This window comes from Leguminivora glycinivorella, chromosome 8 (genome assembly GCF_023078275.1).
Source record: "Leguminivora glycinivorella isolate SPB_JAAS2020 chromosome 8, LegGlyc_1.1, whole genome shotgun sequence".
In the NCBI taxonomy this organism is placed as follows: Eukaryota; Metazoa; Arthropoda; class Insecta; order Lepidoptera; family Tortricidae; genus Leguminivora; species Leguminivora glycinivorella.
Window position 1 is genome coordinate 21,003,522 of NC_062978.1, and position 144,179 is coordinate 21,147,700.

The 144,179-nt window shown below is 36.2% G+C and overlaps 2 protein-coding genes across 2 annotated transcripts; one reads left to right on the top strand and one right to left on the bottom strand.

Annotated features, from left to right (window-relative positions):
* Window positions 1-14,931: 14,931 nt before the first annotated feature.
* LOC125228539 (elongation of very long chain fatty acids protein 4-like) lies at window positions 14,932-66,475 on the top strand. The gene is made up of 7 exons (XM_048133141.1): window positions 14,932-15,054; window positions 32,188-32,282; window positions 52,987-53,255; window positions 58,727-58,898; window positions 59,971-60,098; window positions 62,766-62,915; window positions 66,262-66,475. Exons 2-7 carry the CDS (start codon window positions 32,201-32,203, stop codon window positions 66,343-66,345), a joined length of 885 nt encoding a protein of 294 aa, XP_047989098.1. The 5' UTR covers window positions 14,932-15,054; window positions 32,188-32,200; the 3' UTR covers window positions 66,346-66,475.
* Window positions 66,476-68,304: 1,829 nt separating this feature from the next.
* On the bottom strand, window positions 68,305-80,759 carry LOC125228540 (MORN repeat-containing protein 4 homolog). Its single transcript, XM_048133142.1, has 4 exons — window positions 80,701-80,759; window positions 74,903-75,098; window positions 73,942-74,051; window positions 68,305-68,987 (listed from the first exon to the last, which is right to left on the bottom strand). The coding sequence occupies exons 1-4, from the start codon at window positions 80,708-80,710 to the stop codon at window positions 68,833-68,835; spliced, it is 471 nt and encodes a 156-aa protein (XP_047989099.1). The 5' UTR covers window positions 80,711-80,759; the 3' UTR covers window positions 68,305-68,832.
* Window positions 80,760-144,179: the final 63,420 nt, after the last annotated feature.

Sequence of the window (144,179 nt, forward strand, 5' to 3'; positions counted from 1 at the left end):
TCGAAATATCGGGAGCTCGACAAAAATCAAAAAGGTAATCACGGTCTATATCCCGGTCAATATAAGTCTAATGAAAATAACCGTGAATCATTCAAAACTCTTATTTCAAGACTTGGCGCACATACTAGTTAAAGTCAAAATACTATTTTAAATAGTTTGTACTATTATATGGAATAGTCCGATTTTCTGACAATATTTTCATTCAACGTAAAGCAATGAGGAGGCACACTGAAAGGTTATGACAGATGGCGCCACCTTATTAGTCCATTGCACAGATAAAGAATTTCATACGTGAGAGCGAGAAGAAGATATTTTTTTCTTTCTCTCACATATGAATGACAGTGACATGCCTAGACACTTGCACAGGTGTCGCCTGGGGAGATAAAATGTCAGTGTGCCTCCTCATTGGTTAAATCAAATAGCTTTTGCGTAAAATCAGAAAACCTAATTGGTGCTGGCTGGTTTGAAAGCGAGAAGTCCGCTTTGACTACATTTCACGATGTGCTTCAATTCTTCAAAGCAGCATTCAACAGTGAAATCTAAAAATTAAATTGGCGCTCTTCACAGTATTTTGCGCATGTATATTTGCGATAGTTTTTTCCGTTAGGCTATTATACAATTAATTGATCATTGAAAATATTGTTACCTACAATTTTAAATTGTACGCTTAAACTAATCAATATGTTATACATAATATTAAGGCTCTGTGTTATAAAATTCTTTATTTCAAAAGAAGCATCTTTTAGGTTAAGAAAATGAACAAGATTCCATAAATAATTTTTCACCACACCAACTGATTTTAAAGGCTTTCTTTGCTATTTGAAAACAGATAGCAAAATTGCATTTTATCCACAAGAGTGCAAAGTAATTTCATACAAATTTTAACTTGATGTCTAGCTGGGTGTTGGAATTCACGTATAAATTTTTTTCACGTATGTATTTATTTTGATGTTTTACAGTTCATATATTCATAGTGTTGGTGTGGTGAAAAAATTTGTGTTTCACTCGGTGACAAAGTTTGTTTAACCTTCGTGCCTTGATACCCTCGCAACGCTCAAGATTCCACTTTTTGAACCACTCGCTACGCTCGCGGTTCAATATTGGAATCTTTCGTTTGCTCGAGTATCAATATTGGCACGTGCGGTTAAACAACAACTTTGCCCCCTTGTAAAACAAATAACTATAAGTTTACCAAACAATATCTTAACTAGTTATGTAGTTGCATCGAGGCAGATCTGATGCCGACAAAATTAAATCTACAATGCGTCATCTTAACAGTAATTTTGTTGAATTGGAGACACTTGACCGGACATTTGCTAACTTTTTTATACATTAGTGGCCCAAAAAAAATAGTTATTTCTTTAAAAAGGGGTCTAAGTTGCTGGTTATACAGCTCGTCCCAATCCATAATATACATACATACTTCGCTCGCGTTAGAAAGAGACAAAAAGTAGCCTATGTCAGTCTCCATCACTTCAACTATCTCCACTTAAAAAATCACGTCAATTCGTCGCTCCGTTTTGCCATGAAAAACGGACAAACAAACAGACACGCACACTTTCCCATTTATAATATTAGTATGAATGATGTGCTCATGACACAAATAAATGCCCTTACCGGGATTCGAACCCAGAACCATCTGCTTAGCAAACGGGGCCACTATCCACTAGGCCAGACTGGTCCTCAAACTCTAACGCCGTGGCTTGCGTGGGCGACGGTCATGCGATGGCGATGCGACGCATACGAAATCAAACCTTATCGATATGGAAGTATAAGACGCGACGGCGACGGTCGCGCGATCGTCGCCCACGCAAGACACAGCGTAATACATATTTTTTTCTACTCCCGTGTTGTTATTCGTCATTTACAGTGTCGTGCATAGATCGCTAAAACCCTAGCCCTACATTAAAAGATGCCCGCCCCCGCCCAGCGCCCCGCGCACCCACGCATACGATATAGCTATTAAAGCATTGTTCTGAAGCCTTTAATGAATATAGCGTGGGTGCGCGGGGCGCCGAAGCTGGCGGCCGTGCGGGGGAGTGCGGGCGGCAGGGTGAGCGCAGGAACAGAGGGGAGGCCGACAAGTAAAAATACAGGAAATAGTGCGAATTTCACGAAAGTTATTCTAGAAAACTATTAAAAAGTAAGTGCATGGTCGTAGAAAAAAGTATTGTATGCAACGGTGTTTAACTGAGTCAAAAAATACTCGTGGCGTCTTTATTAACAATTTTCGGCTTCGCCTCAAATTCGTCTTTTTTAACCTCACTTAAACGCCAGTTGCATAAAATACTATAAAACAATCGGAAAGCACATAAAGTGGCACGTTGTTAAATGTATGTGCGTCGGAGTCTCACAGACAATAATCACAGAGTGAAAGTATATAAATTAAAAACGACGGCGTTTTTTAAATTTGCATAACAATAAGACTGCATTTTTTAAAAAGAAACTGTCAATTTTGTTTGTTTTAAGGGTGAGTCACACTAGAACGGGGCGGGGTGGGGCGAGACGATATGTCAATTACTATTACCTAAAGTCGGCTCCAAAATTAGGCGAACTAAATTGACAGGTCATTAATGCACATGTAAGTATGTTACCATGCTTAGGCAACTGCTAGTATCAACACTATCGATCGACAGTTTTAAAAAGGTTGAACAAAGAAATATCGATAAATTAGCCGCGACTCGCAAGTGGCAGTATTGTGGCGCGGTTAGTTCAAATCACTATCACTATCACTACATCACTATCACTATCACTACATAGTATAAAACAAAGTCGCTTTCTCTGTCCCTATGTCCCTATGTCCCTATGTATGCTTAAATCTTTAAAACTACGCAACGGATTTTGATGCGGTTTTTTTTAATAGATAGAGTGATTCTAGAGGAAGGTTTACATGTAGGTATAGTACCCGTGCGGAGCCGGGGCGGGTCGCTAATAATAAATATATTAAGCCCCTTATTCATAAACGTACTCTAAAGTTATCAAACCGATAAAAGTCGTTTGTCCCTTTCTGACGTATTAGTGTGATAGAAAAGGACAAACGAACTTTATCGGCTTGATAACTTTAAAGTACGTTTATGAATAAGGGGGTGTTAGCGATCTAACCTTTTTTATAACCTTTAAATACAATAAGTCAGTCAAGAAGAATATAATTTTTGTTTGTCAGTGTCAAATGTTCTAACATTCTAAATATATGTCTTAATTCTGCAAGAGGCTAATTTTATTACAACAATAGAAATAATTAATGCAAGTTCACGCACCTTAAGTCAATTACTGGCGTGAACATATGGTGACCCTACGTTTCATGAACAAGTACCTTTAAATACGGAGCATCGGATCAAGGAATCGAGCGGAATCCCGGAGTCCGGCTAAAACAATAAAAGGACAACAGAGCTACAAAGGACGGAAAGGAAACCCTGGCGTGGAGTCTTTCAATAACTAACTTAATCACTTACACGTTTTTTCAAGGTTGCCTCGATCCTGCTCAAGGTTGTACCCTTACAATTTATTTAAAACATTACAAATACTACGATACCTTACTAACTATAACAACTAGAAATCCATTTTATTTATATTTACAACAATTTTTATTCAAATTTGAAAATAGACCAATGAGTTAAAATTTAGTCCAATGAATTAAAAATAGTCCAGTGAGTATAAGAATAGTCCAGGAAAATTAGTTCAATAAATTACATATTTTTCGGAATTAATTTTAAACGAAATAAAGCAAAATATAGCATATTATCGTACTCTGTTTTAGCTTCATTATAATTTTCAGGGAATAATAGCTATATGATGCCTTCAAGATTTTTCCGGAGATACGGGTGTAAGCTGGGTATCTGCGTAGTTCATCCGCTTGATCGCGAGGATATCAGCATCACTGCATGCAGACAGCTCTCCCATTTGCCACTTGTTTAATACGGTGGCTTACACGGTTTGAATTTCAATTTATTCTTAGTACTTTCTGTTCAATTTATTTGTGACAGTTTCTCAGTATAATTACGAATGCAAATATAGTTAATTTTACAAAATGTCTGACAAACTAAAGCCGTTAGTTCGCAAGCGCGGCACTATAAAGGCAAAAGTTACTTTATTTGAAAAATATATTGACACTATAAAGGCGATTTCGACGGAGAATTTTACTAAGGCTTTATTCGGTGAACTCCAACTTAAACTAGGTCGATTTCAAGAATTACTATCTCAATTTGATGAAGTGCAGTCAGAAATTGAAACTTTGGATAACATCAACTTAGTCGATCAGCTATTAGAGCGGGAACAAGTTGAAGATTCCATCATAAGGTTGATTTCATTGTCACAATTGATACTTGAGTCTAACCAACCAGTGACTACTAAATATGCTACAGCTATTTCTCGGGCCGAAGGTTCTATTCATACAAACGACAGTTCTCATGTACCTGTCCATTGTCCAATTCGGCTTCCGACTATAAAATTACCTTCATTTGATGGTAGCTATGCAAAGTGGATGGAGTTTCGTGATACTTTCAATTCATTAATAAACAATAACGAGTCCATCCCAGCAATCAATAAATTTCATTATTTGCGTTCATCTTTGGAGGGTGGAGCAGCTATAGTTATAAAGTCTATTGAGTTCACAAGTGACAACTACAAAACCGCATGGGATTTGCTATGCGAGCGGTACAATAATGAAAGAATTTTGATCAACAATCACATTAAGGCATTGTTCAATTTTGAACCCATTACTAGAGAATCCCACAAGGCTATCAGGTTCATGATTGACTTCTATTCCAAAAACTTACGTGCCTTACACACTCTCAAAGAGCCCACTGACAGTTGGGATACATTAGTTATATACATGATGGTGTCCAAACTAGATGCCGCCACTAGTAGAAAGTGGGAAGAACACAGAAATACACTTAAAGTATCTCCCAAGCTCGATGACTTGTTAGTGTTTCTTCGTAATCGAGCAGATGTCTTAGAGACGATACAGTGCGGTACTTCTACGCAAAAACAGGACAAAACTAATCATTCTATAAAGGAACACAAACATATTACAACATTACTAACAAGTGACAATGAATACGAGTACAGAGCTAGTGATAATGACATAGGTACAAAAACAAAAATAATATGTGCATTTTGCAAACAAAATCATTTCAATTACGAATGTGACAAGTTCAAGGCAATGTCAGTAGAGGGTAGGAATAATGAAGTTTCGAAACACAATTTATGCAAGAATTGCCTGCGCCCTGGACATAATCATGATCGTTGCCGCTTAGGTCCATGTAGGAACTGTTATGAAAAACACAACACATTATTACACGTTGAAGTTAATGACAACAATGAGACAAATTTATCTAAAAATACAAAAATTACTACCGCAATGTCTTCATTCACTCAGGCTAAGAAAGGTTACGTGCTTTTGTGCACTGCTGAAGTGAATTTAGTCAATCCTGTAACAAAGGAAACTCACAATGCTAGAGCACTATTAGACATAGCGAGTCAATCTTCATATATATCTGCAACAATGCAAAGAAAGTTGAACTTTACCTACACTGATAATGACGAAAATGTTATAACTGGGTTAAATGATTGCATAATTGGCAGTGCTTCAAAACTGTGTAATGTAGTAGTGCAATCCAAAGACGGTAAATTTAAAATTGATGTTCCATGTCTAATAATGCCAAAGATAGCACAAACTGCTCCAAGTTTTGAAATTGATACATCCAAATTTGACATTCCTAAGTCTCTTGAGTTAGCGGATCCTAATTTTCATCATCCGTCTCCAATCGACATAATGCTGGGCGGTGATGTATTTTGGGATATTGTAGAATGCAAGAAAATCGAATTAGGCAAAAACAAACCAACCCTAAAAGAGTCTAATCTAGGTTGGCTTGTTTCTGGTCCGGCAGGCCAAGGTTCAGCATGTTCTACTCGATGCAACTTCTCTCAAAATGAGCTTTCACTCCGTGAGGCCCCGGAGGACGCCTTAGGCGACTCCAAAAACTGTATAATCAACCACGAAGTCCATGAGCATAAACTAAGTGAACGAGAGCCTTTTAAGTCAGTTAGGCGAAACTTCAACTCTCGAGTATTCTATAACACAACATTACGTAAATCGCGAATTGTAAACTGATTACCTCTCGTAATTCCTTATAGATCTCTCAAACTCAATAAATCTGGCTTCAAGGGGGGTCAAACCTCAACAATAATTATCTTGAACTTCGTGTGCTGCGAAGGACCCTGCATCCTTGAGAAACCAGTGTTTGAGTAGCCTAATCTAATTCTTTATAGCAAGTGTCTTTATAATCAAGTGTGTACAATACTTACGATAATGGTTTAAGTCTATTTATTCTTCTAAGGCAACAAAGGATCTTAATCGCAAATTAAAGCTACTGAAATTAACTATATTCCTCAATGAAAATGATATTTGATTTATGTTGGTGGTCGCTTCGTTAATGTTTTACACTGACTATATGAACAGTGACATCTAACCATCGTATATACAAAGCTTTATTATTTTTACGAATGACACTAGATGTGTGATTTATCCTAAACCTAACTAACTAGCTAACTACAAACATTAATGAAAACTTACCTTCTCTCCCTATGTACCTTCTTCTCCACCCTTCATGTGCCATGTCTGTGGGGTCTTATTTATAATCTTATTCTAACATCAAGATCAAATGAGAAGGTCTGTGGGGCCAATTTAGAAATGTCAGTTTCGTACATATTCGTTTTCTCTTAGACAAATACTATCTAGCGTAAGTGTTATTTAAGTGGCCAGCGCGAGCGCCTTCTTTATATGTTTATAATATATATTTTTATAGTTCAATATATTTTTACAATTGTACGCATATTTTAGATACTTAGCTAAAGTTAAATTGAACAGAATGCTACAAACGTTATACGTATGGCAAATCGGAGAGTTCGCTTGTAGTGAGAAACTGTTATGTTATGTCATTCTTGTCCAGTGTAGGCTTCGGACTGCGGTAGAGTCTAGAAGGCAGCAGTGAAACCTATTTAACTATTATTTTATTATTCATTATGTATTAGTGCTAATTAATGAGGATGTTGAGAAATTATTATAATAATGTTTGCATTGATTGAGGCAATCGTGATTTCCATCCTTTGACTCTTTGTCTCTGGAGTCTTCAATTAACTTCACTCACGCCTGGGCACTTCCTTGTCGAACGACCAAGAAACCATGGATGTCGCTATCGTCATGTAAAGTGAAGACACTGATGATTTATATATCAGCTCGTTTAACAGCAAGTTATCCTATCAAGTGGAAACCAATCATCAACAACATACTTCTGGTCATGGACGATCGTTTGCCACCATTGAAATGGCCATTGGATTATAACGAATAACTATATGTTGGCAGTAATGAAGTCTGGCCAGTCATCAACATGAAAACAAAGAACAGCTTCATCGAACAAGCCGTCTCTAGGCTACTTATTAGCCTAAAGAATTACGCTCATTTGAGCCTCTTGAAAGCTAGGCTTTCAAGGAGGGGCAGTATGTTAGCGATCTAACCTTTTTTATAACCTTTAAATACAATAAGTCAGTCAAGAAGAATATAATTTTTGTTTGTCAGTGTCAAATGTTCTATCATTCTAAATATATGTCTTAATTCTACAAGAGGCTAATTTTATTACAACAATACAAATAATTAATGCAAGTTCACGCACCTTAAGTCAATTACTGGCGTGAACAGGGGGTAAGTGCTTTAATGCAGTTTTAGGTATTCATTGGTTGTTCGAAAAGTATGTATATTTATATTTATCACTAAAGACTCAGACATTGGACAATTTTAATGTAGAAAACACTCTTCTTGTTATTATTATATAGAGCAGACTCCAAGGGGATGTTCGTTTGCAAAAATAGCGCACCTCATTCTGACTTCAGATATTTATATTTTATAGATCCCGGACACCATATAAACACATGTTGCCAACCAGTTTTGTGGTCCCCTTTCCCGCACCCTGGCAATCAAAAATCGTATACAAATATGAAAAAATATAATTGGTATTGGCATGTAGTTTACGGTTATCCAGTCATGTCATCACAAAATGTAAAAAAAGGGAATATGCATGATGTTTTATATATTTTTTTAAAACGATTCTACTACTTATATTGCATTAAGTACTAAAAATAAACGTAAAAAATCTAAAATATAAACTACGAAGCTAAAAAAAAATTGAAACCACTATCATTTACGGGCAATTGAAAACGCCTGGCCGGACACATGAGTGGCAGCGAGAAAATAACAACTATTTCTCGCTCCCACTTACAGATGGCAAGTGTAAAAAAAAGCCTCTTTTTGAAAATTAAACTTCACTATTAAATTACTATAAATTTCAAAAGTATTTTGTAAACGTATGTTTTTTAGCAATAAAAATTATAAATAATATAATTTTTGCTATCTTGGTGTTACGTGCATAATTATTTTCTATTATTATTTCCTTTACGTTTGTAGACAATTAACAAGACAACATTGTTGCAAACTTGCTAACCTATAAAAACTCTCTTGCACTGTTCAGTTGCGAGTAACGCAATAAAATGAAGGTTTAAGCTAAAAACTTTTCCTATAACAAAACCAAAACACCCACTCGTAACGTTACCTTTCTTAACTTTTCGTATTAGATGTGTTTCCAACCATTTCGACAAATATTTACTTTGGGAGAGGAAAGTCCAAATAAACGGAACATGCTTACACACTCTTACCGCAACTCGGTGTATTATGGGCACATTATGCCCTACAAGATAAACAAAAGTATCAGGGTATGATGTCAATAAGAAACTTATTAAATGTATAAAGTTATATTTTAATGACGACTCCCAAAATAACCATGACCCAGACGGGAAAATCAAATTGGCAATTTGATCGGCTAATAATATACCAACTTTTTCAATGATTTCGACAGATTAAAAGATCTGTAGACCCCTAATTGGATATATTCTTTTATTTCAAACCAGCAATAATATTATATGAAAATTAATATATATATATATTTATGACATACTTGCCATAGCGTGACGGATACTTTATCCACATAGATATGTGATAAAATTGAAAGCATAATACACTGGCTGGGAATTAATAATATTTTATAATAAAGACTTGTAAAGTTATCGTCGGATAGATATATACTTTAAAACTAGTGGGTAAAAACGCATGTTATCCATCCACTACCTCGCAAATCGAACAAACCAAAACTTGTACCTCTTATTTGAAACTAATATAGGTACTTATTCTTGATTTAAACTTGTCTGTTGTCTGTTATATGTACTTTACAGCCTGTCGATATATTATTATCGACATATACCCTTCTACCTCCATTTTTATTTTGCTGTTTCTGGTAACACTTTACCTGTCAGCCATTTATCAATTTAGTCCGTAGGATTGTGGATTTTACTTTACTATCAGTTTCTTTGAATTGGCTTTCAGTTTGAATTGGCCTGACATCCATCGTTGGCGGCGTCCTACGCAACCTTCTGACAAGCAATTCTGATATTTCTGAAAGATACAACTTATTTGGTACAATTTATTTGTTTGTTATTTTATTTCGTATTCAGGCTTCAATTTTATTTGGTATTCAGGCTTTTAGTGGAGTAACTCAAGAGCTCTTATACTTTGAAGACCTAGGGTAAACTGGCCTCAATCGGTGACAGTTGACACGCCCAATTCGGTGAAACAACCAAAAATTGTCTTTCGGAATAGTGCTTCAAAGCTTGTATCACCGAATTCGGCGTGTCACGGAATGAGTCGAGTTTACCCTAGTCTGGGAAGTTAATTTTATTTTCACAGAATATGTATTTGTGACACAGCATAAGGCACAGTATAATAAAGAGTACTATCGTACTACAGTATGACTACTCCCGTTCCCCGCTGAAAGTGACTCGGTTACTTCACAGTTACCATCTGTTAAAACCGCGACCAGTCGACCTGTCTTAAGAGGATACGGTAGCGAAAATGTTAAAATGGAAAGGAGCCCCCCTTTCAACTTGGGAATTTTAGTTAAATATACAAGTGTTATTAACTAGATTCATCGAAAAAAAATTGTCCATTAAGAACAACTCAGTCAAAAGATATTTCAAAAAAATCTTTAAAATCCAGGTTCGTAGGAACGCGCCACTTTAGTATGGCCATTTATATTTGTTCGCCATTGTCCGAGGTGTGGCTTAGGGGTCGATGTCGATACATAAAGGTTGGATATGTTATGTTATGTTTTTGTGCCTCATAATGGACATGTGTTAGTATTTTTTTATCAAAATGTGCACTGCAAGTACCCAAATATTTTTCGTATTTGTAAGTAGCCTTTAGCATGTGCTGTTTCCTCGTCTTCCGCGAAATTGCGCAGATTTTTAAGACGACACAGGAGGGGTCAATAAAATTCTCCATACAAACGCTCTCGACTATTTTCTCCCTGGTTTTTGAAGATAGAGCAATGACTTTTTAACACTATTTTTTAACATTATTGTTATTTTAATCTGTGTCGGACCGTCTCGATTGTTTAGATATTCTTATTTTTAAAGACGCAAAAAAGGAGTGGTATTCACAATTGGTAACAATTAGCCAATAAACTGAACGGTTCAACACAGATTATTAAATTGTTATTCAAATTCTCAAATTTCTTTACGATTGATTAAGTTTTGAAGGAGAAAACAGTCGAGAGCGGAGCCTCGATTTCAAAGATTTTTTCGCAATATCTTTTAACTGACTTGTTCTGAATGGACATTTTTTTCGCTCCCGTAGCGTCTTAACGCTTATGCAACGTGAAGGGTACTTATGCCAACCAATTTCCTCCGAGGCCCGAGGTATTGAGAGCGCTTCAAATATTTTTGTAGCTGTGGAAGAATGTTAGTTCAGACGGTGCCTGTTCGTAGGAAGTTTAACAACCAAGAGGATGTTTTGATAAGTAAACACAATTTGTGTTACGTCGTGAAAATGTACTTATGAAAGTTTTTCCTGTTAAATAAAGTATGGTTTCACATATATCAGAGAAACTATATGCAAATTACTTATATAAACAAGGACTTTTTTGGAAAGTGGTAAATAATTTTGAAATTTATTATAGACCCAAATACTGCACATTTCCTGTTATGTAATGTAATGTGTATAAATTATACTTTTTTATTAACATATAAACAACTTTTTTACTTGCTTATGTAAGCCAATAATAATGTTACTTCTCTGTTTGACAGTATCAGAAATGTTAGCTTACATTGACAGGTTATTCAATATAATTTTAATATTCCTCAATAGTGTTGTAATCTTTAACTACTCGAGCTCGGCTTCATAATTATCCCTCTTTTTATTAAGTTTAAAGAAGCTATAAGATGCTACAGGTGCGAAAATGCTAAAATGGAAAGGAGCCCCCCTTTCAATTTGGGAATTTTAGTTCAATATACTAGTGTTATTAACTAGATATATCGAAAAAAAAATGTCCATTAAGAACAACTCAGTTAAAAGATATTGCGAAAAAATCTTTAAAATTGAGGTTCCGCTCTCTACTGTTTCCTCCTTCAAAACTTAATCAATCGTAACGAAAGGGCCTGGCCGGACTGCCATGGTAAAATCGCCCCTGGCTAAATATGAAATATTGATATGCAGGATTATTCGTATTGTTAGTACATGTACTACTACTGAATATTATGCCTCAAACTATTTCCGTTTATGAAAAAAATTAAAAAAAAGAAATTTTGTTTTTTATTTTTTTCTTTAAAACCGCGTATCCGATTAACTTGTTCTTTGGATATTTTATAGACATATTAGGGATACATCAATTAAAAAAAAATGAACTTCCTGACTTTTTGTTAAGTACATTTTTTTTTAAATTTATGTTTTAAAATTTTTTTTTTTACCACATACGAGTTAGCGACACCTACTATATTTTCATATAATAATCGCGATTTCATACTCTATTACATATATTTTTATCAAAAATATTAGTTTGGATCAACAATGTCAAAATAAGTTATTTATATATTATTACCCTTTAGTACTTAGTACGTTGCTCCTGGAAAGAGATGTATGAAAATTTTGGCATAATTAATGGAAGATTTTTTTTAAATTGGGATATGTACATTATAGGCCGAAGTTATTTTTCATCAACCCTCCCCACCCCTCCCCCCTCTGTGTCACCCATCTACCCCCCCTTAAAGAGCCGAAAATGCGATTTTTCTCGATTTCTGACAAAACCGATTAAGATACAGAAAAAGCGTGTAGGAACGAAGTAATCCTTAATAAATTTACTACAAATCTCTCATAGACACTTTAGTGCTAGCACTTATAGTTTTCGCGCAATCCGTCATGAAAGTTGCTCCTTTCTTCAATTTTCTTTAATGAATGAAAAGTTTTCTCCTTAAATGCTTGCGAAATCATCGGTTTGATAGTACTAAAACATTATAAACTCAAGAATTAATTTCAGGGGAAAAAATCACTACCATGGGCGGGACTTGAACTCACGGCCTCTAGATTGATAGATATGATAGATAAATAACGCTAGGGGTACCATTGATTCATATAGTAGAAAGCTGAAAGATTCGCTAACTAGAGATGAGCTTTTGGTGGCTCAGTTGGTAGAGCCCTCGAGTTTCTATCCAGAAGCCGTGAGTTCAAGTCCCATCCATGGTAGTGATTTATCCCCTTAATTTAATTATAGTCATGAGTTTACAATATTTTAGTCGTATAAACAAATTTCGACGATTTCGTAAGCATTTTGGGAGAACACTTTAATATTCTTTAAAGAAAATTGCAGCAAGGACCAACTTTCGTGACGGATCACGCGAAAACTATAAGAGCTAGCACTAAAGTGTTAATGAGAGATTTGTAGTAAATTTATTAAGGATTATTTTGTTGCTACACGTTTTTTCTGTATCTTCAACGGTTTTGTCAATAATTTAGAAAAACCGCATTTTGGGCTCTTTAAGGGAGGGTAAAGGGGTGACGCAGAGGGGGAGGGGTAGGGAGGGTTGATGAAAAATAACTTCGGCCTATAATGTACATATTCCAATTAAAAAAAAATCTTCCATTAATTATGCCAAAATTTTCATACATCACTTTCCAGGAGCAACGTACTAAGTACTAAAGGGTATTACCCTTTAGTACTTAGTACGTTGCTCCTGTATTATTAATACATAAATAACTTATTTTGACATTGTTGATCCAAACTAATATTTTTGATAAAAATATATGTAATAGAGTATAAAATCGCGATTATTATATGAAAATATAGTAGGTGTCGCTAACTCGTATGTGGTAAAAAAAAAATATTTAAAACATAAATTTAAAAAAAATGTGCTTAACAAAAAGTCAGGAAGTTCATTTTTTTTTGATGTATCCCTAATATATCTATAAAAAATCCAAAGAACAAGTTAATCGGATACGCGGTTTTAAAGAAAAAAATAAAAAACAAAATTTCTTTTTTTTAATTTTTTTCATAAACGGAAATAGTTTGAGGCATAATATTCAGTAGTAGTACATGTAGTAATAATACGAATAATCCTGCATATCAATATTTCATATTTAGCCAGGGGCGATTTTACCATGGCAGTCCGGCCAGGCCCTTTAAGAATCTAAACACGAATAAAATAAACTGTGTCGGATCGTTTAGTTTTTTGGCTAATTGTTAGTTACCAATCTTGAGTATTACACCTTTTTTGCGCCATAATGAAGAAGGCCGTTTTTGGAAATTTTTGATTGGATCTAGCGTCTTTAAAAATAAAAAAATCAAAACGGTCCGACACAGATAAAAATAATAGTAATCTGTATTGAAAAATCATTGCTCTATCTTCAAAAACCAGCAAGGAAATAGTCTAGAGCGTTTGTATGGAGAATTGACCCCTCCTGTATCGTCTTAAATTAAAAAAAAAATGAAACCTACTGACACAAATCGGAATCAGAGATATGAGGAACTTCGTAATGCATAGTGATTTTATAACGGTCTCCTACGATTTAAGATTCGAGTTACAAAAAGTTTAAGTACCTAATAGTGCCGCTGCGCTTGAGATGCCATATTTTTTTTGTCCAAATAAACTTACATAGAGACGATATCAAGATATCAATAGAATATACAGTACATTTGAGGATTTTTCCTGCACTAGTGCGTCTTTGCGTAGTACTTTACTCGTCTAAACTTCAAAGGGCTATAATGAACTGTAAAATATTGTATTATACAGGGCGCCCGGTAATTAATGGACAACCTTTTAACCACCAAGAGGGCACCTTATAGTGGTCCAGAAAACCGACATTAAGGTTTAGTAAAAGTCGCCTGGTTTTCGAGATTTTCACACTTTTTAAAAATTTTGGTAGTATTAAAATTTTAAAAGTGTGAAAATCTCGAAAACCTGGCGACAGGTTTTAACCACCAAGAGGGCACCTTATACTGGTCAAAAAAAGGTTAAGTAAAAGTCGCCTGGTTTTCGAGATTTTCACAATTTTTAAAATTTTAATACTATCTAAAATTTTAAAAAGTGTGACAATCTCGAAAACCAGGCGACTTTTACTAAACCTAAAAGTCGATTTTCTGGACCAGTATAAGGTGCCCTCTTGGTGGTTAAAAGGTTGTCCATTAATTACCGGGCACCCGGTATATGTATGTGCGAATATTTAATTAGTACCATATTCGACAGCATATAGTGCTAAAATATGAACCTTTCATTGAATATTTATAGTATTTCTTTTTTTTCACTGGATTTTCATTTGTAGTATTTAAAAAAAATGTATACGGCAACAGGAAGGCTTACGATGCATAAATTAACTTTAGTTTTCATAATATAATTTAGTTCACAAATAAATTAGTTGAGGTAGTTTATGTAGGTAATTTTAAATAAGCTAAAAAATGATGTATGATTTGTTTTAACATTTCTATTGACGGCGATTAATTGATGCCAAAAAATTTAGGAAAGTAAAAGATGCCCGGCAAGTTTTGATTTTTCGTGGTATCGCGCGAGCATGCGCAGTCTGCGATAGGATCTCGCCGCGACGCGGACGCTGCGCCAATCGTGTTCCAAACCTGAATTTTTGAATTTCGAACAGTGAAGTGAGTGTGTCCGTTATTGATTTTAAAGGTGAGTGCGATCTTTGATCGGGTTATAGTTATTTGTTCGTGTAATATTTATAAATTAGATAATAATTAATAATGGTGGACTTAATGCCTTCGGGTATTTTTACCAGGGCTAAAGAAAATAGTTGTGATTTAAATAAAAATATTTATCGATATGATGAAACAATCAAATATAAAATTTATTTAAGTGTCTAAGGGCCACTTGTATCAACGAAAATGCAGGGTTAACCCACCATTTTATATGGAATTTGACAGATGACAGCCCACTAACCCCGAGTTAAGTGGTTTCAGGTGCAAGAGGGCCTAATTCAAATAAAATTAGATAGGTACTCATCTACTTTCACTGTTAAACGTAAGCATGTCGTGTTTGCCTGTAATTGGGTGAATACCAAAGCAAGTTATTTTATTTTCCATTTAAATATGTGAGATTATGTATAACAACTGTTGGCGAACCTTAAATAAAATAATAAAAATAATAATAATACTGCATTGAATTAGCAATTAATTTTCTAAGGAATCATAATATATTGACCTATTTTAGGTATACTTACCAAGTTTGTTAATATAATTTTGCTTACAAAAAAAATACGATCTAGTTTAGTTTTGGACAAGTGTTATAATAACAAATGAGGCGTAAGCTCTCCCTAAGAGGTCCCTATACTTGTTACCCAAGCAACCCAACCATAGCTATTTGTTTGTTTAGGGTTACCTTCGTTAACCTTTTAAAAATGTTCATGTACAAGTAAATCTATGTACTATCAAACTGGAAGAGAATCTGTATCACTTTTAGGACTAATTTATTATCAAAAAAAGTTTAATATAGCACTTTAAAATGATGGAACTAATGAAAAGAATGCGATTCAGCGAGGAAATGCTGCCAGCATCTTGGGCACTATGACTTTAGACTTAGATTTTTAGGTTTTTTTGTGTTATTGATAAAGGTTTCCTACTTACGAAGGCAAAAGAAAATGAAAAAAACCGGTCAAGTGCGAGTTGGACTCGCCCACCGAGGTTCCGTACAAACTTTCAAACTCCCCAGTTAAAACAATCTCATGTTTTCACATAACTCTAACGACTTGACTAGAAGACAAAAGTATAGGTACTAATGAGCATTATTGTGTATAGCGCCATTTCTCGGTGAATTCGCTAACTAATTTGCGCGACCATAGTATGTTGGTTTTTCAGGGATTATTCTTTATAATGTTAACCGATTTAAACAATTTTTACTTTATTGGAAAGAAGATGATTTACGTAACATCTCGTATTAATTTGAAGTACTATATATTACATCCGCAAAGGTGGGTAAATTAAAAGTAAAAATGTGAAAAGTTTTATGTGAATTAAAAAAAAAGTTTTCAAGATACAAACACGATTATATTTTTCCTGTAATATTTAGCATAAAACCAATGTTTCCTAAAATTTTCATAATTTTTCGTTGGTAAACTTCGGAGATAAGGGGGGGGGCAACGGTATTTTTTTTTACATTTTCCATCAAAATTCTTTTTTTTCCACAACAAAAAAATTATAAAAAATAGTTTATTTACGTTAAATTTAAGCTCTTTCTAACGATACCCCACTTGATCTAGTAACTTGAAATTTACAGTTTGCCCCCCTTTCATTTTGGCCATTTTCTACAATTAAAATTAATAAATTTAAAAAAATTATACCTTCCTTTTGTAGAGGTTTACAATGTTCACAACTATTCCAAATTTCAAGTTGATAGCATTAGTAGTTCTCGAGATATTTAGGAATGTGACAGACGGACAGACAGACGGACAGAGTCGCACCATAAGAGTTCCTGTTGTACCTTTTTGGTACGGAACCCTAAAAAGGTAATTAAAGCGAAACGTAGCACAATAATTTCATGGCTTATTTTGAACTTTAATGTAACTCATTTTCCATCTTATATTTTGTTTGACCTACTAAGGTTAGGTAAAGGAAATTCTCCGCCACGGCTGCCAGTCTAAATAACATAATATAATAAACTCAAAAACTTCTGAAATTATCAAAAGAGTGATTAATGATTGAAGTACTTAAAAGATTTTGTGTCACCCGTGCAAAGTTGGGCTGGTCGGTAGTCTTATAATATGTATAACTAGCTATTTCCCGCGGCTTCGCCCGCGTACTAAAAGTAATCTGATTTAAACATTGAACTTTGGATCCCTATTTCACCCCCTTAGGATGTAAATTTTAAAAAGTCCTTTCTTATTGCTCCTCTACACCTTATAGGGAACCTACGTGCCAAATTTGGAATCTCTACGCTAGATTTATTTGACGTTCATAAGCGCATTGTAATATGCCTACTTGGAAAATAAATATTTCATTTCATTTCATTTCATTTCATTTCATTTCATTTCATTTCATTTCATTTCATTTCATTTCATTTCATTTCATTTCATTTCATTTCATTTCATTTCATTTCATTTCATTTCATTTCATTTCATTTCATTTCATTTCATTTCATTTCATTTCATTTCATTTCATTTCATTTCATTTCATTTCATTTCATTTCATTTCATTTCATTTCATTTCATTTCATTTCATTTCATTTCATTTCATTTCATTTCATTTCATTTCATTTCATTTCATTTCATTTCATTTCATTTCATTTCATTTCATTTCATTTCATTTCATTTCATTTCATTTCATTTCATTTCATTTCATTTCATTTCATTTCATTTCATTTCATTTCATTTCATTTCATTTCATTTCATTTCATTTCATTTCATTTCATTTCATTTCATTTCATTTCATTTCATTTCATTTCATTTCATTTCATTTCATTTCATTTCATTTCATTTCATTTCATTTCATTTCATTTCATTTCATTTCATTTCATTTCATTTCATTTCATTTCATTTCATTTCATTTCATTTCATTTCATTTCATTTCATTTCATTTCATTTCATTTCATTTCATTTCATTTCATTTCATTTCATTTCATTTCATTTCATTTCATTTCATTTCATTTCATCTCATTTCATTTCTAGGACCAGCGGTTTCGGCTGTGCGTTGATATCTCAGGCAGTCAGTTTCTTCATCAATATATTTAGATTATCAATAATATAACATCATAGAAAATTATTCCGGGCAGGTACGAAATGAAATTGAAAGTATGGCTTGACTCAATTTCCCCAAGGCTCTTGAGGTAATCTTCTTATAGATTTAATTTCAGTCGCTTTCTGAAACCAAACAACACAAAAGACACAATAATATTATTAATTTGCCAAATTAAAAAAAAAATATTTTCAGCAGCAGGAACAGCTTGTAAAAAGTTTGATATTAGTAGTATATCTTTTTATACCACGTCGGTGGCAAACAGGTCTACGGTCCGCCTGATGAAAAGCGGTCACCGTAACCTATGGACGCCTGCAACTCAAGGGGTGTCACATGCGCGTTGCCGACCCATTAGAAACTTGTACACTCCTTTTTATGACTGAAGTACTCTTTTTGTTACATAGTTATTCAATCACACAATGTACAAATTAAATCTTAGTAAAAAAACTTGTAGCAAAAACCAGCGTACTTATATTGTTTCATAATCAGTAGGATGCATAGTTTTCAAATCAAAAGAGACAGCCTGAAAAAAAGGACCTTCAAGCGCCTCTCCCTGTCGCCGCAAGAGGCAGGGCCCGGAACTTTTGATCTAAGGGCATTTTCAGAATTTGGGTCCCCCCACTTAGCGTAACAAAAATTAACTCGCTGTCAGTTTTGTGTCGAAAATTAAAAAAACCTCCGACCTCGACTTAGTGGACCGATTTTCATGAAATACGATATGACTAAGGACACTCCCGACTAATTCAGCTTTCAAACAACAAAACTAAAAATAAATCGGTTTATTTGTTGGGGAGCTACGATGCCACAGACAGAGACACACACACACACACACGGACGACCTCGTCGTTTTTTGCGTCGGAGGTTAAAAAGTTCTGTTTACTCAAAAATATGTTCTATAGGCATCTTAGTCCGGTATAATAAGAGCGTAGTAGTACCTATTTATGAAACGATTTTTTCGATACATATTTTTGCACTTGACGACATACCTACTTGACTTGCTTTGCAGCTTAGCGCCCCACACGGTTATACTAGAACCAAAACTTACAATTTTCCGTGACGTGACGTTTGATAGAGAGATAAGACTAACGAATTCTAAAACTTTAAGAACATAAAGTTCAGAACTAATCCGAAGCAACTGAGTAACATAATAACATATTATCTTACGAACGTCATGTGTGTGTTTAAAGTTATAACTACCATGCATTTTCGGAGTTTGCAGCAGGAATTCCAGTACCTAAAACAAAGTGGGTGGGCATATATGTAGGTAAATATGGGAGTAGTATTTGGGGTAGGGGGTGGGTGAGTTTAGGAAGGGGTGGAGGGTTCATCCTAGATAAACAGAGTTTGGTTCTAGCTCTATAGCGGTTTTTGGAGTTGTCAGCTTTCGGAAATGAAGATTGATAAAATGGTCTCATCCGGGTTAGGTTCGAATCCTAGTTTCCTGGTAAAGGCATTTATTTGAGTTATGACCACCTTATTGAGTTCTCGAGTCAAACAAACATATCAAACAATTTCCCTTGTCGGGATTCGAATACATGACCATCCACTTCATAGGAACAGCTGTTATCTACTGGGCTACGGCCTCAGACCGGACCTTCCTCCTTAAAAAATTGGTACGTTGCGTAAAAAATACAGGTTGATTCTAAAAAAAGTCCCAAAAATGGACGGGTCAATCTTTCTAAAGTCTGTCCTACATATTAGACAAGTTCTCTTGAGATCACAAAAAACGTAACGGTGTATTCAATTTAGGCACGCAATTCTGTGTTGCTCTTTGCTTTCTCTATCTGTCAAACGTAAGAGTCACGGTACAGTGTGCATAAAAAATATATTTAAATAGCTACTTAAGCTTTACGCTTTATTGTTTTTAAGGTTTTTTACTTAGTTATAATATTTTGGAATTAAATAAGCTTGTGCTAATTGGGAAATAAAGGACAAAAAATAACGTCTAATTAGATTATCTAAATATTATTTAGACAGAACAAATTTTGATACGCGTAGCACAAGTACCTACTCCTGTTGCAGAATATCAAAGTGTCATGATTTTATATAGGTACCTTAACTACTGTATTGTAAAATAGTTATGATGTGTAAAAGTCCAATAATTATTTTATTCTGTTATCTAAAATATACTAAGCTATATCTTTATAAACATTAAAGTTCAGATAAAAACGTACTTTATACAACTTCTTTGGTTAACAATAATTATTCCACTCACCTGATAATAATATAATATAATTATACTTATACAATACATATTTGCAACTATGTATAAGGTTTGTCAAAGCATAGGTAGTGTATTTCCAATTGTTTGTAGTACCTATAACATACGTGTTCTTTTTTTGACGAATAAAATATAGGGATCCTAAGAAAACCTTCACGGCAAATAGTATTTTATGCAACTGGTGGTTAAAAGAGGTCAAAAAAGGTCAGTGGCGTGGGTAACAATTTGAGGCGAAGCCGAAAATTGTTAATAAAGACGCCACGAGCATTTTTTGACTCAGTTAAACACCGTTGCATACAATACTTTTTCTACGACCAAGCACTTATTTTGAAAGCAAATTATAAATTCAACAAATACCTACTTTCAGTCATCTTAGTTATCTAGTGGACCGTCTACCATTTTGAATATGCAGTTTGAGTGCAAACATGAAAATAAAACTGTCTACGGTATGGTTCTTTGAAGCCTGGCCACTAAGACGAATCGAGCCGAGTTGAACCGATTTCTCATACATTTGAATGCGATTCGACGCGTCGCCAATGAACGCAGCAGAAAACGAAGGAGTCTCGACTCTGCGAATTGGTTTGTTAAGTTGGTAGCAATATATTTACTGAACTGTAACAGCTATATCGTGCTACTGCTACTAAATGTTTTCAGGGTATAGACTAGATAGACTTGTCCTGACATCTTTTATGTTTAAAGTTCTATGCACGATCTTGTAACTCACGAATAACAGTACGGGAGTAGAAAAACATTAAAAATAAACAGAGCTTACGACATGTTAAAACTTAAAAGCGCACAGTATACGCAAAATTTTGTTTCATGTGTAATAAAATACGGAGTGCTTTTTTTATATCCATACATATTTTCAGCGTGGATATATATTATTGGTGGTGGTCGTGGTGGTTTTATATATTATTGGTTAATATGACCACGACCAAAAAAATACTTCTCTCCAGAAACGATCAACTATTCCCAAAATTTTAACAGCTATTTTTGGCAATCGAAAATGGCCAGTATGTCTTCCCTTCACTTCGCAAAATATTGCTAACGTTAAAAATATGTTTATTTTTTATGACAAAATATTATAAAAATTAAACTGATGTAGTCAATAATTTAGCAAGTTTTTTGCATTTAAGTTAGTTTGTTATACTCAGTCATTAAATAAATCGTTAGGTATGTAGGTAGTTATTTATTTTTGAGAATCATTTCGGTTGATCTAAAATAAAAACATTTTTAATATAAGTTTAAATTATTAATTTTAATTACATTGATTTATTATTTAACCAATGTATGTTATCAGATTACTGATAAAACGTGTAACATTAAATTCTATGTCAATATTAAAATGCTGACGGTACGAAAGGCCTACGCTCAATACGGAAACTCTTCTCAAAGAAACGGTACGTGTTATAGGCCAGAAGCTTTCTCTTTCACACTCAAGCATCTATGTATTTTTCGTCTCGTTGTCACTTTCACTTCTGTGAATGACCATCGAGAGGAAGTGCCGCTACAAAAGATGACCGTTTTATATTGAAGATAGTGTTGCTGGTATTTAGAAATGTCGGACGCGAATAATATTATTTTCCCCTCACTAGCTCGGAAACACGTGTTTTGTCCTTCAATACCAGCGGGTAAAAACGAATTTTATCCACTAGTGGGTAAAGTAATTTGACCTTGAAAAAAGTCAAATTAACTGCTTTAAAGTTGATAAAAGTAGGTGAATCTAGTAATAAAGATGATTTACCACCTGTGGAACTACTGGTGCAGTGACAAACGCATTTTTTGCGTTGTAGTTTCCTCGCTATAGTGAGGGGAAAAGTTTTGTGTTACACTCGGGTGCAAATGTATTTTACTTCTCGTGTGTTAAAAAACTCGCAAGTTCAGGATTCTATTCTCGAACCACTCGCTTCGCTCGTGGTTCAACTATAGAATCCTTTCACTTGCTCGTTTTTCAATTCCACACTCGGCGTTAAAATACAACTTTGCCCCCTTGTATAACAAATAACTATTGTATTGTAGGTTTTTTTTCATGCTACGTCGGTGGAAAACAAACATACGGTCTTCCTGAAGGACACCGTAACCTATGGACGCCTGCAAGTCAGGGAATGTGACATGAGCTTTGCCAACCCATTAGAAACTTGTACTCGTACACTCCTTTTTGCTGTGTTAAGTCCACACACAACATCTTCCTTGCGTTATCCCGACATTTGCCTCGGCTCATGGGAGCCTGGGGTCCGCTTTGACAACTATTCCCAAGATTTGGCGTAGGCACTAGTTTTACGAAAGCGACTGCCATCTGGCCTTCCAACCCGGAGGGTAACTGGGCCTTGTTGGAATTAGTCCTGTTTCCTCACGATATTTTCCTTCACCGAAAAGCGACTGGCAAATATCAAATGACATTTCGCACATAAGTTCCGAAAAACTCATTGGTACGAGCTGGGGTTCGAACTCGCGACCTCCGTATCGAAACGAAAGTCGCACGCTCTTACCGCTAGGCCACCAGCGCTTTTCTTTTGAGTCCACACACAACAAACAAATGCAACAACAAGTACAAGTTCTAAGGAGGGTTCGGTTTGCTGACGGCTAGAAGTAGAATGGTTACCCATATTTTATTAATAAAGTAGGTAGGTACTTTGTTTAGTCACCTGAAATAATGTATGAAAAATACAATACAGTAAAGATGAGCACCTATTTAACATCCAGTCCGGGCGTACAGTCAACCAATTGGAACCCTAGGCCACTCTACAACCATGTCAAAATGACAAGCAGTAAGAGATTTCCTACAATTTAATTTATAACGTCACTGTGACATAGTTCTATAGTGGCCTAGGGTTCCAATTGGTTAACTACTTGTACATGTATAAATTATTTATATTAGTTTTGAACTGCTATACGAGTAGAAGTAAATGAAAGTTCGAAATTAATAATCTACTAACCACAAAATTAAAATTTTTAAAAAACCCCCGACATATAGAGAACCGGTTTTCATGAGACGAGTCTAAGAACACTCCCGACTAACTCAGCTTTCAAACAAAAAAAAACTAAATCGGTTCATCCGTTCGGGAGCTACAATGCCACAGACAGACATACACACACAGACAGACAGACAGACAAACAGAGAGACAGACAGACAGATTGACCTAGGTCTTACGAGGACAAGGGTCTTATTCTGCAACTTTTACTCGGTCGGTAACGCACCTCCACTCCAACCCTTCTGGTGTCCATGGGCGGCAGTGATCATTAAATTTATCGTCTGGCAACTTGTCTGCTCCTATGCCTCCTATTGCATAAAAAGTAGAACCAACCCCGAGATCGCGAAATAGTTGAATATTGTACCTACTTTTTTCTGACCTTGATAATGTAATTACATAATACCTTCTTTATAATTAGGTACTATACGGTTTGGTCGTCACTCTTGTCACTTAGGGTCACTTGCACCAAGCTCTTAACTCAAGGCTAGTGGGCTTTCAACTGTCAAAGTCCATATAAAATGATGGCTTAACCTCGGATTAACCCTCCATTGGCCTGTGTGGTGACGGGTTAAGAATTTCACCACCCCCTTTCTTCCCGTGGGTGTCGTAGAAGGCGACTATGGGGTATGGGTTAAATTGTGGCGTAGGCGAGAGGCTGGCAACCTGTCACTGCAATGTCACAGTTTCGTTTTCTTTCAACCCCTTATTTGCCAAGAGTGGCACTGAAGCTTTAATAGTTTCATGTGTTCTGCTTACCCCTTTATGGGATACAGGCGTGATTGTGTGTATGTATGAATGTAACCCTCCATTTTCGGTGGTGCAAATGACCCTTAATAAATATAAATATAAATAAAATAATAGTTATTTGTTATACAAGGGGGCAAAGTTGTATTTTAACGCCGAGTGTGGAATTGAAAAACGAGCAAGTGAAAGGATTCTATAGTTGAACCACGAGCGAAGCGAGTGGTTCGAGAATAGAATCCTTAACTTGCGAGTTTTTTAACACACGAGAAGTAAAATACATTTGCACCCGAGTGTAACACAAAACTTTTCTCCTCACTTTAGCGAGGAAACTACAACGCAAAAAATGCGTTTATCACTGCTTCCAGTAGTTCCACAAGTGGTAAATCATCTTTATTACTAGATTCACCTACTTTTATCAATTTTAAAGCAGTTACTTTGACTTTGTTCAAGGTCGAATTACTTTACCCACTAGTGGATAAAATGCGTTTTTACCCGCTGGTATTAAAGGACAAAACACGTGTTTCCGACCTAGTGAGGGGAAAACATTTTTACATCAGGTAGGTACGAGTAGCTATTCAATTCGAGATTTATTTTTACATCAACAAAGAATCAACACGAAACGTCAGTTTTAGTTAATTATTCAATTAACTAGTAGCATTTGAACAGACATTAAAGGTTACGAGTTCCCCTTGACATGCAATATTGTTTCTGACATTCATGAAAAATTAAAACATGTTTTTGGTATTTAACATATTTTAATACAAAGTAAAAAACCCACTTGTATAAACATACATCAAATATTTTCAGCACGTTATTAAGTAAATATCTCTATTAGTAAAATATTACCTCTGAATAAACATCAGACTGAAAAAACTGCACGGCAATGACAAAATGTGGATTATGTATCATAACTTATAATTTTATTTGAAATTGTTTCTATTGCACAAATAAACCCATTAAAAATTGTGTAAACAATGTCATCATCCTCCTTGCGTTATTCCGGAATTTGCCACGGCTCATGGGAGCCTGGGGTCCGCTTTGACAACTAATCACAAGGTTTGGCGTAGGCACTAGTTTTTAAGAAAGCGACTGCCATCTGACATTCCAACCGAAAGGCAACTAGACCTTATTAGAATTAGTCCGGTTTCCTCACGATGTTTTCCTTCACCGAAAAGCGACTGGCAAATATCAAATGACATTTCGCACATAAGTTCCGAAAAACTCATTGATGCGAGCCGGGGTTCGAACCCGCGACCTCCGGAACGAAAGTCGCACGCACTTCCCGCTAGGCTACCAGCGCTTACTTGCTTACAATGTATATAATTATTTATACTTGCAGAGGCATTACAAAGTAACAAAGTAAATAAATCATTCTTCTAAAATTGGTCCCTATACATATTTTTTTTGAAACTTTTCAAAGTCACCTTAGAACCAAAAATACTGCCCTGTGACAAAGTGACATGAATCGCCACATTTGTACCAAAGTATATTTATCAGTCTTTCAACGTTTCACGAAATCAAAAACTTCACTAACAATAAGCCAAAGTCACGAGCGAGCGATATAAACCTTTCTTATGTGTAAAGTTTGGTTTAACACCATAACACTTCATACAGATATAGTGCGAAAAGGGTTTCCTCCGTATTTTTCCGGAAACGTTCGTACCTATTTGTCATGCTAGTTCAGTCAATGTCAGGTACATCTTGTACTGAGACTGACTGAAGTATCATGACACGTTTGGGTGCGTATCGATCGATATAACTTTTTTTTGGTATATTTTTAGTCGTTATAACCATCATTTGATATAATTATTGAATCATATAACAACAAACAATATACTAACAAATTGTATAATTCTTATTTAGTATAATGATCATTTTTTCGAATAACATTTATTATAACATACTTTGAGTATAATGCCTATTTCCGATAGTAAATAAATTGTATAAAACAAATTCTTTCTAAAGCACAGTTAGAATGAAAAAAAAAATGTACAATAAATTAGATCCATCATATATCAGAAAAGCACAACGCGCTGCTACCAGAAAAATAGGTTAGGTTAGGTTAGAACGTGACCCTTAAACATATGTACTGCTATCAGAAAAGTAGGTTAGGTTCGGTTAGAACTGTGATCCCTTCAAAAAAGAATAAAATTAATTCATGAAATGTTTTATACTGTTTGCTAGTTATATTATACTAGTCGTATATCAATAGATAGTTATACCATATAATGGTTATTATAAATAAGCGTTATGCGAAATAATGATTATACAAAATAAAAGTAGATATTTTGTGGTTATACCAAATGTTAATTATGTCAAATGAGTGATTATATCCGTTAAATATATACCAAATGTTGTTATATCAAATGTCACTATACCAAAAAAAGTTATACTAATCATTACACACCCGACACGTTCGTACGTTTCCGTAACAGTACGAAGGCAAACCTTTTCGCACTACATCTGTACGTCCTCTGAACCATCTTTTAATAATTTTCATGAATATTTGCCAATTTAGCATACGTTACTTGATAGCGTAAGTTTGTGTTCACATCCATTCGCATCTTATTTGTATGAGAAATCGCTCGTCGAAAAACTGAACGCATAAATACATACACATGTTCATACTCGAGCAATGTTCATACTAGCGTTCATATTAGGTTTGGGGAGACCCTAAAGGTCCAAATGAAACTACATATCAACGACAAAGCGTTTGCTAAATTTTATTAGAAGTTACATAGATTTCTTGTACGTGAAGTTGATCTCTCTGTTAAATAAGCTAGTTGATAGTCCTACAACAAAGAGAATCGAGTATTATAGAAAGTTACTGTCAAAGTAAAATGTGTAATCACAGTGCATAGACTGCCAACTCGCGACACAAGCTTAACACTTTTGAACCTCAGTTTTGACAATTAGGCCTATATTCTTAGCTTGATATTTGTTAAAATGTCAAATATTAATGTTAGCGCCATCTAGTCGAGCGTTCCCCAAAGGTGTAACGCCATCTTGGCCACCGTACCTTTTTCTCTATGGCTTTGAGGTACGTTTTTTTTTAGACCTTGGCGGTCTATATTACGAAGTTATATAGGTCTTTGTCCTACAATATTTAAATTAAGATATTTAGGTAACTTTAAAAGCCTTACGGTAAAACTTTACGGTAAAACCTTGGTATAGCCTCGATAAAGCCTGAAATGTAAAACAATTACTGTTCACTCCCGAAGAGTAATTATTAAATTATTATTACCAATAAATCCTAGGTTTTACTGTGCTTCGGGCTTTTACAGTTACGGCGCGATTACTCTCCGCTGCTATATAATTTTATTTGCCGCCTTTTTTACTTACGGAAATAAATACCAAATTATTTATCTCTGAGTTTAGCAGACGCGATCTTTTTTCCATCCGTAATAGTCTAGTTTCCTACTAGTCAAATCAGGTTCTTTTTAAGAACTGTCAAAATTTGCTAATATGAAATTACTATGATATACTGAGGAGTGACGTCACGGTCAATTCGTTTACTTTATATCTTTCTCTTTGACTTATTAAATAGAAATTATGTTTAAACATAACTACTTGTCCATATATTTCTTCTAATTATGTGGTGCTTTATTTCGTGCACTGCATACAATATTTTTTTTAAGCATAGGAGCCTAGGCTTATGCTGCTCTTTGGTCACCAGACCTCAAAGTTGTACCTAATGAAAATTGACCTTTATATGTGGAAGGTCAGATGACAGTCGCTTTCGTAAAAACTAGTGCCTACGCCAAATCTCGGGATTAGTTGTCAAAGCGGACCCCAGGCTCCTATGAGCCGTGGCAAATGCCGGGATAACGCGAGGAGGATGATGATGATTTAGTATGCTTTCTTTTATTTCCTTTGTTTTGATTTTACTGTTGAAATTGTAGCACCGCTCACAGTCTCTCTGCTTAGCCTCGAGGTTGACTGGTAGAGAATGCCTTAAAGCATTAAGTCCGCCTTTTTGTATTGCAAGATTTTTCTTTTGTGCAATAAAGATTAAATAAATAAATCTATCATAGGTCCTTGAGGCATCGTACCAAGGATACTGGCGACATTTCCTCGCTGTATCGCAACGCTGATACGTTGTGAGAGGAAGTCGCCAGCTCTTCGGTCACCAGACCTCAAAGTTGTACCTAATGAAAATTGACTTTATATGTGTGTATTAACATACATAAACTTCAATTTTGTTCCTGCGCTTTATTTGACTTCGTAACAGAGAGTTAATAATAATAATAAGCTGCACTGTAATAGTCTTTGCACCTGGCGGGGACCATCCATATTCATATTCATATTTATTGATATTGCACATATACATTACACGTCAGAAACATAAACATTCATTATAACTAAGTAATTCTTATTACTCTAAGAATTAAATTATAAAATTTATAAATGTGTTCTATATAATTTGAATACATTATCGCGCTAAATATTACATTTCAAGGAATTCATTGATGTTAATAGAAGGCATTATCAATAAGCCATTTTTTAATTTATTGTAAAATAACATTATCATTGGACATAGCGGTTATTTGTTCGGGGATACAATTATAAATTTTAGGGCCAATAGGTCGTTTTGGTAGATTTGGTCAGTCTGAAGTTAGATGTTTCGAGTACACCCCTACTCCTGTTCCTTAAGCATCTCAAGTTACCAGCTCTGTATGGGAATGTGTCAATGTGGGTTCTTACGAACTTTACAATGTTAAAAATATATTGCGATGGTATTTAATCACCCAGAATCCGGATGTATCACATTGTGCACTCGGGGATGGTATCCGCCTCGTGTATTCCTTGCTTTTAGATTAAATTGTTCGAAAGGGTCTCTGCGCTGTTGGCTTCGGCCTCACGTACGCCTCTCAAAGGTCCGGGACCCCACGGTCCCGAGATATAGAAAGAACGCATAAATAATAATAATAGTTATTTGTTATACAAGGGGGCAAAGTTGTATTTTAACGTCGAGTGTGGAATTGAAAAACGAGCAAGTGAAAGGATTCTATAGTTGAACCACGAGCGAAGCGAGGAAATTACAACGCAAAAAATGCGTTTATCACTGCATTCAGTAGTTCCACAGGTGGTAAATCATCTTTATTACTAGATTCACTACTTTTATCAATTTTAAAGCAGTTAATTTGACTTTATTCAAGGTCAAATTACTTTACCCACTAGTGGATAAAATGCGCTAGTATTAAAGGACAAAACACGTGTTTCCGAGCTAGTGAGGAGAAAAATACTTTATTGCACACTACGGAAGAAAAACATACATAATTCAGAACAGGGTGGCTAGCCGAATGGCACAATCGCTCACGAAACGCTCACGAAACGAAGCGCTAGTAGATATCTATCTCTATCGCGCTTGCGTATTGGCGCGACAGAGCCAGCGGCGTATCGCTTTCGTTTGGCGTCGGAGAAATGCCATTCGGCTACGGGGCCAGATGCAACGTGGTAGGTAGCAACAGGCGGTCTTGCTAAAACAGCGTTAATCAAAGATTACACCAAAACCAGTTTGGAGAAATTTAAAGGTTCGGCAACTTGTTTCACACAAGCAACTACTAACTCATATATGTATACTGATAGGAAAAAATGTAGGCTGAGTATGGTATGCTACTTTCGGAACACATTAAGTTTAGGTAATTAATAACGTAGTAAGTAAGAAATCATAGATATACTTACTCGTAATGTATTCTAAAAATTTGACCAAGGATTTGGTATGTTTGCACGTTTTTAAGAGCTCTAAAATGTCCGTGAAATACGGACAAACAGACGTAAACGACGAAGTTATAAAGGTTCAGTTTTCTTTCAAAAAAGTTATCTACATTCTGGTTCGAATCCCGGTAAGGGCATTATTTCTGTGATGAGATGATTGATGATGTTATTTGTTCCTGGGCCATCGATGTTCTCTAAATATGTTACTCTATATTAAATTTAGTATCTGTATAATTATAAACATCCTTGTCTGAGTACCCACAAAACAAGTCTTCTTGAGCATTCCGTGGGATTCAGTCAATCTGTATAAGAAAATCCTACAAAATTAACAACACAAAACAAAAATATACTTACCTATGTAGTTTTAGTAAGTACCCTTTTGGGTGTTCATATATAAATCACAATAAAACTCTTACCTACAATAAAGCATTTTTTTTTCTTTGCGAAAAATGTTATTCAATAATAGTATTTTATACAATCGTGATATAATACAAAGCTTTTCAGTCGAGTACCATGTTTGGGCCACGAAGCTTGCTGAGTGGCCTAATAGTACGGTACGAGAGTGAAAAGCTTAATTATATCACTATTGTATACAATAATTTTTCTACGAGTCATCATCTTCATCATCAATGGACGGAAATATCATCATTCATGCAAGTTAAAATTAATTCTAATAGAGTCGTTCACCGTTGTATCAACATCGAATTACCTAGCAACCAATTGTTTGTAATAACCGTCTCTGATTGGCCGATAACGCGACAGATAAAAAAAAATGTGTTTCAGATGCAGCCGGCGTATCATGCTGCCAATTTTATCACTTATCCACGTGGATAAGACATCTGTCACTCTCACACTGACATACTTGCTAAAGCGTGACGGATGCTTTATCCACGTGGATAAGTGATAAAATTGGAAGCATGATACGCCGGCAGGAAAATTTGCTAGGTATCACAAGTTAGTATAAAAATTGTATGAAGTTCTATTTTTGAAATTATTACAGTTAACTAAAGTCAACTATAATGAGCTCATTATAATTGAGTCGGAACTGCCATAGAGTATCCAACACTGAAAAGTTAGCACTTATAGTTTAGTCTGTGGTGTCCTAATCGACAGATTGCAGTCGACAAGTAGAAAAAATGTATTGCATGCTAGTTTTACTTTTGTAAACATGCTACACCAATCTGGTAAAATTGTATTAAAACTTATTAAAAATGTACCATCTTATGTAAACATACAATTTATGGCAAATAAATGAAAAAAAAAAAAATGCTTGCCTAGATTATAGGTACTTGGACGTCTACTTGTACGTGGTGGAATGCTTATAGTGACCCTGCGACACTCCACCCAAGGCGGAGACGGAATTCGTTTGTGGTTTTAGACGGTAGTCCTCCTGGTTAGTCCGTCATCTCCCCTGGTCCCCCGAAACGGATGGCATGCGTAAATGCTTTTCCCCAACGTAAAATAGTTATTTGTTATACAAGGGGGCAAAGTTGTATTTTAACGCCGAGTGTGGAATTGAAAAACGAGCAAGTGAAAGGATTCTATAGTTGAACCACGAGCGAAGCGAGAAGTAAAATACATTTGCACCCGAGTGTAACACAAAACTTTTCCCCTCACTATAGCGAGGAAACTACAATGCAAAAAATGCGTTTATCACTGCTTCCAGTAGTTCCACAGGTGGTAAATCATCTTTATTACTAGATTCACCTACTTTTATCAATTTTAAAGCAGTTAATTTGACTTTATTCAAGGTCAAATTACTTTACCCACTAGTGGATAAAATGCGTTTTTACCCGCTGGTATCAAAGGACAAAACACGTGTTTCCGAGCTAGTGAGGGGAAAAAAAGGTTATAGATACTTAAACCGTGCTCTCGTAGACTACCTACATCGTTGTAACCACAAACAACATATCTCCATAATCTCTGTTGTAACTGAACTATCGTTTCCTAGAAAATTCTTTGATTATTAACAAATTTCCAATAATCACTTTGTAAGTAGTATTATTTACTTGCTTTGTACATTGTACAAAGCGTGTGTTCTACGAAATTATTGCAGATCTTTGTTATAAAGTACATATTTCATAATTTCAAAGAATTTAAAACATACTACTTTCCCATAAAAATATTTGTACTTACTTATATCAAAATAAAGATTGTACTTATTCCTCAAATGTGACACGTGGGTTCAGTAACTTTTAAAAATTGTAAAATCTAGTCTAGGGAGAAAAAACATGAAAATTTTGGAAAAATAATGTGTAAGTCTAAGATTTTTGACAACCAAATTGAATGGCAAGGAGAATAACGTACATTGAAGATTAATAATTGTATGTGTGTTGTAATTTAATTGTGTTACTTATATATTTTTAATGTTTTCGAGAATAAACTGATATATTTTTCTAATATATGTTACTTTTGTTTGTTACAGATCCAATTACAAAATGACTACGCAAATATTAAATTCGACGCAAAGTGTTTTAAAAGACACCTACGATTATTACCTATGGACGTTATCATTGTCAGGTAAGTTTTAAGTTTCATCAATAGCAGAGAAAATATTACTTTACGATACAAGTGCAGAAAAGAGAAAAATCGAAACTAGTGACTATAAATTAAAACACGAGCGAATTGAGTGTTTTAAATCGATGCTAGTAACTACTGGCCCCGTAGCCGAATGGCATTTCTCCGACGCCAAACGAAAGCGATACGCCGCTGGCTCTGTCGCGCCAATACGCAAGCGCGATAGAGATAGATATCTACTAGCGCTTCGTTTCGTGAGCGTTTCGTGAGCGATTGTGCCATTCGGCTAGCCACCCTGTACTTTGCACTTGTTTCGTACAGCATTTTACAGGACATATCGTCACTACTTTGAAAAAATCTCGTATCTCACGCTGCACCTCAAAGTTAAAACGCAGTAAGTCTATATGCATTCCATACATACTTACTACAATTTTCTTTTCACTGACAGACGAAGATACAGGTTTTTTTAAAAGTAGTGACGATATGGCCCTTTGAAGTTTCGACGTGACAATAGGCTACTAAAAATAAAATAAATAAATAAATGATTGTCTTCTGTAGTATTTTTTGCGAAATATTATAAGCATTAGTTTTAATAAAGAAACTGCCATCTGACCTTCCAACCCGAAGGGTAACTAGGCCTTATTGGAATTAGTACGGTTTCCTCACGATGTTTTCCTTCACCGAAAAGCGACTGGCAAATATCAAATGACATTTCGCACATAAGTTCCGAATAATTCATTGGTATGAGCCGGGGTTCTAACCTGCGACCTCCGGATCGAAAGTCGCACGCTCTTACCACTAGGCTACCAGCGCTTTGATCAAAGATGTATGATAATATAATATCATATATTATGGGGCCTTTCATAAAAATTGTATAATACATTGTACAGCAAGAGGAGGAAGTTAAATACTTTTCTCAAACATGGTATGAAATATTGATGTTATGTGCCTTACAATTGGCAGCGAAGTATGACGTTGCAGGTGCGGCTAGGACGATTGATAGATAATGGAATTTCATACAAACCTTGCAGGCCAAGGCCGGCAAAGTCCTCTTTTTTAATTTCCAAACACAGATAATTGTGACATAACATCCAGGTATTTAGCCAATTAAAAAAAAACTATAAGGAGCTTTATAGACGTGCCGACTGCAACTGGTACGGGCCCTAGACAATATTTGATTTTAGGTGCGTTTTCATACAAAAAAAATTTTTTTCGTTTTTTTTTTTAATTTTTTTTTAACTTTTTGTTTTTTTATAAGCGTATACGGGGTATCAAAGGGGAACGAAAATTCGATTATTTTTGGGCTACGACGCACCGTTTAGGAGATACAGCCATCCAAAGTTACTATTTTCAGTAGACTTATTTCATACCATGTTTGAGAAAAGCACTATACATACCTCGGCGGGAAATGGGGTTGCCCGCCTCAGACCTATCCGGCCTCGCTTTTTCTATAACTCCCGCTCCGCTTGCGAGCAAAATCACGTTTAGTGTGCGAGTGTGATCAAAAATACTTAACATACAAAACAACCATGACTCAGGAAGACGCGTGTTTACACTTTGATTAAAGTAAAATGGCGGAAGATACGGCACGTCAATACTAGTTGTCAGCTAATAAATGGCACTACACACTACTACATACAAGAAGACCCACACAGCTATGTAAATTTATGCTATTGAACGACAGAGGCACACCGATTTATTACGACGGTAGTGCGAACGAGACAAACGCGCGCATCGAGATGAGCCTCTTTCCAAGTGTCATGTCAAAACTCTTTAATAAAGATTAAAAAAAAATGTAATTGCAAAGAATCAAGAAGTGTCAGCAGACAAATTGGAGTATAAGAATTATGAAACATATTTTTTATGAAAACAAAATAAATTACTTATTATTTATTACTTTACTATTTTGCACTGTGAAGCGATGTTTGGTTTGGTGTAAGTAGGGTTAGCAAAAAAAACCGGCCAAGAGCGTGTCGGGCCACGCTCAGTGTAGGGTTCCGTAGTTTTCCGTATTTTTCTCAGAAACTACTGAACCTATCAAGTTCAAAACAATTTTCCTAGAAAGTCTTTATAAAGTTCTACTTTTGTGATTTTTTTCATATTTTTTAAACATATGGTTCAAAAGTTAGAGGGGGGGGACGCACTTTTTTTTCCTTTAAGAGCGATTATTTCCGAAAATATTCATATTATCAAAAATCGATCTTAGTAAACCCTTATTCATTTTTAAATACCTATCCAACAATATATCACACGTTGGGGTTGGAATGAAAAAAAAAATCAGCCCCCACTTTACATGTAGGGGGAGTACCCTAATAAAACATTTTTTTCCATTTTTTATTTTTGCACTTTGTTGGCGTGATTAATATACATATTGGTACCAAATTTCAGCTTTCTAGTGCTAACGGTTACTGAGATTATCCGCGGACGGACGGACGGACAGACAGACATGGCGAAACTATAAGGGTTCCTAGTTGACTACGGAACCCTAAAAACATAATTATTAGTATATTTTTTTATATTTATTATTTGTGTCTTTCCCATCACGGAACAATGGTATTCCGGACCTTTGGGAGGCGTGCGCGGGGCCGAAGCCAACACGTAGAGGCCCTTTCGACACTTTAATGAAATGTAAGGGGTACACCGAGCGGATGTTGCCCTTGCCCGTATCATGGGACACACGCAGAGGCAACACCCGCCAGGGTGTAAGGACTATTTGAGAGTTAATGGAATCTAAAATGAACTGGTCTATTTTGATGAAAGTGATGGACTAAATGAAATGAAATGAAATGAAATGAAATATTTATTTATAACAATGGTTACAAGTCGGCTTAATACGTACAGGAGTTTAGTTGAACTAAACTTTTACAGTTTACATAATATACACATATCTAAATAATTAGTTTATATGTAATTGCACATCCATCAAGTACTACCCACTACATGTAAAATAATGGGCGATATTACATCACTTAGCATTATAAGGTAAGTGGCATATCAAAGAACTCTTTATATTCGTAAAACATGTTATTAAGGAGCCACTTGTTTAATTTCGTTTTAAAACTGGCGGCAGAAGTTGCATTTCTGATACATTCCGGTAGGCGGTTGAATACTGATGGCCCGAGACAATAGACCGATTTTGCCGACTTCGCCAACCTGTGGTGCTCCGCTACTAGTCTATCCGCGTGTTTATTACTGCGTAATGGGTAATTAGTATTAATACCTCTGCATTTGAATTGTAGGCGGTTGACGTATGTGAATACAGATACCTGTTGTATAAATATACACGGTAGGGGCATGATTTTGTATTCCACAAAGAGATCGCGAGCGGGGGCGTCATTAGGTTTACCGGCCATACTACGAAGAGCTAGCTTCTGTAAGGAAAAAACACGGTACCAGTCGGCAGCCCGAGCCCACAGCTCCGTACCGTAGGTTAGCAGTGAGTGGACCGTCGCGAAGTAGCACTCCCGCACCGCGGCCCGGCCAGCTGTTCGCGCCAGGCGGCGCAGAGCGAAGCACGCCTTACCTAACCGGCTGCATAGCTAAATACCAGTATTTAGTCCATCACTTTCATCAAAATAGACCAGTCTATGCCCAGGCTATGGATAAAAAACCGGACGCCTGCCTAATAAAACGGTATCCAATTTTATTTCCGGCAGACGGTGACTCGTCCCCACAAGATGGGCCCCCACAAAAAGCGACATCCAAGATGGCTCAAGGGCAACACCGGTGTGAGAACTCAAGGGTGTCGAGAGGTGTACACCGCTTTCTGCCCAGTGGCTGTTAAGCCACTGCACCAACTCGCGTCTTATGCAAATTTTCACTTCCACCCCTGGGGCATATAGCCCTAACGACTCCACTCTGGACGGCCAGCCAAGGCAAGCCAGAGGTAGAGAGTACTGTCCCACCCACCCGCCTTACGGGTAACAGAACTCCCCAGGAGCACTCGGGTACGTGGGGTCGCTGTTCCCCAACAGCTCGCCACAAGCTGCCCTGCGTTGACTGATTGCACTGGTAAAACCAATGGGCGATGGGGTCGTCACATCCCTACGCCTAAATATATTTATTATTATTATTATTATTATTTTTTTTTTATTCTTTATTTGAACTTGATCTTGTAATTTTTTGTAAAAGATTGTTACTTAACTCCACGCTGCGCTCAAAAACACGCATTACAGATGTTGGAGTTAAGACCGCCAAGCTGAAATGGGACTGGGCAGGCCATGTCTGCCGTATGTATGCACAGAGGTCGGCTTTTTAGCCACGGTATGAGTGCCGCAAGACGGGCGGAGATCTGGCAGGCCCAGGCGGAGATGGCGGGATGACCTGGACGTGTATCTCAGCGCCTGGCTGGAGATCGCTCATAACCGGGACAAGTGGAGATCGAAAGGGGAGCCCTTGCCCAGCAGTGAGACACAGTATAGGCTTTAAATAATAATAATTTTTAACTAAAACTAGAGAACAACTTTAAACAACCACTAACAGTAAGCACATACCATAACAAACAAATGTATCACTAGAAAAGGCGCGAAATTCAAATTATTTATGCTAATATAGACGTTCACGCGTACATTTTTATATTTGCCCATTTTTTTCTAGTAACAGAAACAGCTTGATAGACTTTGCATATAAAAAAAACATATTGTTTCATAGACACTTTGCAATAAAAAAAAACTGTATTTTTCCTGCTTTACAAGACAGTTTGCTTCAACTTATGTTCGAAGACGCCAGATTTATAGCATAATCAATATAATCACTCGAGCAATTACGCAATTACAAAATTAAACTGAAAACGGAACATATTACTTAAGGGAATACCTATAAAATTAAGGAAATATCAACACGAACTGTTTTTCGCGAATAATTTCACCAAATTGACGATGTTCCGTTGACAGGGGTAATTGAAGAGTTCAGCCCGAAAGGACAGCATCCATTGATGTTTTAACTTAACACTTTCGAAACCGGGCTCTACGCGGCGCTACGACATTTTCGCTACATACGGGGAAACCCATGTAATCGGCTACGCTTCTACGAGCGGTGTACCCGACAGTCGGGTTCTTGGTAGCGAAAGTGTTAAGCATCAATGTATGCCGTGTATTTTCAATTTGCCTTCTGCCTGGGAGGTCCGATGTTGTAATTTGGTAATAACCGTGTTTAAAACGCAATGTACTTGTTTAAATAGACAACATAATTCGAGAGGCTTGTTTGTTGTACAAATTAAGCCACTTGTTTGTCTTGAAAATTGATTTCACTGTAAACTTGTCGGGAAGAACAGGCACTGGGTTATTAATTTGTCTCGTCGTCCAAGTAGGCAGTATAAACAAACAAAATAAACAAAATTGTTTATTTGGCAATATAAATTTAGTCAGTGGTACATTACGTCTTATTTTTAAACTAAATTATGAACTTATTAACCAAAATTTAGACGAGGCACTTTTTCTTTTTGCCACAACTGTCAACAAAACCTTATTTGATTTTGATACAGACATTAGAAAAAAGCGCTCAAAAAGTTCCTCCGCGCGAAAGAAGTGAAACTTCGTAAAATTGAAATGAAAATATAAGAGCTTGATGACGTGTATCTCTCTTAGGGTTGCAAATAATACGGTTTTTTTCTGGCTTAAAAAATACATGAAAAAAAAAAACGTGAAAAGAAACCAGTTTTTTTTCTGGAGTATGTTTTTTTCTAAAGTACGAAATCTCAAAATTTGCAAAGCAGTTTTAGACTTAATGTTAACTATTAAACGAATAACTTAAAGTTCTGCTCTTATAAAAGTAACATTTTACGAAATGTGTAGTTGGTAGTTATCACTATTTACTGTTGGCAACACGGCCGCCTCTCCACGCTGCACGTAGCATCGGGGATTCCCCAATAAACGTTTGTATACTGAATGTTAATCGTATTAAAATGTACGTTATTGTTATTGAAACACGTTACAATACAAGTCACGAAAAACCGTTATTGTCGAATTATTTGTTCATGTGAAAAAAAAACATATTTAGAAAAAAAAACCATGGTTCTCGGTTTTTTTTTCATAATTCTGAAAAAAAAACATTTGTTTTTTTTTTCTATTTGCAACCCTAATCTCACTCACAACACACTATTACTTTTTGAAAATATGAAGTGGCTGAAATTGATGGAACTAAAATAGTGACCTCATATTTTTTCTTTAAGAAAAACCTTATTAAAATTGCTTACGATAGGGTACTTTCCTATACTTAGAATAATAGTTATTTACAAAACTTTTCCCCTCACTATAGCGAGAAAAGTCGAGGCGTCCAGTCTGCCTCTTGTCGTTGTTTACGCACTACAATAAGCCTTTTGTGTCTGACAAGTTCATCTCCAGGAAAACTAGAAAACAAATAAACATATTTGGTGCGAGTGAATTAAAAAAAATCTTGTTGATAAGGCAAGCATTTTTGCAACAAACTTTAGTTGATCATTATTTTATTATTTGTAAATAAAAATAACAAAATAATGTACTACTAAAGTTTGTTGCAAAAATGAGGTCAAATATCATTATATAATACATCAAAAAATTATATAATCAATCAACAATCAATACCAGGTAAAAGTTTTATTATATAAATTATTTATTATGATCAACATTTTATGCTGACGCTACCGCGAATGCAAATCTCAATCTTTGAGCGTCATTAATGTATCATGCGTATTTGGTCGCACGTCAACGAAACTTATATTTCTATCCCGCTCTGCAAAATGGCCGTCAAAACAAAGACTGAATTTATAAATTATATTAGAAAATAAAATTTTTCATGTACTTACGAGTGAATAGTGATTCCATGCGATTTGTTTTTCCTTTTATAATGGTTTATGCAACGCATAAAAGCACACGAAAGCATTTTGGTTACGTTTTACCCATAAGAAATAATTTATAATTTCCTCACGTCACACGTCTCACGACATCCGATGCGCACGCAGTGCCCATTGCAACTGAAGGCAATCAGGCGACGGTCGCTTGATTTTTGAGGCCCACATTTGATTTGAGTGGCGCGTCACCTATCTTCCGCTATTTTACTTTAATCAAAGTGTTTACATAAACAAACTGCCATGCCGTGATTGGAACTTTCAGTCCCAGGATCATGGGTTTAGCAGGCAAGGTCACGACCAACTGCGCCGAAGCGTTCGTCAACGAACTATAGATATATAGGTAGTAGGTTTGTTATTGTACTATCTTGTTTTATTTTTCTTAGATTAGAATTTTATAACCTGAAAAGTAATGCTAACTTAATTCCTTTAATTTTAAATCGGAGTAAGTGAAGCTAACTTAATTCCTCTAATTTTAAATCGGAGTAAGTATGACCGGAATTATTGTGACAGCTTTTTATTGACAGTTGATTGGTTTTAAAAGAAACTATTGTTTTAAGTGCCAGTTTTATGACGTTTCCCTTTTGTGTAGTGAAAATAACACAGATATACCATAGATCAAGCAAACGTATCTAGTATCTACTTAGCGTGTCAAATGAACTCAGCAGTAAAATCCACTGAGCCATCCGTCTTTAATCGCAACATGCAGCTATCGGGCGTCAATTTTTGTAAGTTGACGTCAACAAAAACGTTCAAATGCCTCGTTACGTGATATTGGGTTGGTAAGAAAGTAATGAGCGAATCATAACCAATATTGTAATTTTTATTTAATTTATTATTTTAATCATTTATCAAAAATATAACGGCCTTCGTTATCTACTACTTGTCTCCATCGTTCTGGTAAAGAATGAATAGCATCGGCGAAGAAGTTCTTAGGTTTAGATTCAAAAAACTCAGCTATGTACTGTCGTAGATGGGCTTGATCATCGAACTTTTTTTCATTCAAGGCATTGCTTAGCGATCTGAACAATGCGTAATCCGTAGGTGCCAAGTCTGGAGAGTACGGTGGATGAGGTATCACTTTCCAACCTAGCTCCAATAGCTTTAGCCGAGTCACTTTTGCAATGTGTGGGCGAGCATTGTCGTGTAAGAAAAAAACTTTAGCATGCTGTGGACGATTCTGACAGATTTTTTGGTTTAAATTTTCAAGCTGATTGCAGTATACTGATGCGGTAACAGTCATTCCACTTGGTAGGAGTTCCCAGTGAATAATACCATGAATATCCCACCAAACGGACAGCATAACTTTTTTCGGGTGAGGCTCTGTTTTTGGTGCCTCTATTCCTTTTTCGTTTGGAGCTAGCCACTGACGTTTGCGTGTGTGATTTATATATATACCCATTTTTCATCTCCAGTGATAAGATGGTCCAACCAGTTGAATGTGCGGCGAAAAGACAGAAGTTGTATGCAGATATCGGCACGGCGGTTTAGTTGATCTCTATCAAGTTCGTGCGGTATCCAAACACTGTATTTGTAGTTTTTTCCCAACTCGTGTAAATGTGTTTCTATGGTGACATGAGAGCAGCCTAACTCGGTAGCAAGAGTACGACTCGTTAGCCTCGGATCTCCTTCAATTAAGGTTTTTAATTTGGCTACATCAATCTTCACCGGTCGACCAGACTTAGGTTGATCTGATAATGACTTTTCAGCCACTACGCCACTACGAAACCGCTGGAACCATCGTTTCGCCGTGGCCTCAGACACAGGAGCAACACGCTGACATATATTACGCACTGCTTCGGCGGCTGAATGGCCAGACTAAAATTCATATAGTAAGCAATGCCTTACATGCACTTTTAATTCGTCCATTTTCTTCCTTATATTAGCTCGGCGACAGCTAGTGAATGACTGACGAGAAACTGTGCGACTCGCCCTTTATATACTTTCGACCATAGAAGATTCTAGAACTCTCTCAAAAATTTTATGTGGAATTCAATCGATCGCTCATTACTTTCTTACCAACCCAATATTTAATTCTGTGGGCCTATAGTGAAAAGGGGTATAACTCAAATTGACTCGGTAAAAAGGTCACAAGTCCCAGGTGGGACTTTTCACTAGGCCCACAGAATTGCAATAACACAAAACTTATTAACACTCAAGGGCCTGAGACATATTTAAAATCACAGGCAAGTAACAACTTCAGTACAAAATCTGACACGCTCGGCCCCTATACAAATAAATGAACTTGTTTCTTCTATCTTAATCTTAGTTCTGTGGAAAATACATAAAAAAATACAAAAAAATAATAATTGGACTGAACCTAAACTAGCAATGCACGGTCGAGAAGTTTCCAAAGTTGCAGAACATTCCTCATGAGAATTTTCGGTAACTTCTGAGAATGTTCTCGAGAACGAGAATTTATCAGAATACTTAGTAACTTCGTAGTTTATACCATAATTTCGTCGAACTCAGCAAGTCAAGACGTAGTCCCGTGGTAGTGCGCTGGCTTCGTATGCCGATGTTCTCAAGTTCGATCCTGACAGCGATCTTTTTTTTTGTATATACATATATTGGCATGCCAAAAACAGGCATCAAGAAATAATAGTTCGCTACCTATTTTAAAAAAGTCAGGACTAAAACTGTGAAGTCTGAAAGTCGGAATGTTCCCTGAAGTATAGTGAGAATTTAAGCAACTTATAGTGAGAATTTAGGTAACTTATCAACAAAATAGCTAACTGTAATAGACAATATTATACCTATAATAACATATAGTTTTATATTATGCCCATTTAAACATTATTTCAAGTATATTCTCTTGTTTAAATAATAAATTGCATGTTGCGGGAATGTTCTGCGAACATTCTCAAGAATGTTTCCACTTTTAGGGAATGTTCTGCAATTTCTACATTACTAACCTAAACTCGTGCAATTTTTTTACCTACTTTTGACCCCAGAAATGCGCGGTTACGATCTTCCGGGTTCCTCGATCATATACAATATTTTAAGGTACTCGCTTGTAAACTTTGATAACAAAGTAAGCGAGTTTCAATCTCAGCATGGCAGGTTCATCAAGTGTTTACTAACAACTTAGCTGCCTTGTAAACAAACACTATCAACGACATCTTCAAGGCTCTTTCGCTAACGCCGTGGTTTGCGTGGACGACGGACGCGCGACCGTCGCCGTCGCGTCGCATCGCATCGCCTATCATCGATAGTTCATCGAGGTCGCCTACCCAAGACACTAGAGATCGAAGGTTTGATTTCGTCGCGCCACGTAGCGTCGCATCGCCGTCGCGCGATCGTCGCGCGACCGTCGTCCACCCAAACCACGGCGTTATACCTCGGCGGCTAGCCCAAGTGACAATCGTTGTCGCTACGTGGCGATCGAATCAGTCTGGCTCTGTCGCGCTACTACAGAAAGGCGGAGAGCTGGCAATAGGGTCACCCAAATTTTGGCACTAAAAATGGCGAATGATTCAACTCCTTACTCGACGCTAGCCTCAAACTAAAGCTATCAGACCGACACCGCTTGAGCATGTCTCCCTCTGTTCGTGCAAATTCTTGGAAATAGAAAAACCGAAATAATTTCGTACCTGCGAATTGTTCTTTAAACTGCGAACGGTTCCCACTAATAAACGTTTGTTCACTGAACGAAAAAAAATACCGGTTAGTGGAACCAAAAACGCTAAAATAAAGTTCTTGGGTCAACGTACGGAACTGTTCAGAAAAAATACCGGTATCCGATCCCTAATTCAAAGTTTCTATGGGAATCCTTCGTCCCTATACTTTCAATCAAAGTGTTATGGCTCGTCGATGATTCTTTCAACGTCAGAGTCTAGGGAAGGCACGCGTTTTATGAAGACAATTGGCTGGTGAGCCCTTCATTAAATAAATAAATATTGTTGGACACCGTACACAGGTCAACTTGGGCTAGGTTGTACTATGGGTTCTAGGCGACGATATACTTACTTAAAATATAAAAAAATACATACTTATATGTATACATAGAAAACATCCATGACTCAGGAACAAATATCTGAAATCATTTACACAAATAAATGCCCTTACCGGGATTCGAACCCGGGACCGCGGCTTAGCAGGCAGGGTCACTACGCGCCAGACCGGTCGTCAAAGATCAAAGACACGTCGGACATTTTTTTCAAAGTGCCAAGATTTTGTTGACCGTCTATGCGAATCGTAATTTGTGATGTTGGCTAGTTAACCCGAGACTATAATTATTTTGATACTCCTATAAAGAATGTTGTGGGGATGGTTACGTAAACGGAAGCTGAGTCTAATGATCACTTTCACTGCGCCGCAAAACCGAAACGACGTATTATTATGAAATACGAGCGCTCTTATCACTCTTAAAACTAGTATTCTATGATTTATATAACGCGATAGTCTGCGGTCTTTTACATTTGCGTTTTTATGTAAACGGTCTACTGACCGGATAAAAAATGGCGTCGTAACAGAATGGCGTGGTTGAGATAATGATAATTTCATTATTGCTGCATTTACACGCTTGCTAACTTTGAATATCTGGTAATCTGATAATGTTGTTCTATGGCTGTTTGTTTATGTTTCCAACCGGTACCTACATAGTTAAGGAACCACCACTATGATACTGAACCCTAACAATCTGCAACATTGATTGAGTAGTGAGTGGTATATTATTTGCACACAATTACTTAATTTATATTTACTACATTTTATTTTATTCCAATTCCAATAAGGTCTAGTTTACCCTTCGGGTTGGAAAGTCAGATGTAAAAACTAGTGCCCACGCCAAATCTTGGGATGAATTGTCAAAGCGGACCCTAGGCTCCCATGAGCCGTGGCAATTGCCGGGATAACGCAAGGAGGAGAATGACTAACATAATATATTTTATAAGTAATTTATATTTTACTAGCTTTTGCCCGCGGCTTCGCTCGCGTTAGAAGGAGACAAAAAGTAGCCTATGTCACTGTCCATCCCTTCAACTATATTCACATAAAAATCACGACAATTCGTCGCTCCGTTTTGCCGTGAAAGACGGACAAACAAACAATCACACACACACTTTCCCATTAATATTAGTTGATATTAGCATGGAACTTACGGATTTTAAAAATTGGAAATTAATATTGAATTGAATAAACTGAAATGTAACTACTTCAAAAATAAAAAATAAAAATATATTAACAATTTAAATCTTTGTTATTAAAAGCCTTATATGAAAAGATGAATACTTACACTAATTTATAAATAAACACTAATGGCCCAGAAATTTAGAATCGGAATATATATCCATACTAATATTATAAATGGGAAAATGTGTGTGTCTGTTTGTTTGTCCGTCTTTCACGGCAAAACGGAGCGACGAATTGACGTGATTTTTTAAGTGGAGATAGTTGAAGGGAAAGTCACATAGGCTACTTTTTGTCTCTTTCTAACGCGAGCAAAGCCGCGGGAAAAAGCTAGTTAAAAATAAATAAGGGCCGTACTAAAGTGTCAAAATAAAGTTCTGCTCGGAAGTTATACTTCTTAAACACGAAGCGGTAATAAATTAATTCACCTAACTAAGCTAGAGTCTGGCTAGCCAAATATTGTTGACAGATATTTCCTTGTGGTATCACCAATTGTCTATGGTTTAAAAAAAAGGCTAAAAGTCTGCTGTCAATTTATGTCACTTATTCAAATTGTTCGCGGGTTATTAATGGTAAATCTTAAATATTATAACAATGACGATATCAAGCGAGGTCCGCAATTTGCTGTTTAAGCTAATAAATAATTACAACCAAGAGCGAAGTCGACGTGAAGCGGCATATAATGAATAAGCTGCAATGTTTACAAATCGTAAACAATATAGTAGGTTGGTGCTCTATTAATATTTTGATACTTTAATTACTAGTTCTAACATTTGCCTATAACTTTGATTAAGTATGTGAATATAATAAAACTTAAATCTCATAAACAGGAAAAGAGTGTAAAGACAAGGAGAAACTCGAAACTCTGGAAAGCATTAATAAAATAAAAATATTGGAACGTAACGATTTACGAAAAACCAAAATTTAGAAGAAATCAGTGAAGTTACTGGTCAGTAGTAATTTGATATAAAAATATAAAAAATAAAATAAATAATATAATTTAGCCTATATACGTTCCACTGCTGGGCACAGGCCTCCTCTCATGTCTGAGAGGGCTCGGGCTATATAGTCTCCACGCTAGCCCAATGCAGACTTCACATAAATCTTTGAATTTTTTCGCTGATGTATGCAGGTTTCCTCACGATGTTTTCCTTCACCGTAAAGCTAGTGGTATATATTAAATGATATTTCATACGTAAGTTCCGAAAAACTCATTGGTACGAGCCAGGATTTGAACCCGCGACCTCCGGATTGAAAGTCGGGCGTCATATCCACTAATATCATATCATTAATACGTCAAATGCTAACAGATTTTGTCAAATTTCTGTACATATATTATCAATTTCTATTGATTTTCAATATAAGTGTGCACAGAAATCAAAAATATTTTCTAGTATCAAAACTATATCTCCTACTATACCAAGTGTGACCAGCCCTAGATTTTTTGAATTTCCCGCCAAAAGTTGGGGCAATATTTCATTAGCCACACTCTAACTCTTAAAGCTTGGCAAGTTGGCAACATTTTCAGTTAAGGTGACGCCGAAAGTAATTTAATGCAACTGCGCCTGTTTATTTATGTAAACATTTTGGATACGCACGTATTACAAAGGATAATAATTTATATTGTATTTATTCATTTATTTATCTTTTCTCTTAGGCTAGGTTTTTTTATAATATGAGTATAAAATTAAAATAAAAAAGGCACAACAATATAAAACATATAAACACATTAGAATAAACCTAACCTAGGGTGCCGCCAGCAGCGGGGCAGGGCCCAACCTGCCGGTGGTTAGGGCTGCAGAGAGAGGAACCGTATTTTATTGTATTTTTTATTATGTAAATAAGTAAATATCGAAATCAAAAGTACCTAAATAAAAGTTAAAATGTTTTGAACCATTGTTTAGACAAATACATATATAACACCGTATAGATAGATAAAGTCTATGAAAAAAACGTACCTCACTACCATACAGAAAAAGGTACGGTGGCCTAGATGGCATTACACCTTTGGGGTACGCTCAGCTAGATGGCGCTAATATTAATATTTGACATTTTAAAACATATCAAGCTAACAATATGGGCTAAAATGTCAAAACTGAGGTTCAAAAGTTTTAAGCCCGTGTCAAGAGATGGCAGTCTATGCACTGTGATTACACATTTTACTTCGACAGTAACTCACTATAATACTCGATCCTCTTTGGTTTAGATTAATCTACATGTTAATATAAGAGACTTGATTCGGTCATGCCTAAGTTCGTATGACTATTGAAGTACTTTGTTTGTTTCAAAAAAGGCATTATTAAGAAATTTTTCCTTGCTATAATAGTTACCAAACGATTATCTGCAACTACCTACTAAAAGAAATAGAAATAGAAATCATTTATTCGTGACAAGTGACAACAAAAATTATTTACACATAACACAAAAAGATAGGTACATACATAATATTTGCCACGAAATGGACCCGACTTAGCATGGTGTTAGCCTGGGAAAAGAAAAATCACACGAATAACCAATTCAATAGACAATGTTTTGATGAATTTTGTAATCGCTGTGATATATTCAGCACGGGAAGCATGGTCGCGCGATAGACGATAAAATATCAGGCCGTCCCTATCGCACTTACAAATAGTGCGATAGGGACGGCCTGCTATTATATCGTCTATCGCGCGACCATGCTTCCCGTGCAGATCCCTGCCGCCAAGTGAATGCTTCGCCTTAATTTTGAAGGTGACTACGAATTCACAATTCTCAAGTGGCACGAAATTTCACATAAATTGACTTCTTGATTAATAAGATTCTCAGTTCAGCTTTAACATAACGGATTCTCTAATTTCTTGCTGATTCATGTTATTTAAAGATTGTTAGCTTATTGTAGCACTGAAACTTAGTAGTTCATGTGCTCTGCCTACCCCTTTATAGGATACAGGTGGCGTAGCCGAATAGCATTTCTGCGACGCGAAACGAAAACGAAACGCCGCGATAGTTAGTCTGGCTCTGTTGCGTCAATACGCAAAAGCGATAGAGATAGATATCTACGAGCGTTTCGTTTCGTGAGCGTTTGTGCCATTCGGCTAAGTAAGTACCCAGGCGTGATTATACTGATTACATGTATGTATGTATGTATGTTAGCTTATTAAACTGTATCTGTAATAATTGTGCAGAAGGATATTTTTCATTGAAATGCAAATATCCCCTAATAACTGATGTGCAATTTGCGAAAACTTAAAACAACATAGTTTTTAGAAATTTCATGGATGTTTCACTTCAAATGTACGTGATTATAATATACAATAAAAATTTTAAACGTTTCAGAATAAGGCAAGTAAATAAAATAAGGCAACCTCAACAAAAATGTTAAGGTTATTTTTTTAAAAACCCTTGCGAATATTATGAGAAAGGAAAACTCTAGTGGGGAAAACTAACAAAATCGAATCAAAATATTAAATCTACGCGGAATTAACAAATTTCAGAGGAAATGATTTATTTAATCAAAAAGTAACACAGCATTACAGTTTACACAAAGGCACTGTGAAACTACAAAATAAGACAAACGATAAATAATACAAATAAAACATTAGATTTGGGCGACGACGTAACAGCGTAGCTCCGTTGCATCGTCTGACTCGGTGTAAAGTCGCCGTCAATAGACTTTGTGAACAATGTAAACAAACCTTGTAGTCAAAATGTCTTTAATTTCCATTCTAACTAGTCAGATACTGGCTAAATCCATGTGTTAAATCAATTCATTTCACAATGATCCTCAATCTTTGATATACCTAATAAAATTGTGCTAAAATATTGATATTTTATATATAATAGTTTGTTTACATTTTCGACAATTTCTATTGACGGCGATTTTAGGATTCGGCATTATGTAAGAGCTATCACGATTCATTCGTTAAAAAATTATGAATTACAAGATATTAATTTATCTTAGTGATTATAATAGAAGACTATAATAGGTACAATACGGCGTTGACTGAACAAGTTATTTCCATTGCAGAAGTTTTTTTGTATTGCTCAGATGAATTTAAGAAGTGGGTGGGGGGAGGGGGATTTCAGCGTCGGCGACGATTATGATTGATACTTAACCGTTTAAAGTTCCAGAACTGAACTTCAAGAAACAGTTCAACTGTAGTAGAATTTTAGATATTAAAAAAAATAGTATTTTATACAGTCGTGATATAATACAAAGCTTTTCAGTCGAGTACCATGTTTAGGCCACAAAGTGCTGAGTGGCCTAATAGTATACGGTACGAGAGTGAAAAGCTTAATTATATCACTATTGTATACAATACTTTTTCTGTGAGTCATCATCAATCGACGAAAAATATCATCATTCAAGTTAAAATTAATGTTAATGGCGTCGTTCACCGTTGTATCAACATCTAATTACTTGGTCACCAATTGTTTGTAATAACCGTCTGTGATTGGTCGATAATGCGATGGATAAAAAAAAATGTGTTTCAGGTGCTGGAAAATTTACTTAACTTGGCCTCAAATTGTAGGTATACCTATAACATGATAAAGTTTGACGTCCCGTCCCTCTTCAAAAATTACATTACAAATATAGATGGCTCTTTTTCTAAAATCTATTTTAGAATCCTAAAGACCAATCCTACCAAAAAAAAACTATTGACCGTGCAGTGCCGTATTTTTAGACATACACAGAACACTATAAAGGATTAGTCTTATGACCTTACCCAAATAAATCTCGAGGTAATAACTCTTATATCATAATAAGAATGATCATTCACCGCGTTGGGTATGAATAGAGGCTGATATTCCTTGGTTGGGGTCTCATCATCCTCATCATACTCCTAGCGTTATCCCGGCATTTGCCTCGGCTCATGGGAGTCCGAGGGTCCGCTTTGACAACTAATCCCAAGATTTGGCGTAGGCACTAGTTTTACGAACCATCTGACCTTCCAACCCGAAGGATAACTAGGCCTTATTGAAATTAGTCCGGTTTCTCTAGTAAGGTTTTCCTTCACCGAAAAGCAATTGGCAAATATCAAATGACATCTCGCACATAAGTTCCGAAAAACTCATGGGTACGAGCCGGGGTTCGAACCCGCGAGTTCCGGATCGAAAATCGCACGCTGTTACCGCTAGGCCACCAGCGCTTTGGCTTTGGTTGGGGTCTAATAATCATAAATTTCTTTGCAAGTAGCAAGTTGCAATAATATGTCATAAGTTTTGTTCTTGATATCATCATTGTATAAAAAATACTGATTACACAAAATTCTAAAATATTGTGTGCACAGATATTTTTAACACGTTCACTGCGTTACGGGGGTTTTTGAACCCCGTACGCTGTCATCACTCAGTGCGGGTGAGAAAAATCGTGTTCACTCCGCTGGTGCGGAAGCTGTATTTTGGTCATTTTTACAACTACGAAAATGACAAATATACATTTGGATTTCTGTTCAAAAGTATTATTTGTTCATATATTAATTATATACGGGGTCTCAGGAACCCCGTACCGACCAGGGGACAAAAATTATCTTCTAGTGCGATACGGGTCTCCGTGAGCCCCGTAAAAGAATTTGCTGGCCCGTACGGAGTTGTGGGCACAGTATCGCTAGTGCAGTGCTTACTGAAATACTTGTTATCGGCAAATTAAAAATGAAGCGCTTGAACCACACGTTAGAACTACTATATTCCAAAAACAAAGGTTATCCCACACAATAAACGTCAAAATCACCACAAATTGACATCTAATTGCAGGCAGGTAATTAAATATATGTTTTTAATATGTAAAAACGGTGGTGGTTTATCTTATTTTATTTACCTTTGTTACTTAATTATATTAACTACTTTCACAAAAATACAAGAGTGCGAAGTATCATATTTTTGATGTGTAATTTTTTTATTAAAACAGCATATACATCGATTTTTTTATTTCCCATCACTACTAATTTATCGACCTTAATACATTACATGCGTTACGGGGTGTACTAAACCCCGTATTTTTTCAATTTTAGTGCGATACGGGGATAAAATAACCCCGTATTTTCTTTTCTATATAATTTTCTGAGTTTTTATCGTATACACGTGCGGGGATAATGAGACGTAGGAAATTTCATACTCTTACAGTAAGTCGAAAAAAATATTGGAAAATCCAATATTTCAGGAACTTACAGCACTTTTAACAGACTTAGGCGTACGGGGCACTTTTATACTCGTAACGCACTACGATGTAAACTATTACGGGGCGGATTGGGCCTCGTAACGCACTAGATTTTGGGTTAAGGTTTTGGCTTGCCGCAGCGAACGTGTTAAAGGGTATGACGAAAAGTCAAAGTCATCTTAGTAAGTTAGGTAATTTTAAGATTTCGTTTGTTCGTTTTTAGAATAAGTTTTATTATTAAGTAATTTTTTCTGTTTTATTTTACGTTTAAATTGTAAGTCTTGATTGTAATTATTTTATCTTTATATGAATAAACATTTTAAATTATTAAATAAAATAATACTTACGCAAAAGTCAAACATTTGAGTTCAATGTCATTTGAACAATACCTACTCAAAAGATAGCATAATATCAAAAATAATAATTTTGGTTAATAAAATTGACACTTCAGACAATGAATACAATGATACATCAGTAGGAGGAGTCCGGGGAACTTGATCAAGTTATTCAGCTATTGTTTGTAGCCAAAGTGTCAATCTCTGACGCTAGAGTGGCAATTGAATTGCAGTTTACTAGGTCAGCAATTCCCGTCAACTTTGTACAATGCCACGTCAGCAAATTTTAATTGATCCTATTTTGTTACCAACATTTAGTAATATAATTCGACTTTCGTAAGATATATACAGGGTAATTGTTATAATTAAGAAAATATAGATACTAGAGAACCTTAATGACGAAATAAAACTTAATAAAATCTCAATTCATCAACAAAATCTTGGTAACAAAATAGGAATTAATAAAAACAAAAACTTTTCCCTTAATTTTTGTACAAAGTTGACGGGAATTGCTGAGGTATCGCATACTATAATTTTTTAACTCCCGGCGCAAAAACGACGGGGTGTTGTAAGTTTGACTGTGTATGTGTTTGTCTGTCTGTCTGTCTGTTTGTCTGTTTGTCTGTCTGTCAGTCTGTCTGTCTGTGTGTGTGTCTGTCTGTGGCATCGTAGCTCCCGAACGGATGAACCGATTTCGATTTAGTTTTTTTGTTTGAAAGCTGAGTTAGTCGGGAGTGTTCTTAGCCATGTTTTATGAAAATCGGTCCACTATGTCGCGGTTGGGGTTTTTTTTTTCAAAATTTTAATTTTGTGGTTATTTTTCACAATTATTTATTTCACCATCCAAGAAAGTTGATCTTCTCACCTATATGCAATTAACGCCTAATCAAAAACACATGATGACAATCATAATAGTTTCACCAGACCAACCGGTAAAGGCTTGCATTGCTGATCGAAAACAGATAGCAAAATTGCATTTTATCCACAAGAGCGCAACGTAATTTCATACAAATTTTAACTTGATGTCTTAAGCTGGCTTGTAGGATTTACCTATACTTAAATGATGATTTTGAATCATAAATATTGAATAAATTGATGGTTTTGATTTATTTGGATGACTATGAATAGTCAGTACTTACATATTTTGTTCGTGTTGGTGTGGTGAAATATTTTGTGTTTCACTCGGTGGCAAAGTTTGTTTAATCTTCGTGCCTTGAAACCCTCGCAACGCTCAAGATTCCACTTATTGAACCGCGTTCGAACTGATGTCAAATCTTTCGCCTGCTCGGGTATCAATATGGTAACGCAACGGAGCCACGCTGTTACGTCGTCGCCTAAATAGAATATTGTTCTTTTTTCGTCTGTTTTTTACTATTTATGTGCTATACGTATTGTTTTTATATTTTAGTTTCACAGTGCCTTGGTTTTACTGTTATGCTGTGTAACTTATTTGAATAGTAAATAAATAAATAAGTAAATTGTCATGTGCAGTTAAACAACAACTTTTCCCCATATAAAACAAATACCTATTATTTTAACACTTTTCTTAACTTCATTTTCCAAGTCTCCCACTAGTATTCTCCTGGGATCCCCTTGTCGTCCCACAGTCACATAATTTCAAACATTGCCTGAACTAGACGGTAGCTATTTATGTATCAGTCACGTGATATTTTGTACTATTTTGTTATTCCGATTTTTTTTTGTGCGCCGTTTCGTTTTGACTTTAAGGGCCACTTGCACAAACGAAAATGGAGGGTTAACACCATTTTATATGGAATTTGACAGATGATAGCCCACTTACCCTGAGTTAGTGATGTGCAAGTTGCGGAAACTTTCCAAAAAAAATTTAAATTTCTTGAAAAATTCACGAAACTTTCACGGAAAATAAAGGGAATTTAAATTTATGAAATGGAAAGTTTCCTTCCATACAATTAAAAAAGAAAGTCTCCGAAGTTTTCCTACGTGAAAATTTCAGAATTTTGGAAACTTTCCGTCGGCACATCAGTACCCTGAGTTGAGTGGTTGATGCTAGTGGGTGCCTTAGTGTGGCTAACCATTAGTATGGTATGGGGTATGGACCATATCATTATTACTATACTCGATAACGTATTCCTCACGGAAAATATGTCTAATTTTCCATGAAGATCACGTTATAAAAATACATTTATTTCAGATAAATCTAGTAACGATATCCACACCCTAGGATAATTTGTCACCAAACTATGGGACAATACTAACAAAAGCTTTTTATCTTTATGAATAATCATCTCTCATTTGTTACAGACAACAGAACAAAAGGATGGCCGCTAGTCGACTCGCCAGCCCCAACAGTATTCTACACAATGTTGTATCTGTTCATTGTATGGTCAGGACCCAAACTCATGAAGAATCGACAGCCTTTCCAACTGACCTGGTTGTTAGTACCTTACAATCTCGCTATGGCTGGTCTGAATGCTTACATAGCGCTGAGGTTGCTCACGGCATCTTTCAGATTGAGATATAGTTATATATGCGAGCCTTGCCGGCAGAAATACGACCCTGATGAAATGCAAGTAAGTATCCTGATATTATTAACTATAGTCACTTCAAGTCAGTCAAGGAGGTGAACTGTGTACAGTCACGGGTCTTTTTTAATAGCCTATAGCGTGTCCCACTGCTGGGCCTGCCTCCCCTGTTTTCCGCCACTCGTGACGGCTTCAGACAGAGGTATTATTAAGCAAATTTTAACAATATGACCAACAACAAAACTGCTATAAAATACAGATTAAATAGGTCAGGTAAAAGTACCAGCATTTGAACCGCTCATACCCAATAGACAATAGCCTTCTGTCACATTTACTGACATGGACTTAAGATTAAAAGTGGCTTCTACCGGTATGAAAATGAAAATGAAATGAAATATTTATTTTTCAAGTAGGCATATTACAATGCGCATATGAACGTCAAATAAAGCTACGCCGGCTCTAACCCTACGCCTCAGCCTCGAGAAGATTTCAGTCCCCCCTCCAGACCGGCAAGAAACTCGGCGGGCAACTTCTTTTCAAAACATTACATCTTATAATTAACATGCATTAAATAACAACATACAATTTAACATGCAAAAGTATTCATCAAAGAATATGAACAGACTAGGTACCTACTCTATGGAAATCAATTTCAATAAATTATATTATTGCTTAATAATACGTCGTTCTTCTTCAGAGAAAACATATCAAATTGTCATAGAAGAAAAAGATAATATGAATCTCAATATCATTAAATATGTAATTTACCTACACAACATAAAATATAAAATATTTGATGTGCTTTCTTATCTGAACTGTGTCCTCTATACATAATACAATTATTTTAATTGCTATTCGTTTTTTGTAGTTTCTGGTTCGGGCCATGCATGTTTGTCTGTCAAATAGTCCTCGACTCTGTAATAAGCCTTTAACATCAATGATTTTTTTAAGTAGTTCTTAAGAGCTGGGAGGGGTAATCTCAAAGCAGTGTCAGGTAACTTATTATAAAAATGAATGCATTGCCCAACAAATGACTTCTGTACTTTACGGACACGAAACTTCTTTATGGCAAGCTTATTTTTGTTTCTAGTGTTATAATTATGGATATCAGAATTCTTAGTGAAACAGTCTAAATTCTTAACAACATAAATTATACTATCATAAATGTATTGGGAAGCTACAGTTAAGATATTAATTTCTTTGAAGAGTTCTCTTACTGATTCACGTGTTCCTAAGTTGTAAATAGAACGAATGGCTCTCTTTTGTAATACAAAGATAGTCTGTATGTCAGCTGCTTTGCCCCAAACCAGAATACCGTATGACATTACACTGTGAAAATAACTATGATACACTAGGCGAGCTGTCTCAACATTAGTCAGTTGCCTGATTCTCCTAACGGCGTATGCGGCTGAACTTAATTTGCTTGCTAGTTTCTTTATATGAGGACTCCATTGTAGATTTTTGTCCAATGTTAAACCAAGAAACAGTGTTGTATCTACCATCTCTAAGCATTCATCATTCAAAAGTATTTTTGTATCGATTGGTTTAACATTCGGTATGCTATCAGACTTTTGTAGCTTTGCCTTACAGTGTAGTACTAACAGCAACACTTAGCTAACCATCGCTAGACGTTATGCCCCTGTAATAGGGATTACACATGTACAGCTAACAGTGTTGCCAATGGTACTATTGTATATATATTTAAGGTGCTAGTCAATCAGTGCTAAGCCCTACTTTCGTATTTTTACTTGCAATTTTTAATTTTACCTCCCACTATAATAAGTATCGATTACCCATAGAAATTAAGCACTGATTAACTTCCTAACGCCTTGATTCCATCGTTTATTTGTAGGAGAGAAACTTTGAACTAATAACGTTTGCTCAAAATATTAGTATAATGTAAAACAGATTATTCTCGCACCCAAAACTTCGGGGTTTATCATCAATATTTTGGGTGCTTGAGTTATATAGGAAGCGACTTTGTAAACAGGTATGGATAGACCCTTTTCCGGGAATAATTACATATTAACTAGATTCCCGGTTTTCCACGGTGGTTTTCAACACTTTAGCTTAGTTCACACATATTAATCAAATACAAATTATTTGACCCTTGTGTCGTTTACGAACTATGAACTGTTAGGAATAAAATCCCATCAATGACCGAAATTTACTGAATCTTTCCGTGCTCTGTGAATCGGTCTTTGCTCATTTAGTTCAGTATAGGATCGGCGAGCGCGAGCGGTTTGGATCGAGAATGAGTGTGTGACTGCGCCGACCGAGAGCGAGAGCTACTTAGCAGAGCAACAAAAGAACGTCAAGTTTTCATATTAAACTTCGGTTACTTACAACCTTTCGGTCACCAACCTTACAATCTGTGGACTATTCGTATAACTTTGACACTATTCGGTCCCATTCGTTCTGATCTTTCCGACCGCAGTGGTCGCTGGTCTGGCTGAACTAAATGAGCAAAATACCTAAAAGAGCGAACTAGTTCGTGGTAGCGATTGAACGAGATCGGAGCGCTCCCATCAACGAACGAAACGGCACAAGCCTATTTTACTGAACGTCACCACTGTCACTACACACCGGTCGGTCGGACTAGTGGTAATGGCGTTAGATGCGTAAGCTAAAGACCCGGTTCGGATTCCCGACTCGTCCATCAGTGGATTTTGTCTCCTTTTCTTCGGTGTATGATAGGTATCTATTTGGGATTGTAAATTATATACCTATTAAACCTCCTTAAATAACCCCTTTATTGATGGGTAAATAATTAAATATTGCCTGAAAATCCATTCAGTAAGAAATTAAAAGTGTCTTCCCGTTTTCTCACACGTATTGATTTGAAAGGAATTATAAAGGAATGATAATAAAATGTTGCCACTTTTGAATTTCTACTATTTTAGTCAGATTGTACAGACAGACGTAGCAGAGGATTTTGCTTTAAATGTATACTTATTTGTACATTTGCACTCCAAAACTCAGAAAAGTACACTTTACCTGGCGTAGAAATTCCAAAACAAAATTTGCGTTGACTCGCAGGAATTAATATTTTACACTTAGAAAGTTCTATAGATTTAAATAATTAGAATGCTTTCAGTAGCTAAATCCTGCGAAATATAATCAGAGCCACAGACAAATAAATTGACTTGAGGTCTTAGAGAATTAGAGATATTATCTACAAACTATGATCAGAGGGGTGAATCCACGTAAAGTAACGTGAGTCACGGGTGTTTATTTGAACTGCAGCTGCAAATTAAAGGATCTATGCATGTACCGGGAAAGTAACACTTATTTAGAGATAGATTATCACTTGAACTTGCGTCGTGAATAAATGGAACATGCCATAAAATCGTGACTCATGTTACTCTTGCCTTGCATTCGGTGGTGAGACGACCTTCGCGCTGCGCAATAAAATTCAATGTCGGCTGCTCGCATGCGGTCCATTTATTAAATGTAGGTAAGAATTTAGAATGGCGGCATTTTGTGAACATCAAAGGAGTGAGCCTTCTGTACTTGTACTATTATATATTCTGTGATTGAGCCAGAGGTTTATATTTCCTCAACTACACCTAGTTCCGAAAAACTCATTCGTAAATTCCGGTGTACGAACCCGCGACCTCCAGGTTCAAAGCCGGACGCTCTTACCGCTAGGTCACCGTAGATTCCATAAATTGAATCCATACTTATTACTTATACTTATATACTTATACTTAGGTATACTTATACTTATACTTATTACTTATAATATTATAAATGGGAAAGTGTGTGTGTCTGTTTGTTTGTCCGTCTTTCACGGCAAAACGGAGCGACGAATTGAATTGATTTTTTAAGGGAAGACAGTTAAAGGGACGGAGAGTGACATAAGCTACTTCTTGTCTCTTTCTAACGCGAGTGAAGCTGCGGGCAAAAGCTAGTACTTCATTACTTTAAAAGTTTTTCAACAAATGTATCATCATTTTAATAACTACCTGACATTTTATCCCGCTAGGCGGCGCCTGTGCAAGTGTCTAGGCATGTCACTGTCATTCATATGTGAGAGAGAGAAAACAAATATCATTTTGATCTTACGTATGAATTATTATACAATGGACTAATAGGGTGGTGCCATCTGTCATAACCTTTGAGTGTGCCTCTTCATATTACTGTCACATTAATTATCTACCCGATCTTTCAGTAGGTCCTATTTATGACTTAAAGAGGTAATAACTCCCTCGCAGGTGCGGTGACGTCTTAAACTGTCGTAAGCAGTACGTATCATAAATATCATAATATATAACATTATTTATACCTACCTCGGGCGTCAACAATTGAATATACTCGAGATTTAATAATAGAACCCTACGCTTTGATAAAGACTCAACGAACAGTTGAACACCCTCGTCAAAAATGTATCATATTGCTTCTTTGTGATATAATAAGCGCTACTATGGATGGCGATGTACATAGTATAATACTGAGTGTAACAAAAATAGTAAAAACACTTTTAATTTCATTGTTTATTCTGTATTGTGATCAGTTTAACAAAAAGTGTAAGAAATAACATATTTGTGTAAAGTATTTTTAGTCTACGCTTGGAGGGTCGACTTAATTAAGCGACATTTTTTATTGAAATAAAGTTTCCAAGCTTTAGTGCGACTGGGCGGGACGCGTTTGTCGTATGCCGAGTGACTTTTGGGCTAAACAGACAGCCAACTGGGTCCCACAAAATAGAACCTGACTTCGCGAAAAACCTAGATGGCGTTGGCGAGATCACCTTGACGCCTTGATAAGGACTGGTGCGAAACGGATCAAGTGCAAGACCGAGGTCCGAGATACTTGTAAAGGGAAAAGGGAGACCTTTGCCCAAAAGTAGACACTCTAGGTCAGACTCATATAAATAGATAAAAAGTTTCCTTAATCAGAGCCCTCTTATTTTTGTTATCCATTATAATTATCAAGGACAAAAAAGCGTACCCCCGAAATGTTTCGCAGCCTGGAAGTGGCCAAAATCATATTTTCTCCAAATATGTTTGCGTGTTTTTATTTTTTAACCCCCGACGCAAAAACGAAGGGGTGTTATAAGTTTGACGTGTCTGTCTGTGTGTATGTCTGTCTGTCTGTTTGTCTGTCTGTCTGTGTGTGTGTCGGTCTGTGGCATCGTAGCTCTCGAACGGATGAACCGATTTTGATTTAGTTTTTTTTTTGTCTAAAAAATGAGTTAGTTGGGAGTGTTCTTAGCCATGTTTCATGAAAATCGGTCCACTAGGTCGCGGTCGGGGGTTTTTTCAAAATATTAATTTTGTGGTTAGGTTAGTTATAAGAACAAATGAAAAAAAACATTGTAGGCATCATCAGTGTAGTTATGATAGTATTTAATAGGTGGCGCTGAAAAACTGAGGTACGATTCTTAGTACGAAGGTTGTAAATCCTATATACTCGTAAATCATCCTTGTAATTATCTTGTATTTAAGCGGCCTGTTGTTTAATCGGTTGCAGAAATTGACATTTTTTAATACTCATAAAATATTTATCTCTTTCAGATAGCCGACGCAGTGTGGTGGTACTACTTCTCGAAGCTTCTAGAGTTCTGTGACACATTCTTCTTTATTCTGCGGAAGAAAGACGAGCAGCTCACCTTCTTGCATGTCTACCATCACTCCACCATGTTTAGCTTCTGGTGGATTGGCATCAAGTGGGTGCCAAGTGGATCAAGTAAGTTTAAAAAAAATGATTTGACAGCTATTATACACCGTGTTTTCTTTTTTTTTTCACTTACATAATTTCCTATTTATTATTTATGGCATTAGGCTCGCTGATTTAAAGAAGCTACCTGCGGGCGTAGCACACTAGTTTGATAAACTTTATCGCATCGGTGCGTCCCTATCGCATTTACCAATAGTGCGAAAAGGACGGCCTGACGTTATATCATGTATTACGCGACCATGCTTGCCTGCTTGATGTACCTAATCTCTTTTCGTTAACTTAGATTTTTTTTTCTTGAAATTTTAAATTACAAAAATTACGAGTACTAAAGTAATATAATTAAACGGTTTGATTAAGTAAGTATGACCTTTCCTCCGCCGTTTCGAACACAACATTGTTCCCTCCATCTCAGCTTCACTTTCCAGCAGTAGAAAGAAAATTATATCAAAAACAAATCAAAATTTGAAACATGCCTAAGCCATTTAAAGCTTTACCAATATACATAACTTTAGATTTTGTTTTTTCGTCGATCGCCATTATTGGACCCAAGAAGTTTAAGCAATTGAGACCCGAAACTTGGTTTTTACGACTTTTTTTCTCAAAATTAGTATGCAGACGGTGTTTCAGTTGTTAAAAGTAATATAGGTGGGATTTTAAAAGGAACCTACAAACTTTTAATTAGAAAAATGCGATAAATTAGCAGCTTTTATACCATATAGGTACTGCGAATGAATATCTCACGCATGAAAGAAGGCAGTCCTGTTCCCAGTGATGCATTTACAAGGTGAAATAAAAAGGACCGTTTAAACTTTACATAGTGACTTTTGAGATCATAATGAACAACTTTTATTACGGGACCGATGCTGAAATTGCGAAAAAAAATTGGCTGTTCAATAGAAATAGCGGCATCATGACAGTCGAAATGTTATGTATGAAACAGCCATTTTTTTTTGCTCTTTCAGCATTGCTACTTTAATAAATCTTGATCATTATGACCTTAAAAGTCACTACGCAAAGTTTGAACGGTCCTTTTTATATGGTTAGTTTATTTATTAATTATACATATTTATCTCATTTTCAGCGTTCCTGCCTGCAATGGTGAACAGCGCCATCCACGTTCTCATGTACACATACTACGGTCTCTCCGTGTTCGGCCCATCTGTCAGCAAATTCCTCTGGTGGAAGAAATACCTCACAATCCTGCAACTGGTAAGCACTTTCGTAACCAAGAACCCGCCTGCTGGGCTCTCGTGAACTTTGCTCAGACCCGCTGGGCGGGTTTTCGCCATACAAGCGGGCGGTTATAAATTAGGTACGATCTGTTTCTGACGTGATGATGATGATGATGATGCTGTCATGGCCGATTTCGGCCACAGCGACTGCGTGTTCTGGAACAGACAATTTCAAGAAAAAGAGTGTAGCTGGAACACTCTCTGGTGTGCCTTTACGTGGCTCGCCTACCCTATCTTATGGCTAAATTTTCGAGTACATTTTGGGCACGTCAGAACACCACCCATATAATTGTAGGACATTGAGGATGGCGGTCGGGGCTCATCTCGTTTCCTGTCGAGTTCAATGAGGCTTTCAGTTTCAAAGTCCATTTATCCATTCACAGATGTTGTTTGTCTATTTATCTAACAGATATACTATGGAGTGCGAGGATCGGCACTGAATTTAGTCAAATCTTACTTACACGATAGAATACAAAGGGTCGACGTGAATGGACAGCGCTCACCGGGGTCACTAGTCTCTATGGGTGTACCGCAGGGATCAATATTGGGGCCTTTCCTGTTCCTTATCTACATTAATGACCTGCCATATCTTGTAAAGACCCACCATGATATAGTATTGTTTGCAGATGATACTTCCCTTATTTTCAAAGTCAAACGTCAGCAACAAACTTGTGAAAATGTAAACAATGCTATTTCCGAAGTAGTTAATTGGTTTAGTGTTAATAACTTATTGTTAAATGAGAAAAAGACTAAATGTATTAAGTTTGTAACGAGTAATGCTAAAAATGAACAAGCAAGTGTCGTTGTGAAGGATGAGGAATTGGAACTGGTAGATAGTACAGTTTTTCTTGGCATAACTTTAGATTCTAAACTTCAGTGGGGTCCCCATATTGCTACCCTCTCGAATAGACTGAGCTCTGCAGCATTTGCAGTGAGCAAGATCCGTCAGTTAACAGACGTGGAAACAGCTCGATTAGTTTATTTTAGTTACTTTCACAGCATTATGTCATATGGTATTTTACTATGGGGCAGTGCTTCAGAGATAAATACCATATTTGTTCTGCAGAAGAGGGCTATTCGAGCAATATACAAAATGAACCATAGACACTCACTTAGAGATAAGTTTAAGGACATTAATATAATGACAGTGCATTGTCGATATATTTATGAGAATATTATGTATGTACATAAAAACATTTGTAAATTTAAGAAAAACTGTGATGTACATAATATAAACACTAGAAATAAGCATAAGCTTGCAGTGCCCTTCACTCGGCTCCATAAAATTAAAAAATCATTCATGGGTAATTGTGTAAGATTTTATAACAAACTTCCTAATGCCATCACTGAACTATCTTTTAATCGATTTAAACATTATGTAAAGCGTATACTGATCTCTAAAGCCTACTACAGCACACAAGACTACATGAATGATGAAACACCGTGGGATACAAGTATTGTTGAAAACCATTAATTATATAGCTTATTAATGATGATAATTATTGATAATTCAATGTATTTTTATACAATTTTTTTGACATTTAGAATTTATTCTAGAAGTTTTTATACTAGTATTTTTTTATACAATTTAGATTGATATCATTTTATTAAATCAATGTAGTTTTAAAACAATATTGTTTATTGCACCAATAAATTGCTCTGATATTTAGAATAAGATGAATATTGTACACTGTTGACAATTTAAAAGTGCTTATTGTAAGCCTATTTGAATAAAGAATATTTTGATTGATTGATTGATTGAAGATATAATAGATATCACATCAATCACTATGGTTGAAAAAATCTTCGAAATAATATTACGTTTCTCACGAAAGTTTCGCTATGATTTCCTTCGGCTTCCCAATTTTATGCTCTTATTACACTTATACATATAATCTTATTTTTAATAAAAAAGCCTTCTTCTGTTAGCTTTTAAGAATAAAAAAATAGAATTACTGTTTCGCTTTCGATAACTTTTTTCAGAAACCAGGCGGATATAAAAATCCATCAAATATTAATAAGTTCTCCATTAAATTTAGCTCAGGCAATACACGTGGCTGTTCGATATAGCCGATATAGGTATTAACGACGGCTTAGGAGTTTAATGGACGAATTTACAAAAATGGAAACATATGAATTTTTAACAAGCGGAAACGGAGTTTGCGATAAATATAATAAATATAAATATTATAGGATATTCTTACACAGATTGACCGAGTCCCACGGTAGGCCCAAGAAGGCTTGAGTTGTGGGTACTCAGACAACGATATATATAATATAATATACAAATACTTATATACATAGAAAACATCCATGACTTAGGCACAAATATCTGTGCTCATCACACAAATACGAGTAAATGCCCTTACCGGGATTCGAACCCGGGACCGCGGCGTAGCAGGCAGGGTCACTACGCGCTAGGCCAGACCTAGGGAAACGCCTTCTTCCATAACTCTTGGTACAGTCACCGGCATAAATATGTGATGATTTCTATACCTTGTCACATTAACGTCTAGTTTGAAATGTCATACAAAATTGTCAAACAATTTAAAGCGACAGGGTACAAAAATCATCACTTATTTATGTGACTGTAGTAATTTCACTTTACTGAGCAAGTGTGATAATATACATATTTTGTTTCCAGATCCAGTTCACAGCAGCACTAGTCTTAGGCATTAACGGCATCCGGATGGGATGCGAGTTCCCCCTCTGGATGCACTACGTCCTCATCTTCTATATGATCTCCTTCATCGTTCTCTTTGGAAACTTCTACATGAAAGCCTATTTTGCAAAGGTTAGTATCATTTAGCTTATTATTTATAGTCTATCTACTTAAACGCACCTATTAAATTCATATAATATTTTCGGTGCTGATTGTATTTTCTCCCTTTATCAAAAAACATAAGTCAATGGCCTCAATGGGACAGATAAAGACAGACGATTATCAGCTATAGGCTTAGCGCCCTACTTATCTCTAAAGCACGCCACAGACAGTCTTAAAAATTCATAATCTTAGAAAAGATTTGTATGCAAACTGACAGTTCAAACTGACACTGACAGATCTGTCAGTGTCAGTTTGCATACAAATCTTTTTTTAGATTATGAATTTTTCAGACTGTCTGTTGCGGGCCTAACTCAAGACTATATGTATAAAAATGGTTTAAAGTTTAAGTAAATCATTAAGGGCCAGTTGTATCAACCACATTTTGACAGACACATCATCGTCACGCAGCAGACGTCTATGGAACTTCCCGTACAATAAAATTTAACGAACGCTTTAACGGTGACAGATGGTTTGATGCAACCGGCCCTATGTCGTCAGTCAAATTATCGCCAATGGCTCGATGATGATGTCGCTCCAGTGATACCTACCTATGAGTTTTGTGTGATTTAACACGTTATTAGCGTACGTCACGGACAATAAAATTGATTGTATGGGGAAAGTGAACAGCACCCCAAAAATTATAAACTACGCATTTCTAAGGGCAAAATAAAAATAAAAATGTTATATGCCAAGCATGTTATGCGTCAAGCCATTTTCTCAAAAATATTTTTTTTAGTTTTATTGGATGTATTTTTTGCATAAAAGGTAAATGTTATTCCTAAAATTGGCACTTAAAATAAAAATAGACAATTTTTTCCAAAAAAAGTACTCTTTGTAATGAGTCACTGGTTATTTTATATCTATCAACGAGGTAGTTAGATTATGTCAGGTAACGGCAACCTATCAAAACAGCGTTTTGTTCTGAGAAATAATGAGTAGGTAATTGTTATTTTTTTAAATGCTTATAACTCTGAAAGTAGGCGAAATACAGAAAAGTTTATATGACATTTTACTTTAGTAATATGATGAGGAATACGCTGGTCAAATTATTCGGCACATAGTCACGTATTAAACATTCATGACAGCCGTAACGGAGCGTTCCACAGGACAGGACAACCTTCAACTAGGCGTTACAGTTTTTTATATCTAGGTACTTAGATGTTTTTTGTAATATTTTTATGCCCACATATCTGTATCGTACTCAATAAATTGACATGACATCAGTTTCAGTCAATTTGTTATTGCTATTTTCTCAAAAATTGGCTTTTAGTTAGTAATAATTTATTAGGAATTATGATAGATAGATAGAGAGTCAATTAGCACACTGTGCTTGCAATACTTCAGTAAACTTTAAACCATATAGAGAATATACTTATTACTTACGTCCTCTCCTCCAAGATTAGTTTCTGATCGTTATATTTCGTCAACATCAGAATGATTTTTGGCATTTCTGTCTCTTCGTATAGAAACTCGCAATATATGCCATGAATATTTCCAAAAAACCTACTATATTATACCGGTTGTCTAATCAAAAGATCAATCTAAATGCAGCACAATCCTCTGTTCTTGATAACCGTTGCTAGTGCCGGCATCAGAAAAGTATAGCATCACCCCATCTCATCCCGCGTATAAGGGGACTAAGGGAACACTCATGGCGGCAGAAAAGCATAAGATCAACGTGCGCAGCCGAATGGCACAATCGCTCATGAAACGAAACGCTCGTAGATATCTATGTCTATCGCTCTTGCGTATTGGCGTGACCGACTGACTACCTTTCGCGGCGTTTCGTTTTCGTTTCGCGTCGTAGAAATGCCATTCGGCTACGGGGCCTGTACAGTGTGCTCGATGCCACCACAATAAAAACAAAATCTAAACGCATCACCAAATCATCTGTTCTGTGATGATTGTCGTGCAGTGCCGACATAATAAAAGAATCAGAAAAGAATAGCACCACCCCATTTCATCCCGCGTATAAGAGGACTGAGGGAACACTGATTTAAACTTTCACGATTATTACACATAATTATTTTTAAAATCGGGACTTAATCGTTAATCAAAACCAAGAGCGGGTAGTTCGAAAAACTCGCGCGGCTGTCAGAAGGTGTTAATGTCATTTCAAGCCAGTCTTCTCCGAGACCACGGGGACAACGCCGTCCCTGAAACCTTGGAGGTCAGTTTAATATGTAGTCATACGCGATTAAGTCCCGATTTTAAAAATAATTATGAGGGAACACTGATACAACATATTATGCACATGAGCAATGCTCACCCGTATCCTTCGTGGGGTCGTTCCTCATGAGACCTGTGCTGCCCTCCTAAGCCGAAAATCACTATTTCAAACGAAAATCCATAGCTAACTTATACTTAAGTATCTATAACTGACAGTTCCATTTTCAAAATCATTTGGTTTTGAGATAGTGCCACTCGGCTTAGCAGGGCACGTGGGCCCTGATTTTTTTTCTGAATCCACTAGACTTACCTATTTTGTCTGTTGTTTCTGTCTGTTTAGTTGTTGTCTAATCAAAAGCTCAATCTGAACGTAGCACCAAATGATTTGTTCTTGGTGACCGAATTTCCATAACGACGCGACGCTTTCGCTTTCTCTCAGCACTCGCATCGAGTTGGCCAATTTAGAAGAAATTATAGTTGCATAACTGACGCAAGAACAAGTTGTTTGCGCAACTGACTTTTCAATTTTATGTAATGTTTTGGGGCAAGAATTAAATATTTTTTGTTCTGTGTTAGTAAGATGCATTGAAGAAGTGGCGCTGAATACGACAAAATGCATGTAATGTTTGTTATAGTCATGTCGTACGCTTAGTCATAGTGCAGTCACTGTTGAAACTAATTTGACTCCAGAATATTTAAAATAGGTACCTAGAAAAACCCTCTAAATAAGGATAACATCATTCGTACATCTACATAATACGTTTTGTCCATTCTAATTATTTTTTATGTCAATTGATAATTAAATAATTATAAGCTGAGGTATGAATTTATTGAAGGACTAACTAAGCAAAACATTTTAAATAAATAAATATTATAGGACATTCTTACACAGATTGACTGAGGCCCACGGTAAGCTCAAGAAGGCTTGTGTTGTGGGTACTCAGACAACGATATATATAATATATAAATACTTATATACATAGAAAACATCCATGACTCAGGAACAAATATCTGTGCTCATCACACAAATAAATGCCCTTACCGGGATTCGAACCCGGGACCGAGGCGCAGCAGACAGGGTCACTACCGACTGCGCCAGACCGGTCGTCTTTAATTTGTTTAATTTGTTATTTTAATTTGTTTACAGGGAAGCAAATGCATGGAGGTGCGGTATGGCGAGTGTCTGGACGACGAAGAAACAATCGCAAAGAGGAAACTTAAACAAAATTAATAAATATATATTGCGATATGTATATTTAACATAGGTTCAAATTGTAGCTCTCTGGCGGTCGCAAATTGTTTTATATTATTGTTATATTAAGGGTAATTTATTCCATATTAATAAATGTTTTTATACTTTTTTTCGTTTGTTTTTTTATTCTCTTGGGGTGGGTGTGACTATATTTATGACATTTTGATATGGACGTAGTGATAGCTTTTAAAATAATTATTTCGTGCCATTACTGTTATTGAAAATATCGATCGTTGGTAGTCAAAGTAGGTATGTATGTATGCAAGTTATTTATTCAATTAAGTTTATATTTAAATAAGCGAGGTATAATTATTGTCAACTTATTATATGTATGGAAAATTACAATTTAAGACACACTCACTTTCGGTCGTCGCGCCAACAAAGTAAATGAAATGAAATGAAATATCATCATCCCACTTGCGTTATCCCGGCATTTTCCACGGCTCATGGGAGCTTGGGGTCCGCTTTGACAACTAATCCCAAAATTTGGCGTAGGCACTAGTTTCTACGAAAGCGACTGCCAACTGACCTTCCAACCCGAAGAGTAAACTAGACTTGATTGGAAAGTCCGGTTTCCTCACGAAATGAAATGAAATATATTTATTTGTCAAGTAAGTAAAGTAAGGTTTGTCAATTTAACATTTTACATATATTACTAGTCGGTTAAAAGAAGTGGCGTAGTGTCCAATTTCCTTATACAAATTATATTTTTAGGGTTCCGTAGTCAACTAGGAACCCTTATAGTTTCGCCATGTCTGTCTGTCCGTCCGTCCGTCCGTCCGTCCGTCCGTCCGTCCGTCCGTCCGTCCGTCCGTCCGTCCGTCCGCGGATAATCTCAGTAACCGTTAGCACTAGAAAGCTGAAATTTGGTACCAATATGTATATCAATCACGCCGACAAAGTGCAAAAATAAAAAATGGAAAAAAATGTTTTATTAGGGTACCCCCCCTACATGTAAAGTGGGGGCTGATATTTTTTTTCATTCCAACCCCAACGTGTGATATGTTGTTGGATAGGTATTTAAAAATGAATAAGGGTTTCCTAAAATCGTTTTTTGATAATATTAATATTTTCGGAAATAATCGCTCCTAAAGGAAAAAAAAGTGCGTCCCCCCCCCTCTAACTTTTGAACCATATGTTTAAAAAATATGAAAAAAATCACAAAAGTAGAACTTTATAAATACTTTCTAGTAAAATTGTTTTGAACTTGATAGGTTCAGTAGTTTTTGAGAAAAATACTGAAAACTACGGAACCCTACACTGAGCGTGGCCCGACACGCTCTTGGCCGGTTTTTTTTTTCAAATAAATAACACACAAGAAGACACTACGATGTTGGTAGGTACCCTTGGTTACTACTTTTTAAAATCTACGAATTTTTGGCAGGTTGTAATGCTAGAATAAGGATATTTCATTGAATAACTAGTTTACGGCTTAGCCACGACATTGGTCTAAGCGCGACAGCGGTGAGCGGCGGCCATACATTGGAGCGAGACACAGCGATGGGACTTTTCATTCGCACGTATAGCTGCCGCTCACCGCTGTCGCGCTTAGACCAATGTCGTGGCTGGGCCGTTACATTGTTCACAATTTCTATTGACGGCGTTTTAAGTTTATTTCAATAGGAGGCTAAGCAAAAGTACAGAAGCAGTATTCTCCAAATGGAGCGGACAAACCTTTCGTCTATAAAAGCTTTTCAATAAGCATCCCTAAGAACAACCCATTGAAGGAATTTCCCTTTCGAACTGCAAGCCCATTCATTTCACTAGCTGTACCAAAAACTTTGCAATAAAATAAAGCCATCCATTCGCATTAGCTTTCCGCTACCCGACGTGCCTTGCAATCCCTAAATAAGGGTTTTATTTAGCGCTTTTTATAACAAAAACAATACCAAGGCCTCCAGAGCTAAATTCGGAAATTGGAGAAAAAACTTCGAGACCTATTAGAAAATAATTTTATTTATTATAATCAATATTATAAAGATATAAAGGCTGTGGCATTGAGCTCCGGCCATATAAGCGACTTTCTGTGCACGTTGCAAGACTTCGGGACAGCGCTTGCGACGAAGCAGTTGCAATCTTGGAAGAAACTCGGGGACACAAGTTACAAAGGTTTGCCAACATTAGTAACCTCAGCCCTGCAATCAACCTGAGCTCTGGTTATGTACGCGACCAATATAATCTCTTGGATGACACCCGCGGACAGTCGGACACATATTTCAAAGTTACAAAGGTTGGCACTCAGCTCTGGCCATGTAAGCGACCTTCTGTGCACGTTGCAAGACCTCGGGGCAGCGCTTGCGACGAACCAGTTGCAATCTTGGAAGAAACTCGGGGACACAAGTTACAAAGGATTGCCAACCTTAGTAACCTCAGCCCTGCAATCAACCTGAGCTCTAGTTATGTACGTGACCAATATACCTAATATCTTGGATGACACCCGCGGACAGTAGGACACATATTTCAAAGTTACAAAGGTTGGCACTGTGCTCTGGCCATGTAAGCGACCTTCTGTGCACGTTGCACGACCTCTGGACATCGCTTGCGACGCACCAGTCTGCAGTCCTGGAAGAACCCCTCGTTACGGGGGAACCCATTGCTACCATCGCTGAAGGTCACCAATCCTGCAAACAAAAGTAGTTCCTAAACCATACGGCGTATTTTTTTAAATTTTCATTCCACTTTATGAAATCATGGTAGTAAAAAAATTAAATATCAAAAAGCAAATATTTACTGCGTCACGTTGGCGGCAGAGGATTAAACCAAGTACGCAAGTAGAAACCGGGTCACATACATTGTATCGACACAGTATTTCTTTAACTGTTAATTGCCTAGATGCTTTGTCAGAAGTATATTATGAAAGCTATTGTTATAGCTTAATCCAAATATATCTTTTTTTTTCGAAATTGACATCAAAAATCAACAGTATGAGCACAGTATAATAAAGAGTACTATCGTACAGTATGGCCACTCCCGCTTCCCGCTAAAAGTGCCGCCCACCCCCTCTCGGTCACTTTACAGTTACCGCCTGTCAAAAACGCGAACAGTCGACCTGTCATATCTCACTCATACAAGCATGGTACGCGTTCACCTACACGAGCTTAGACTGTGTGCTAGGAACGCGCCTCTTTCATATATTTGATCGCCAGTGTCCGAGATGTGGTATGGTGTGATGTGGTACGAGTAAGGCCGTTTTCACATTATCCGATCCGATATCGGATGTAGGAAGGATGTAAAACGTAAGATTTATGCGCTTCCAGGTCTTTATTTATGTATTTGATAGATTATTACTAAAAAAACCGGCCAAGTGCGAGTCGGACTCGCCCACCGAGGGTTCCGTACCTACAAAACTTTTACGTTACTAACATAATTCTAAAGACTGGGCTAGGCTAGAAGTATAGGTTCTCTAATGAGCATAATTGTGTTTAGCGCCACCTCTCGACGAATTCGCGAACTAATTAGGACAGCTTGCGTGAGGTCTTTTATAATAAATATAAATAAATAAATAAATATTATAGGACATCCTTACACAGATTGACTGAGGCCCACAGTAAGCTCAAGAAGGCTTGTGTTGTGGGTACTCAGACAACGATATATATAATATATAAATACTTATATACATAGAAAACATCCATGACTCAGGAACAAATATCAATATAATAATTATAATGTTAACCAAATTCAACATTTTTTATTTTATTTTAAAGTAGGTGTTTTATGTAAAATTTCGTAGCTATAAATTTCAACACCCTTATTCATAAACGTACACTAAAGTATCCAGCCGATAAAGTTCGTTTGTCCCTTTCTATCACACTAATACGTCGGAAAGGGACAAACGAAATTTATCGGCTTGATAACTTTAGTGTACGTTTATGAATAACGGGGTAAGTAAGTATGGTAAACATCAGAAAGGGTGAGTAAAACAATCTGAAAGGTTCTAAGTTTTACTTAAAGGTTTTTTTAATCTAATCCAAATTTGGTTATGGTAGCTGAAAAAGTATACAGAATAGTATAACGCAAGTTTCTAACGGGAAATTACTAAATAAATATTATTTAGTAAATACATTATCTATTGTTGTATTTAGGATTTACCGAACCAACGTCGGTGTAAGTCCAAAGAGAACAATATTTATTAACATTTCGCTATTACCAATTGGCAGCTGGGATTTTTCAAGAGATTTTGGCGAACTTCGGTCTTTTACAGTAACATAATAAACTTACCCAAAAAATTAATAGTTGATAACTGATGCAACTAGCTACAGTAAAATTATTTTTTATCATGATTAACGGATTATCGATTAACTTTAACTTCCGTTAAATTTGTTGAAATGTATCGCTTTAACGATTAACGAAGTTAACTTTTATAGTAACGGATTAGCGATTATCGAAGTTAACTATTTGATTAACGGTGCCCAGCTATGAGTATAATTAATACACTTAATTGTAAAAATGTAATGTATACGGATTAATGAATTTAATATAGATAAGTAATTATTGATATATGGCAAAACGAAGGAAATTGTTTACACCTCCGCAAATAAGTATCTAATGTACTTATTTTAAAAACCCTAAAAATGTCTATTGAGTTTCTGCCACAGACCACCATGTGGTTTCTGCATATATTGCAGAGACATTGCAGAGAGCGCACGCGGACACCGGCGCGGCGCCAGTGGACGCGTCTGTGTGCGTGAGCTAGGTATGCATACAACTACAACTGCTGTAGGCACCGCCCCCCTCAGTAGATCGATGCGATAACATCGATTTAAACTTCCCTAGCCTCGTGGCGCCCACCATACAAAATTTTTGCTAGGGAATTTTGATTCTTATTGTACTTGAGATTGAATTCAATTTCAGTTATTCGAAAAATTTTAGAAACAAAAGAAATTATATTTTATTTGTTTACATGAGAGTTAAAATTCCATTGAAACCATTATGTACTTTAGAAAGTACATTCGGCGCCACGAGGCTAGATACACTGTCACCTACAGTCCGATCGCTTAGTTGCAAATGTGTGCGTCTAGTTGACAAACGAAAACTTCGCACTGTAGTAAAAACTACTTTCATTTTTTTACAAAAACAACGTTATTTCTTAGTAATCAAAGTTCAATTTCAAATGCAAGCAATTGGCGTGCACACTTACGCCGTGTCTTGCGTGGGCGACGGTCGCGCGACCGTCGCCGTCACGTCTCATCGCATCGTCTACTTCCATATCGATAAGGTTTGATTTCGTATGCGTCGCATCGCCGTCGCGCGACCGTCGCCCACGCAAGCCATCGGCTTATCAGTCGCGGTCGTCAGACGCGTCCCATAATTTGTTTCAAGCTTTATACACAAGTTTTCCTTTCAATAGCAATAGCTAACGTAACGCTTGGCTTGAGTAATAAAAACTGTATAGTTAAATTAATAAAATATGTATAAGTAGGATATTGAAATCTTCTTTCTTCGTTGAGCCATCACAGCTAACTTTAACTTACAAACGGTCTTAAGCACCTGCACTTCTGAAGGCGCTTAAGTCATTTTTGCTAATAAAAAAAAAACCACAACGTTCTATGAACATTGGTCAAGTGCGAGTCGGTTTTCGACTTTTCCATACAAAGAACCCATGAGCGCCTGAACGACTATAATGGCAAAGTTAACGTTTCGCACTTTCAAGACTTTACGTATATATCTCGGAAACGATAAGAGATAGAGCAAAATGGACTTCAGATTTGGGCTTTCGGTGGCACAAATTCTATGTTTTCGTCAACAGACACCTTTTTTTGGACCGATTTGAATAAAATTTTGCTCAGTCAATTTATAAACGGTCTTAAGCGCCTCCTTTTTAGTAGGAACTTAAGTCATTTTGTACAAATGAAAAAAAAAATGAACAAGTTCTAAAAAGAAAAAGACAGAAATGAATTTCTTTATACCTGTCCAACTCGCTTACACAATTTTAAGACGTTTAGTAACTACTTGCAGCGGCAGTGAGTGAAATTCGTAATCTGAGTTTTTTTCTCTTAAGTCCGACTTACGCTTGACTGTAGATTTCTAATAGGTTTTCCTGTAATCTACGTGAAGAGGGCTATCTCGTGTATTTTTTTGAAAATTTTACGCTAAGTAGTTTCGGAGATAAGGGGGGGGAATGGTAATTTTTTGCTTATTTTCTTAAATTACTTCTAAATTACCAAAACCAAAAATATAAAAAAAATATATTTCAGATGCTGATAAAATGCTCTTTCATTTGATATGTAACACAATATAGTTTTAATAACTTTGATTTTTAATTTTCAATTTTACCCCCCAAAAGTGACCCCTGTGATTAAATTTCATTTAATTAAATTACATGTCCGTCTTTGGGCCACAGGTTTACATACGTGTGCCAAATTTCAAGTAAATCGGTGCAGTAGTTTCGGAGAAATCGGCTGTGACAGAGGGACAGACAGACACGCGAGTGATCCTATAAGGGTTCCGTTTTTCCTCTTTGAGGTACGGAACCCTAAAAACGATATAAAACGCAAAAATTGCGGATTTAATGCAGATGGCACTTTCCTACAACAGTTTTTGTCCGAGGCACCATCGAATTGCCGATATCGGCAGGACGCTTCCGACATTTTTGGCATGTCGGACCGCCAGCTGTCGGCCGATAATATTTGTATGTGTGCGTATATAATGTAGGTAACATACGTTTGTAGTAGTGTGCGTGACAAAAATGGCGTCTATTAAACAGCTGTTAATGATGAATTTCTGTTGAAAAAAAAAAGATTGTAATTCATCGGTCCGAATTGCGGTTACTAATTTTTTCATGTTTTAGTAGATATAGTTAAATGTAAAATTATTTATTTTACCTGCACACACTTGAGTATTTTTATGCTCGTTATTTTAATTTTACAATAAAATATTTGAAATATAGTGCTTATCTTATACTTTTAAACGAGCAATTCTTGTATATTTATTTATTTATTTATATATATATTTATTTACACTGACGATCTCGGAAACCGCTCTAACGATTTCGCAGAAATTTGTTATGTGGGGGTTTTTGGGGGTGAAAAATCGATCTAACTTATCCTTAGGTCCCGGAAAACGCGAATTTTCGAGTTTTCATGCGTTTTTCTTCGCGCGCCATCTCGTGTGCAGTAGTTGTACTGTTAAGACAGAATTCTTTCGGTCGATGTAAGTACTATTTATTGCAAACACTAGATGGCGACACAGGTCAAGGCTAAAACAAATAGAAAATACACTATTTGAGTTTTTGTGGGGAAATGCGCGCCATCTCGTGTGGAGTAGTTGTGTTGTTAAGGCTGAGAATTATTTCGCTCGATGTAGGTACTATTCATTTTTGAACTAGATGGCGAGACATGTCAAGGATACAAAACAGAACCGAACGAAGCTCGGTTGCCCAGATATTAATTTATTAAATATAAAACTTTTTAAAAATATTTTTTGATACAAAATCATACTTCATTGATTTGGAACAATGCGTTTTATCGGACCGACATCCGACATTATCGGAAGCGTTTATCGGGTGTAGGATGTCGGTCCGACACCCGATATCGGATCGGATAATGTGAAAACGGCCTAAGAGCTTATTTCACTAACCCAGCCCCCAAACGCGTCCGCCTCTGAACTCCCCCTCAAACTTCATGCCGTCTGCGCGCCAGAACACCCCATGTCCGTGGAACCAGCCTTGCATAAATTCACCTTCGTATCTGAAAACGTTATTATATCATTCATCAACAGCAACTTGTTAGGTAACTGTCAATCTTGTATATACATATCGTCTCACATTTAAATAAATGCCCGTTAATAAACACATCATTTTTTAATAACCAGAATCTTTCGGTGGTGTTTCACGTATTGGATGAACGTGGCATATAGCAGGGCGGCGTGGAGTCAGACAATTTAGAAGTGAATAGTGAGGACGACGGCCGATATACGATGTTACAATTTTCTCTATATATTCGTCCAAAGCTGCGATGCGTGATGTATAGCATCTAAGTAAGAAAATCCGAACGGTACCATAAACATGTACGGAAGTAGTTCCGTACATCAATCAATACGTAGGTATTGCATACCCTGCACTGCAGCGAATACAGTTTCATACACCCCCTGACCCACCAATAGCCCTACTAAAGAAAAACAACATAGGAAAACAGAGAAAGACACACACGATCTAGGAGAAAACCTCAGTTAAGCATTTCTTAGTTTTTTTGCCATTTTTTTATTTTGATATTTTTAGGGAATTCTAGGTCAATTGTACTCATAATCACGAGTACTTTCGATCTCACTGGGAGACAAAAAGTGTCCCAGAATTCCCATACATTTTTGTTACTTTCCTCTTTTGTTACTCCACGCAACATGTACAGAAAATGGTAGCAAAATAAGAAAAAAACGTATGGGACAATTTTTTAACTACTAGGATTGATTCTGAGTAGAAATACCATTTTTTTTTTCAAAAATATCACATTTCATAAAAGTGGCGGAAAAAAAAGAAATGCTCAGTTGAGATACCAGGAGTCCATCCCAGTCGTCTATTTGACACCAACTAGCCGTAACTTACTTGGCACCATCAGGAAACGCCATAACCCCGAGCCCGGAGCAGAGTCCACCGTTCAGTGCGCCATCGTACCGCGTGCCATCTGGCAGCACCAAGTGCCCCATACCATGTTTCTGGCCCTTTGAGTTCCACTCTCCTACGTAACGGGTCCCATCTTCATACTTGTATGCGCCGGTCTTCACCACACCGGGGTCTACTACTGAAATAGATATAACTGGTAGTGAGTCACTAAAAATGTGAAGGGTCTCACAGATTATCCATTTGCCGGATTATATCAGCCTGTAAGATACTGAATATTGTAAAGAAAGAATTGGGGGGGATATCCCACAGGTCTAACACTATATAATAGAGATCTATAGTACAAGGAAACCAAGAAAGTGTACACCAGGAATTTATTCAATGTTTACATGAGAACTGTTATTGACCGACTGACTTACAAAACGTAAACATATCAAAGAATCGGTTGCTATACCAAATACAAAATATGACAGTAGGTATTCCTTCTACAGCCAGTACTGTGGCCTCTTAGGCACAACTCGATTCCATCGAATATCTCATTATCATTATGTTCAATAAGACAAGAGATTGAAAACAGTTTGAGGTGAAATAACATACTGGAAGTTTATTTTATCCTCCAATACTCCTCCAGTACTCTGATCCAACTCAATCAATATACCGAGCAAAATGATAGTGATCAGAAGTTGGCTGCCAACCAAAGAGATCCCCGGGGCCAGCAATTTTTAACTAGTTTGGCATTAATAGTTATTTGTTATACAAGGGTGCAAAGTTGTATTTTAACGCCGAGTGTGGAATTGAAAAACGAGCAAGTGAAAGGATTCTATAGTTGAACCACGAGCGAAGCGAGTGGTTCGAGAATAGAATCCTGAACTTGCGAGTTTAAAACACACGAGAAGTAAAATACATTTGCACCCGAGTGTAACACAAAACTTTTCCCCTCACTATAGCGAGGAAACTGCAACGCAAAAAATGCGTTTATCACTGCTTCCAGTAGTTCCACAGGTGGTAAATCTTCATTACTAGATTCACCTACTTTTATCAATTTTAAAGCAGTTAATATGACTTTATTCAAAGTCAAATTACTTTACCCACTAGTGGATAAAATGCGTTTTTACCCGCTGGTATTGAAGGACAAAACACGTGTTCCAAAGCTAGTGAGGGGAAAACCCTATTAACAAAAATTTGGGTGTTCTGCCTTTTCTCCCAACTTACTTACTTAATCCGAATTTCATTTGCCAACCAGTTTATTGCAGATGATTTATTTGGCAACCCATTTATAGCTAATTTTTATGTAGCAACGTTTTATTTGGCCGAATTATATTAAGGCCGATTATGATTATGACATTAAAACTATGGCATAACTATTATGTACTTATAAAAAACATCACTAGGGCAATAAATTATTACACGAATAACATTTTGTCAAAACAACAGTTACCTTTCCATACACAAGGCAACATTTGGCATCCCACTCTTATCGGTTACCATAAAGACGAAATTTGCTTGTATCTCTATACAAACTGACAAAGTGTCTTTTTAGTAATCGATAAAGTGGGACGTCGCACTATACATGCTCACATTTTATCACCCATAAAATATATTTTGCCTTTTAATGCGTTTTCACACTATCCGATTCGATATCGGGTATAGGATGTATGTCAAAGGCAAATGTCAAAGATGGCGCCTTTAGTATATGGGATATCGGTCCTACATCTAAGAATAATTTTGATAAGAATTATTTCACAGAGTCCAGTTAGGTGCGACGACGAGCGAAGCGAGGAGGAGCGTGTTAGGTAGACAGTGACAAACAACCAGAACTGACTGGTTTTTCTATCTTGCTTCGTTCGCGATACAGTCCCATTTAATAAATAAAATTACTTGATAGCAATTATTTCACAGAGTCCAGTTAGGTGCGACGACGAGCGAAGCGAGGAGGAGCGTGTTAGGTAGACAGTGACAAACAAACGGAACCGATTTTTTTGTTAACAAAAATCTATACATATATGCAATGAAAACATACCTGTACAAGATTTGCCCCAAGTGAAAGTTGCATCCTTGTAATATTATTCCATCAAAATTCGATCGAATACTTTGTATGGCAGCATTCTCAAAGTCTAACACACATACTTTTGGCATCAGATTAATACCATGTTCATTTCCATATTCGATTAATAATCAAACATTAAATCGTAAGAACGTTTGTCTTTGTTAGTGAATAAACAAAAACATTAACGGGAACGTCTTCTTATTCTCAATAAAAATATTTCCATGGATGGAAAATAATGCAATTTATTTAGTCCCGTTGTAATACATATTAGTAATTATCCTCTTTTTTTCGATAGTTTTACGTTTCACAAGTTAAAGTGATACCATACCCAAAAAATGTAATTACAACCATATCCAAATTAACAATAAATGTATGTTATACTTAATAAATCGGTAACAACATGATACCATACCCAAAAAACACGTTTGGTAAACACTAATTAACAATATGTATGTTATACTTAATAAACCACTAACAACTTGAAAATGTGCATTATAAAAAGTGCCTTTAAAAAAAAAGCAAAAGGTGCAGTTGCCAACTGTTTAGTTGGGAAATGAAACGATTTCTTAAGGTTTGATTGGAACGTGAATATTCGGCGAAATGACTTTGTGCGAAAAATTGGTTGCGATGTGATTCGGAAATAAAATTTTCGGAGATGATTTAGAGAACCAAAATTTGTCATGTAACGTTTGGTATGACATATTTATTATTTATTTAAATCCACTGACCTATTTTCAATATCAGCATACATAATTATTTTGTTAAATACCTACATTAAAAGTTCTTGTAACAACTATGCCGCCGTAATTTTAAAAAATTACCATCTCACACCTAATATTAAGTTACTCGACAGGTCCTTTGAGTCCTAGGATCCCCATTCTTTGAAGAAAAAAATCCTAATTATGTTTAAAATTGTTCTTCCCAATTCACAGAACATTCTAATCGTCTCTTTGAAACAAGGCTTCACTGCGCGTTCCTAAAGTTATATTTTTTTTCTTGTTTGTTACGAAATTAACTTACATGCTTCGCTGTGTTTACTCAAAATAATAGATTAATTATTAATCTAGAATCTGTCCTAAATATTAAGCTTAGGTAGCAGTCTTGGACCAAATTATCCATTGTCATTCGGTATGGTGGATTATAAAGGTTTACATAATTATTATTTTAAGTTTAGTTTTTAATAACAGCTCTAATCTAATCTTAATATTAAATAACTACTAGTTTAAAACCAATAAAATAAATGCTAGGTGTTTTAGTGTCAAGCTATCATTCGGTTCATAATCTGTGGGTCCCAAGTAGTTGTAGGGTACCACGGGGCAAATCTCGACTGGTGGGCAAATGTAATTGGTCTATTTTTTCCATGTTTTACAATATTCGCATTATTAAATAAGAGTGTCCACCGGTTATATATGGTAGACGTGTTTAGTAGATGCATGTAGAACTCAACATCATAGTGTAATAATGGAAAAAATGGATTACAATTACAATTGCCCCCCAGTCGAGATTTGCCCCGCTGTACCTTAAGCTTGTTTTAAAATATGTAAAATAAATGGAAAAAATTCAGCTGCATAATTCCAGAAAATAAATGGAAATTGGATGGAATGGATAGCGGAAATGCACAGCAAGTCTTTCCTCGACAATGAGGCACTCGAATATATACATAAACTTACGCCTTAACTTCCAAAACGGGTAGACAGAGCACATGGAATGCGCGTGCCACTCTTTGCAATGAAAGATTTAAAAAAAAGATATCGCAGTGGCAGTTGCTAGCCTATCCACCCATTCCACATAATAACCCAATCCTACAGTCAACTTCTACGACACCCAAGGGAGAACAGGTTGGTGAAATCCCTAACGCTACCAAACCACGAAACACATTCGGATAGACTAGAAAATCCTTCTCCTTCAACCTTTTTTTTTTTTTTTTTTTTTTTTAACGTTGGGGAAATGCATTTACGCATGCCACCTTGTCCGGGGGACCAGTGGCGATGACGGACTAACCAATGTAGGACTACCGTCTAAAACCACCAACGAATTCCGTCTCCGCCTTGGGTGGAGTGTCGCAGGGTCACTATAAGCATTCCACCACGTACACCCCGGCGGGCGGCCTACTGGCCGCATGCAGTTTGGGCGCCAGTTGGGCAGGCACCCCCATTCGCGTGGGCGTTTAGGCACGGGTACTCCCCCGGAGCACCGCGCAGCCCATTACGGCGGAGGCATCAGGTGCGCGTAGCGCCTGGCTCTGCCGCCAGCCCGTCGACGGCGGAGTGGGTGCGCGTCAGGGTCGTTCTCGCGCGCACGTTCCGCTGTCTCCTTCTGCGACATAACATAATGGCTGAAGGAGACCATCGCCGTCCATGCCTCCTCGCTGTCAAGCATAGACTTCACAATGCTCTGCAGTGAGAGGTCTGTACCTATTATTGCCTGGAGGCTGGCCCGCTGGGGCCCCCATGCAGGGCACTCTTCGAGAACATGACGGGGCGCATCTACTAATGCACCACACTCATGACACATGGGGGATTCTTCCCTCTCTATTCGGTGCAGGTATTTACCAAAAGACCCATGGCCAGTAAGTATCTGCACCATGTGGAAAGTTAGCGTGCCTTGCTTCCTTCCTACCCAGCGTTCCAGGTGCGGCAATACGGCGTCAATTGTGTTCCGCCCATATTTTGCGGCGTCGAGCTCTGCTCTCCATTGGCGAAGTGTTTCCGTCTGGGCTAATGCCCGGATGTTCCTTACTTCATCTTCGTCCAGGAATTCTGCTGCTGCCCTTCTTTCAGCTCTGTAGCGGTGAACATTCGCGAGAATCTGTGCTTGAAGATCCCAGGGGGGGTCTGCAGCCAAGACCGTAGCCGCCGCAAAAGAAACCGTACGATACCCCCGTATGGCTCTTATGGATATTGCCCTCTGTGGTCTGCGAAGCAGCGCTCTATTTTCAGCAGAAAGGGCATCTACCCATATGGGAGCGCCATATAAGGCCATACTTCGCAGAACACGAGAGTATAGGAGTCTACACGTAGCATTTGGCTCACCCACGTTGGGAAGCAGCCGCCCGAGAGCTGCAGCTGTAGATATAAGCCTAGGGCCTAAGCTGGCAAAGTGCGCTTTAAATTGCCAACGGCCGTCCAAAATGAGGCCAAGGTATTTCATTTGGGCCTTAACCGCGACGACCTCCCCGTTTACTATAATATTGGCATTACGAGGGGGTCCTCTTCTCGGGCCATGGAAGAGCAGAACTTCCGTCTTTGGAAGGGACACCTGAAGACCTAGCTGATGGATTCGTTCCACCACAAGTGAGGTTCCAATAGTCACCTTCCTTGCTGCATCTTCATAAGAGGAACCCCGACACGTAATGAGAGTGTCATCTGCATAGGCCAACACATTCATGCCAGGCAGAACTGGGCTTCTCCTTCTGAACTTCTCCTTCAACCTAGCGTTTTCCCGGTCTAGCGCCAGGGTCCGCTTTACGGCTCAATCTTCTCCACTTTGCCCAGTCTTCGGCATACTAAGGTGTGAGATTGTTTTCTTGCATGTCTGCTGTCATGCTGCCAGCGCTTCTTAGGCCCACCGCAGCCGCGTGACCTAGGGCCTTGAACAGTGAGATTGAGGCATAGTGTTTCCGACGTAGTCTACCGGTCTGCGGCGTATAATGGCCATACCATCGGAGGCGACTTTCTGGATAGGCTAGAGAGTAAAGGAAAAAAACATCACAGAAAAAAATATAAGTTGAACTCACCGTCGACCATTCTGTGGCTAGAGTCAATTCCGTACTGAACTCCTGAGAGGCTTCAGTCCTCCAACTAATAAGGATTATGAGTCTAATCTTGTTACGTTCCGATCGAGACGTTTAGAATTTACAGTTAGACATCAAACTCATATCATTTTGATATCATACAGCTTCTGTAATTTTGTATAATATTCTTGACAAGTACCTACACAATCGATGTAGGGAACAAATCAAATTATTTTATCAAATATTTATTGATTTGTTTTTGTTTTTTTCTTTAGTGTATGGTATCTATTTCAGTTTATAATTTATATATAGTAAGGTTACTAATACTTATGTTGTTGTGGGATATGGGTTAAATTGTGGCGTAGGCGAGAGGCTGGCAACCTGTCACTGCAATGTCACAGTTTCGTTTTCTGTCAACCCCTTATTTGCCAAGAGTGGCACTGAAACGAGTAGTTTCAGGTGCTCTGCCTACCCCTTCATGGGATACAGGCGTGATGTATGTATGTATGTACTAATACTTAAAAAAACAAATCAAAAAATATTTAATAAAATAATTTGATTTGTTCTTTACATCGATAGATGGCAGCACCTCTCTCGCTATATCGTAATCCTGCAAAAGGATTCATATAAGAGGTGCAAGAACAAATTGCTCGCTCTTAGAGTTGGTCAAAGGTACCTACCCTTCAGAGATAACATACACTAGAGTCATTTCGACGGGTACCTCGGCGGTCGGGGTGGTGTAACGGTTTTAGCACGTCAGCCGCGTTAGCTGGAGACCCGGGTTCGATTCCCGGCTTCGCCACCAGTGGGCTTGATCGCTTTTTCTTTAGTGTATGGTATCTATTTCAGTTTATAAGTACCTACACAGTTTAAAAATGCATAATTTCGTTACTTTATTGCACTAGTAGGGCACTTGAGTTTGTTGAAACTTTGTGCAATCCTCGAGCGAACAGAAAGTTTGCCACTCATGTCGATTTCAAACTCTAGCTTTGACTTGTTTTTAATTTATCGCTCGTTCCGGTTTCCTACTTTTCGTCCTTGTATCGTAATAAATAGTATATTATATGATGTGTAATGGAAAACACAGCTATTTGTTTGGTAGAGGCGTGGCCGTTGGAGGGCCAGACCCAGCGCTGCGGCTCCTCGTGGTTCCGACTGGCAGGTGCGGAGTGACTGGAAGCTCCGGCCAGCTGAGAGGGAAGACCATCGCCTCGCCGCTTCAAACCAGCTAAGCCTTATAACGTTGTTGCCGCTCTCTTCTCTGGCCTAGTAGTTCTGTAACATCTCCGTACTATAGCGCAATCGACCAAATATCACCTTGTGTTCCCGTAATTAGATAAGTTATAAGCTAAAAGGCCCTAAGCCATAAGTAGTTGTCAGTAAGCAAGCCCATTTGGTGCAGAGTTAAATAAATTTTGTATGTTACTACTCTGAGCAGTTTTCTTCCCCTCCTCTAGTACACCCCGAAGGGAAATAAAAAAAAGAATAGTATTTCAGATGGTAACTTTATGAAGGCTGTAAAAGTTGAGTACCGCGGTACGAGATTTTATTGTAAATTTCACAGACATAGTAATAGCCGTTTAAAAAAAAACGGCCAAGAACGTGTCGGGCCACGCTCAGTGTAGGGTTCCGTAGTTTTCCGTATTTTTCTCAAAAACTACTTAACCTATCAAGTTCAAAACAATTTTTCTAGAAAGTCTTTATAAAGTTCTGCTTTTGTGATTTTTTTCATATTTTTTAAACATACGGTTCAAAAGTTAGAGGGGGGGACGCACTTTATTTTCCTTTAGGAGCGATTATTTCCGAAAATATTAATATTATCAAACAACGATCTTAATATAACCCTTATTCATTTTTAAATACCTATCCAACAATATATCACACGTTGGGGTTGGAATGAAAAAAAATATCAGCCCCCACTTCACACGTAGGGAGGGTACCCTAATAAAACCTTTTTTACCTTTTTTTAGTTTTGCATTTTGCTGGCGTGATTAATATACATATTGGTACCAAATTTCAGCTTTCTAGTGCTTACGGTTACTGAGATTATCCGCGGACGGACGGACTGACGGACGGACGGACAGACAGACATGGCGAAACTATAAGGGTTCCTAGTTGACTACGGAACCCTAAAAATGAAATAAGTATACAGATGTAAATATTTTCCGTTACTGCAAGTACCATTAAAATGAACACTAGTCACGGTATGGATCGGACATGTCAATGTTCAAAGTTACCCCAGAGCATAATAATACAGAGCGGTCACACCGCCAGCGGACGAGTCGCAGTTGTTAGCTCAATGAGCATACAGTTCTGTTGTCGTTGTATGCGTGCGTCGTACGTGATAACACGACTTACTGGTTGTTCACAATTACCTTCACATACCTACATAAAATTGATACAAATTGACTTGACGACCGGTCTGGCTCAGTCGGCAGTGACCCTGCCTGCTAAGCCGCGGTCCTGGGATCGAATCCCGTTAAGGGCATTTATTTGTGTGATTACTTGATTAGCACAGATATTTATTCCTGATTCATGGATGTTTTCTTTGTATATAAGTATTTATATATTATATGTATATGGTGTTGTCTATGTACCCACAACACAAGCCTTTTTGAGCTTACCGTGGGACTCAGTCAATCTGTGTAAGACTGTCCTATAATATTTATTTATTTTATTTATATATAAGGTCCTAATTTATTAGATGCAGATATTTTTACAGCTGATAGTACTCGGTCTCTGGAGTATATTAAACCGTGAAACATTATAGCTTTTACGATGTTTTTTTGGAGAAAACGGAAAAACAAATTTGCTACGCAAAAATAAAACCGCCTTCAAAAAAAGCGTGTTACAAAACACGGAGAAACTATAAAGCCAAAAATAATAAACCTTCGAATTCAGATTTCTTATCGGATTGCAATAATCTAAACATCCAAATTATAAACAAATCAATTATTTTTGTACTGTAGTATTTAAAATAAAACTTTGTTTCACAGCGCATGAAGTTTCCTTACACGGTCGTGATATTTATTCAATAAAAGATAAATAATCTTATATATATATATTTACGTATGTATACCGTCGCTTAGCACCCATCATAGTACAAACTTTGCTTAGTTTGGGGCTAAGTTGATCTGTGTAAGGTGCCCCCAATATTAAAAAAAAATGTGGGTTCAAAAACTTGCGACAGGCGTATTCAAAAACAAATCGACCGGCGTTCGTTCCTATATCTGTGATTATAAAGATTCTTCGGAAAAAAACGACAATTTTCACTACGATATATTTATTTAATCTTTATTGCACATAAAAAATAAGAACCAGTCAACCACAAAGGTCAAAAAGAAACATTTGATACGTGCCAGAAAACAATCATCTGGGGACCGATTTTTGAATTTCGAACGCACGAATTCGCCATTCGAAAGTCTTTTTAAAACGACGAAATTCTATTTTCGAAAAAGGCCGGCTGGCAATTTTAAATCTATTGGTAATGGCCACTCGTTTTCGATTCTGTTAGTGGAATTTAAATCGTTAGTAGTGGAGATATTAATGAACGAAATTCACAAATAAGAAAGGTCGACATTCAAAAATCGGCTCCCTGATATCACTTTCTATTCTACAATTTACAAATTAAAACTATAATCATTAAATGTATACTATAACGAGCGGATAAACTTATACATATACTTTATAAGATACTATACTGTATCTACAGCTAATATTTTGACGTATCTTAACGACGATCTAGTGAGAATCGCTGGAAACCGCTGAATGCGGATAACGCGAAACCGGACGTTGTGAAGATCCTTCGTGGAAGCATTCATCCATCAATCGACGTCTTTTGGGTAATGATAATGACTTTATACGATATCTTTCAATTTGAATCTATTGTTAATCAAATACGTGTAAATGCTCCGAAGATGATTTATTGAGTGACAACTAGAATACAATGTCATGAACATCATGTCATATTTAAAATTATATTCAGAACATTGCATTCCTTATTCAAACATACACTGTAGATGGCGCTGCTGGATATTAAAAAACAACACCCCCACTATATCTAAGCATAGCCATCAGCATCATCAGCATTAAGCGAAACAGGTTTAAAACCAACTAAACATACAGGTAGGTACTACTACTACTTAGGCACAAGTCCTAATCCTAACTTTTCAAGCAATCTAAAGTACTTGACAAACCCTCTAGACCCTTAGTCAGCAAATCGGCTGGCATCTCAGCTGTCGATAAGTATTTTGTTTCTACCAAGAATCTTATATACATACTGGATGTTGCACGCCGAACATTACTTTGAAGCCAGAAAATTTGACCTTGAATTACGTCACGCCGGTCTTGCATCTCTTTCTTTAGGGTGTCCATGATTAAGCATACATTAGGGATATCCCGCGGAATTTGACGTATTACATCTCTCGACACAGGCTTAAAACCTTTGAACCTCCGTTTTGACAATACTCTCAGCTTGATATGATATTGATATGTGTTAAAATGTCAAATATTAATATTAGCGCCATCTATCTGAGCGTACCCCAAAGGTGTATCGCCATCTAGCTCACCGTACCTTTTTCTGTATGGTTTTGAGGTACGTTTTTTTCTTAGACTTTATCTGTCTACATAAGTATTGTTACATAAGTATTTGTCTTTTACTAACTGACACCTGTGTTTATTAAAGCATGCAATGGAATATATATTTTAGTGTTTTGGTCACTTTAAACCATCACAATAATATTTTGGTAGTAACTACTGGGAAAACTAATAATCCCAGTAGCTATCAACCCCCGGTGTGGTAATTAACAATGTGGGGGAAATCCCAGTAGTTAGGACAGGTAAAAACTTGGTGGTAACTAGTGGGAATAGCCACAAAAATATAAGGGAAGTATTTGTCAATGGCGAAATAATAAAATACTAGGACGTTTTAAAACAGTATCTTTATTTTTAAGCGCCGCCCCAAATCTCAAGGAAGGTGGTTCTCAATTCGTACGTATTTCAATTCTCTTCGCATGTATATATGTATCTCAATTTAATGTTTATGCCACGATATATCCGTCGTTACTGGACTGATTTTTAAAATTTCTTTCTGTGTCATAATCTTCAGGCTTAAAGTGCAAATCTGCAAATTGTCGAACGCTCTGAAACATTTCCTTTTATCGGTACAATCGACAGCCAACAGCCAATGCTGCCTCCTTCCTTCATCTTTTGGAACACTGAAAAGATTAATATTATTCATGTTAATTGTAAAGACATAAATTATATAAAGTTGGTATTATTATACTGTGATATGAACTATGAACATAGAAACCGTACCAAGTTGATAGATTTAGCTCCATTCAATAAGAGTAAATACCATGCAAGAAAAAAGATTGGTCACCCTAGTCGTAAAACCACACATAGCATTATTTTTCTTTAAAGGTCATATTTATCGTTCTAAACCTATTCGTGGGAATTTTGATATAATTTGAGACAATGAAAACAATATAATGATAAGAACTAACCAAGATTACAAGCAAAATAGAAGAAAATTTATTGCCAGTGAGGTTTATGAACATTTTGGTAAAATAAGTACTTACTTGTGAAATTTTACGTCGGATTTCGGTTTCCATTTACTTCCACAATGGTTCACTATGCAATACATAGCTCAGAACTTAAGTAAATCGTCGAAAAACGTTTATTTTGCAAAATAAATCTCTGAATCGGTGAATGAATTTTGACAATTCTGACATATCGGGCATATTTTTTTATTATTAGTGTTCCCATAGTACGCAGGAGGTAAATACCGGAGAAATAAGGTTTTTGATTGAGTTTTTTTTGTATAATACAAAGAAAAGTAAGTCAATTTGATTGAAGAATGTTTTATACGTTTTTTTTATTAACTTATCTGGCAATACATCACAGTGTTGGAATGAGATAGAACATAGGAGTAAAGGTGAATGAACCTGGCTTCAACTCATAATCGTCCCATTAATGCAAATACCGACTAAGTGACTTTTTGACGAAATCGGGTTTTTAGCACCTATAGAATAAGGTTTTCAAGGGCTACAATATGTTAAAACCCATGTATTGATACGACGCTGCATTCAAAAGATAGCTGTCGCATAAAGTTACTTAATGGTCAATTTTTTGCATTATAAACTGCCAGAATGTGATATGAATATTTAATATGAACTTTTATGCTTTATCCGCCAAGTAGAACATTTTAATGGTGTATAGTGTTTTTTTGCATTTAAACATTTTGTTAAAGTAGCCATCTTATGTTCTACAAAAAAGTTTAATGTGTACATATTTGATTTTTGCAAATAAAACTATCAACAAAATTATTTATTTTAAGCCAGGCTAAATACACCAAATGTCTTTAAGATGTTTTTCCAGAAGATGTTTGTTTACAAACATCAGCAATGTCATACTACCAAAAAGTTGTATAGGGACTATAATTGGTTTTGCATGTGATGTGACGAAGGAAAGGATAACGGTCTATTACTGCAAATACCGACTATGTGTAAATAGGCGATTTTGAGATAATGCGGTTTTAAAGTTTGAAGGCACGTTTTATATGAAAACATGAAGAAATGTACGTTATGTGTATGGCATTTTAAAACCTATATTTTTTTGTTTATTACTTTGTCGTATATATATTCAGAATGTATTTAGTTGACGATAAAATACGATTTAATGAAACAGTCGAATACCTACTTAGTTGGTTTTTCCTGTAGAAATAAATGTTTGCATATTTCTCTTCTTTACACATATAACCCATTGTTTGTCTTAAATTAAGCTTCGTTTTTCATATGATGTTTTCGTGATTAGCAAGAAGTGCGTTGAGAACCTCCTCCGTTTTTTATAAATCGGTTAAAAATACACTAACACAAACGGTTTAAGCTGAAGGAATCGAATTTAGTGTAATTTTATGTTTCATAACTTCGATGACCGTTACTAATTTCAGTGTTACATTTAAATCAAATCTTTTTTGCCACTTCACCGACTGGTAAATGCTCTCTTAGTTCTTCGAAAACGGACGAGAGAGTTGCATTTTATCGACGAAATCTTGTGGTTTGCATTAGTGCAAGGTTATTTCATACTAATTTTAATTTGGTAACCTAAGCTGGTTGGCAAATAACCTTAAATTAACCTTTGAATTACGATAAATAATACAAATCGGTTCAGACATCTGTGAGTAATCGCATAACATGTATCGTTGATTTAACAACTCGAAGTGGAATTGGCCTACGAAACTAAATTCACTGCGCCAAAGTCACTGTATTGTAGACGTAGGTAGATGATATTCTTATTATTAATAAAATAGTAATAAAGTTATTAAACGTCATCTTCATCGCTGTTGATTCCCATACAGCGACATCTAGCATCTATTTTTAACGCCTTACCAGGTGAGCGTCGAATCGAGCCCTGCATACATTTACAATGAACGGTGAATCCGATTCGACGCGTCGCTAATGGACGTAGTTTTATAAGAAATTCAGAAGGCGGTTAAGTTCATGTCGAGATCTGGATGTAGCACAAGGCAAGGAAATCAATGCCACAAATTGAACTCCAGTTCAGTAGAACCACCTCAAACCTCGTAACGTATCATACCATATTTCTATCTCGGTCTAAAGCTCGATAAACAACTAGCTATCTCTGCGTTCCAGAAAATGGACTTATGCAGACGTTTTGACAAAGGTATCATAACTAAATAGTACCATGAGTGCTTCCAATCACTTAATACCTAGTTAGTCAGGCAGTATTGTCAGCCGTGTTACGGATGTGTTTGTATCGAATTCCACCAGCGATGAAGATGTTGTTTAATAACTTTTTATCACTCTTGCGCAGTAAGTGTGCAATCGCACGCAGGCGTATCAGGAGTAAAAGAAAATACTTTTTCCCAAGGGAGTGTTTAAATTTGTATTTTGGACTACCATAAATACTTTTTTATCTTTTTATTGCAAGTGTGATGAAAAACACTGCGTGTAACTGGGGGCGTAAGAATATTGCAAACATGATTGCTTTAAATCGCCCCAGAAACCTATGTGATTACCGTTACACATTACTTTTTCTTACTTGTTACTTCATCTACGCCTACATTTTAGTGACTTTGGCGTAAATGATTACTAGAAAACTTTAAATAAACTATTACTTCAGGTTATTGTGCGTACAAAAACTATTTACCTATATTAAATGTAACAGTGTAGATAGTGAAATTTTGAACATAAATTATGGCGGACTTCGGATTGCTGAGACAGTGAACTAGTATGTAGTAAGTACCTATGCATATTATGCTATTACCCAAAAACGCATTAACAGATTTGTAAAATTCTTTTTGTGATTTCAAGAGAATGCTATTGCGTTACTTCTTGTTAAATTTTACTGAAATCGGTTAAAGTATTTTGTGAAAAATCTCCAAAAACCGGTTGAAGAGGATTTTTTTCAAAAATTTTTTTTTGAGAATAATCCTTCAAAACCTCAAATAAAGTATTATTAATGGTTAGTAATGTTAAAAAACTTTTTATTACAAATGTACCACTTTAATTAACAGTGATAAGTGAAGTTTTGTAACATAAAATTAGAGCAGCTATACTTCCTGCAGCTAAAACCGCCTATGTCATTGAGAATATTTAATATATTTTGAAATAAGTTCAAAACTTTTGTATATTTTTTCTTTTTTTGCAAATCATTAGTAAAGTGTATGAAAAGCAAAGCTTAATCAAAGGGAAACACTGCCTTACATGTATTAATAAAAGAAATATACACATTTTTATTTCTACAGGAAAAACCAACTAAGTTTGCTACTATTTTTTTTAAATCGTAGTTTTATCGGCAATCAAACACAGCCTGGATAATTTTTACGATTAAGTATTAAACAAGACAATACGGGCTGTAGAATGCTGTATACAAATAGTAATTTTTTTCATGTTTTCATAAGAAATCGTACCTTCAAACATTAAAATCGCATTATCTCAAAATCACTTTTTTGCACATAGTCGGTATTTGCAGTAAGGGGACGCATTGGTCGGCACGAAATGTCCAGTATGTATATAAGGTTCTTGGTTTCTACCAAACCTTTAGCAACTATATCTCTACTAAAGTGATAACGAATGTCAATGTGTTTCGACCTATTGTGAAACACAGGGTTGGCCAATAACTTCAGAGCACCTTGAATATCATTGTATATTCTAATCAATGAAATTTTATTTGTAATTTCATGGTATAATGATAAGTACCTAGTCCCAGTATTTAGTCCATCACTTTCATCAAAATAGACCAGTTCATTTTAGATTCCATTACTTAACTCTCAAATAGTCCATGCACCCTGGCGGGTGTTGCCTCTGCGTGTGTCCCATGATACGGGCAAGGGCAACATCCGCTCGGTGTACCCCTTACATTTCATTAAAGTGTCGAAAGGGCCTCTACGTGTTGGCTTCGGCCCCGCGCACGCCTCCCAAAGGTCCGGAACACCATTGTTCCGTGATGGGAAAGAAGTACCTAGCTTCTTTGATACATTTGAAATACTAATGAATTCCAACCCATAATATATCTTTATGGAATACACGCAATAGGCAAAGAAAAGAAACTTTGCCTACATATGCGAATAATACAGTCAACCAATTGGAACCCTAGGCCACTGTAGAACTATGTCATACTGACGTTATAAATCAGATTGTAAGAAATCTCTTACTGTTTGTCATTTTGAAATCGTTGTAGAGTGGCCTAGGCCTCCAATTGGAAGTATTGGAACCTAGGCCACTCTACAACCATATCAAAATGACAAGCAGTTAGAGATCTCTTACAGTCTCATTAATAACGTCACTATGACACAGTTCTACAGTGGCCTAGGGTTCGCCTATGTCACTATCCATCCCTTAAACTATCTCCACTAAAAATATCATGTCAATTCGTCGCCACGTTTTGCCGTGAAAGACGGACAAACAAACAGACACACACACTTTCCCATTTATAATATTAAGTATGGATTATTTTTATACATAATCAACCTTAAAGCAGAATGGATTTACCTAATTTTGAAGTTAAACTGTCGTTTAACTTCAAAATTAGGTAAATCCATTCTGCTCTAAGTTAAACTGTCGTTTAACTTCAAAATTAGGTAAATCCATTCTGCTTTAAGGTTGATTATGTATAAAAATAATCCATACTTAATATTATAAATGGGAAAGTGTGTGTGTCTGTTTGTTTGTCCGTCTTTCACGGCAAAACGGGGCGACGAATTGACATGATATTTTTAGCAATGTATTTACTGAACTGTAACAGCTTTATCGTGCTACTTCTACTAAATGTTTTCAGGGTATAGACTAGATAGACTTGTCCTGACATCTTTTATGTAGGGTTTTTAAGTTCTATGCACGACCTTGTAACTCACGAATAACAGTACGGGAGTAGAAAAAATACTTAACGGATTTATAAAAGAAAAATAATATAAATATAAAAAACTTTTTCTACTCCCGTACTGTTATTCGTGAGTTACAAGGTCGTGCATAGAACTTTAAAACCCTACATAAAAGATGTCAGGACAAGTCTATCTAGTTTATACCCTAAAACATTTAGTAGCAGTAGCACGATATAGCTGTTACAGTTCAGTAAATACATTGCTACCAACTTAACAAACCAATTCGCAGAGTCGAGACTCCTTCGTTTTCTGCTGCGTTCATTGGCGACGCGTCGAATCGCATTCAAATGTATGAGAACTCGATTCAACTCGGCTCGATTCGTCTTAGTGGCCAGGCTTCAAAGAACCATACCATAGACAGTTTTATTTTCATGTTTGCACTCAAACTGCATATAAAAAATGGTAGGCGGTCCACTAGATAACTAAGATGACTGAAAGTAGATATTTGTTGATTTATAATTTTCTTTCAAAATAAGTGCTTGGTCGTAGAAAAAGTATTGTATGCAACGGTGTTTAACTGAGTCAAAAAATGCTCGTGGCGTCTTTATTAACAATTTTCGGCTTCGCCTCAAATTGTTACCCACGCCACTCACCTTTTTTGACCTCTTTTAACCACCAGTTGCATAAAATACTATAATCAATCCTGTGTAAAGCATGGTATATCATTACTTTTTTTTTTTTCAAAACGATTGCATTTTATGGCTAGGCAGTCTTGATCACGGGTTAGATACCGCTACCAGGATACAGTTAAGGGTGCTTTCAAGAAAAACTGTATCTAATAAATATATTAATTCAAGTTTCAATTAGGGCATAGATATTATTATCTAAATTTTTATGAGACTAGATTTTTTAAGACTAACTCACTAAATTAATTATGATTTTTTTCTGTTGCACGTTTAAGAAAACCCGCGTCAAGCGCTGAATCTGTCGATCTTATTTGTAAAATTTGGACAGGGTCGAATACTGAAACTGGTAAATTGATATTACGTATATCCTGTACTACAATTTTCTCAGACTACATTTTTGGATTACCGTTTTGAAATAAAGTAAATGAGGGTATGACAATTTTTTTTTCAGAAATTACCTAAACTTAAGTGAAAATTTCTTTGAAAATCTACATAACATCTTATTTTGGTAATAAATTAATCTGCATCATTTATTTAAATTGTTGTTATGCTTTAGTTATTAATGTTATATATCACCCACGGCACACCTCGGACCCTGACGATCAATTATATGAAAGAGGCGCGTTCCTAGCACACAGTCTAAGCTCGTGTAGGTGAACGCGTACTATGCTTGTATGAGTGAAATATGACAGGTCGACTGTTCGTGTTTTTGACAGGCGGTAACTGTGAGGTAACCGAGAGGGGGTGGGCGGCACTTTCAGCGGAGAGCGGGAGTGGCCATACTGTACGATAGTACTCTTTATTATACTGTGCCCACGGTATGATTAAACGCTCGCTTGCGATTTCACCATTTTTCACATGAAAGCCCTCTCAAATATTTATTATGATATGAATACTTTTAGTTCACAGATTTTGAAGGAAACTCGTGACAAGGACTTAGATCAATGTAAACGAGCTTTTAACCTTTTCGTGTCCATGAGCGTTTACCACAAAATTTGCAAGTATAATCCATAGACAACGTACGAATATTGTTCCATCAAGTTCTTGTATCGCGGTACCTACTCGCTTAATAATAGAGAGCACGAAAGATGAGGTATAAAACTGTTAAACATATAGGTTTAAAAACATTTTTTTTTTCACCCCATTTTTTTGTAACATAGGTATTTTTTACGCGATTCATACTCAGAAACGCAAGGCCCTTCGATTCTAATAGGAGAAAAAAACGTTCCAAGATTTCCATACATTTTTTAAACCTTCTATTCCGTTACCGCCATTGAAAATGTATAAGAAAATGGTAATAGAATGGGGAAAAACCTTGGGACACTTTTATCATGATCTAGATCACAGAGGTCTTCGTGCCTGTACCTACGTGACTGTAACTAGGGTACCAGTGACAATTTAGACATTATTCTAGGTAATAAAAAGAAAAAGAGAAAAAGAAAACATTGTGCGATGTGGGCATCGAATAAATAAGAATCAGTCTGGTTTTTAGTTTTTATACAGCAATTAGGTTTGTAAAAGGTTTTAATTTCATTGAAATGAGTACGAAGTATCAATCAAAAATTAATTAATTCAACCCAAAAGTTGACATAGTTAATTTTGTCTCAGCACCGAGTTGTGCAAGTCATAATTAAAAGTACTTATACATTTTGGATATTGCTTAATAATTAAGCCTTTGAAACCACGGTAGAAGAAGGAAAAATGTTTCTAAATTGTATTATTTCTTTTCTTTTGAGACTTCGAGAAACACAATGTTTCATAAATGAAAATGAAACCAGCCAGGCAAAGCATGGTCGCGCGATAAATGACACAACATCAGGCCGTCCCTATCGAACTTACATAGTGCGATAGGGACGGTCTGATATTTTATCATTTATTGCGCGACCATGCTTGCCTGCCAGATCTTCAATGCAAGGTGGATATAATATAATAGAAAGAGCAAAACCAGTCTGAAGAGGCTACAACATATTATGTTCAATGTCAAAGAGTATTTACTTAAAGTAAAATCCATAATCCTACGGACCAAATTGACAAGTAAGTGTGAACGAATGTTGCCACAGTTTGGCCAGTGTCGTTCTTATCGATATTAAAATTATTATTACGCATCGTAGATTTAAGGTGCACCCAGACGGGACAATGAAATTGGCAATTTGATCGGCTAATCAATAATCAATATACCATTTTTTTCTGTGATTTCGACAGATCAGAAGGTCTGTAGATCGCTAATTAGAGATATTTTTTTTATTTCGAAGCAGCAATAATATTATTCGAAAATTATATAGATATTTATGATATACTTGCCACAGCGTAACAGATAATTTATTATTGTCAGACATGGTATTTTATTTTTTAACTACAGGCTCGGAAACCTTTTTATGTTTTAAAACTAGTGGGTAAAAATGCATGGTATCCATCCACTGCCTCGAAGATACATAGAACAAACCAAAATGTATACCTCTTATTTGAAACTAATATACTTATTCTTGATTTAAACTTGTCTGTTGTATGTACTTTACAACTTGTCGATATTGTTATCGACATATACCCTTCCCTATTTGAATTTTTCTGTTCCTGGTATCATTTTACCTGTCAGTCATTTGTCAATTTAGTCCGTAGGATTATGAATTTTACTTTAGGCATGCATATATACGTATTGGTATTATGTATGGCGTTCAGGTTATAAAGAAATTACGATCAGTTTCAAGAAGCTGGAACATTCTTAATCCAATTTTAGGAAAAAAATATAATGTTTCATGGATTTTGATTATTTTATCTCGTAATTGGCATCAGGGATTAGGGCTAAAAGAGTTCCTAGTCGAGTTCTACAATACCCATGGGAGAAAAGAAGGCGAAGTAATATCGCTTCTCGACCTGTTGGCTAACATCGAAGTTTAAGTATCTTAATCCGTCACCGCACGGAATATATCGACCCTACAAACTATTGCAGGTGACCAAATAACCCGCAAAATATTCGTAGTTGTACGTTCCTCAGTTTTCGCACAATTCTCCGTAGCGTCATTTGCCGGGAAGCAGTAGATTGTCATCGTAGTAATTCAAAAGGTACGTTTGGTACCGAGGCAACTATTCATCATTTGTCATAGAATATAAATGCGGTTTTCAAGCAGAGAGCAACTTCCATCCTGGATTATAATTTTACATTTTTTATTAAGCGGGTAAAAGGTAAAATGTTGAAGGTAGATTAGGTTAAGAGTCTGTAGCAAGCCCGTAAGAATATTACCTTTTTTATTGGAAAGAAGTGAAGCATTTGACTGCAATCTGACATGATGGAAAGTGCTGATTAAGTCTAGAATGAAGCATAGATAGTCATAGAGGAGTTGACTCTTGATTAAAATCGATCCTAGTTATAGTTGGCTGGAAATAGTTGTGCAGGAAGTGAATCCAACTCCTTATTCGTTGCCGTTCGCATGATAAAGCTGGCTACAAGTCATATAGTGGGAATCAGCTGCCCTGTGTCGAGATAGTCCATTGACTATCAGCAGTGCAACTTGTCAAAAATCGTGAGGGTTGAACTTTGTCAAAAATCCTTTATATCTTGTTCCCAATTGTGATGAAAATAGAGAAGCTGTGACTATCTGCGAACTTCTAGTCTTTGTAATGACGTAAACCACGACAATGTCGACTAGCGCCGGCCAATAAGGATGTGTCCGACGCTCGTTAAGCGGCAATTACTATAGGCTAATCGGCCCAACACGACTCTGGCGCATGGCATGCTAGCAATGTGACGAAGACATGTACTCGTAACATAAGAGTTTTAAATGATTCACGGTTAGTTTCATAAGACTTATATTGACCGGGATAAAAACCGTAATTACTTATATTATTTTTATTGAGGTCCCGATATTTCGACGCAGTTGCAATAGTTGCATGCATTATGATCACGGGAAACTGAAGACGGCGGTTGGATGTCAAAGTTGCGTAGACAGCGCCCGATCTACCCTCATTTGCGCGCGTCGGCTGCGTTCACTCTCAGCTTTACCACTGATCGCGTTCACACTCGTTGGGTCTGTCCAAACACACTACACTCACCGTGTCACTACGTTTGCTTAACTCTGATCGCACTGGTTTTTTACACAAAATTATCACTGGATTCCATACATTTGATAATTTAAAGCCATCTTCACGATTGAAATTTTGTCTTCAATTTCCCGTGATCGTGATGCATGCAACTGCGTCGAAATATCGGGACCTCAAAAAAAAACAAAAAGGTAATCACGGTTTATATCCCGGTCAATATTAAGTCTTATGTAACGTGACATAAATCCGGGCGTCACAAACAGTAGGCAGACGAAACTGCTCAAGTTTCTTTGTAATTTAAGGGATTGAAAATCCGTGTGGTTACACTGGCGACGGGTTATTAAGAATCGGGAATAGAAGTTACACATGCAATGATGCCATGACATGATGAAGCGACAGGCTGGAAACTTGTTACTAACTTACTACTTGTTACTAATGTCACAATTTCATTTTCTTTCAATCACTTAATTGCTAAGATTGGCACTACCACTTATAATGCGAGTATATTAAATATGTATATTGTGTGTAAATAAAAATTTTGCAGGTAAGAGGAAGAAGACGAAACATGCATTATTAAAGATGAAGAAGAAGTTTTATCTACAATCGAAATCATGTTTGCCGTCTTCATTATCTAGAACGCGCCTCCAGTTAGCACAAGAGTTTTATTCACTTTCATTTGTTTATAATATCTGCACATACTCGTATTAACCTAGGTACATAGCCAAATACACAAACTGGCACGAATAGATATGTATTTAGGTAACGAACGAATTAATGAAGTTATTAGGGTGGATCAAAAAAACACTTTTTTTGGAATTAGCAAACCTAATAGTTATCAATCAATGACCCTTAGTCTATAAAGTCTTTGTGCAAAATTTCAGCCTTGTAAACCAACATCTTCAGCCCCCGCATTAGGTTTGAAATTTTGAAAATCTCAAACAGGCCTGAAAATTCAACTTTCAGATAAAAAAAAATCGGCAGTATTATGTTCAATTGCTCAGTATACATTATTGATACATATTATTACAATAAACTGCCAAAAGTTGCGAAAATAACGTTAAAAATCGCCAATTTTCAGTATTTTAGCGGCTGTTTCGGCAAATGTACTGAAACTAGGCAAACTTTGGCGATTTTTGATGCTATTTTCGCAACTTTTGGTAGTTTCTTATAATTATATGTATCAATAATATATACTAAACATAATACAGCCGAGATTTTTTTATCTGAAAGTTGAATTTTCAGGTTTGTATGAGATTTTCAAAATTTCAAACCTAATCCCCCGCATTAGAAACTGAACAAACAATACAGTCTGTAGCAACTACACACAACACGCAATTATTCAATCAGTAGCTTTCGCATTAAATAAATCTCGAAGATCAATGACTAATGAGTACATACTTCGAAAAAGATCACTCATGGTTCACGCACCAAACTAAATCACGGAAGGTTCATTATGAACGCTCGATTCAACAAAATATGACATATATCATTTGAATTTCAACAGATGTGGGTACAAGTTATCGTCAACATGGGGATCAGTAGGTAATTCAAATGGGGGGGGGGCGATTTTTGAGTCTCACGCGTTCGAAATCAGAAAATTGTCACTGAAAATAATAAGCAAGTCACCGTTTTCAACCGGTATTTTAGTTACAAAATCCCGTAAATCCCAAAAATCGCCACCCGATGTTGAAACCAAGAGACCAGTGCGCGAACATTGCGAGTGTTGTGTGTCGTGCGGTGGACAAGAAACATAGAAGAAATACGGGTACCTAGATCAATTTTATTTGTCAGTTCAGTTCAGTTTTTAAAATTAAATGGCTTCAGTCCATTGGGACTATTTCGCCAGTGTCAAGGTGATGTGAGCTAATATTAGTAATTTTTGTACGGTAAGTACGACATTGTACGGTGACTTAGCACTTGTAAATTGATAGCTAGATTTTACAAGAGCACGTGGACTACCGGCCGTTTACGACAAAAAAGAGGCTAAACGCGTTTCGAGAACAATTCTTCATCAGCTTCTCACTACACCATTAGTTTACTGCATAATACGCTATCAATATTACACTTTAAACAACATTAATGAGTAAAAGAAAAATAAATTATTCACGACACGAAACCGCTATGATGGCGTCCCAACCGGAAGTCCTTTTATTTGTCTACTACACCGAACTTTTATAAAAACGAACATCGGGTAGTTTGGTGTTGTTTACATCTCCATTGACACTTTGCTTCGACGTTAATCTTCCGCGACCACGGCTAGTGAAACCTGGCCGAGACGTTGGATAAAAGGTAAAAATGTTATTTTACCGCGTTCGACCTGAGTCTTTAAAAAAAATGCTCACGTAGGTAAACCAATCGCTCACATCACAGGATTGTCAACCTCCTAAGCTCCTTGACGTACAATCATGTCACTTGAATTCCAACTTCTATGTAATTGATATTTGACACAATGAAATGTAATGTAACCACTGACATGTAATTTACTTTTACCAATAAAAAATATGAATATGAATATGAATATGATTGTACCGTTACGCTCACACACAAACCCGGTGTATCAATAATAGCGTTCACCTTAATTATCTTTAATCCATGTCCACAATAGTACAAGTTTATTAATACAGACCCCCATATCCGTCAAGTACATATTTATGTAACGTCGAGGTCTTCATCGGACATATGTAATTAATACTCAAGTGAACACTTATTTATATGTTATTGAAATAAATTATAACAACTTCATGTCAATAACATAGTTCTAACTTAGGTAGTTCTTACAATACGTGATACAGTTCCTAAAAAGCGAACGCACCTAGCAAGACTGTTGAAAGTAGAATGAACTCTGGTCATTATCGGGCCCATTCTCCTTAGAGTGCGTACAGCAACGCCACAGATGGAAGCGTTTCGCAGCAATTTTCGTCGAGTATTTCAGTAATTTGATCCCCCGTCATTATATGACCAGGACGTGACACGGCCATCCTACGAGTAACACGTACTCGTGTTCACTTGAAAAAACAAAAACACTATTGCAGTATCATCATCGTTCAGTCAATCCTGTTGGTATTTAAAATACTAAAAATAAATGAGCAGCACCATTGCAAAATGTGAGTTATTGTAATTAAAAAAAATATGGACAAAATTTATGCAGTACAAAATCTTACTCAAACATTATTTAAATTTTCATCACGTTTCACAATCACAATCATTAATGCTATACCTAGTCATAAAATGTTTAGGTTATAATATTAAATGTTTGCATTTACCCTGATGTCGGAAACATTATATATTAGGTACCTAATAAGGTACTGGTACATAAGAAGACCCGTTTTCTTATGATTTCACACTTTCAAATTGTTTAGTTTTATAAGTGTGTAGGAGTTTCAATAATGTTTTCACGTTCATTAGTACATAATTTTAAACAAAACTACAAGTTTAAATTTAAAATGAAAAAAAAAAAACTTTCATTCGACACAAACGCTTTTTGGAAACAGAATATACAGAAAGATACCGGATTACTTAATAATGGGCATTTTCAATAAAATGTGGTACTTACTGTTGGCTGTTATTAAGGCGTTATTTCAACTGACAACAACCAAACGGTGGTTACGAACATTTTGAAACAATGTAAGTCGCCTTATACACGTGAAATAAAATAGTTGTATTTATCAGAAGGTCTGTAGATCGCTAATTAGAGATATTTTTTTTATTTCGAAGCAGCAATAATATTATTCGAAAATTATATAGATATTTATGATATACTTGCCACAGCGTAACAGATAATTTATTATTGTCAGACATGGTATTTTATTTTTTAACTACAGGCTCGGAAACCTTTTTATGTTTTAAAACTAGTGGGTAAAAATGCATGGTATCCATCCACTGCCTCGAAGATACATAGAACAAACCAAAATGTATACCTCTTATTTGAAACTAATATACTTATTCTTGATTTAAACTTGTCTGTTGTATGTACTTTACAACTTGTCGATATTGTTATCGACATATACCCTTCCCTATTTGAATTTTTCTGTTCCTGGTATCATTTTACCTGTCAGTCATTTGTCAATTTAGTCCGTAGGATTATGAATTTTACTTTAGGCATGCATATATACGTATTGGTATTATGTATGGCGTTCAGGTTATAAAGAAATTACGATCAGTTTCAAGAAGCTGGAACATTCTTAATCCAATTTTAGGAAAAAAATATAATGTTTCATGGATTTTGATTATTTTATCTCGTAATTGGCATCAGGGATTAGGGCTAAAAGAGTTCCTAGTCGAGTTCTACAATACCCATGGGAGAAAAGAAGGCGAAGTAATATCGCTTCTCGACCTGTTGGCTAACATCGAAGTTTAAGTATCTTAATCCGTCACCGCACGGAATATATCGACCCTACAAACTATTGCAGGTGACCAAATAACCCGCAAAATATTCGTAGTTGTACGTTCCTCAGTTTTCGCACAATTCTCCGTAGCGTCATTTGCCGGGAAGCAGTAGATTGTCATCGTAGTAATTCAAAAGGTACGTTTGGTACCGAGGCAACTATTCATCATTTGTCATAGAATATAAATGCGGTTTTCAAGCAGAGAGCAACTTCCATCCTGGATTATAATTTTACATTTTTTATTAAGCGGGTAAAAGGTAAAATGTTGAAGGTAGATTAGGTTAAGAGTCTGTAGCAAGCCCGTAAGAATATTACCTTTTTTATTGGAAAGAAGTGAAGCATTTGACTGCAATCTGACATGATGGAAAGTGCTGATTAAGTCTAGAATGAAGCATAGATAGTCATAGAGGAGTTGACTCTTGATTAAAATCGATCCTAGTTATAGTTGGCTGGAAATAGTTGTGCAGGAAGTGAATCCAACTCCTTATTCGTTGCCGTTCGCATGATAAAGCTGGCTACAAGTCATATAGTGGGAATCAGCTGCCCTGTGTCGAGATAGTCCATTGACTATCAGCAGTGCAACTTGTCAAAAATCGTGAGGGTTGAACTTTGTCAAAAATCCTTTATATCTTGTTCCCAATTGTGATGAAAATAGAGAAGCTGTGACTATCTGCGAACTTCTAGTCTTTGTAATGACGTAAACCACGACAATGTCGACTAGCGCCGGCCAATAAGGATGTGTCCGACGCTCGTTAAGCGGCAATTACTATAGGCTAATCGGCCCAACACGACTCTGGCGCATGGCATGCTAGCAATGTGACGAAGACATGTACTCGTAACATAAGAGTTTTAAATGATTCACGGTTAGTTTCATAAGACTTATATTGACCGGGATAAAAACCGTAATTACTTATATTATTTTTATTGAGGTCCCGATATTTCGACGCAGTTGCAATAGTTGCATGCATTATGATCACGGGAAACTGAAGACGGCGGTTGGATGTCAAAGTTGCGTAGACAGCGCCCGATCTACCCTCATTTGCGCGCGTCGGCTGCGTTCACTCTCAGCTTTACCACTGATCGCGTTCACACTCGTTGGGTCTGTCCAAACACACTACACTCACCGTGTCACTACGTTTGCTTAACTCTGATCGCACTGGTTTTTTACACAAAATTATCACTGGATTCCATACATTTGATAATTTAAAGCCATCTTCACGATTGAAATTTTGTCTTCAATTTCCCGTGATCGTGATGCATGCAACTGCGTCGAAATATCGGGACCTCAAAAAAAACAAAAAGGTAATCACGGTTTATATCCCGGTCAATATTAAGTCTTATGTAACGTGACATAAATCCGGGCGTCACAAACAGTAGGCAGACGAAACTGCTCAAGTTTCTTTGTAATTTAAGGGATTGAAAATCCGTGTGGTTACACTGGCGACGGGTTATTAAGAATCGGGAATAGAAGTTACACATGCAATGATGCCATGACATGATGAAGCGACAGGCTGGAAACTTGTTACTAACTTACTACTTGTTACTAATGTCACAATTTCATTTTCTTTCAATCACTTAATTGCTAAGATTGGCACTACCACTTATAATGCGAGTATATTAAATATGTATATTGTGTGTAAATAAAAATTTTGCAGGTAAGAGGAAGAAGACGAAACATGCATTATTAAAGATGAAGAAGAAGTTTTATCTACAATCGAAATCATGTTTGCCGTCTTCATTATCTAGAACGCGCCTCCAGTTAGCACAAGAGTTTTATTCACTTTCATTTGTTTATAATATCTGCACATACTCGTATTAACCTAGGTACATAGCCAAATACACAAACTGGCACGAATAGATATGTATTTAGGTAACGAACGAATTAATGAAGTTATTAGGGTGGATCAAAAAAACACTTTTTTTGGAATTAGCAAACCTAATAGTTATCAATCAATGACCCTTAGTCTATAAAGTCTTTGTGCAAAATTTCAGCCTTGTAAACCAACATCTTCAGCCCCCGCATTAGGTTTGAAATTTTGAAAATCTCAAACAGGCCTGAAAATTCAACTTTCAGATAAAAAAAAATCGGCAGTATTATGTTCAATTGCTCAGTATACATTATTGATACATATTATTACAATAAACTGCCAAAAGTTGCGAAAATAACGTTAAAAATCGCCAATTTTCAGTATTTTAGCGGCTGTTTCGGCAAATGTACTGAAACTAGGCAAACTTTGGCGATTTTTGATGCTATTTTCGCAACTTTTGGTAGTTTCTTATAATTATATGTATCAATAATATATACTAAACATAATACAGCCGAGATTTTTTTTTATCTGAAAGTTGAATTTTCAGGTTTGTATGAGATTTTCAAAATTTCAAACCTAATCCCCCGCATTAGAAACTGAACAAACAATACAGTCTGTAGCAACTACACACAACACGCAATTATTCAATCAGTAGCTTTCGCATTAAATAAATCTCGAAGATCAATGACTAATGAGTACATACTTCGAAAAAGATCACTCATGGTTCACGCACCAAACTAAATCACGGAAGGTTCATTATGAACGCTCGATTCAACAAAATATGACATATATCATTTGAATTTCAACAGATGTGGGTACAAGTTATCGTCAACATGGGGATCAGTAGGTAATTCAAATGGGGGGGGGCGATTTTTGAGTCTCACGCGTTCGAAATCAGAAAATTGTCACTGAAAATAATAAGCAAGTCACCGTTTTCAACCGGTATTTTAGTTACAAAATCCCGTAAATCCCAAAAATCGCCACCCGATGTTGAAACCAAGAGACCAGTGCGCGAACATTGCGAGTGTTGTGTGTCGTGCGGTGGACAAGAAACATAGAAGAAATACGGGTACCTAGATCAATTTTATTTGTCAGTTCAGTTCAGTTTTTAAAATTAAATGGCTTCAGTCCATTGAGACTATTTCGCCAGTGTCAAGGTGATGTGAGCTAATATTAGTAATTTTTGTACGGTAAGTACGACATTGTACGGTGACTTAGCACTTGTAAATTGATAGCTAGATTTTACAAGAGCACGTGGACTACCGGCCGTTTACGACAAAAAAGAGGCTAAACGCGTTTCGAGAACAATTCTTCATCAGCTTCTCACTACACCATTAGTTTACTGCATAATACGCTATCAATATTACACTTTAAACAACATTAATGAGTAAAAGAAAAATAAATTATTCACGACACGAAACCGCTATGATGGCGTCCCAACCGGAAGTCCTTTTATTTGTCTACTACACCGAACTTTTATAAAAACGAACATCGGGTAGTTTGGTGTTGTTTACATCTCCATTGACACTTTGCTTCGACGTTAATCTTCCGCGACCACGGCTAGTGAAACCTGGCCGAGACGTTGGATAAAAGGTAAAAATGTTATTTTACCGCGTTCGACCTGAGTCTTTAAAAAAAATGCTCACGTAGGTAAACCAATCGCTCACATCACAGGATTGTCAACCTCCTAAGCTCCTTGACGTACAATCATGTCACTTGAATTCCAACTTCTATGTAATTGATATTTGACACAATGAAATGTAATGTAACCACTGACATGTAATTTACTTTTACCAATAAAAAATATGAATATGAATATGAATATGATTGTACCGTTACGCTCACACACAAACCCGGTGTATCAATAATAGCGTTCACCTTAATTATCTTTAATCCATGTCCACAATAGTACAAGTTTATTAATACAGACCCCCATATCCGTCAAGTACATATTTATGTAACGTCGAGGTCTTCATCGGACATATGTAATTAATACTCAAGTGAACACTTATTTATATGTTATTGAAATAAATTATAACAACTTCATGTCAATAACATAGTTCTAACTTAGGTAGTTCTTACAATACGTGATACAGTTCCTAAAAAGCGAACGCACCTAGCAAGACTGTTGAAAGTAGAATGAACTCTGGTCATTATCGGGCCCATTCTCCTTAGAGTGCGTACAGCAACGCCACAGATGGAAGCGTTTCGCAGCAATTTTCGTCGAGTATTTCAGTAATTTGATCCCCCGTCATTATATGACCAGGACGTGACACGGCCATCCTACGAGTAACACGTACTCGTGTTCACTTGAAAAACAAAAACACTATTGCAGTATCATCATCGTTCAGTCAATCCTGTTGGTATTTAAAATACTAAAAATAAATGAGCAGCACCATTGCAAAATGTGAGTTATTGTAATTAAAAAAAATATGGACAAAATTTATGCAGTACAAAATCTTACTCAAACATTATTTAAATTTTCATCACGTTTCACAATCACAATCATTAATGCTATACCTAGTCATAAAATGTTTAGGTTATAATATTAAATGTTTGCATTTACCCTCATGTCGGAAACATTATATATTAGGTACCTAATAAGGTACTGGTACATAAGAAGACCCGTTTTCTTATGATTTCACACTTTCAAATTGTTTAGTTTTATAAGTGTGTAGGAGTTTCAATAATGTTTTCACGTTCATTAGTACATAATTTTAAACAAAACTACAAGTTTAAATTTAAAATGAAAAAAAAAACTTTCATTCGACACAAACGCTTTTTGGAAACAGAATATACAGAAAGATACCGGATTACTTAATAATGGGCATTTTCAATAAAATGTGGTACTTACTGTTGGCTGTTATTAAGGCGTTATTTCAACTGACAACAACCAAACGGTGGTTACGAACATTTTGAAACAATGTAAGTCGCCTTATACACGTGAAATAAAATAGTTGTATTTCTTTAAACTTTCTTTTCCTTTTACATTATATGGCTCAAAAATACACTAAATATACAAAGATTTATATCGATATCTTCACAAAATATACTGTAGGTATGTATATATTTAAAATGTAAAACCATCAAACCATCATAGTTATTAATAACAAAGATAATTGTTAATAAAATGTCTCCTTTGTATTTAAACTGAAAAACGATTGAAATGCAATTTATAAATCATGACAGTAACATAATGAAAGTTTCGGCCATTCCATTCGCGTATAAGTTAAAACGATTTCTTTGAAATATTTTCCTTTTTTTAGGGTTCCGTAGTCAACTAGGAACCCTTATAGTTTCGCCATGTCTGTCTGTCCGTCCGTCCGTCCGTCCGTCCGTCCGTCCGTCCGCGGATAATCTCAGTAACCGTTAGCACTAGAAAGCTGAAATTTGGTACCAATATGTATATCAATCACGCCAACAAAGTGCAAAAATAAAAAATGGAAAAAAATGTTTTATTAGGGTACCCCCCCTACATGTAAAGTGGGGGCGGATATTTTTTTTCATTCCAACCCCAACGTGTGATATACTGTTGGATAGGTATTTAAAAATGAATAAGGGTTTACTAAGATTGTTTTTTGATAATATTAATATTTTCGGAAATAATCGCTTCTAAAGGAAAAAAAAGTGCGTCCCCCCCTCTAACTTTTGAACCCTATGTTCAAAAAATATGAAAAAAATTACAATAGTAGATCTTTATAAAAACTTTCTAGGAAAATTGTTTTGAACTTGATAGGTTAAGTAGTTTTTGAGAAAAATACGGAAAGCTACGGAACCCTACACTGAGCGTGGCCCGACACGCTCTTGGCCGGTTTTTTTTAAGCTGAAACTCCCTTAACTTTGTTTTTGGCAGTACTGTATTGAAATGAAGGCGGAAAACGTACTTAAAGGTTTTCGTGGACTTCGTTTGAATATTTCGTAATATCTTCATCAGATAATCTGAAAATCTGCTGTTTTATGCGTTTTGGCTACATGACTGACATTTACTGTGGGACTAAAAGTACTCGTTTTCGGGGTTGTTCCCATAGAAGCTGCTTGATTATGATTCATTATAACCGAGTCCCTACTAGAGGAACCTTCCAGTCAAGGAACTTTCCAGGAAAACTTGAAGTATTATAGTTATGAAGAAAAGGGTCAAAATAGAAATATTTATAGGTACCTATTATTTAGCATGAATCAGTCATATTTAGATACATATCATTAGGTGGTTGGTTTCATAAGGACATTTTCTTTAACCAAATAGTTCAATTTAAATAGTTCAAGTCACTCATCTGGTCAATTCTCCCAGATTCCCTATATTTATTCACCTCACCCCAGGTAGCTAAATAACCTTCCAATCAATGAAATCACCTCTGTAAGGGAAATGTTAATGAGCCTGGTGGCGAGCGGTGCCGATCGATCCAGCCCCAAGGTCACGGATATCAGATTAAAATAATACCTCAAAGCCCTGCCGTGTACACGAGCCGTATTCATCGTCCCATGCCTGCTAAACGACCACATCTAAAAATCCGGCTACAATTCAAAAATAATTATGATTTATATATTTAGATTTCTGGGGGATATTTGTATTTTTGGCTGTATTGCAGGTAAGAAATTGTCAATTTCTTGAGTCGGCCATATGCATTTCCCAAAGGGAGACTTTTGTATATTTTTTCCGAACTAAGGTTGTAATTTGAATGATTCTGCAATAATTTCAAAAAGTTAAAAATTTTGAGATGTGGTCGCTTAGCAGGTACGGAACCTCATAAGCGTGAAGCCGATACTGGGGGCCTACTCCCAAATTTTTTTTTTATACCACGTCGGCGGCAAACAGGTATACGGCCCACCTGATGGAAAGCGAATGCTAAATGGAGTAGAAGAGAAAATACCTAACACTTTTCGAGCAAAGGCATTCGCGGTAGGCCCAGTGGAGTCTCGATGGCACAAAGCTTGTACCTAGTTGTAGTTCAGTGTGTTGAAGCTCAAAATAAGTCGACAACGGGGTTGAATGAACAAAAAACTTCCTTTGGCAGAATTCATATTTGTAGTAGTAGTAGTAAAACACTGTATTGTACCAGAAAATAATACAACACACAAGAAAAAAAGCTTATTATTAGTACAAAGGCGAACTTATCCCTTTAAGGGATCTCTTTCAGTTAACTTTTGAGCAATTGAAGGTGAATTCGAGATGCTTTTCTATACAAATACAATACAAACGGCGCAAAAAACAGAATCAAGATAATAATAAATTATAACTTAGACTTACATGCAACTAAATACATGTATAACAAATAACTATAAAATATCAAATAATATAAATATATACGTAAATAATAAAAACTATAACTACAACTGCAATTTGTATTAATAAAGTGTATTTAAGAAGGTGGCTGGCATGTGGTCTAGTGGTAAAGACGTTAGCCGCGTAAGCTGAAGACCCGGGTTCGATTCCCGGCTCGGCCACCAGTGGGCCTTGCCGTTTTTTCTTTCGTGTATGATATCTATTTCAATTTGTATTTAAGAAGTTACTTTTTTTCCTACCTATTATTTACCCTTAGATTTTTTTAAGTACCTATTTAATTTAATTAGTTAAATTTTAGTCTTGTATAGTTATTTTTAAGTTGTTGGTTATTATTAAGTTTTATATTGTAAATATTATTGATAACTGTTATCTCTTTAAGAAGTGGAGGCGCTCAGATTTTGGATGCAGAAGTGGGATTTTTTAATTCAACGATGTTTAGTACTAAGATTGATAACTGTTAAAGTTACATTTAGTGGAATTTTTAAGTAAATGATATATAGAAATTATTTATTCAACCACAAACTTACATTTTTTGGGATACTAGAAGCTACCTCTAAAAACCAATCGTCTGCTAAATGAAATCTCTTTTTCAAGTCACGCGCCATTTTTAGACCTACACAACCGACTATTGAAGGAACAGCAATTATTTCGTGTTAACGAGGCTTCGTCCATTAGAGGTCTTAAGAAGGGTGAGCGGCTCAAACGGATTTCCTGACCAATAACCGGTAATATTTTTAGGCCTGGCTATGTAAAGGAAATAGTTATTTGTTTTACAAGGGGGCAAAGTTGTTGTTTAACCGCACGTGCCAATATTGAAGCCCGAGCAAGCGAAAGATTCCAATATTGAACCGCGAGCGTAGCGAGTGGTTCAAAAAGTGGAATCTTGAGCGTTGCGAGGGTTTCAAGGCACGAAGGTTAAACAAACTTTGCCGCCGAGTGAAACACAAAATTTTTCACCACACCAACACGAACAAAATACTGACTATAAAACATCAAACTAAATCAAATCTATTAATTTGTTCAAAATTTATAATTCAAAATCATCATTTATAGGTCATTTCTACCAGCCAGCTCAAGATATCAAGTTAAAATTTGTATGAAATTACTTTGCACTCTTGTGGATAAAATGCAATTTTGCTATCTGTTTTCGAATAGCAAAGTAAGCCTTTATCAGTTGGTGTGGTGAAAAATAATTTTTCAATAGAAAATAGATTTGAGTTTTAGTTGTTTTAAACTTTAACGCAATAAAGCAAAAACAACTATGATTGATTTAAAAATAAATGCAATTTCATTGAATTTCACATTTTTGTTGTAATATTGGGACCGCCAAAAAAAATAGGTTATTATTGTGTACATGTTATTATAATAATGTTGCAGAATATTTAATATAATTATGTATTCGAGACAATTATAGTATTCCAGAACAAATTACTGCACCTTTTCCAACCAATTTTTGAGTCGTATTGGAAACATTCAGGGCGTTTATTTAATATACTATTTTACGGCGTGCATAATAGTTGTTATTGAAAATTTTCACGCACCGCAAAACGTTAAGGCCATAGAGTTGGCATGTGAAATGAAATGCAAATAACATTTTTTTTTGTTGATTAAGGCATCTGTGCGGGTTTTAAACCACTGTTTAACGTCTTACCGCGGAAAAATATGATGTTTAATAATAATTATTACATATGTTTGACTGAAATAAAAATATTAAAAAAATTTAGTTACATCACGGCTTTATTTTTTATGAGGAGAGAAATTATTGTTTTCTCTGAATTTTTCATCAAGCTTTTAAAATGCAGGGTAAGTCATCTCAATATGCGATTTCGTGCAAAAAATATTACCAAAAAAAGAAGATTAATTTTTCCATCCGTAATGTTATCACATTACTCGTAATTTATCAAGGCGTCAGTCAATATCAAAATAAGCAGAAAACCCGTTGATTCAATTTTACGCTAGATCCACTAGCCTGTCTAGCTCTTAAACTTGACCAGTCAACCGAAATCAGGGCTTTTAGGCTCACCAAATTCGCCTTCTAGACATTTAAAGTAAAATTATCAGTGCTCGAAGTGTACCAGTACCTAGATACTTGCAATCTTAAGTCATTGTCAATAATTGTGAGGGAAGAGCCAAGTAAACCTTGTGAAGTCTTGTGACGTCAACATTTTCAGACAAGTTTTACTTTACCACTGTGTGCATAGATTCCAAACTTTATGTAATATATTTATGACGGGCCCCAAGAGTAGTTTAAGGACATATTATTATTTGGGTCCGGATATAATTTAACAACATGTCCGGATCCAAATTGTACGCTTGTCAACATGATTTATTACCCCAAGAGCTATCCGGTCTTGCTACTACTGGGAAAATAACTTAATTCTATAACAGTACTTTTTATGTCACCAAAAATTAAGTTTGAAAATTTGGTATAGTTTTTTTAGTTAAGCCACCAAAATTTGTGACAAGAAACGTATAATATAATAAAAAAAAGATTATTTTAATTCACTAAAAATCAGGCGAAAATGGTATCAGGACTTTTATTTTAAATTGGACTACTTTAATTTATGACCTTTATAACACATTAAGAAACCACCTATTTTTGTGAATGATACTTCTTAGTAGCAAAAAGCGGAGTAATTAAATTAGTTATGACACAAGCAATAAAAGGACAAGTGAAGTTATGGTTGTTTTGTATCTACATTATGTGTTTAAACACTATTTCTACTGAAACCACCCTAAAAACAAAATGGAAGTTCAATATTTTACTAACTCGGAATAACATTCAGGGCAAAAATTATATCAGCAAAAAAATTGGAACAGACTTTTCGTTAAGATCAAAATAAAGAAGAATAAAAAATAATCCACCTTTAAATGCACGCCAAGAAGCGCTAAAACCTGTACTGAAAGAAGTATTTTCATATTTTTCATTTACCTAAAAACTCTACTATTGACGATGTCATTTTCTGCATTATTTCAAAAGTTAGTTATTCATTCGTATTTTCATTACATCGCGGTATAATAATATATTTCGCCGCCTTTACTATCGCTTAAATAGCTCAGTTATAGTAGCGTAAGACGATGGGCGCGCTCCTGACCTGACGTCGTGGGTTCGATCCTCGGCAGTGGAAATCTTTTTTTTCTTGTTATTATTTTTTTATCTTGTATACCCTTTTTAACCCTCTCTTTTTAAATATTGATTTTTTAGTATTAGATTTACAACCCATTTCATTGAAATTTTGTTAGACACATGTAATGCAATAAGTTTAAAAATTGTCTTTCAGTATTAGTATTGATTGAAGGTAACCTAAGGTTCAACATCGTTCCTACTAACCGCAATACTCTGTCTTAGCTAACCATCGCTAGACGTTATGCCCTTGTAATAAGGATTACAAATGTACAGTGACAGTTGTCCGGTATGACTCATAGATTTATATATTATTAAGCTAGATTGAGTTGTTAGGCCAAAAAGTGTGTCGACATGAGAGGGTAAAGTTGGGGCTGGTGTCCCTCTCGCACTTATTGCCACTGTCAAAATTATTTGAATGACGTCATCACTGTCATTATTTGGGGATACCAGTCAATATTCAAAGTTACTACCAAATCTACTAATACCGAATTAAAGGTTTTTTTTAATTGCGCAAATCTTTGGTTTTATGGCTTCATAATAATGACTTACCAATTCGTTACAAGGTATTAATATCCTTGCCTCGATATAATACAAAAATAATTTAAGAAGTTTATAAACTTAGTTATCATACAGGTAAAAATACTACTACTATAGTAATCTCTTTAACACTGGTCACACGTGCGAGAGAGACACCAGCCCTAACTTTGACCCTCTCATGTGGACACACTTTTACTAGTCTGATAAGAACGCCTTTCTGCACCGGTGATAAAGTTCAATTTAGTATGGAAAAAAAAGTGTGAGCTTAGTCCCTATTGAAAGTCCATGGTATGACTCAATGAAAAATTGGCTAAATAGTAATCAGAAAACAAGCAGAAAGGGTAGAATATATTTCTATAAATTGTTTCTTTGGATTACATTACAAAATGAATGTATTATACATTATAATACTCGTTGTAATTTTATAGATTTAAATAAATAATTTTATTAGTTCAAATTAATGACCGTCAAGGAACAAAAACTATTGAGTCGCTATTAGACCGTTTTCACATTATCCGATCCGATAACGGATGTCGGAAGGATATCAATAGAAGAATCCAAGATTTCGCCTGTAATGTATGGGATATCGGTCCGACATCCGATATCGGATCGGATAATGTGAAAATGCACTTAGGTCTACATTTTACACTTTTTAAAACCAAGATTAATTAGAGTCAGTTGTATGGTCGGTATGTAGTGTAAATAAAAAGTCGAAAATTCGTAGGTCCTTTCTATACTTTTTGCTATATATTTTATATTTCAATAGGCAGGCTTTTGTACCCATATTACAGTACTTTCAATATGTGCTATCCTATAATTAAATTTGAACACTCGCGTAGACACTTCTAATATTATTTGAATGGCATTACCAACATTAAATCTCCTTTTGAAAATAAATTAAAAAAAATATCCCACTATCAGATCAGAGCCACTGGTATTTAATTTAAAACAAATACCTATAATAAATAAATCCGATTAACCTTTGGGTTGTCTGCTGTCGAATTTAATTATTTTCATAGAAAATATTTTAATTTGTATCCTTCCAGGGGGCCGATTTTTGAATCTCACGGCGTTCGAATTCAGAAAATTGTCACTGAAAATAGTAGGCAATTTCGGTGACAATTTTCTGAATTCGAACGCCGTGAGATTCAAAAATCGGCCCCCAGCTCCAGATTCTTGGAAGCCCTGTAAATTTTTCTTTGTGACAACAAGATATGACATTTATTTCAGGAAATTTACACATACATACATTACATACATTTATTGTAATAAACGGAGTACAAGTGACCAAGATAAAGATGATACAGTAGGGTATTTTTAAAGTTTATGTAATGAAGAAGTAAAATTGCGGCCTTTTTTAGGTATTTCTATTTATGGCATAAATTGGAAATATCTAATACATACATACTTATTATATAAGGTCCTAATTTATTAGATGCAGATATTTTTACAGCTGATAGTACTCGGTCTCTGGAGTATATTAAACCGTGAAACATTATAGCTTTTACGATGTTTTTTTGGAGAAAACGGAAAAACAAATTTGCTACGTAAAAACACCCTGTTTATGTGATTATTAAATGAAAACTCATTGAACAGATTCTAGTACCTCTTTTACGTACCACTTAACTGTAACTGGCCACTTCAATGACATGTGCAGTTTTCCCGCCGAACCTTTACGACATTTACAACAAACAATTGTTGACATGACAGACAGTGTTATTGTGACATGTGATAATGCACATGATGATTTTTTTTTAGACGAAATTATAATTAATTTTTTTGTTAGGAAAATGAAATCAAAAAAGTTACATGAAAAGATTTCTTAATTTATATTCAAAGTTAATTATTTTAATGTAAAGTATCATGTGTTAAAATATCTGCAACTAATAAATTAGGACCTTATATATTGGTAGCGGCTCCATTCGTTCAATATTCGTTCGCAATTTATTTTGACATATAAGTCATTTGAGCATATTATGACAAAAGGTATTTTGATAAAGAGTTTTTAGTGTGTCGCAGTTCCATTTGCAATTTTGATACCTAGGTCTTTATACACTAAGTTGGTTATGGCATGAACGATTTATTTCCTAAGCAGATAAGAATTTAACGTTATTAGCATCAACAAGAATGTTATAAATGCAATTTAGACCCAGATTTTCAAAACATTTTTGTTATGAATTGTGCGTCCTTGTATTTAATGTCATTGCAGTAGCTTGTACTCATCAACTTATAAACATAAAAAATAAATAAAACATTAAAAAAATGAATTAAAAAAGCTGTAATATCTACGTATGCGACGACTGAGATTTGAACTCGTGACTTGTGGCTTGTAAGTCTAACGATAATCGCCGGGGCTATACCTGGCCGTGACATATGGGTCGAAATTAGACTTTGCATAGCTTTCGCGTGTTTGTAACAAGCGTTGCTTCAACGATTCTGAAGAATGGAAGAATACATTTCACAAGATGACGGAGATCTGTCAAATGGTAGAAGAGAAAAACGTGAGATAGATGTATGTACTGACAAGTATATACTCTTTTCGACGACTGTCAAATCGCATGCCTAAAATAAATATGTAATTTTTTTAATTACTTTGGACTTTATTATCGGTGGGAAACGTCTGTTTTTAATCTACCTAAAATATTACTTATGTAGAAACAGGCATGTAATGAGGAGGAATACTCAAAGGATATGACAGATGGCGCCACCCTATTAGTCCGTGAGACGTGAGAGCGAGAAGCTGATAATTATGTTTTTTCTCTCTCTCACATATGAATGACAGTGACATGCCTAGACTCTTGCATAGGCGCCGCCTGGCGGGGTAAAAAGTCAGTGTGCCTCCTCATTTACGTTAATGTGTAATAGAAGAACAGAATAAAAAGCATGCGACACGGCTCATCACCTACTCTCGGCCCAGCTCCACTGGCGTGGTGGTTTGCCATATGGATTCCTAAATGTAAGACACTAAGGTCCAAACCAAACCACGCAAAAAATGTAAATATATTATTAAATTAAAGTATTAAATGAAGGTCAAACTTATTGGGTGGATTATCATGCTGTTAATATTGTTAAATAGGGACAATAAAAGTCAACCTCGTACATTATCTGTTTCGAATTTGCCCGGTCAAATATTTAGATTTTTTTATTTCCATATAAATATGTTGGTGGTTTTTATATGTTAAATATCTGAAAAATTATGTGCTATTCATTTCTGCTTAAAAATATCTGTTATTATATCAGCTCTAGAGCACGTTAGACAAAATTCAAAAATTCTATATCAATAAAAATTACTATTTTTATTTTAATCTACCTAAAATATTACTTATGTAGAAACAGGCATGTAATGAGGAGGAATACTCAAAGGATATGACAGATGGCGCCACCCTATTAGTCCGTGAGACGTGAGAGCGAGAAGCTGATAATTATGTTTTTTCTCTCTCTCACATATGAATGACAGTGACATGCCTAGACTCTTGCATAGGCGCCGCCTGGCGGGGTAAAAAGTCAGTGTGCCTCCTCATTTACGTTAATGTGTAATAAAAGAACAGAATAAAAAGCATGCGACACGGCTCATCACCTACTCTCGGCCCAGCTCCACTGGCGTGGTGGTTTGCCATATGGATTCCTAAATGTAAGACACTAAGGTCCAAACCAAACCACGCAAAAAATGTAAATATATTATTAAATCAAAGTATTAAATGAAGGTCAAACTTATTGGGTGGATTATCATGCTGTTAATATTGTTAAATAGGGACAATAAAAGTCAACCTCGTACATTATCTGTTTCGAATTTGCCCGGTCAAATATTTAGATTTTTTTATTTCCATATAAATATGTTGGTGGTTTTTATATGTTAAATATCTGAAAAATTATGTGCTATTCATTTCTGCTTAAAAATATCTGTTATTATATCAGCTCTAGAGCACGTTAGACAAAATTCAAAAATTCTATATCAATAAAAATGACTATTTATATTAAGAGCGACCTGTAAATAATGAGCAAATGGGTTAAAATTTGGTACATAAACTACTAATTCATAATAGAACAAAGGAAACCATGTGGAGAAAGGATTAGTCATATTTATTTTTCTTCCATACAAATGTGGACCACCCTAATAATCTCATAAATAAAAAGGAACTACTACATTGTCAAACTATATTGTCAAAAAAAACCCAGTCGGGCCCCACGTTGGGCGCCAGAATGTAGGAAATGGAATTAGACACCCATAAAAGCCAATGGTAATGACATTAATGGTTAATTAGTGGTTAACAGTTAGTGGTTTATTGATATCACTTACAATAACATAATATCTAATAATAGAAGAGCACGTAGTGTTATTGGTTATCGCTATTATATAGATGTAGTGCAAAATGTATTTAAAATAAGACTTTATTTCCCGTCATATGTTTAGGTGGCTTCGGGTTGTAAACCTTAAAACTGATTTTTTTCTACATGTTTCCACCATTAAATTACTGTTAGGTATTTTGCTGAAAGAAAACGCTTATTTTCTGGGCGTAGTTTTTTTTAATATCTTCCATTCCAAACTATTGGTGGATTCGAAAATATAGATTTTTTAAATTGCGATTAAGCGCTGTATATGAAATAAAACTACTGTTATAGAATTATTTTCAAAAATATCGTACCGGTCTTAGGCTATATATAAAGTGAGTTACACGAATAAATCAGTTACAAATTCATGGTAAGATTAAAGTGACACGCCGTGACGTTTTCAAGTAAAAGGTTCATAGTCGCCAACCACAGACCACCTCAAATAGACGGAGATTTCGAGCTAACTCAAAGTCACCACATAATATATGACTTCCTAAAGTAGGGTGGTTTAGCCGGTTGTCGGCCAGTTTAGCAAAACTTCGAACTCAAATAGATTTTCTGAACAATGTATTCGACAAATCTTTGTCATTTGCAGATTTTTAGACATAAGATATACTACACTTGCCATGTTTGTATTAAAATGAGTTATAAGCAACAACGTTTTGTTTATACCTTAGATCCAAATTTCAATTTATAACTCCTCGTCCAGATTGCGATCTTCGTAAGTCTCGGAGCCTTAAGCTCGCTATCCCCCTCTATCGCACCGGGTTCATGTTCCACTCCTTCGCCAAAGCTGCAAACAGGCAATTCGTCTTTGGAACGATCTCCCTCTTTCAATACGACAAGCACAGAGCAAGTTCTCCCTTAAACGTCAATTACGTAAACACTTCTCGCAGGTACACCAACGTTGTTAGACAGTAATGGTTAAATGGGTACTATATGTATATGTATGTATTTTTAGTTAGTTTATGTATGTATATGATTGTACTTATTTATGTATGTATATTGATGATGCATATAGTATTGAGATAGTGACTTATATGTATTTAAATTTCTGTTTTATTTTCTGCACCAATTGTAAGTTTCTGTTTGGTCCAATGGTTGACTGGTAGAGAATGCCTTAAGGCATTAAGTTCGCCATTTGTACTTTATGTTGTGCAATAAACGTTAAATAAATAAATAAATATTCTGTTAGATAATCTTTATCCTTATAATTTTTATGCTTAAACGACAATGTTGCTTGAAAAGAGCACTTTACGTTCTGGATAATAGGCTTGTGTAGGACATGTACTAAATAATAGTACAAAAGACACGATTCCCTGCACTGTACTAGACCGAACGACTCCCAAATGAGTCTGCTCTCTAGTACATTTAGTACACTCACACACGCGCAACAGGATCGGAGCGAAACGACCGAAGAGCCAAGAAGTGACAATGACAGCAAAGCAATCCGTGTGATCCGACCCCAACCAAACTAGAACCGACTGACTCGAACCGAGAGCGCGCGAAAACGGCCGATCAGCTCTCGGCTAGTACGAGAGAGCGTTACTGTCCGCCATATGCACAATTTGTCTCTCGCTCTCTCGGTGTACTACTGTACTAAATGTCCTAAAAGAACGAACTAGTACACTTCGGAGATCGTACTAGTTGGGAGCGATCTTTTCAGTGAATGAGCAGGCACAACTCTGCTGGATAAGTTTATGATCTTCTTTGGATCGTGTTCGTTTCATTTATTAGTAACATACTCTGTACTTGTTACAAAGTATACACTTTGAAAAATTCTTACATAATAACTAATATCTGGGCGACCGAGCTTCGCTCGGTTCTGTTTCGTATCCTTGACATGTGTGTCGCCATCTAGTTCAAAAATGAATAGTACCTACATCGAGCGAAAGAATTCTCAGCCTTAACAACACAACTACTCCACACGAGATGGCGCGCATTTCGCCACAAAAACTCAAATAGTGTATTTTTCTATTCGTTTTAGCCTTGACCTATGTCGCCATCTAGTGTTTGCAATAAATAGTACTTACATCGACCGAAAGAATTCTGTCTTAACAGTACAACTACTGCACAAGAGATGGCGCGCGAAGAAAAACGCATGAAAACTCGAAAATTCGCGTTATCCGGGACCTAAGGATAAGTTAGACCGATTTTTCACCCCCAAAAACCCCCACATAACAAATTTCAGCGAAATCGTTAGGGCGGTTTCCGAGATCGTCAGTGTAAATAAATAAATAAATAAATATACAAGAATTGCTCGTTTAAAAGTATAAGATATGTGTATTGTATATGCTAGTGAACAGATGGTACAGTGAGTACTATATTCTTTGGATGGTACTTACTAATTATAATATTATATTATTTTTATATTTTTTAAACAATTGCTAATATTTTCGAATGGATAAATAAAATAACTACGATACATTGACGTCCATGTAGGTAATGTAGAGAAGCATAATGATTTTTTTTAACTTCATGACACACATCAATTTACGCTTGTATTTCCATAAGGGATATGTTGAGCATAGGAAACTGCTAAAGTGCACAGGTACCGAAAGTATGATATCGCAGATACTTGTTCCTAGCACATCACAAAATCACAATTGAACCTAAATACTAGAGGGAGGAAAAAAGTGGTGAAATTTTTAGCCCTACACGGCGGTTTTATAAGTTAGACGTGTCTGTCTGTCTGTGTGTGTGTCTGTCTGTGGCATCGTAGCTAACGAACAGATGATCGGATTTTTGTTTGAAAGCCGAATTAGTCAGGAGTGTTCTTAGCCATGTTTAATGAAAATCGGTCCACTATGGTGGGGTTTTTTTCAAAATTTTGATTTTGTGGTTAGGTTAGGTTAGCAATATAATCTCTAGGGTGGTCCAGAAAAAAAATTTTTTATTGTTTTAGCTCCACATGGTTATTTCTACACGAAAACTTATTAAAATCATGATTTTAATAAGTTTTCGTCAACCAATTTTGAGAACAATCAGACTTTATTTAGAGGTCGCTCAAAATAAAGCAATAATGCCATACTGAAATGTATGAAATGAACTTGACTAAAGAAAAAATCTTACATGGAGGTATTTTAATGGTTTAATTATATTTTTCCCTATTGCATGAGAGCTAAATAAAACATGAACCGCGCAGTTTGCAATGTTTTAATTATTTCGGTTTTTATTTTATCATAGGAGATATCCAACTTTAAATGTATCTTGAGCGACCTGTAAATAATGAGCAAATGGGTTAAAATTTGGTACATAAACTACTAATTCATAATAGAACAAAGGAAACCATATGGAGAAAGGATTAGTCATATTTATTTTTCTTCCATACAAATGTGGACCACCCTAATAATCTCATAAATAAAAAGGAACTACTACATTGTCAAACTATATTGTCAAAAAAAAACCCAGTCGGGCCCCACGTTGGGCGCCAGAATGTAGGAAATGGAATTAGACACCCATAAAAGCCAATGGTAATGACATTAATGGTTAATTAGTGGTTAACAGTTAGTGGTTTATTGATATCACTTACAATAACATAATATCTAATAATAGAAGAGCACGTAGTGTTATTGGTTATCGCTATTATATAGATGTAGTGCAAAATGTATTTCACAAAATACACACGAAATCATTATGCCATTTCATTCGAACTCGATACAAGAAGTATTGTATCGATGTAGTAATTGACTGAACTAGCACTATATAGTAAATACGAACGTTTCCGAGGAAATACGATGGACACCATAATGCACTAAATCTGTACAATGTTGTTCCAGTTCGTGGTCATCGACTGACTAATGTTAGTTAAGATTCAGTGACGTCATCTTTTCAAAACAAGGAAAGATTAAAATACCACCAGCTTAAATGTACGCTATTGTCCCAGATTTGTCAGAACCTCTTTTTGACACATGACAGCGTCCACAATACGTAAACTCGCGCAACCTAATGAAATTTTAAATAAAATCCTGTAATAATATTTAAAAAAATCAAGTACTTAAAAACAATATTTCGCTTACTTTAAACATAATCTAGCACATGTTACATTTTTGCGGATCTTCGTTAGTGAGTATTTTACGATATTAATAATTTATCACGCAGGATTTACTTATTATGTCATTTATCATTCATTTTTATTTTTAAACTAGTGCTGGCAGTCTGTCATTTCGATTCAAATGACATTTCAGTAAGTTGATAGAAATCGTATATTTGTTTAAGCGCCTCCTTGTACCTATAGGGCCTAATCGATTCAACCAATTCGAAATTAATCGTTAGACTTGGCAAACGATATGTCTTAGCCACATCGCAACATACTTCAAAACAAATGTGTCAAAAATGTAAACTTACAAATCCGTCCGGGACAATAGTTATTTAGTACATACATACATACATACAATCACGCCTGTATCCCATGAAGGGATAGGCAGAGCACATGAAACTACTCAAGTTTCAGTGCCACTCTTGGCAAATAAGGGGTTGAAAGAAAATTAAACTGTAATCTGTGAAAGTTATTTAGTACTTTACCATCATTGGCCACGACATCTTAGCAGATGATTGTTGCAGTGATTTTATTGTGTAGTGCCGGTACATCGTCTTTGGTGGCTTAGTAGTCCGATGGCAGCCCGACACCTTTTGCCACATCTGTCACAGGTGAAACGCGAGTCAAGAGGAGGAGGAGCTCTGGAACGGAGCCTTTTCTGCTTAAGGTTGTCGAGCCAGGCTTTGTCGTGCTCCATCACCCCGTCGGATAAGTCCCGGCGCCATTCAGGTCTCATGCTAGCGCGTGTCTCCCAACTGTCTAGGTTTATACTAAAAGATTGCATATCCCGTTTACAGGAATCTTTGAACCTTAACATTGGGCGGCCCACAGGTCTTTTGGCGTCAGCGATTTCCCCAAGCAAGACTTCACGCGGCAGTCTCTCGGGACCCATCCGGTAAACATGTCCCAGCCAGCGGAGTCGTCTCTGTTTTAAGATTGCTGTGATGCTGCTGCAGTTGGTCTTCAAGAGAACGGCTTCGTTGGTCATTCTGTCCTTCCACGTGACTCCCAGGATGTATCTTAGGCATCGCATATGGTAGGCATTAAGACGACGCTCTTGTTTGGCGTATGTAGTCAGCGTTTCCGAGGCGTACAGGAGAATACTTAGAACGCAAGTCTGGTATACGAGGACTTTGGTAGCAATCGTTAGTTTATTGTTCTTCCAAACACGTGAGGCACGTGAGTACTTTACCATAATTATGCAAAAGCTTTATTTGTTATTTTAATCACCTGGATCGCTCGGTTTTGCAAATTTGGCACAAGAAGCTTGAACATGCTGTGAATAACCTTTCTTATGATTTGTTTGAAACAAATTAATGTAATGAATGCCAGGTAACCGATTCTCTGGAATCTTTCATTTTTGAGTATAATTTTAAAAGTCACGAACGGGGCCCATTTCTCGAAGCTACAGAATTCACAAGTGGTTGTCAATGTCTTAAATTATAATATGACAAGTTGGAAAGACACTTCCGCTTGTGACTTATAACTTTCAGTTTTCATATAAAATGTAAGTAATTTACAATAGCGGCAAATAATGTCAACAGCACAGCTGTAAATACGAACATTACAAAGTGTCAAAAATATGCATACGCACCTTAATGTACAGGCAGTAACGTTCTGTATACATATTTTTGACACTTTGTATTCAAAGCTGTGTTACAATACAATACAATACTCTTTTTCTACTCGTCGACTTTAATCTCAATTAGGACACCACAGAATAAACTATAAGTGCTGACTTTTCAGTGTTAGATAGTCTTTGACACTTAGTCAACTATAATATTTTATCACACTTCATTTTAGTTAACTGAAAAAAATCAAAAATAGAACTTCATACAAGTTCTATACTAATTTGCGATACCTGGCAAATTTTTCTGCATCTGAAACACATTTTTTTTATCTATCGTGTTATCGACCAACCACAGACGGTTATTATAAACAATTGGTTGCCAAGTAATTCGATGTTGATACAACGGTGAACGACGCCATTAACATTAATTTTAACTTGAATGATGATATTTTTCGTCCATTAATGATGAAGATGATGACTCATAGAAACAGTATTGTATACAATAGTGATATAATTAAGCTTTTCACTCTCGTACGGTACTACTAGGCCACTAAGCAAGCTTCGTGGCCTGAAAAGCTTTATATTATATCACGATTGTATAAAATACTATTTTCTACTTGTCGACTGTAATCTGTCAATTAGGCCACCACAGACTAAACTATAAGTGCTAACTTTTCAGTGTTGGATACTCTATGGCAGTTCCGACTCAATTATAATAAGCTCATTATAGTTGACTTTAGTTAACTGTAATAATTTCAAAAATAGAACTTCATACAATTTCTATACTAATTTGCGATACCTGGCAAATTTTCCTGCATCTGAAACACATTTTTTTTTATCTGTCGCGTTATCGGCCAATCAGAGACGGTTATTAAAAACAATTGGTTGCTAGGTAATTCGATGTTGATACAACGGTGAACGACTCTATTAACATTAATTTTAACTTGCACGAATGATGATATTTCCGTCCATTGATGATGACTCAGCAAGCTTCGTGGCCTAAACATGGTACTCGACTGAAAAGCTTTGTATTATATCACGATTGTATAAAATACTATTATTGCACACCTTGATAAAATACAACAATACAAAACAAGGAAGCAACACGAACAAAGATAAACAACAGGCGGTCTTATCGCTAAAGAGCGATTTCTTCCAGACAACCTTAAGGTAGCGGAAATTGATAATTTACATAATGTCTGTGTTGTTGACTATATCACATTTATTTTGTGTGGTAACGGGTTTAGAATCTGACCACTGCGACCCGTGGGTGTCGTAGAAGTCGACAATGGACTCATATCGTTAAATTGTGGTGTTGGCAATGGTACAGCCACCTGTCACTGCTATAGCCATTCATTTTATGTGCTCTGCCTACCCCTTTTGGGAAAGACAGGCGTGACTTTATGTATACATTTATACAGATACATACATACTTACGAGTACATACCTACTAATATTATAAATGGGAAAGTGTGTGTGTCTGTTTGTTTGTCCGTCTTTCACGGCAAAACGGAGCGAGGAATTGACGTGATATTTTAAGTGGAGATAGTTGAAGGGATGGATCTCTAGTTTTGACACTTACTTAGTGTGAGTTAATTGTAAAGCCCGTTTCTCCATCAGCAATTGAAGTAACATCTATCGCAGGCGTATGTTTTTTTTAAATACAAATTTAAGAAAATTAACTAATGCCATTCTGTTTCCTATAATGGACCTAATTATATGCCGAAGTTAACGGAATTCAATAAAAACACGGTGTATATTATCGTGAGCGTTTCGTGAGCGTTTGTGAATTCGGCTACGCACACTGGAGTACCTTAAACCGGCTAACTGGGTATAAATGTGAAAGAAGCGAAAGAGATAGGTTTTACTCTACAGAAATGGGTCTCGTGGAAAATGTATGGAGAAAGTGACAGCTCCCACAAACGGTTAGGTACTTACTAGAATCAAAAAATACATACTCATTCATCATCGATATTGAGTAACGTAGTTATTCTAAACTCATGGTAGCTATACTCATTTTTGCATAGTAACATTGATGAAAACACGGGGCCAAATTAAGTTTTATAAAAAGGCGATTTCACGTTCCCCATTTTCGTCTTAAGTGGGTTTTAATGTATATAACAAATTTGAATTCAAGTCAATATTCTAAGTCAAGGTCATCTACCGAGCCGACCGACTACCGCAGTAGCATGTCATATTACTAACAAGTCGACGTTCGTCATGGCAGGGGTCGGCAACAATTTTCAGTGAGGTTTTTTTTTTTACTAAATAATATGTAAGGCAGTGTTGAATGCGTTGCAGTAAATATACGGAAAATGACAGTGAGCGTGCCGCTATGTTTACCTTGTAAATCACATGGACTTTAGACGAAATCTAATCTATGTACGTGTGATTTACATGTTAATTAGCGTGCAGCAACCGCATTGCGTTGGAAGTTGCGGTTATGTCGAAAACTGTTCAAAAACCATTAAAGTCTTTAAGCATTGAGTCCATTTTTTTATTTAATGTGTTATATTATGCAAGAAAGTTTAAATAAATAAAGTAAGTAATAAAAAGTAATAAAATTTGTAAATTAAAAAAAAACTAAAAGGTAACAAAAAAAAGTATGTATCACGCAAACACCTAACACTAAATTTAGTGTGTAGGTATACATAACTCATAACGTAAAAAAATAAACAAACTGTGTATCATTTTAGGGATGGATTAGCGTAGCAAACTAATTATACAATACACAGTATACACACATACTATGAAAATAGGTCATACAGGTAATATAGGTGGGTCGTATAGGTCATATAGGTTTCTGATAGACTCCCGAGATTTTATACAACCTAGTTTTCTTGAAGCGCTCCGTTGTCAGATGCCAGCTTCCACTTGTTAGCTGAGCTCTACTTATAATAATGGAATCAGACGTTTTGGTCCACAATAATAAATACATTAAATTTTAAAATACAGTAAATTAAAATTATATTAAACCACTTAAAACTAAAGTAGTAAATTATAAATAACAACAAAATAAATCACATGAAATTAAAATGTCTGTTGGGCATCGTTTGCATGCCCATCCAGTGGCTGATTATTGGCCTGTTAACACTATTTGCAACCACTTTCAGACGAGTGTTGGCGCTGCCCTGCACACGCCTTGTAGGCACAAGACAGGAGGAATAAAAAGTAGATTGAATAAAGGTTTTTTCTCTGAAAAATATCGTCAATTTTATATAATGAAAAACCAAGGGATTCAACTTTCAGATGAAAATTCTTCAAAGTAACGACGCGCGACGACACTGACTTAAAACTTTAACCATTAATCTGCTGCGAGAGCGAGAAAATGGCAGAGGAGACTTAAATCTTAACAATTTAGTTGATGATGATTAAAGTGATACCTTACATGTGTAGGCACTTTTTTTATGTTACATATATTGGAGGACACCTCATACAGATCTACCCAGCCCCAAACTAAGCAAAAGTTGCACTATGGATGCTAGGTGTCGATATAAGTACATACTTAAATAGATAAATACAATCATGGAATCGGGCAGTATGAGAGCCAGTAAGATGGATACGTTTCGTTTTTGAATGCAACCGTTTACATAATCATTCCGGCAGTTCCGCTGTTCATCCCATACAAAATAAGGCTTACTTATTGATGTGCCCACGAACACTTTCTAAAATTGCGAAATTTTCACCATAGAAAAATTTTGAAACTTTCCTCATTTTTCTATGTAGCTTGAAACGTTTCTTTGGAAAGTTTTCGCAACTTGCATACAATAGGCTTACCTAAACGTTAATGTTACGTCACATTTCAGTTCTAAAGGTACTGAAATAAATAAAAATGAAATGAAACGTTAAACATGTTTATTTAAGAAACTTTTGTTTCTCTTCGTAACAATTATAGTCCTGCGGCGCTGGCTATATTTTGGGCCCTAAGTTAAAAAAATATTAAAGTCGATTTTGTTTTCGTTTATAAATACATTGATAACATATAAATTTAACATTTCGTTTTGGGTCACATTCCTAGGGTGCTTTTTTAGTAATTTGGTAATTTGTGGTTATAATTTTTAATTTGACCTAATGTGGTAAAAAAAATATTCGAGAGAAAAAATGTAACTGTATTGCATTTAGAATGATATTTTTAGCGTGTATACGTAGTTTGGGTCAATTTACTCGAGTGCTATATGACAATTTGTCATACCTAGCGAAACAGACACAAAAAAATATTCATGTTAAAAAAAATAAAAAACGTCGCATTGCCTCCTTTAAATATATCAATAAACTGAAATTGTGTTTTCCTACTCCAGTGCTTGATAAAATTTGCGATAATTTAGCAAAAATAGGTTTTTACCATTCCAAAAAAATATTAAAGTTACTAGAGTTCTTATCTTATTAACTAAAAAGACAAGATAAATAAGATACGTGAATTTGGGTAAGTTTAATAGAATGCTTCGAAAAATAATACGGTATTAATATTTGCGTTCGATCAAGTCAAGCGAGCGCAGTGACGCGGGTAGTGTAGGTATTATGATACCGACCGCGCGGCCGTGGCGCGGCAGCGGGGAAGGGCAATGACCTCTCTCGACATTCGACAAACCGCACGTTGTGTACAAAACGCCAAAATTTATTTCAACTGTGCGCATCACGCTATTTATTGCTAAGCCTGAAAGGGTTGTATTTGATAAGACTACTAGAGTAACAATTTTAACTTAATATACCTATTTTCCACATGCGTCAGTAAATAATTTAATTTATAAATAATAAATTTAGTATACATCGTGGAATCTACTACTACTACTGCCAAATAAAATAATGCGATTTATCATCTAAGTACTTTAGACTTATATTTAAGCGTGTCACTCACTATGCAGGTAGCTGAGCGCTTATCTTTCAATATGAATCCACATACATAAAATATATATAATTCAATGAGCTAACACACGCGCCGCCGATTATTCATATTTTATTTTGAAGTACATGTGGGGATCGACGTTGGTACGAGATCATATTATATCGTAAAATGGTGAGGAATTTATATGTAGAAAATACAGGATTATAAAGCAAAATACAGGATGTACTTTTTATAACCGGCAATATTTAACGTGGTGAAGTCATATAACTGATATCGAATACAAAACACTAAACGCCCAATGGACTTGCCTCGCGTGACGTCACGTAGTGTTTTAGGGTTCCGTAGTCAACTAGGAACCCTTATAGTTTCGCCATGTCTGTCTGTCCGTCCGTCCGTCCGTCCGTCCGTCCGTCCGTCCGCGGATAATCTCAGTAACCGTAAGCACTAGAAAGCTGAAATTTGGTACCAATATGTATATCAATCACGCCAACAAAGTGCAAAAATAAAAAATGGAAAAAATGTTTTGTTAGGGTACCCCCCCCCCCTACATGTAAAGTGGGGGCTGATATTTTTTTTCATACCAACCCCAACGTGTGATATATTGTTTGATAGGTATTTAAAAATGAATAAGGGTTTACTAAGATCGTTTTTTGATAATATTAATATTTTCGGAAATAATCGCTCCTAAAGGAAAAAAAAGTGCGTCCCCCCCTCTAACTTTTGAACCATATGTTTAAAAAATATGAAAAAAAATTTTTATAAAGACTTTCTAGGAAAATTGTTTTGAGAAAAATACGAAAAACTACGGAACCCTACACTGAGCGTGGCCCGACACGCTCTTGGCCGGTTTTTTAGATAAAAATTAAACGAAATCTTTCCTCAAATTACTATTAAGCCAATCTTATCCTATCCTACCTGTCGTTTAAACAAAGATGAAATAAAATAACTTAATTCTTTGCATGTTAATTTGGTTAAATATAACTTATATATTTTCTTTAAGAATATCATATACTTTTAAATGAGCAATTCTTGTATATTCATTTATTTATCAATTCTATATTCTATTCTATTTTTCTATATAATATAAAGCTGCAACCCGACTGACATTTTTCCAAAAATAGCCAGGAGATTTTGCAGGTGGCAGTATTTGGTGTGGCTGTGGTAGTATAGAGGTTGATCTTGCGACTCCGGAAAAATCCGACCGTCGGTCTACCGGTTCCGGGTAAAAAAATGTTGAACGGTCTGGCCAAACGGCAGGAGGTAGCCGGGGGGTGCTCGACCAAAATGTCATAGAGGACCCTGGGCAGTTTTTGACGCCGCCATTTTTTTTTTCAAAATGGCCGACTTTTTTTGAAGATTTTTCAAGTTTGTCGTAGAGTGCTCAAATTTTTGTTGTAGAATCTCCAAGAGGCCTTGATTGGAATGAAATAAAAGAAATTGAAAAATACTACAAATGTGAGAAAACTGGCCACTTTTGTTTTGTATGGCAACTTTTAAACGGTAAGAGATAGCCGGGGCTGCTCGACCAAATGTCATACAGAGTTTTAAGTAGAAAAAAGTTTCATTAAAAAAATCAATATGGCTGACTTTTTTTTTTGAAAAATTTCAAAATGGTCCTAGCGCGCTGAGATTTGTCACACGGGTGGACGGCCACCCGAAGATTAGCTTCGCTGAAATTTGTTATGTAGGGGTTCTCGGGGTTGGAAAATCGATCTAGCGTAGCCTTAGGTCCCGGAAAACGGCGAATTATGGAGTTTTAATGAGTTTTTCTTCCGCGTTAGTTAACGTTAAATATGGTCGTTAATTTCGCCCCGCGCACATCGGCTGCGCTTAGCTCAGTCGTACGAGGTCGGTCTAATGTTCGCAGACAGATTGCAGGTGTCAGGGTTTCGAATCCCGGCCAGAAATTAAGTTTTAATTTTTTGTTTTGTTTTTTTTTTGTTCTTGTATTTATAAGTTTTTTTTTCTAAAGACGTGATATAATAAAATAGAACCGAGCGAAGCTCGGTCGTCCAGATGTTTTAGGATATTATTTATTGATTGGCTGCAAGAAATGCCTAGGAGTATTGGCCGAACGGTAATTAACAAAAATTACACAGTCAAAAGGTTAATTGTCATTAACCATTAAAAATTAATGAACGCCAATTGTCATTAAAGTTAATGTATTTCGAAAAATAACAAACAAATTATCATCGTAATTAAAGAAATCGTCACGGTGAGTTCGTGGGTGAGCAGTATCCAAGATAGAGCTGACACTGAGCTGACACTGGCTTGGCTGTACCTAGTAGAACTCAGGTTTGGTACAATATAGAGATTATATAAAGACACGCTGTTTTGGTACGACTCATCATGATAAGCGCTTGGGAAAGTAGTACCTAAGCTTTAGCTCATGCTGAACCCTGAGTCCTGTTAGCGTAGCCAGCGTTTTTGGGTATCTCTTTATGATATCACTGCATGATTTGTTTTGTTGATTTTTACGCTGGGTGACGTTTGCTCTTAACGCGGTTGTACAAAATGGCCGAGGCGATGCCAGTCACGGACGTCTGAAAACTGTCACGACTTCGAAACTAGTCTCCAAAGTACTATATAAAAAGTTTTCACAAAACAACAGTTAAAGCTTTTGAAATGGTTGATACTGTAGGTATCTCGAAAATAATAGATACATCATTTCCTTATTGAGGAATTATACTATGAAATAATAAAATCATCCCCTATCAAAAATAAACACGCCAGTGTTAAAGCCTGTTAAAGGTATGGCAAAAACCATCGTTTTGAACTATGATTTTAATATATATCCATAATTTTAAACAGGCCTATCACAGCTCTCGTTAAATATTACTTAGATACGAGAGACTAATACGATTGGTCGGCCGAAGGCAAGACAACTCATTGTGATTCGCTGAGACGCTGCTGCAAAAGAATACAAATAGATAAACCTTTTCATTAAACTTAACTATCTTATAATTTAATCTGGGGGCACGGCAGTACCCCCGCCAAGTCGAGCACGAAGCCAACACTGCCGTACCATCCTTTACTGGAACCATTTCGCCGCATTTTCAGGCCCCTATTTGAGAACCTCTGGATAAGACCGGAACGCAGAAATTTTCGTCGTCTAGTAAGCTATAATAACATACTTAAAACTCAAAATTGCAAGTCTGTACGTCGCAACACGGGTGGATAGCCGCCCCAAGATTAGTATACAAAAAGAAAATTTCTAAAAATTCAAAATGGCTGCCTTTGAACGCCAATTGAAATTTGTATGGAGGTTTTTTTAATCGCCATAGCTCCGTAACGGTAGGAAAAAGGTTAAAGTGCTTGAACTAATGTTGTACAGTTATCTTAGGTCCATCGAATGGCATTTACAAAATTTCAAAATGGCCGACTTTGAATTATTTTTTTTTATCTTCGGTCCGAGCGCGGTAAAATTTGGCACGTGGTAAAAACGGGGACCAAAAATAGGAATGAGAATTTTTTTTTTGGAAAAGTCAAAAACGGCGGCGAGAGGGGACAAAGTCAAATTTTCCAAAATCAAAGTCGGTCATTTTGAAATTGTGTAGTTCAAGCTTTTTTGACCTTTTTCCTACCGTTACGGAGATATGGTTATTAAAAAAAATCTTCCATACAAATTTCAATTTGCCCACAAAGGCCGCCATTTGAAATTTTTCAATAGTTAATATTCTTTTTGAATACTAATCCGTCGGCCGTCCACTCGTGTGCCAAATCTCAGCGCGCTAGGACCATTTTGAAATTTAAAAAAAAGTCGGCCATTTTGAATTTTTTTTAATACAACTTTTTTCTACTCCGGGATTTGTATGACATTTGGTCGAGCACCCCCGGCTATCTCTTACGATTTAAAAGTTGCCATACAAAACAAAAGTAGCCAGTTTTTTCACATTTGTCGCATTTTTCAATTTTTTTTTATTTCATTCTAATCAAGGCTGCTTGGAGATTCTACGACCAAAATTAGAGTGCTCTACGACAAACTTGAAAAATCGTCTAAAAAAGACGGTCATTTTGAAAAAAAAAATGGCAGCGTCAAAAACAACCCAGGGTCCTCTATGACATTTGGTCGAACACCCCTTGGCTATCTCCCGCCGTTTGGTCAGGCCGTCCAACATTTTTTTACCTGGAACAGGTAGACCGACGGTCGGATTTTTACAGGGTTGCAGGACAAACCTCTATACGGCCACACCAAACACTGCCACCGGCGGAACCTCCTTCTGGCTGTTTTTTGAAAAATGTCAGTCGTGTTGCAGCTTTATATTACACTAGCTTTTGCACGCGGCGTCGCTCGCGTTAGAAAGAGACAAAAAGTAGTCTATGTCACTCTCCATCCTTTCAACTATCTCCACTTTAAAAAATCACGTCAATTCGTCGCTCCGTTTTCCCGTGAAAGACGGAGAAACAAACAGACATACTTTCGCATTTATAATATTAGTATGGATAGATAAATGTAAGTACAAAAAATACATACGTATTTTGATTACCATTTTTCTTAGGTAGGGTTAAATTCGAAACCAATTGAGGTAATGTCGAAAATCTGTAAAAAGGATACTAATCCCATATAATGAGAATAATTACAATAATGGCTACCGCAGTCTCACCACCTGTGTTTGCACACACGCGCGCGCACAGAGACACACGCGGCGGGGGACTTTGTTTTATAAGGTGTACAGATATATTATGCCGCCGTGCGCTTCGTATCCATTATAAATGAAAATTAAGGAAAATATAGGAAATAATATTCAAGTTACAATTTATTGTTTTTGGGTTTTTGTATCCATTTGCATCCATAAATATTTCCCGTCATAAAAATTACACCCTGTATTGTGGAACTAAAAACTGAAATCAATAGTTACAATAATATAATCACGGTGTATGAATAGGAGCGCCAGATCGAATTAGGTACTTCAATATCGGGACAAAAGGTTCTGGAGTTTCGAGGATTTCGTAGGGAAATGTAAAATAATAGTGCATTAGGGTAATTCCGAAAGTCGTCTAATTACGAAAGTCACATAAAAATCACCATTATTTCCATCATATCAAGATTCCCTCTTCGGAATTACCAGAGCATTTTTGTCATTCGGAATTACCCTAATGCACCATAATAAAAATTTACGATAGTTTAGCTAGTTTACTTCGTTTATTTTAGATAGTAGACCTTTACGTGTTTTCGACATTTATAATTGGTCTGTTTTCGTTACTAATGTAATAAAGTTCTTAAGGTTACCTACTATGTATAAGTTTTAATTGGGAAGACTTACAAAAAAATCGGGAGAATCCCGCCAAAGCCCGACCCTCTGGCAATCTTAAATTATGTATGACTGCGCACGAGAAGTAGGTACCTACGCCTCGTGTCACAGCGCGGCGTCGCGCCAGCGGCATGCGCCAACCTGATTGGCTATCGGTTGCGCGCCACACAGCGCAAAAATTTAAAATACTACTCTATTGCGTTGCGTTTTATTCTGCCAAATATTGAAAACCCATGGATGAAAGTGACCCAAATTAAAAATGATGACTTGATATCATTTTATAATAATATAGACATCAACTTATTAACATGAATTTTTTTTTCAGGCTTTGACAGGGTTTTTATTAAAAAAAAAATATTTTTATATATAAGCAATGGATAAAATGTGACACACTTTAAGAAAATATATATATAATAATGTCCTGAATGGTATAAGACTTCACTTACCAACTCTAATATTTTGTTAGGTGTTTTAGGGCCAATATTAGACATTTTTAAAATATCATTAAACCCATGGATGAAAATGACCCAAAATGCATATGTACATCGGCAACCACGTTGTTTTTATATAGATACAAATAATTTCTTCTCGAATATTTCTTTGACTGAACACTGCTTAAAAATAGAAATACCTAAATTTCGAGCTAAGCAGGTACCTAGGACGACCCAAAATATTATTTTTATATTTGATCAATAGTCTAAAAACTATATGCAAAAAAGAAGCAACGTGAATATTATCGAAACCTCAAAAGCTATCGCTACCCGACTATTAACGAAACCGCTTTTGGAACGAACTCGTTACGCCGTGTCTTGCGTGGGCGACGGTCGCGCGACCGTCGCCCACGCAAGCCACGGCGTTGGGGTAGAGACCAATCCATATCCCAGATAAAGTAAATTTTATTTATAGAAGAAAAAATATACGGTCAATCGGTCATTGCTTGAATGCCTTGTATTAAATCTGACGCTGCTTTTCATTTTATTCCATCAATTGATCTGAGTTTCTAGTTTAATTTTATTAGATGAATACTTTTTGGATTTCAGTTTAGGAAAAGTAGTCTATTATTTTGCCAATAAAGAGATGTAGGTACAAAGTATTGAAAATGATCAGTTCTCATTCTCAATCATTTTGATTCAAACAAAGGTAATCTTTGGTTGGACACTTTTAAAAATATTGTAAAAATCTGATTTTGGGAAAATTGCCATTATGCTTTGAAATAAATAAATAAGCAACATGTTTTCTTACAATCATCTTAGTTCCAGGTAAAATGTCAAAGTATTCCACTATATATTGTCTGTAAGTAAATAAATAAATAAATAAATAAAATAAATAAAATAAATAAATAAATAAATATTATAGGACAAATGTTTATAATGACATCCTTGGTGTCAGGATGCACTAACGTTGTTTAAGGATTTAAAGAAGATTCTCCTTGAACCCACCAGAGATCCTAGGGCTATTGATCTGTAATGTGTTTGATATTAAATTGTATGTTGTTTTATGAATAAAGTAATCAACATCTAAACAGGATGTACTGATCTTCATAGGCCAAAATTATGTACCTATTATCGTTACAATTGTAAAAAAATGCCTTCCACAAACTGACACAAAGAAATTGTATGTCTGAAACTGGATCTGAATAATTTACTCCTAACTACCAATTAGGAATATGTTTGCTGTTCTCGTTGTCATAGAAACCATGTATCTAATGATATCAGTACTTGTTTACGATTCTTCATACATACGTTTCGATACATTTTTACGGTTGAGGGCATAAATATAAATGAAACATAACTTCTACAAGCACTATATTTTCATTCCATTCATATTCAATCCACTTGTTTTCGAGCTTGATCAAAAATATATTTCATAAGTATCAATACGAGTAGTTAAAACATATATTATATTAAAATAAAGACTTGTCTTTGATTTTTCACAAAACTGCACCTAACTTTTTAAATAATTAAAATTACGCCAACCTTTTTTACTTCTTTTAAAAAAGGTTGACGACGTCTGTTAATGCGGGCAGTGGGTGTACTAACACGCGAGGTTTGCAACGGGGTTCAGTTAAAACCACCGTGCGGCCCAAAGCGCGCCTAACTCTTAAAAAAAAACCCCTTCGTCGCGTGCGACAAAATATTCAGTGGTGCGTGACTCCGTGTGTTTTGAAATTTTAACGTGTCGTAAACAACAGCATTATTCACGTATTGAAAGCAATGAGTGATGTTTTCACATTGAAGTTCTAAAAAAATTGTGTGACAGAAATTAAAAGTTTTATTTGTGTCGGGGTGGATTGTTCAGGTTCTATCATGATATTGTGCTGGTAAGAATAGTTTTAAGTTGTTTTGTGTTAGCTTTAAGCTTGAATACGTGTTTATTGAGTCACCTACAATAATGTATGGTCTGAATATTCTGGTCATATTGAGCAACTTGAAACTGAAAACGAAATCGCTTATTTAACTAACCTCCAACGTTTTGAAGGCACTGGTCCCACCGCGAGCTAGTAAGCTATGAGCTATCGGCAATAAACAAAAGATAATCACTCCCGTGCAAATAAAAGAGACACGGCGATATTAATAGCTCACCGCTGGGCGAGTAACTATAAACGTCGCCGTGTCTGTTTTATTTACATGACAGTGATTTTCTTTTGTTCGTTTTTATAGCCGATACCTCATACTAGTTTACTAGCTCGCGGTGGGACCAGTGCCAAAGACGGCATTGTCCCCGTGGTCTCGGAGCAGACTTTGTTTTTTAAAGTATGAATAGGTAGACGTTTGACCACGATCACACTTGATGGTAAGTGATGATGCGGTCTACGGTGGAGCACGCTTACCTATGAGATACCTATTTACTCGCTTTAAAGAGACCTGGAGACTCCATTAACGGAGACAACGCCGTTATACATATTATTCTTAGTAAGTAGGTACTTATATTTACAAATTAAGTTTACGGAAGGAACTCTGAACTCTATTCTGTTATGTTCTTAGTACAGCATGTTGTACAATATTTGAAAGGTGTGCTGATGGTATTCGATTGGTGTGCTGAAAGTATCCACAACAGTCCGCAATCTAACTAAAATCGTATGCAGATTCGCGCGCTATCCATATAAATAGACCAGGATACGTAGCCAAACACACAAACGCTTACGACAAGGAAGATTACATTATGCTCGGCAAAGTCGAAGGCCAGCGCTCCAGGGGTGGAATACCGATAAGGTGGGCTGAGACCGTGAAGAAAGCTTGTGGTTCCATGCAGATGGCAGTCTATATGGCCCTAGACCGCGTCAAGTGGAAACAAATCACTGTTGGTCACGATCCTCAGCCATAAGGGAACGACTGAGAAGAGAGAGTACTATCTCTATCGCTCTTGCACATTGGCGCGACAGAGCCAGACTGCATTTCGATTGGCGTCTAGCGTCAACGATTTGCATTTCGGCTAGACCGGCTGTAACCCATAATCATCCTCCTTGTGTTATCCCGGCATTTGCCAAGGCTCTTGAAAGCCTGAGGTCCGCTTTGACAACTAATCCCAAAATTTGGTGTAGGCACTAGTTTTATGAAAGCAACTGCCATCTGACCTTCCAACCCGAAAAGTAACTAGGCCTTATTGAAATTAGTCCGGTTTCTTCACCATGTTTTCCTTTACCGAAAAGCGACTGGCAAATATCAAATGACATCTCGCACATAAGTTTCGAAAAACTCATTGGTTCGAATCCGCGACCTCCGGATCGTAAGTCGCACGCTCTTACCGCTAGGCCACCAGCGCTTGAAAAAATGAAAATGAAATACCGGCGGTAATGACCGGCTGTAACCCATTCAATGCGAACGATGTAACGTTGTCGTTTTCGTTACATACGGGGATATCCATGTTATACCGTTTACCGTTCCTCAGCGGTGAATGTGTTAAAGGAGTTCACTGACTATTCGGCGCGACTTCTAAGTAATAACCAAAGATTATTTATATGTGAAGACTCCGCAATGTGCGAGTGTGGCGAAGAAGTCCAAACTATGGAGCATATTATTCAGCGATGCCCTCTGCACTCATACTCGGGACCACCAGAAGACCTGCTGCGCCTAACAGCCGATGCAATTGCGTGCGGCTGAGCTCACTGAATATTGACATTTAGTTTAAATTGTAATTGTATTTTAATGTGTATTCTCTGACATTCATATAACTGCCTGTTTTTTTGTGTATGCCATACGATTAAATAAATTTATATGTATAGGATTTACCTACTTCATACTAAGAATCGTACCTCGATTTTTTAGCGCCACCTATTAAATACTATCATAACTACATAACATTGATGATGACTACTTTATTTTTTTCGGAATGTGTATTAACGTGATATCATGATTTTAAAATAAAGAAATAATTTATAAAAAATAAAAATACGCCAAAATATTTGTAGTGTTTACTAAAATATAATTTTGGCCACTTCCAGGCTGCGAACAGCGCCATCTAGTTTTAATCCTAAAAGGCCACACTTTTCAGGGGTACGCTTTTCTGTATGGCCTTTGTCAGTCCAGTATTTAATCGTTTTTGGTTCTAACCAACCTGTTACTATCCGAATCCGATGAACAGAGTCCCTAGTGTCTTTCATTCAAAAATGTTACGCCTTATCTAGGGAATTTGTTTAACCTGTGTTTCGAAGACTTCGCTTGGCACGTTTACACACCCATACAAATTAAGACTTACCAAAAAATCATACATCATATAACGGTAATATATCATCATCATATCAGCCGAAAGATGTCCACTGCTGGACATAGGCCTCCCCCAAAGATTGCCACAATGACCTGTCCTGCGCCACCCGCATCCAGCGGAATATATCATATTTAAATGATAATACATATAAACTTAAACTTGTACACCTGAATTCCCAAATAGGAGTTGTTTACAAAACATTTAAAACTCAGATTGTAAGCCGAACCGAAAGATAGAATTGAGAATTTTCTGGATTAATTTCGTTGCTATGGTTACTGTTTTTTTATCGTCATTTGAAGTGTGTATTTGAAAGTTCAATCCATAAATTGTAAAAATCCCTAGTATCTTTCGTCTATGTGACGTCAGTTTTTAAATACATGTCATGTGGTTTCGAATAAGGTCTTACAATCTATTATTATTACATCGCACACCGCAAACTTCGCTGTTATTTTAACAAACTACATTTAAAGAATTACTACATTTTATTATATTTAAATGAAGGAGTTTGTACATAGGAAGCGAATTATTTTCGTTTTAATATTCTTTATTTCGTAATAGAAGTTTTTACTGTGCAATGAGCAGAAACAATATTGAAGAAGTTAAATAAAATAAACTATTTGAAAAATTTACAATTTTTTTTTTATTATCATCATAATTTATATATTCACAAAAGCATCCAAAAAGGGTTTTACTTTAATGTTCCGATACATTTTTTTTGTATGTAAAAAAATAACAAATTATGCTAGTGTTATCAATATTAATATTTAAATCGCTACCTGAAATCCGCTTTCTATAATTATTACATAACTACTACTAGTTATTCGTCAGATTCTGCTTAACCCTTAACACGGCAAGACATGAAGTAATGTAACCATGTATATCTTTGCATGTTTTTAGGTATAGTTATGGGTCAAAACGAACCATTTTTCAGAAAAAATAAATGAAAGTATTTTGAAAGTAGGATTTTCAGGACGTCCGTTTAAACGGACATTGCCAGGAATCACACTGAGTGATGGCTCCAAAGGTAGTCCTAAAAAAAAACCGGCCAAGTGCGAGTCGGACTCGCCCACCGAGGGTTCCGTACAAACTTTTAATGGTCAAATTAATCTAATACTACTCATACTCTTTTATTTGTAACGCCATTTTAGACGTCAAGATTTGATTTAAAAAAATAATATTCATACAACAATAATACTTAGAAAATAAATAGACAGAAAATTGAAATTACAAAAAGTTAGGCAATATTCACATAAAAATTAACAAAAATATTTTTCTAATTAGGTAATAAAAAAATTCCCTTCGGTCGTGTTTTAATTTATCGCCACTCGTTTCGAACTTCCTTTTTTACGTACTTGTATCGTAATATACTATTATTTTAAAGCACATAAAATTCGAATAAAATACACTGCTGACACGGGCCCGCTCACTGCTCAGTTCAGTCTGCGCCTGCGCCCAGCGCTCATAGACAGTGGACCTACGTTCGATAGTCCGGCGCACCGTGCTCTCGTAAGCGTAAGCAGCTAGATAGTTCTGAGAAGTGCTGTATAGGTACTGCGACTAAACAAATTTTGATCCTGTTGGTGGCAAACAGGCATACGGTCCGCCTGATTTTTACACATGCAATTTTATCCAAGAAATTTTACTTGAAATCTGATGAGAGTTTGAATTATTATTATATTTCGGGACCAGGCCCCGTAGCCGAATGGCATTTCTCCGACGCCAAACGAAAACGAAACGTAGTCCGGCTCTGTCGCGCCAATACGCAAGAGTGATAGGGATAGATATCTACTAGCGCTTCGTTTCGTGAGCGTTTCGTGAGCGTTTGTGCCATTCGGCTACGCACCCAGGGGACCGATTTTTGAGTCTCACGCGTTCGAATTCAGAAAATTGTCACTGGAAATACTAAGCAATTCACTGTTTTCAACCGGTATTTTAGTGACAAATCCCATATGTGAGATTCAAAAACCGGCCCCCAGGATGAGGTTCTGGTTTTCATGGTGGAGTCAGGATATGGTCAACAAAACTGCTATTTCACTCATTATAACTCCACTATGTTTGGGCTTATTACATTTGGGCTGATGAGCAGCGTCGATCTCGATGATGTTCAAGGTCACATGATCGAGTCAGGAAATGAATAACAGAACTGCTATTCTACTTATCGTAACTCGACCATGTTTGATCTCATTAGCCGGGCCAATAACACATGTAATTTTTTGCACACAGCTCAGCTCTTTGAAACTGTTTATTTTAAGTTACTTACAATTAGTAGGTACCATATAATAATAATATATTCTTATCTCTTGTAAACTTTACAAAAAAGTTAACACATGAAACCAAAAGAATTGTTACTAGCAATTAAATTCAAAACTATCAAGATCATTCTTGCCTGTGTGTTGCGTTACCGGTGGCTCGCGTACCGAGCGCCAACGCCATCTATCAATGGCTATTTCACGAAATTGATGAACGCTCTAAAGAATAAGGGCTCTTAGTGTAGTGGTTATGCCAGTCGACACTAGATGGCAGCATTAAAAAACACTGGGTTACACTGTATGACATTTTTTCATTTCATCATTAAGTAAATAGCATTCGTTATAAGTAAATAGTATACGTTAATTCGTCGCTCAGTTTTGCCGTGAAGGACGGACAAATAAATAGACACACACACACTTTCCCGTTTATAATATTAGTATGGATTAAAATAAACATTAAGTTAATAAAAACAAAATGCAGTATTATTGTGTGCTACTTAAAACTTTCCTTGTTAGTATAAAACCCGGAGTTCTTAAAAAAAAAAGAAAGTAGAATCTTAGAGAAAGAAATAAGCAGGTAAATAAAATCAAATAATCCATACCATTCCATACTGATTAAACTGGAAAGTGTGTGTGTGTCTGTTTGTTTGTCCGTCTTTCAAGAGAAGCCGCGGGCAAAAGCTAGTAGAACATAAAAGAAAAAAGTAAATAAAAATGCAAAATGATTGCGTGAGCCGAGATTCGAACTCACGACACTCATGGCGCAAACGATTCCACCTAGAAGTCAAACCCGCTAGACCATTTGCACATTGTGAAAGACGGCGAATCTTCTGATTCTAATCACCAAATGCTAGTGCCGAAGTTTCGCGCGATGGATACGCGATGACCTTGAGCCATCGCCGTCGCATCGCGTCGCGTCGCCCGTCGCTCACGCAAGACAGAGCGTAAACTCATTGTTCCTGCCGGTGAGTAAGGCAGCCAGAGCTCAACGAGGGAGGACCTACGGAACTAATTAGGAGAATAGATTGTCCTTTGAGTCGTCGGCACCCAGGCCCCTTCTAAGTACCTACAGGTTTGTACAAGTTTCTAATGAGTCGGCAACGCACGCACATGTGCCACTCCTTGAGTGGCAGGCGTCCATAGGTTACAGTGACCGCTTTCCATCAGGCAGACCGTATGCCTGTTTCCCACCTACGTGGTACAAAAAAAACTGTCGTCGAATTCACCTTAAACATTAAAAACTAAGTCAAAATCGATTGATTCGTTCGGGAGCTATGATGCCACAGACAGACATTTCAAGCGTCAAACCTTAAATTATTATAAAACACTCCGTCGTTTTTGCGTTGGTGGTTAAAAACAAGAAACTTCCTTCAAGACTATAATAAAACACAACTTTCTATGAAAATTGGTCAAGTGCGAGTCGGATTTCGACATTTCCATACAAACAGGTCATGAGCGCCTGACGAAATGTAATGGCAACGTACATTAAATTTCGTACTTAGATTTCGCGTATATTTCGGAAACGATAAGAGATAGAGCAAAATGGACTTCTGATTTTGGTTGTCGATGGCACAATTTTTTTGTTTTCGTATATATACACCTTTTTTTGGACCTATGTGGGCAATATTATGGTCAGTGAAGTTCTAAACGGTCTTAAGCGCCTCTTTTTAGGGTTCCGTAGTCAACTAGGAACCCTTATAGTTTCGCCATGTCTGTCTGTCCGTCCGTCCGTCCGTCCGTCCGCGGATAATCTCAGTAACCGTTAGCACTAGAAAGCTGAAATTTGGTACCAATATGTATATCAATCACGCCGACAAAGTGCAAAAATAAAAAATGGGAAAAAATGTTTTATTAGGGTACCCCCCATACATGTAAAGTGGGGGCTGATATTTTTTTTCATTCCAACCCCAACGTGTGATATATTGTTGGATAGGTATTTAAAAATGAATAAGGGTTTACTAAGATCGTTTTTTGATAATATTAATATTTTCGGAAATAATCGCTCCTAAAGGAAAAAAAAAGTGCGTCCCCCCCTCTAACTTTTGAACCATATGTTCAAAAAATATGAAAAAAATCACAAAAGTAGAACTTTATAAAGACTTTCTAGGAAAATTGTTTTGAACTTGATAGGTTCAGTAGTTTTTGAGAAAAATACGGAAAACTACGGAACCCTACACTGAGCGTGGCCCGACACGCTCTTGGCCGGTTTTTAGTAGGAACTTAAGTCATTTTGGAAAATGATTTTTTCTTTTTAACAATTTCTATAACAAACGAAACCGAAATTAATTTCTTTATACCTGTCCAACGCGATTACAACATTTTAAGACGTTTAGTAACTACTTGCAGCGGCAGTGAGTGAAATTCGTAATCTGAGTTTTTTTCTCTTAAGTCCGACTTACGCTTGACTGTAGATTTCTAATAGGTTTTCCTGTAATCTACAGGTAGAGGGCTATCCTGTGTATTTTTTGAAAATTTTACGCTAAGTAATTTCGGAGATAAGGGGGGGAATGGTCATTTTTTGCGTATTTTCTTAAATTACTTCTAAATTACCAAAATAAAAAAAATAAAAAATATATACTTCAAATGCTTATAAAATGCTCTTTCATTTGATATGTAACACAATATAGTTTTAATAACTTTGATTTTTAATTTTCAATGTTACCCCCCAAAAGTGGCCCCTGTGATTAAATTTCATTTAATTAAATTACATGTCCGTCTTTGGGCCACAGGTTTACATATGTGTGCCAAATTTCAAGTAATTCGGTCCAGTACTTTCGGAGAAATCGGCTGTGACAGAGGGACAGACAGACACGCGAGTGATCCTATAAGGGTTCCGTTTTTCCTCTTTGAGGTACGGAACCCTAAAAACGGACAACGCCGTCATAAGGTGTCCAAGAATAAAAATTAAATTACGTATTATGTATAAAGTGAAAAATCCTCCGTCATCCATCCGTCTATAAAATATTGATTTATATCTTTATGCAACTAGGGAACACAGTTATTTTATCTTTATGGTTAAAGCCGTCCCTCGTTTTATTTATTATCCATTCTGTTTGAAAACAAAGGTATTTTATTTTCCTTTTATGCTTCATGCATACCGGCACAGAATATATAATAGTACAAGTACAGAATGTTCACGAAATGCCGCCTTTTTAAATGCCTACAAATTTTTTACAAAGAAACGAGCCGCACGTGCGCAGCGTAACAGCGTTAGATGATAGGGTTGCCTATGGATTAAAACGAATTAATTACTCAGATAAAATTGTATACACCGTGTTTCACTTAACACTTTCTCTTTTTCGTCTGTCTGTTTGTCTGTTTGTCTGTCTGTTTGTGTGTGTGTCTGTCTGTGGCATCGTAGCGCTCGAACGGATGAACCAATTTTGATTTAGTTTTTTTTTGTCTGAAAGCTGAGTTAGTCGGGAGTGTTCTTAGCCATGCATGTTTCATGAAAATCGGTCCACTAGGTCGCGGTCGGGGGTTTTTTAAAAATTTTAATTTTGTGGTTATTTGTATATAATACAAAGAAAACTAAGTCAATTTGATTGAAGAATGTTTTATACGTTTTTTTAGTAACTAATTTGGCAATACATCACAGTGTCGGAAAGAGATAGAACATAGGAGTAAAGGTGAATGAACCTGGCTTCAACTCATTGGTCGGCACGCAAAATCCAGTAGATATATATAAAATTCTTGTTAGCAATTATTTTATTGAGTGTAGAGCTAAAAGTCAAGTAGAGCTGTACAGAAAATGAAAAATTCAATTAAAAAAAAAAGTAACCATAAGATTAAAAGATGAATACTCTAGATGAGTTTAAAAAAATAAAAATCAGTTGGGGTGTCTGAGGTTTTGAGTGATACCGGAAACACGTTGTATAATAAGTCATGTAGTAAGTAATATACTTTTATATATTAAGTCTTGCGTTCTTTCTAGGTATATATACAGTATTTTGGTTTAAGTTCCAACATCACAAGCCTTATTGAACTTTTCCGTGGGACTTAATCAATAGTAGATCTCTGTAAGAATGTGCTATGGTACATATTTTATTCATGATGTCTATTTAGCATTGTTAGCCATTCCACACGCGGACATCGCATATGAACCTCAAAAAAAAACTCGCGACGTAAAATAACAATAGAAAGTGTGAACGTGTGTTCCGTCAGTTCCGTGAGAACGCGCGCCACCCCTGATTAGGCCGCGAACTCGCGGCCGCCGGCATGTACTTGTAGCACGCCGATAGAATCGCGGAGTGAGCCGCCCCTGATACCGGTCAATTTTAGGAGGGCACTTGCCCATTGACCATTGTTGTTTTCATTTCATTTTTTACTTTCATTTTTTTACAAAACAAACGTTTTCTATTCTATCCTACTCTAATAAATATGCGATACGGAATCGGAAAAAAAAAATCCTACAGTCGTAGTAAAAACAAATAGGTAAGTATTTTTTCAGTACAGATGGTGTTTTTTTTACGCACTAGTGCGAGAAGTGGTTCATTATATGTCAGGTCGAAACTTCCGAGGGCCATCTGTACCTACTGAAAAACGTCGTACGATACACGTGCGAAAAGGAAATTCGAAACTCGTGTCGATTCAAAACACTCCCTTTGGTCGTGTTTTAATTTATCGCCACTCGTTTCGAACTTCCTTTTTTACGCACTTGTATCGTAATGTACTATTGAAGAACTTCGAGAAAACCTCGGTTCGACGTCGTATACTTAAATAAGTATATCTGAAATGGCAAAAATAATAGCTATTTTATGGACTCCGTGCCAAACAGTCAAAACAGAACCCGTTTACTTTTGTCATTTTTTTGTCTGTTTTTATGTCACAGCACATCAGCCATTTTACTCGGAAACTCATTTGCTTGTACAGTCAATAGCAGCGCATGAAACAACGCACCAACCCACACCAACTGGTAAAGATCAATTTTGATATTCGAAAACGGATAGTGCAAAGCAATTTCATACAAATTTTAATTTGATGCCTTGAGCTGGCTGGTAGAGTTTACCTACAAATAATGATTTTGAATCATAAATATTAAATAGATTGCTGGATTTGGTTTAGTTTGATGTTTTATAGTCAGTATTTTGTCCGTGTTGGTGTAGTGAAAAATGTTGTGTTTCACTCAGTGGCAACGTTTGTTTAACCTTCGTCCCTTGAAACCCTCGCAACGCTCAAGATTCCACTTTTTGAACCACGAGCGTAGCGAGTGGAATCTTTCGCTTGCTCGGGTATCAATATTGGCACGTGCGGTTAAAGAAATACTTTGCCCCCTTCTAAAACTAATAACTAATTTTCTATAGACAGACATCACATCTCTTTTTGTTCAGTGGATACAAAATGCTAGTTACTGCTGAAGCTTTACTTCATCCGCTACTTTTGATGCTGAGTAATTGAATATACACTTTAATGGATTGTAAATTAAAATTTGGAGTGACGTAATCAATTGGTGACAACAAGCGAATACATATTATTACATTAGTGCCAAACTCGTGTTAAGACTACTGGCCATGGCAATGCTTATGCATCCGGGAAACAATTGAGTTCAACTGGACAATTGCCGGGCCACCTGGATACTTAGCCAACGTCACAACCGCTTACGCTTGCATAGACCTCTCCCCATCTTTCTTCTGTAGTGGTGTGACCAAACCAGACGTGTTTAGGTCGCCACGTAGTGTTAAAGATTGTCACTTCGGCTAGGCCAGCTGGATGCGCGTAACACATTTGCGACGAGACATTACTGGCGTATGCGCATTCCATCTTGATCTAGCTGGAAAAGGCCGAATTACGCTTAGTAAGAGATTTGGTATACGGAATACAATGTAAAATTTTTAAAAGCCACATTGGTATAGTAGACACAGAGATTCTCTATCATAATTTTTGACATTTTAAAATAGATACGTTACTTACTACCGTATAATAATACTTCATACAAAGTGTACCTTTGTAATTAATTTTCTGGTTCTAATAAGTAAGCCTCGGGGGCGTTTTAATGGAAATTGGCGTTAACAGATTTTGAAAAAAAAAAAAGACATACTTGTACAGGAGGAAAAAAAGGTTTATTTAGCATAATTATGCCAATCGATTCTATTCCTATCCAGGGCCATAAGCTTGCAACAAAGTTCCGGTTAGAAGCCACTACTCGAAAATAAAAACCATACAATTTGTATGGAAAATAAAACATATTTTTCACATGCTTTGATTTTTCCCAAAGTTCCTATCCAGCATCAATAATTTGCTAGGAGTCAACTTTCGGTACCTATTGAATTCAAAAGTCACTTTATTTTCCACTTTT

Excerpts from the sequence above, each read along its gene's own strand:
- LOC125228539 (XM_048133141.1), top strand. The coding sequence starts at position 32,201 with ATGACTACGCAAATATTAAATTCGACGCAAAGTGTTTTAAAAGACACC. Across the intron at positions 32,283-52,986 it reads ATGGACGTTATCATTGTCAG|ACAACAGAACAAAAGGATGG; the intron begins GTAAGTTTTAAG and ends CATTTGTTACAG. Across the intron at positions 60,099-62,765 it reads ACCTCACAATCCTGCAACTG|ATCCAGTTCACAGCAGCACT; the intron begins GTAAGCACTTTC and ends TTTTGTTTCCAG.
- LOC125228540 (XM_048133142.1), bottom strand. Across the intron at positions 74,052-74,902 it reads GCGTTTCCTGATGGTGCCAA|ATACGAAGGTGAATTTATGC; the intron begins GTAAGTTACGGC and ends TAACGTTTTCAG. Across the intron at positions 68,988-73,941 it reads CGGACGCGTTTGGGGGCTGG|GATTGGTGACCTTCAGCGAT; the intron begins GTTAGTGAAATA and ends TTTTGTTTGCAG.